The 144179-nt window shown below is 42.1% G+C and overlaps 1 protein-coding gene and 1 pseudogene across 1 annotated transcript; one reads left to right on the forward strand and one right to left on the reverse strand.

Annotated features, from left to right (window-relative positions):
• Window positions 1-7757: 7757 nt before the first annotated feature.
• Window positions 7758-113150, reverse strand: LOC126474572 (sodium channel protein Nach-like). Its single transcript, XM_050102049.1, has 9 exons — window positions 113035-113150; window positions 103077-103340; window positions 97718-97874; window positions 96659-96789; window positions 72691-72799; window positions 72298-72565; window positions 37575-37737; window positions 20394-20509; window positions 7758-8274 (listed from the first exon to the last, which is right to left on the reverse strand). Exons 1-9 carry the CDS (start codon window positions 113148-113150, stop codon window positions 8090-8092), a joined length of 1509 nt encoding a protein of 502 aa, XP_049958006.1. The 3' UTR covers window positions 7758-8089.
• LOC126475937 (5S ribosomal RNA) lies at window positions 100204-100321 on the forward strand (annotated as a pseudogene).
• Window positions 113151-144179: the final 31029 nt, after the last annotated feature.

A 144179-nucleotide genomic window follows, 5' to 3' on the forward strand; every position in this document is an offset into this window, starting at 1 on the left:
GTCATTGGAAGCCGGACTAATTAAAAATAAATTTCTGCTCGTTTAATTTATTGTCAAATGTACGAAAACTGACAGAACTGAGATAACGCTAACATCCAGCGAACATCTCAATCGATAAAATATCGATATCATTAATTCCAATTTAAGGTCTTCAGTTGTTGCCAAAGCTACTATTCAAACATCGCGTTGCAAATTGACTTTCGATTATAGACCATGTTCGTACATTTATTATCGGGCTAAAGTGTGACCATTCATAGTAGTGAACCATATCTAAGAAACTGTGTGTTAATGAAAACTGAGTTAAAGAAAAACTGCAGTGTCCTACGACTGCGAACAGAGTATCACGAGAAGTGAACCGTGTATTGGATTATCTCTGGACAATAATAATAATAATAATAATAATTATTATTATTATTATTATTACTATAATTCACTCCACACTAATATAGTAGGTCTACAACTTTACTTCCGCCGTTTTGCGGTAGACGGCAGTAGCAGCAAGTGGGGTTCGGGTGGTTGGCCATAGGTGTAATACAATAAGCTTAGGCATCTGTAGGCATAATGCCATAAAAATATTTGTCGATTTGTAATTGCATCATAAGGCTGTAGTCGATTAAGTACGTCAACTTACGTACCCATTTCTTGCCATTTGCGGGAAGTTTTAATTTTCTGCTTTAACATGAAGAAATCTGCGGCTGTGGCTCTTAAAATGCTGGGCAAGACCAATGGTGAGGGAACTATTAGTGGAAGAACGTGTAGAGAATGTTTTCAACGCCTTAAGAACAGTGATTTTGATGTCGCAGACGGGAGTGGCGGTGGAAGACAGAATGTTTTCGTAGTTATTGAAACAGACGGAAGACAGTCACATGACATCATTATCGAAAGAAATTGATGCGTTCGAGCCCAGCACTGAAACACAAACGGCCACAATACAGCGATAGACACGTAAAGGTAATTTTGCAGTAAGTCAGTGCTCGACCCCACGTCGCAAAACCCGTCAAAATATACATGGAAACGTTGAAATGAGAAGTCCTGTCCCTCCCGCCGTATTCTCCATACGATGGTCTCTCTGACTACCACCTTTTTCGATCAGTGGCATAGAGGCTGGCTGACCAGTACTTCCGATCATATGGACAAGTACAACATGGAATCGATTCATGGATCCCCACAAAAGACGCCCAGTTCTTCCGCCAGGGGATTTGTATACTATCCGAAAGATGGGAGAATGTAGTGGCCAGCGATGGGCAATCCTATGAATCATAATTTTTTTGTAAGTTTTTCACAATAAAGCCCCGAACTTCGAGAAAAAACGGCGGAAGCAATGTTGTAGACCTAGTAAAAGGGAATAATTTTTAACGGACAACACATCATGCTGTTTTAAATTAACCCTGTGACTTTTGAAGGAATTAATTTGAGGTACATGTGCTACCCAAATCAAAGACATCGATTCATTTTGAAACGCGAATCGGCCGCCTAGTAACTGTTAATGAGCGTCTTTGACGGCAATCACTAAACAACACGGCTAGCCGAGAATAATAATTTGAATCTAAACATATTAAGGTAAGGGTCTGTTTCAAATTAGTGCAAAGAGCGGACGTAATCAGCAAATACTGACTGCAGTAACAGATGGTGTTGTGTCGCCTCGCTTTCACTATCTCGACAAGTTGAAGAATATGTCTGCACATAGAAAAAGGACGTTATACTTTTGGTGATCATGGAAGTGCCAGTAAGTAGCAATAGGAGTCGTCACAGTTGGTACTTCATCTAAGCCTACTGACTTTCTATTTCTTTATAGTTTTCTACAGTTTTACTTATTTCATATTCTGTTGTTTATTGTAACATCATTGCACTTAGTAGATAGGTGTTCGTCGTGTATTCGGAACTTTTGTTTTAGTTTCCGTGCAGAACTTGAAATATGCTCATTCACATAGGTTGCTAGGTAGTGTAGATCATCTATTATTTCATCTCCTCCCTTCCCTTAACAGCATGTTATTATGCCTTTGTTTGCCTCTCTCAGTTGACGTTTTAATGACTTCCCACACTGCTTGACTTCTATTCTCTGCATTCTACAATGTTTTGTCATCAGATAACTTTTTTGAAGCAGTCATAACTTTCCTATAAATATTTTCGTACCTGTTGATCATGGGAACCACCGAAGAAGAAGAGACACATGATGGGAAGCACGTCCAATCCAACATTGAGGCAGTTGGGCATTGATATAATCACGAACGTGTCAAAGAAAGTGTGTTGGATCACCATCCAGCTGCAAAATGAAGTCTCTGCTGTCTTGCTGCAAAAGCGGTATAAGCCTTTTCTGTGGCATGGTCAGGTACACGAAAACAGTCACAGTTTTCTCAACAAACAAAAATGACAATAAAGTTCTGCAAAAACTTGCCACAAAAGACGTTAACTTTAGGCGAATTACAACTGCATACCAGGCTCTAGTGAGCGTGTTTGTGTCCCAGACACGCACGTTATGGAGGTTCACCTTTCCAGAAATATGAAACGTGTCTTCGTCTCTGAAAACCAGTTTCTGTAAGCTTCATCTTAATCGAATAGCCGCTGCAAGTCATTTCAAAAGTTAGGGCGAAGCCAATTGGCTCGAGTAGTAAGTACATCAAAGAACTGCAGTTTGCATAGAACTCATTAGACGGTTGACGTGTCTGCAGTTCTCTATTCGTATCGTCGATTTCTTCGGGTCCCTGACGATTGTTTCCCCTGTGCATTGCATCTTCTCCGCAGACGGTCTTGGCTAAAATGGTTCCTTCGCACCATGTAAGCAGCTAGTCTAACAGAACGTGTTGAACCATACATGAATTGCCTTCTCTGTTGGAGTTTTACCGGATGATTGGTACAAAATAGTCGCTGAACCGCCATAACTGACTCATAGTTAGAGAATTTAGGGACACAAAACACATGCAACGCTCCATTATACACCGTGTTCTAATATTCCTGGACCCGAGTGGTATGCTCTAACAGTAGATCACGGAGAGTAATAGGAATGTAAAGTTGAGAAATGTTCTGCCAGCTGATAATGTCTTTTTTCTGTATATCTTTGTAGTTTTCGAGCAGTCAACTACTGAAATTCGGGTATACTATAAAGAAACTTGTATTATCACGTAACACTTCGTGATAGAAGTATTCACATCATCTAGAAAGAAAAATACATTATGTGTTATCACACCGTCAGGCTAGTGTTAGGCTCTGATGCAGCCGCCAGTGGCATGGTGGCAGTCAACATGTTAATACTGTGGTTCTTGCCATTAATTTTAACATAAGTGATAAACCTGACGACACGAAGGCGTGCATTACGTCTTACCCAAGCGGAAACGAGCTACAGCGTCTGTTTTCTGCGCACTCTAAACAATGTACACTCCAAGACAAAAATAAAAAACGACGCACCACGAAAGGATTACCGGAATGGGATAGAAAACTGTAGACGTGATGTAGACAAACAAATGGTTATAGTTTCACAAAAATGGATGATGCATTCAAGAGAAAGATCTTCAAAAATTGACGAAGTTGGTCCACCTCTGACTCTTACGCAAGCAGTGCGCCTTCAAATCCAGTATCTGATTTTGGAATCTCTGTCGGACCATCATTTAATCTAACTGAAATCTTCCCGTATCACCTGGCCTTTTCCAAGTATATCTCCTGGTCTTGTGGTTCTTGAACAGAGTATTCGCTATTACTAGCTGAAATTTATTACAGAACTCAGTTAGTCATCCTGCTCTCTAATTCCTTGTCCCAAGCCCATATTCTCCTGTAACCTTTTCTTCTACTCCTTACCCTACAACTGCATTCCAGCCCGCCATAACTATTAGATTTTCATCTTCTTTTATATACTGTATTACCTTTTCAATATTCTCATATACTTTCTCTGTCTCTTCATCTGCAGCTTGCGGCGTCGGTATGTATACCTGAACTATCGTTGTTGGTGTTGGTTCACTGACGATTCTGGTGAGAACAACCTTATCACTGAACTGTTCACAGGAACACACTCTCTGCCCTACCTTCCAATTCATATCGAATTCTACTGCCGTTATACCATTTTCTACTGGTGTTGGTGTTACCCTATAACCATCTGTCCAGAAATCCTTGTCTTCTTCCCATTTCACTCCACTGACCCCTACTATATCTAGATCGAGCCTCTGCATTTCCTTTTTCAGATTTTCTAGCTTTCCTATCTTGTTCAAGCTTCTGACATTCCACACCCCGACTCATGGAACGTTGTCCTTTTGTTGGTTATTCAGTCTTTTTCTCATGGTCAGCTCTTCCTTGACAGTTCCCTCGTGGAGGTCCGAATGGGGACTATATCGGAATCTTTTGTCAGTGGGGAGATCATCATGACACTTTTTCAATTACAGGCCACTTGTCCTGTGGTATATGTCATGTCTCTAATGCAATAATTTCCATTGCCTTCTGTATCCTCATGCTATTGATCAAAGCTGGTTTTTCCGGCTGTAGGGGTTTCCTACCCCAAGGACAAGAGAGTGCCCTGAACCTCTGTCCACTCCTCGGCCCTCTTTGACAAGGCCACTTGGAGAAACAGGGTGACTACTTATGCCGAAAGTCTTCGACCGCCAGTGCTGATTATTAATCAAATTTTAAGCGGTTGTGGGTTTCAAACATGGTGCCGAGAAAGCTTTTTGATTACTACTCAAAGACGCTACACCTAGACCACGGGTATCTCTAAAATATAAGCAGAAAATCGTATTCTCTAGTTCACTGAAATTACTTATATATGAAACACATACCCACACGTACACACACACACACACACACACACACACACACACGCACACACACACAAGACAGAATCATGGCTCTCAGGCTCGACACTTACCCCTACGCCTCCTCTCTCCTCCATAGAAACGCCTGAAGATGACGTAACGTAACGTCGAAACTGGTTGCCTAGAAATAAACCTATATGACGGCGATTGGTATTGTTTTTATTGGACATAGCAATTCTGGACAATGAGGATTCATGGTTGTCGTGTAAATAGAGAAATGAGCATAATTTATTTCTAATTTCTTATTTTTATCATTGTTTTACAATAACAGATCAATAAATCCTAACAAAAAACATTGTTTTTTTTCGATTTTACAGTCGTATTTTGATATACCTTTCAATAATACAGAAATCTTTGCTCATAAGGCATTTTTATGTTGTAACTACACATTTTATTTCAGTATAACCAAGCTAAGAATTGGAAAATTCCTTGGTCCAGTGTTGCGACGGGTACAGTGCAGTCTTATCAGATATGTAGTCTTAACAGATATATGAAACAGGCATTTAAGTTCAGGAGATAAATCCAGCAACTGGTCATTACTAAGGTTAATTTATTGCAGAACCATTATCTGTTTTGAGAGATTGTTAGTGCAACATAATCCTATCTTCAAACGACATTTAAGTTTTGAAAATTGTTTACATATAATTAATAGCATGCTTCATTTTAAAAACATATTATCATTTGCAGATTTCAAACTATAAATTTGATAGTGTCATAAAAATCCACGAATGGAAAAGAATCGCATGTTAGGCTCAGTGCATGTTGTTTCCTACACTTTATGTGAATGGCCAAGATGAAAAATGAAGAAAAATAAAAGGCGATTGTGGTTTCGCGTCACGCAAACGACTCAGTCATCGGAGACGTAGCACAGGATCACATTAGAGAACGATAAGAAAAGAAATCGCCCACAATCTGTCAAAGGATCCGCCCTGGCATTTACCTTAAGGGATTTAGGACATCCATCGAAAACCTATATCTGGATGGCAGAACAGGGATATGAAAGTCCATTATTCAAACTATAAGTCTAGTGTCTTCATCACTGCACTATCAAATTCGGTTTTGTAAAACGAGAAATTATAATTCTTAATTACCGCTTTGTTTCGTTCCTACAAAAGATGTTCCATGCGTAAGCTGTGAAAATATTATATCGAGTTAACGAACTATCTTTAGTTCTTTACGTTAGACGCACATGAATACTCCTAACGCCACAGATACTGTTTTTTTCTTTTAGTAGTTCTGAGTCAGGGAATATCTTCCATCCCAAAGTATCGTAGATAGATTTAGAGGCTCATTAGAACAAAAATACACACATTTATAAAAATCATTGCATGTATATACGATTCACATCTCCTTCTAAAGCACTAGCCTGATTTCAACCAAACTTGGTTCATCGCAGTTTGGAAAGAAGCGTTATGGGGGTAAGAGCCACCTACATCCTGCAGGCGTGTGAGTGAACAGGGGGGGGGGGGGGTGACGATTAACCATAATTCAGGAACGTCTGAAACAATTTCGACGAAATTTTATTTGTAAATGTCTCTTTACTTGTATAAAACTACTGGAGTAGTGGGGTAATATACCAAAGCAGCCCTGGCGCTGGAGGCGACAAGCCATGGCATATAAAAAGATTCCATAACAACTGATGTTATTATCGATTTCTTAGTTTTCAGGGATACAAAGCTCATTGATGACAGTCTTGATCAATTTTCACCTATAGGGGTGGGGCTCGGAGTGCAAACACAGCGATATATATTTTAAGCAATTTCTTCAAATCTTGACATATGTATCACTTAGTATCTGGAAGAAATTACTGTGACTGTAAGACAACCCTAGCACCCCTATGGGTGATGATGGGGGTGAAAAGGTGTCACATTAAAGTACAACACAAGAACGCCTGGAGTAATTTCAACTAAATTTGGTATATACAAATATGGCCCATTCTATGTACAAAAGTACTGTGTCAGTAAGACATCCATACTGTCCCTAGGGATGGGGGCGGGTACGAGAATGAGTGACATGCAAAGATGTTGGAAACGAACTGTTGGTGCTTCTTTTCTGTATTTACTAGACTTGGAACACTTTAGAGGGATGAAACGCACTCTGTCTCTTATTTTTGTTGTTCAATGCGTGAAGCAGTTCGTGAGAACGGACACTGCAGCGGTCCAGTAATTTTGGCAGCGCGTTTCAGCGCTGAAGGTAATGTCACACTGCTAAATATAACGTCCTCTATGGTGTTAAACATAGAGGCACTTGTGAAATATGTCTGACATATGCCTAGGCTGCCGAAGTTGCTGTCAGAAAGCTAGAACGTAAATAAATAAAATCACCAATATAATAAACTATTATGATGTGATCGCTTTGAGGAAAAGACATTTTCTTCTCTACTGATATTGCTGTTCAATAAAAATTTGTTGTCACTGTTTTCATTACTAAATAAAATAAGACCAGGAGAACAATAATGGTTAGTTCATAGGTTTTGACGAATTTTCACAAGAACCATAAGCTTTTTTGGGCGAAACGCGTTGAAATAGTAGCTGGATGCCCGATACGTGAGGAAATTCCTCTTAGGAATGCGGGAAATAGTCACTAGCGCATCTTGTGTTGCTGACAACATCATACCAACCTAAGGGGTGCTCAAATGTGTTTGAAATCTTATGGGACTTAACTGCTAAGGTCATCAGTCTCTAAGTTTACACACTACTTAACCTAAATTATCCTAAGGACAAACACACACACCTATGTCCGAGGGAGGACTTGAACCTCCGCCGGGACCAGCCGCACAGTCCATGACTGCAGCGCATAAGATCGCTCGGCTAATCCCGCGCGGCTAAGGACTGTGCAGTGGCGCGTTCCACGCCAAATATGTCGTGTAGATTGTGCTTGTAGCGCTGGTAATGGCCGAGATGTAGAGCAAATATTCCTAGTGATTTGTGTCATTAAAAATTAACAAATTCCAGTTACTGTAAAAAACAGATTTTCGTAAAGCTGGTTTCGGGGTATATTTTTACCCCAGATTCTGCCGAAATGTCAGTGAGGCTACGTATTTGAAGAGTACAAGGTGTAACCAGAGGAATTCATAAATTCATACGCAAAGAACTGTTTCGGTTTCATTGTAATATACTAAATAGAGTTAAATCTACGATTATTTAGATCAGCAGCTGCAATACCACAGCACTTACGATTAGTTGCCTCGAACAACAAAGAGCAAATAAAACACTAGTCTATACATTTAAAATGTTACAAGCTCGGAAAGGTGCATCATTATTCGTCACTGCATGACCAGATTTACTAGGTTCAGCTCACAATATTTCCTTGGTAATGTTTTCGAGCCATTTTAGCCTCCTCTTCTTCCTTTTCCTTTTTTCCGGAGAGACATCAGTCTGAACGCGCAAGAAAATGAGACGAAGAGTCAACAAGTAGACCAGTTCCACGGCGCTAAGTAAACTGCAACCCAGGAACAAGGCTGTTGTACCACCTAAAGACACTGTGGACAAAAGACGAAGTCTCTTAAGTGATTCAGTGATACCGAAAGCAAGTTAAATATGTACAAATGTGTGACATGTTACAAAAACGGATTATGGTCATAATACACTAGCAAATATTAATAAAAAATAAATTGTGTGAAGAACTGATCGCATATAAATCAAGTGATATACACGTGTTACACAGGTTGTACGCTTTAAGAACAGCGGTGATCAGCCCGAAGGTTGATTTGAAAGTGGTATATCTTCGCTATAAGGGTCTCTACAATTTAGTGTCAACTTCGAGCTATCGCGCAATGCGGCATTTTTCAAATTCTCATATCATTGCCAGAGGGGATAAAAGTGATATGTGACAAGAAAAATCCCAGAACCTACAAGGACTTGAACCCCACACCTCTGGATTTGTAGTCCAGATACGATCATGATCTACGATTCTACGACTGTGAACAATTGGACGCTTGGGTAAAAACGTGAGCCTTGTCCACTTTCTGGCTTTCGAATAAAATATACGTATATATTTTCCTTGTTTATTCTAAGTAATCCAAATAGCATACACGAAAGCCTGGTTTTTTACGTTTGTTAGAATATCGTAAATAACCTAAACATCGCGATCAAGCCAAGAGGGTCGGGTAATCCCGGCTGCCGCTGTGTCACCCTCTACGTACCTTATGGCGACATCGGATACAGTATGGAGGGGAGAGGAATGAGTTCAGCACTCCGATCTCGCGGTCGTTGTCGGCTTTCCAGGCCTTGGAATCGGCTCCTTACCATTCAAGTAGCTCCTCAATTGACATCATGAGGCTCAGTACACCTCGTTCCAGTCTTACTGACCAGGAAATATCGCTGGCAGTACCAGAGACTGAACCAAGGTTCTCAGCATTGTAGACAGACCCACTGACCACTCAGCTAAAATGGTTCAAATGGCTCTGAGCACTATGGGACTCAACTGCTGAGGTCATTAGTCCCCTAGAACTTAGAACTAGTTAAACCTAACTAACCTAAGGACATCACAAACATCCATGCCCGAGGCAGGATTCGAACCTGCGACCGTAGCGGTCTTGCGGTTCCAGACTGCAGCGCCTTTAACCGCACGGCCACTTCGGCCGGCCCACTCAGCTACAGAATATCAAAACATTAAAAAATTGCAGTTACTATGAAACATTCAGTGATCGCCATGCAAGAAAAAAATTCAAACTGTTACCGTGGGGCAAATGAATTTTCTGGAAAACTGAACAATGTCCACGTTATTTCCACTCTAAGAACTTTTGAACAGAGTAGGGGAGACTGGGACCCATTTTCGCATATTTCTTTTCGGAATTTTTTAAATCTTTTGGTTAGATTTTTATCGTGATTAAAATTGTTTAGTCTTATAACATGGTTATTAAAGTATAAATTGTTATATATACTTCTGACTGAACATTACATTTAAGAGGGCAAAAGAGATTTATATAGCCTCACGTCGAGAGCGTAAATGTGCCTCTGGTATGGGGCAGTTTACGCACCTATATGGGCACTTTTACGCATATCATAGAGCTCAAAAATGAGTAAACAAAAAACATTATTAAACTTTTCAAAAAATGTTATTATAGTAGTAAACAAAATTACAGATTTCGTTATACCAAGTAACATGCTAAACACAACAATTTCACTGGCAGTAACAAAATTTTGTGGTGAACTTCCACCTGTTAGCATAATACGGCCTGCATAGAAGTTTGAATGTTAATCAAAGGCCTATTCATCACTGTCAGAGTTGCAATTTGTGCACATACAAAACAAGATTTTCCTGTGGTACAAATTTCTTGAGTCCATCTTTGCATCTAAGGGACTGGACCCACTCTTGTTTCTTTCGGTTGGTTAAATCGTCGTTCCACGTAGTAAATCTAACGTGGTTTCCACCCTCTTCATTAGGCTACTACATGGTATAAGAGAAAGGAAGGAGAACTGGGTAGGACATTCGTTGATCGGGACTACTGGCTAACAGACGCTTTAAAACGAATGGTTTGTGAGAGGAGAGTGAGAGGAAAAAGGACATGACAGGAAAGAGGAGATACACGATGACAGACGACATACGGGAAAACGGGAATTACGCGGATCTGAACAGAATGGCAGAAGAAAGAAGAGCATGGAAAGTTACCATGTGGAAACCTGCCTTTGGGCGGAACACTAATTATGACATCACAAGCAGGCCTATCCACATTTTTCCTAGTTCTTGCGTTTAGCAATTTCTTGCCTTTATCAGACCATGATCTCATAGAATTAATTCTTTCCGCTTTTTTTTTTTAGCAATTACTGCTTTTAATTTTCCCGTGTCTTCAGTTTTTTTAGATTGGGTTTCCAACTACTGTTGCCTTATAGTTCCCTTGACTGAGCTATTAGTTAGGATGTGAATGCAGAATATCCCGTAAACGCGCTCTAACAAAAGTACGTAAACTTGCCCCAAGAGAACTGCGTAATCGTGACCCATTGCATTTTTGCGTAAAAACTCAAATATTATGCTCTGTGATCTAAGACGTCCACTCAGTTATAGTGCCTGAAGTTTGTGAGAACTCCCAGTAGACGGCAGTATTAATCTTCCATTATCGGTAGCGCTCTAGCAAGAATGGTTCCCGAGAAAAGTGCTCTGCGAAAACGTGCCCTAGGCGTAAACGTGCCCCGGTTTCCTGTCGAGCACTGCAGTCTGATGTTAGTTCCGCCACAGTTTGCTGACTGTTCTGATGTACCTGTGTGGCCCGCCTACAATGTCCGGCATCTGTCCCAACCCCACAATGTCTGGACAAAGTCACATATTGGTTTCATCACGTGTCGAAGTAACTCAACACAGCACTCTTTGGACAGCCCACAAGTCGTGCAGTTTCCAAAATGCTCATGCTGAGCCTTCAGCCAACACAATGTACCCTTGGTCAAACTCAGATAGCCATGTGCCTTCCCCACTCTACACATGGACAGCATGCCCACTGGCATTACATGCGCCAGGCGTGTGTCTGACTGTCAGTCGTCTCTCGCCAGGTGACGCTGCTAACGCCTGGACAGGTTTATATCGATAGAAGGTCGGTGGTGACAATGTTTTGGCTGATCAATGTAAATATTAAAGTCAACTATGTACATTCCAAACTACTTTCCATGTTGTGGATGATGTGCTGACAGATGTTCTGTTCTCTCCCTTCGCAGTTTCTATGCTGTAGTCTCAATGGGAACGACATTTGCTAGATATGGCACTGCAAAGACTGTTCACATAATTTCATTTAGATATATAGATTGGAATAAATAAACGCTTCACATTTCATGCATAGACAGAGAGGAGGGAAGGAAAGGTGCACAGAGATATGGGATAGGAGGAGAAGTGTGCAATATATGTGTCGAACGTGGGGAAGCCGCAAGGGAAAGGTTATTATCTTATCTATACCACTATATAAAATTAAGATCTTGTTTAACGTTTTTTACAATGATTTCGAAAAGTTGTTGTCCGATTTATTTCATGTTTTTACATAATACTGTTATAAATGTTTGACAATATATGTTAAGTAGCCTATGTCCTTACAAACATTTATAACAATATTATGTAAAAATATTAATGTATATATATATATATATACTGAAAGTCAATTTATATTTATATATATATATATATATATATATATATATATATCACTGATTTATTTTTAATATTTACACTATGCCATAACAAATGTTCGAATGGACCCAAGCTATTTGTTTTTTAAATATAAATGGTATATAAATATATCTGTAATATATCAAGGGGAAATGTTGTTAGCAAGAATCTCGATAATTTCTTGACAAATTTACTCTGATATTTAAACAATGCTCTATTAAACGTTAGGTCAGATACAAGATACATATTTTTAAATACATATGGTATATAAATAATTATATATGATATATCTGGTAAACAGTAACAAAAATCTTGAAAAGCTCTTGACTGATCTGCAGCAAATGTTTACACAGTACTCAAATAAATATTCAGCTGGACCTAGGCTATATATTTCTTTACAACATCAATGTACAGGCTGTCTGTTACAACTAACTGTGAGAAAGATAATGCTGTCCATGCTCTACTGTGCTGTGACAATGTTCATTTTTGTTTCCTTGCTCGCAATCAGTTCGAATTACAATAGCAGGGCATTTAAACCACTAGAAAAATTATTTCTCCCATTTATACTCTTTCCTGTTATACACAACTGTATGTTGTTTTGTTTTCTTCCTCACAGTCAGTTTAAATATAAAGCAGGAAAGTTATATTTATGGTTATTGGCTGATGATTAGAATACTGTTATGGAATCTTATCCATCTGAAACTTTCTAATCTTACCCATCTGCAGCTGAAAACAAATTGAAATACTGTTGCTGAAGTTTCTATCCCAACAGTACCAGAAACACTAGAAGTCTCTCACGCCCCATATACCAATAATCCCAACCGACATACTCTTTGATTTTAAGGGACATAGGTTCTCTATCAAAGTTTCGTTGACAATAACTAGAAACAAGAGTCGAGGGCAGAGAGTTGATGGAGAAGGATGGTAGGAAATTGACATAGAGAGGGGAAAGGAGGAGATAGGAAGAGAGATGGGGGAGGAGGAGGTGGAGAGAGACAGTGGGACAAGGATATGGACAGAGAGAGAGGGGATGATGTGGTTATGTATAGCCAATTGATATGCATTTTAGCAATTGCAAAGCATTGCTGGGTTCTCTAATATGCTATAAAAGCAGATGTATGAGTGTATATGTATATACCATATTTCCTCCTAAGCCCTTGGATAGCATTCAACCAATAACACTAACTGTCTGGAAAGAAGCACTTTGTGGGGGGGGGGGGGGGGTAGAACCATCTACTTTCATTGGGTGAGGGTGGTCCAAAAAGGTTTGGTAATGCCTGACATTTCGGCTGCCCTGTGCCACTTGTGTGTTGCAACTGTAGTGTAGAAACGTGTTACACATGGTTTACATGGAGATGGGTATGTGTGAGTGGAGGGAGAGGGAGGGGAAGATGGATAGTGAGATGGGGAGTAGGAGACAGATTGAGAGATGAGGTAGGATAGTCAAATGGGGAGTTGGAGAAAGATAGATGAGGTAGGAGGTGGACAGCTAGAGATGGGAGATTGTGAGGGACAGACTGAGGGGTTAGGAGGAGACAGACACAGAGAAAGTGGGAGGACGAGATGGATAGATGGACAGGGGAGAAGATGGCCAGACAGATGGAGAAGGAGGAAATGAAATGAGAGAAGGGAGAGGAAGGGGAGGTGCAGAAGGTAGGTGGAAGATGATGATGTTAGTGGGCAAGTGGAAAAGCAAGTTGTTGTGAGGAGGCAGATGGAAGTACTGCTATCAGGGATGCAGATAAGAAGGAGAAGGTGATATGTAAAATACATTTCGGAATCTCATTCCTGTATTTAATTGTACTGGAATACTTTAAAAATATAAAGTATTATTTATTTATTATTTCTGTTCCTCACTGTGTCAACCAGTTCCCGATAATGATCTAATACTTTTATCATTGTGTTTAGGGCCAAATATCATGCCAGATGGCTGAATTATCACACATAAATTTAACATCCTCTCTGAGGTCGCATGGCGTAAAATAACAGAGAATCAGACATGTAAGTGTGAAGTATACGTGACTTATGCATACATGCATGTAGCCTCAAGTGAAAGGTCAGTCCATAATACTGGATCTCCCATGAGAAATTATCAATATTCAGGGATACAATAGAAACGATCATTCGAAGCGAAAAAGCCTAGTAAACAACAGCTTTAACGTGTGTACCTAAAGAGCTTCAGCAAGGTCCGAGCAGGCACACGGAGGGAGGGGTTTGTTAGTGATTTGGAGCTCTAACGTTAGGTGGGTAATGGAGCCCCTTAGGGAAATAGCAGAAAGCTCGGGGAAGAAGGCCAGTGTTCACTCTGTCTGCTTGCCGGGGGGTCTCATCCGAGATGTGGACGAGGCCCTTCGACGGCGATAGAGAGCACTGGGTGCACCCGACTGCAAATTGTTGCTCATGTCGGCACCAGTGACTCCTGCCGTCTGGGTTCAGAGGTCATCCTCAATTCATACAGCCGGTTGGCGGAGTTGGTGAAGGCGGAAAGCCTCGCTCGCGGGGTGGAATCAGAGCTAACTATTTGTAGTATCGTTCCCAGAACCGATCGCGGTCCTCTGGTTTGGATCCGAGTGGAAGGCTTAAACCAGAGGCTCAGACGATTCTGCGGAGATCTGGGGTGCAAATTTCTCGACCTCCGCTCTCGGGTGGAGAAATGTAGGGTTCCCCTGAATAGGTCAGGCGTGCACTACACGCCGGAAGCGGCTACAAGGGTAGCGGAGTACGTGTGGAGTGCAAATGGGGGTTTTTTAGGTTAGAGAATTCCCTCCCTATGCCCGACAAGACGCCTCTTGAGACGCGGCAAGGTAGCAGAAGGTAAAATGCAACAGGGAATAACAATATTAATGTGGTAATAGTAAACTGCAGGAGCGTCTATAGAAAGGTCCCAGAACTGCTCTCATTAATAAACGGTCACAATGCCCACATAGTACTAGGGACAGAAAGTTGGCTAAAACCAGATGTAAACAGTAATGAAATTTTAAACTCAGATTGGAATGTATACCGCAGAGACAGGCTGGACAGTGAAGGGGGAGGCGTGTTTATAGCGGTAAGAAGTGCAATAGTATCGAAGGAAATTGACGGAGATCCGAAATGTGAAATAATTTGGGTGAAGGTCACGGTAAAGCAGGCTGAGACGTGGTAATTGAATGTCTCTATAGGCCCCCTGGCTTAGCAGCTGTTGTGGCTGAGCACCTGAAGGATAATTTGAAAAATATTTCGAGTAGATTTCCCCACCATGTTATAGTTCTGGGTGGAGATTTTAATTTGCCGGATATAGACTGGGAGACTCAAACGTTCATAACGGGTGGCAGGGACAAAGAATCCAGTGAAATTTTTTTAAGTGCTTTATCTGAAAACTACCTTGAGCAGTTAAACAGAGAACCGACTCGAGGCGATAACATATTAGACCTTCTGGTGACAAACAGACCTGAACTATTTGAAACAGTTAACGCAGAACAGGGAATCAGCGATCATAAAGCGGTTACTGCATCGATGAATTCAGCCGTAGAGATATTAAAAAAGCAGATTTCAGAGTACCTGATGGCTCAACACAAAAGTTTTAAGTACAGATAGTGTTGAGGATCAGTAGACAAAGTTCAAAACTGTCGTACAATATGTGTTAGATGAGTAAGTGCCAAGCAAGATCGTAAGAGATGGAAAAGAGCCATCGCGGTACAACAACCGAGTTAGGAAATTGCTGTGGAAACAAAGGGAACTTCACAGCAAACGTAAACATAGCCAAAGCCTTGCAGACAAACAAAAATTACACGAAGCGAAATGTAGTATGAGGAGGGCTATGCGTGAGGCGTTCAGTGAATTCGAAAGTAAAGTTCTATGTACTGACTTGGCAGAAAATCCTAAGAAATTTTGGTCTTATGTCAAAGCGGTAGGTGGATCAAAACAAAATGTCCAGACACTCTGTGACCAAAATGGTACTGAAACAGAGGATGACAGACTAAAGGCCGAAATACTAAATGTCTTTTTCCAAAGCTGTTTCACAGAGGAAGACTGCACTGTAGTTCCTTCTCTAGATTGTCGCACAGATGACAAAATGGTAGATATCGAAATAGACGACAGAGGGATAGAGAAACAATTAAAACCACTCAAAAGAGGAAAGGCCGCTGGACCTGATGGGATACCAGTTCGTTTACACACAGTACGCGAAGGAACTTGCCCCCTTCTTGCAGCGGTGTACCGTAGGTCTCTGAAAGAGCGTAGCATCCCAAAGGATTGGAAAAGAGCACAGGTCATCCCCGTTTTCAAGAAGGGACGTCGAACAGATGTGCAGAACTATAGACCTGTATCTCTAACGTCTACTAGTTGTAGAATTTTGGAACACGTATTATGTTCGAGCATAATGACTTTTCTGGACACTAGAAATCTACTGTATAGGAATCAGCATGGGTTTCGAAAAAGACGATCGTATGAAACCCAGCTCGCGATATTCGTCCACGAGACTCAGAGGGCCATAGACACGGGTTCCCAGGTAGATGCCGTGTTTCTTGACTTCCGCAAGGCGTTCGATACAGTTCCCCACAGTCGTTTAATGAACAAAGTAAGAGCATATGGACTATCAGACCAATTGTGTGATTGGATTGAAGAGTTCCGGGATAACAGAACGCAGCATGTCATTCTCAATGGAGAGAGGTCTTCCGAAGTGAGAGTGATTTCGGGTGTGCCGCAGGGGAGTGTCGTAGGACCGTTGCTATTCACAATATACATAAATGACCTTGTGGATGACATCGGCGGTTCACTGACGCTTTTTGCGAATGATGCTGTGGTATATCGAGAGGTTGTAACAATAGAAAACTGTACTGAAATGCAGGAGGATCTGCAGCGAATTGATGCATGGTGCAGGGAATGGCAATTGAGTCTCAATGTAGACAAGCGTAATGTGCTGCGAATACATAGAAAGAAAGATCCTTTACCATTTAGTTACAATATAGCAGGTCAGGAACTGGAAGCAGTTAATTCCATAAATTATCTGGGAGTACGCATTAGGAGTGATTTAAAATGGGACGATCATATAAAGTTGATCGTCGGTAAAGCAGATGCCAGACTGAGATATATTGGAAGAATCCTAAGGAAATGCAATCCGAAAACAAAGGAAGTAGGTTACAGTACGCTTGTTCGCCCACTGCTTGAATACTGCTAAGCAGTGTGGGATCTGTACCAGATAGGGTTGATAAAAGGGATAGAGAAGATCCAACGGAGAGCAGCGCGCTTCGTTACAGGATCATTTGGTAATCGCGAAAGCGTTATGGAGATGATAGATAAACTCCAGTGGAAGACTCTGCAGGAGAGACGCTCAGTAGCTCGGTACGGGCTTTTGTTGAAGTTTCGAGAACATACCTTCACCGAGGAGTCCAGCAGTTGATTGCTCCCTCCTATGTATATCTTGCGAAGAGACCATGAGGATAAAATCAGAGAGATTAGAACCCACACAGAGGCATACCGACAATTCTTCTTTCCATGAACAATACGAGACTGGAATAGAAGGGAGAACCGATAGAGGTACTCAAGGTACCTTCTGCCACACACCGTCAGGTGGCTTGCGGAGTATGGATGTAGATGTAGATGTAGCTATGTGCACTTCTTTACCTTCAGTGCTGTGAAACAAATCTCTTCTACTGGAAGGTCTTTGCTTCCCATATTTTGAGAGGAGATAGTATGGACCAAAACAAGAAGAAAATTGTCTAGTAAACATGGGCTGCTATCAGCAGTTGCTTAGTAAAAGAGATATGCTTCAACATAGTGAAGATGAACAAGTGCTCATAGCTTTTAAAGTATGCATTTAAAGGCCTTGTTTACTAGAAGTTTTACCTTTGAATGATCATTAACTGCTATATCCCTGAATATTGACCATTTCTCTTGCATCACCCTGTATACAATGTAAAGCAGCACGTACATATGTGTGTATGTACAGGACTTTCTCCTAAATGTATGGATAGACTTCAGCCAAACTTGGCACTCAAACAGCGAACTTCATGAGTATCAGCACCATGGGGTCTATAATATCCTAGTTCCAATAGGAGCAGAGATACTGGCAAAAACGTCTTTTCTCAGCCTATGCCTTATAGGGCGCCTTGCTTGACATTTGTGTTGTGTGGCAATAGTATCAGACTGGCTTATCGATCTGCTTTCCAGGACAGAGACAAGAAATGGTTTCCCAGCCCCAAACGTGTAGGCTGCCCTGTATGACAGGTGCGTTCTGCTGTAGTAGTATTTGGCCTGCTTTATCGATCTGTTTTGCAGGGGTTGCAAGCGCAGATAGGCATGGCTGGGGGAAGGCTGAGACAGTTAGAGGAGGGGCTGCAGAGAGGAGAGGGTGGGAGAAGATGGACAGAGATAGAGGGAATGAGAAGATGTACAGAGAGAGGGATAGGAGGAGATGGCCAGAGAGAGGAGAAGGAGGAGTTCCACAGGCAGAGCGGGGAGGAGGTAAACGCTGGAGACAAGTGGAAGGTGGAAGGTGGAAGGTGTGGTCAGATAGTGAGAAGGTGGAGAAGTAAGATGGGGAGAGAGGAGATGGACAGAGACTGGAGAGGAGGATATGAACAGAGGGAGTGGGGAAGGAAGATATGGTCAGGCAGAAGAGGCAGCACGGGAAGAGAGGAAGGAGGAGGAGATGCAAAAACAGAGAGAATGGGGAGGAGGAGATGAATGTGGGAGGATGAGGTGGACAGAGAGATGGAGCAAGAAGAGGTGGAGACAGAGATGAGGAGAAGAAGAAGTGTGCAATGTATGTGTCGAATGTGTGCACGAGTGAAGGCACAGGAAAAAGGCTATTGCATGTATGAAATAGCATGTATGTACGTGTGTATGTCCAGCATTTCCTCCTGAACCATATGATCTATACGAACTGCGTTTGGAACATAAACTACTTGCTACATGATAATCAGAACTGTGGGGATTAGAACTTCCTTGTGAGTGAAAATTAAGGCAAAGAAAGCTTTTTAAACAGTGACCTGTAGGCTGATTTGCACCACAAGTATGTTGTATTGTCATGTCTTGCAAGGGCTACACATACATGGCTGAGATAGAGAGAGGTGAGAGATATGGGGAGGATGAGATAGACTGAGACAATGGGCAGTAGGAGATGGGCAAATAGAGAGGGAAATAGGCGTGTTGCATGAGTACTATAAGCATGCCTTACAAGGGCCATATGTGTGGATGTGCACAGCTAAGCACAGGATTTTGGGAAGGAGATGGATGGTGAGTGAGGGAGAGGATGAGGTGGACAGAGAAAGGTATAGGAGGAGGCAGAGATATGGGCAGAAGGAAACGGACAGAGACAGCAGGAAGCAGGAGATGGGTAGAGAGGGTGAGGAGAAGGAGGAGATAGAAATAGACAGCGGCATACGAGAAGGACAGAGGGGGGGGGGCAAGGAGGGGACAGACAGAGAGAGTGGAGAGAGGAGATATATGGAGCAGAGAGGGGGCAAGGAGATGGTCAGAGAGGAGCAGGACGAGAAGGATAGAGAAAGGGGGGGGGGAGGAAAGTTGCAGGAGCCAGTTAGAAGGTGTCGAGGAGAAGTGTGCAGGTGGAGAAGGAAGAAGTGGAAGGATGAGATGGACAGAGAAAGGGGGAGAAGGATATGGTCAGAGGAAGGGAGAAGAAGCTATGGTCAGTGAGGAGGGGGATGGGGGAGATGGACACTGAATGGGGAGGAGGAACTAGAGAGACAGAAGAGTGTAGGGAGGAGGAGATGTACAGGTAGAGATGGGAGAATGAGATAGAGAAGTGGACGGAGGAAGGAGTGGACACAGACAGGGGGAGCAGAAGATGTTCAAAATATATATGTCAAACTAGTATGTGAGTGAAGTCGCGCAGAAAAGGCTAGTTTACTAAGGGAAATTCACTGTTCGCAGATTCCTCACATAGCTTTTAACACCCCTCTGGGCCACCTATCTATCCACAGAGCTTTGTAGAACCACAAATCCCTGTGGCCACCCTTCCATGGAAGTAAGAGAGGATGTAAAGGGCGACCACCCACCAGTTTGGGATGGGGAGGGGGAGGGCGGGATATTCTAGAGATTCTTTAAAAAAATTTATTTGCATGTAAGAATAGCATCTTTCAAACACTGTCTCAGTGAGGCCAGTTCTCACAAGGCCAATGCGCTTGGGAATTGCGATATCAGCATCACGCCATCTTTCTATTGTTGTTTGCTGACAACCCAAACCACTGCGTTTAGGCTGTAAGGAACGTGAGAAACGAGTCACAGCATAGACGCTCTCGTGTACGCCACCCTTGAACCAGGGCGGATGGCTTCCGCCATCTGCCTCTGGCCCTTTTCACCAACACAGGTCACCAGCCGCACGAACGGGAACCACTTCCTGTTCGGTTTAGTTTAGTCCAAATCTCCTAGACTGTCAGTGCGAACCTTTTTGTATCTCAAATACCGAAAATATAAACCAATCCTCCCATATTTCACTCTTCCGACGCTCATCCATCCCGCTATCCTGCACAGGAGGTTACTAATATGGTATATTTGTTCTGTTGTGCTTACCCAATAAGTCTTCAAAAGTGTACAATGTTTCTCTTTTGTATCTAGATTTGTTGTACGGCGCTATGCTCCATTTAAAAACGAGTCCGTCCAGACTGAAACCTCCAGCAATGGATTTCCTGCAAAAGACAAAAGTATACGTAAATTCTCTTTACAGTGCGCATAGTTGTTATAAAATCCTATGTAACCTCCAATTGTGAATACTAGAAGTTAACAACTGAAGTTTATATTGTCTACCATTTGGGCATGTAGTCGTAAATCAGTAAAAAAATGCCCAAAGCTTCTAGAAATGTGGGAAATGGTTGAGAAAGGTGGAGTTTTGAAGATACAGTGGCCATTATCTAAGTTTCCCGGTTCAATATGTGGATGTACGGATCCACTTCCTCTGAAGAATAGTTGCTCTTCAGCATTCAATTTTCATAGGACGTAGATGTAAAGGGGGATAGAGCTTATTTATCTGATGGTGGGACGTCAACAACTAAGGCTATGGTCACAGTGGTATCGACATCGGGACATTCCACCAGCTCAAGCTCGAACAAACATAACGTGGATTTTGAGATATCTATTTTGATTCTGATAGTTTCCGTAATCGATCTGTTTTTGGGTTGTGGTAGTTGGGCATTAACTGCCCTATAATTATTATTACTGTTCATGACAGTAGTTTGGTGAGTCTGTGAAATGAGTGGTTTGCAAATGTCGTGTATGAGTTCCCACTTTTCAAGGGTTTAGGTATTCTGAGAATCTTACTCTAAAATTTATGTTTTTCTTTCACATGTACCTGTGAATAACAGTCGTTGAAGATTGGTTGACGTATATCTGTTTTGCCGAATTTATTTGAAGCTGAACGGAGTGTTTGTAATCTTGCTTCTCAATACCACCACGAGTCATCTCGTGTATGCAGTACGGGGGGCGTACAGTGTATAATGTAACACCTTTTTTTTTCTGAAAGCAGATTGGTTTTATTCAGGCGTCCAATACACCAAGTTAATCCCTACTCTTTTTGTGAGAAAATCTTATTTTTCTACATAATATCCGTTCAACGAGACCATCTTACGTCACCTTACTGTGAGGGCCTCATGTCTGCTTGGTACCAGTCTACAGATCGACGTCTTGCTGCATCAACAACTCACCGTCATCCACGTACTGCTTCCTGCGAGCTGTATCCTTCGTAAGGTCAAGCAGATAGGTGGAAAATGACATATCTGGGCTGTAGGGTGCATGAGGGAGAACAGGCCAGTGAAGTTTTGTAAGCTCCTCTCGGATGCGCAGACTTGTGTGCTACCTTTCATTGTCATGGAGAAGGAGAAGTTCAATAGCATTTTTGTGGTGACAGTCGCGCTGAAGTCGTTTCTTCAGTTTCCTGAAGTTGACTGTTGCATCGTGAGGGAGGATATCGAACAAATAACCCCTTCAGAGTACCAGAAGACGGTCGCCATGACATTACTGGCTGAGGGTGCGGCTTTGAAATTTTTTGTCAAAGTACATTTGGTGTGACGTCACTTCGTGGAAAGCCTTTTTGGTTCCGGTTCGAAGTCATTAACCTACGTTTCATCGGCTGTGACGCTGTTCCGAAAAAAATTGGCACGATCATCCTCGTAACGCACAATCAAATCCGCACAGACTGTTCTTTGTTGGTTTTTTTGTGTTAGGCAGCGAGGAACCCAGCGGTTACACACCTTTGAGTACCCCAATTGGTGGACGAGCGTGTCAGCTCTACCAACAGAGACGTCCAGATCCGACGACCACCTCGAATGTGAGTCTCCGCATTTTCCAACATTGCAGGAGGCACAGCTGTGTACGGCCGGTCGGCACACGGGAGATCAGATAGATTGCGCCGACATTGTTGCGATGGTGACAGACGCCTCGCTCAACGACTCAGTGTTTTGTTCATTGTCAGGTCTCTGTAGACATTCTGCAAACGCCTATGCATACCTGCGATGCTCTGGTTTTTCACCAAAATAGCCTCAGCGACAGCTCTCTGCTTGGAACGCACCTCCATTACAGACGCCACTTTGAAGGCTAGATACAGCGCCGCCACCTGTCAGAGCTTCATGAAATTACAGAGGCGTAAGCGGGAATATCCCGCGATTCTATTTCTATCGCTTGAGCCTTGTCCCGCAGTTGCGCAGGGTCAGCTATCGTTAATAGGATTTGGCATGTTAATGTTTAAGGGGTGGCTCGATGCCCTCCCTGCCGCCACCCCGAACCCCCTGGGACGGAAGTAGTGTACCCCAACTGTCTACGTCGAGTTTAATCCATGGAATAGTGCGAAAGTGTTCAGATGTCTGCGAGCCGTGTAACTTAGGCGGAACATGGGGATCAGCCCGGTATTCACCTAGCGGGATGTGGAAAACCGCCTAAAAACTACATCCAGGCTGGCCGGCACATTGGCCCTCGTCGTTAATCCGCTGGGCGGATTCGATCTGGGGCCGGCGCGCCTACCCGAGCCCAGGAAGCAGGCTGCACTGTCGGGTCGGGAATATTCCGCGATATCACACAAAAACCGCATTTTTTCAATCGCAATTGGCCGAGAAAAAAATATGTTGCATTACTTATAGAATGCCCCTCGTAGAACGTTTCTCTCTTCGTCTAATATACAGGGTTATTTTAAATGATGGATCCATTTTCAAAAATTCGTTTGTATTCAAGTACAAATCCAAAACGAACAAGATTTATACCAATGAAAAGGGACGTTTTAAAGTTTTTGGCGGCCGGTGGCGGGCGGACGGTGATGATTTCGGAAGCGGCCCGTAGAGTTCACGTGGCAATTCGGCCGTCATTCCGTTTCACTGTCAGTTGTGAGTGAGGCAGCGACTGTGGAGCACAAGGTTTCTGTGTTTTTGAGTTCGCGGAAAGTGAGTCGCAAATTGCAGTGCAGCGGGCATTTCGTGCCAAATTCGGTATTCAGCCACCAACTCGCAAAAGCATTAGCCGTTGATTCAAGCAATTTAAACAGACTGGGAGTGTGTGCAAAGAAAAAAGCACAGGCCGATTGTATGTTGTCAGAATATGTTGTCAAACGGATTCAAGAAAACTTTATGTGCAGTCCCAGCAAGTCTACCAACAAATCCAGTTGATAACTTGGAATACCCCAACTAACTGTATGGAAAGTTATGAGATGGCGTTTGCTGTACAAGCACTACCGATTACAAATTGTGAAGGCTCTCAACCCCAATGACAAAGAGAAGCGTCTCGCATTTTGTGGTTATTTGCTAGCAAAGATGGAGAATGAAGCATTTTTAGCGATGAAGTGACGTCCCACCTTAATGGAAAAGTCAACAGACGCAATGTTCGCAAATGGGGTTTGGAAAATCCACATTCACCATTGCAACAATAAAGAGACTCACTGAATATTAACGTGTTCTGTGCCGTATCCCGTACAAAGGTTTATAGACCATTTTTCTTTGCGGAAAGAACTGTAACGGGAATCACGTACCTGGACATGTTGGAACAGTGGCTGTTCCCTCAAGCTATGGAGGATACCCAGGACTTCATTTTGCAACAGGATGGAGCTCCGCCCCATTGAATCCGTGATGTACGAGGCTTTTCGAATGACTATCCTCCTCAGCGCTGGATCAGTCACATGGGACTCGAGGCCCTGGCTCTGCACTTCTGGTCACCGAGATCTCCTGATCTCACACCCTGCAACTATTTATTATGGGGTTCTGTGAAGCAAGTTGTTTACGTTCCGCCTCTACCAACCACTCTGAACGATCTGCAGAACCGGATCATTGCTGCCGTGTACCCAGTAACAGCAGCTACGCTTTCGCGGCGCTGATGACCTCGATGTTGAGCGCCCATAAGCCCCAACAACCCCCCCCCCCCCCCCCCAAACACGCTTTCGCGTGTGTGCGACGAGTTGGCTAATGCGTCGATGTTTGTCATGCAGCCAATGGTGGCCACATTGAACATTTATAACATTTATCACATTTCTAATTATTAAATATTTATTAAAAACTAATTAATTACAAATTATTTAATTGATATCGAACATTATGAAAAGAGACTTTGAAATTTCCTTTTTTCATTGGTTTAAAGCTTGTTCATTTTGTATTTTTACTTTAATAAATACGAAGTTTAGAAAATGGGTCCATCATTTAGAATATGACTTGTATGGTTATTACAATTAAATACTTATTAAAAACTTATTAATTATAAATTATTCAATTGATATCGGACATTATGAAAAGAAACTTTGAAATTTCCTTTTTTCATTGGTTTAAAGCTTGTTCATTTTGTATTTTGACTTTATTAAATGCGAAGTTTAGAAAATGGGTCCATCATTTAGAATAACCCTGCATTTATATGACTTGTATGGTTATTCCAATAACTGAGAAAAGGGATTCTAACGTCCTTGACAGAACAGATTCCTATGTACAATGGAATCTCCATGATCCTGCCAACAACTGACGAAGCAAGTAGGACGCACTGTGACCAAGCTGTCGGGCTATGCAACCCAGCAAAGTCTGGCGACCGAGCCTCGTGACACTGTGAATTCAGCCTACGCCGATTCCTTCGGCCTTTTCTAAATTTTGTGACTTTTAATGAGATCAGATATGTGAAAGAACTCAGTTTCGTGTTATCGACGGCCATTCTAAGAATGCAGCTTTCTGAATGGTCGGGAAGGGACACGGTCTCAGTCTTGTAACATATTAAGGGCCCTGCCACCACATGACGCCACAGTACCTCTGCTGGTAGCTCTTCTCGCAGCTCCCTGGTCTGCCAGTGCGCCTGCCAGCAGAGACACCAGAGGAATTTCTTAAGTCTGCATTCAGTTTCGAAGTGGATATGGAATAGCAAGAAGCTCTTGGTGCGACACCGATATAAAAAGAGATTGCAGAAGAAGAAGAGAAATTCTGGTTACATCCCTTCTTTGCTCATTTTATCATAAACGAATTATCACACACTGTACAGTAAATTAAGAAATTACGGTATTAAACGTTTAGTTTCGTGAGAATGTCAGTTAGAGGAGATCTCCTTAAATGACCTTAAGAAGAAAGACAACGTTTTGAGGAAACTCATCTCGCCAGAAGAAATATGTCTAATCAGTGCCTAATTATTTGGTGTTTGCAACGGTATGTATTGTTTTAGTTGTAACTGTTAGGTGATTTTTCAGTTATTTTTTTGAGTAGCATTTCATAATAAACTCAAAATCAGTTCAGAAATATTTTCAGCAAAAAGTAGGAACATTTTCTCATTTGTTTACATATCTTATTTCTTAAAAAAATTCTATTGAGACTGATGTAGCAGACCCGTTAGTATCACTTGCTGCAGCAGGAGATGTAGCTATGCTGTTTCGATCTGGAAGCAGTCACCACCATTATTAGTGTTCTGCCATAGAGCAGGGCTTCACATGTATCCGACAAAGAATTACAATGGCTCAGAGCACAAAAGAAGGTAAACAGGTTAAGCACCAAGTATTTCTCAAGTTGTCTTAGTTACATTTTCGTAAGTTTCGATTTTCCTTTAATTTCTCGCAATCTTTTTATAATTAGGCTTGTTATTTCATTTATTGTTACCACAGACAGACTCAGTCGGCGTAAAATAAGTTATGCACATTTCATTATTTTTTCACACTGCCTATTGTAAAATTAAACAAATGTCAACTCACATGGCACATGGCGGTTCGAGTTCAACCAAGAAACATAAATTGATTGGGCTTCATTTATAAAGAAATATAAATCGCAAAAGAGAAGTACCGAGGGTGCTGTGATTTGAGTTGCAAGGCCAGTATAGAACTGTAGGACAATAGAGTTTATGCTTAGAATTAACTTGAGAAATTGTGAAGGACTGTATAAGCATTACTCTTAGGCATGACTGTAGATTCTTATCTTATTTAATTTTGTTTACTTTATTTTTTAAATTTTTTCCGGATTTTTGTCTATCATTATTAATATTATTATTATTATTATTATTATTGTTACTTTAAACAAAGGTAAATGCTTACCATTTTTATACCTGTAGGCGAATCACAAATTAAATGTCGTCTTTGAGATGTTCCCGTGTAATGTAAACCAGACTTGGGAGTCATTCTGGACTGGGACCTTACTTTTAAGTACATATAGAAAATACAGCAAAAAAGTGAACACTAGGATTGATATTATTATAAAACTAGCTGGGTCAGGATGCAGACCGAATGCAGGTACTCTTCAGACAGCCACGTAGTCAGTATGTTAATCTACGACAGAGTACCGTGCTTCAGCATGAAAACCAATGGGTAGATATGTAAAGTTGATGTTAAACTAAATCAAACAATGGGAAAAATTAGTGCCACTACTGAATCAACACCGCTTGCAGGGATACCTGCACTATATAATATTGTACCATCCTCAACTAGACGAAAAGCAGCAGTGTTCCAAAAGTGTACTACTCATTGGAACTCACTTCTGTGCAACCAGCTACAGAATATACCTGCCATCAGACGTAAATCCAGTAAAGCACCCTGGATTTAGTCTTCCCTGCAAACTATGGAGAGTTCTGAATTGATTCTGTATGGGGCTTGGAACGTGTGACACCTGTTTCTATGAATGTGGGTTCTAGGGTGCCCCGGGGTGTGACTCTGGGGTTGCTGTCCAAACTATGAGTGGACTGATTAAGAGACATACACTGTCCAGTCAGCTTAATGTTACCATCTGTCAGTAGCCTGAAAAACCACCTTTTGCAGCACTGACCACTGCGACACGTGCGGGTAGAGAGTCGATCATGTTCTTGAGGGTACCTACAGGGATGTGGAGCTGTACTGATCCCAGTGCTGTGGCCAGCTGCAATGGACTTCTCAGCTGAGGATTCTTTGCATGAACAGCCCTATCGAGGCGGTCCCACAGATTTTATATTGGGTTTATATCTGGAGAGTCTGGTGGCTAGAGGAGTACTAGAGGAGTACAGTAAACTCATCCAGATCTCTTCAAACAACATGCATACACTGCAAGGTTGTGACATGTTGCATTTCCAGCTAGTAGATACCGCTGTGACGAGGAAAAACAGACTGCATGTAGAGGTGCACATGGCGCCCAAGGACAGATGCATACCTTTTTTGATCTACTGTTCCTTCCAGAATGACGAGATCACCTTAGGAATGCAATTTAAACGTTCCACAGATCAAAATGCTTCCTACTCCAGCCTGGAACGTCCTGACATTGTTTCATGGTGTTTGCTTTTAGTCCAGTGGAGCATAAAAAGTGATCCATCTCAAAAGCCTACCTGTGGCCACACAGTGGACTCCAGTTGCGGTATTGGCGTGCAAATTCAGGGCTTAATCACCATCTAACAGCAGTCAGCATGGGTGCGTGAAACAGATGCCTGCTGCAGAGGCACATACTGCAGCAATATTCACTGAACAGTTGTTGGTAGCCCCTTATTCTACCTGAGTGGTCATCTGCTCAACAGTTGCCTCATCTATTCACCCATACACATCTCTCCAGTCGTCGTTCACCACTGTCATCTATGGCCCATGGTGCATCAGAGCTGCCTCAGAGCCAGTTTTGGATAGTCCCGTTTTGCCATGCATGGTATATTTCAACCCATTAATGCCGAAGACTAAGTTTTTGCTCATGATTATGATGAAGTCAAAGCTGTTCTTTTAAGGGTGGCAGCATGTATCAGTGACTAAAATATTTTTTAAATTTTTACACAGATTTATTTCTCATATGATAAAACATACGCTGGGTATTAACATGTACTAGTTCAATAGCTAACGTAATTTTTCATGTGTCAAGCAACAAATTTTAAATCTTATTTTATTCATAAAAATTGATACATTACTATTTTTCACCATTTATAATTCAATCACTTAGGGTATTGAAAGCAAAAAAAAAACAATCTGGAGGAAACCCAGCACCATATTATATTAGTGATATTTTCTGTAGTTTGCGCAATTTTTAACTGTGATATTCCCAAAAAAAATAATTTTGGTGAAGACCAACATTACACTTTATGTAATGAAATTTTGCGCAGTTTCCACAACTTTTACATCTTCTCTGAGTGAGAAGTTTGTCCACCATATCTCCAACATTATCTCTGAGGATATAATTTTGTACACCTTTCCTGGATTTTGGCTTGGGCTCTTGAGGTTTATCTATTTCCTGCGACCTCAGCAGAGATCGTACAATACTTCATTGGAACTCCAGTGAACCTCTGTTCTTCACCTTTCTATACAGCATTCACACTTTGATTAGGCCCAGGCAGAATTTAACACGAGGGCACTAGCTTTTCTTGAAGTGACCCTGGTTCTATACAGACTTATCAGTTTGTCGAATAGATTTACTCCTCCCATCCTTTTACCGTAGAGAATGGCTGGTTCAAATGGCTCTGAGCACTATGGGACTTAACATCTATGGTCATCAGTCCCCTAGAACTTAGAACTACTTAAACCTAACTAACCTAAGGACAGCACACAACACCCAGCCATCACGAGGCAGAGAAAATCCCTGACCCCGCCGGGAATCAAACCTGGGAACCCGGGCGTGGGAAGCGAGAACGCTACCGCACGACCACGAGATGCGGGCTTACCGTAGAGATGTACTAAGGTTATTGAGCCACAGTAACATGCTTTCATTCTTTCTCCATCTCTTGCAGGTCCCATTGGTGAGGCAAACGTCCATCTGCTGGTTCGTTCCTAATGTCACTTGGCTGTTGCCAAGCCACCTTAGCAGGCTATAGTGCTCATATTGGAAAACATGATAAGAAAAACGAGTTTCCTTTTTCAAGTCTTTGAATGGTGCTTTCTCAACCCTATCTCCTTGAATACTGCCAGTGTAGTGTAATTCATGCTTGGTTAGTGATTCCAAGAGGTGCAGAGAATTGAAATAGCTGTCAACAAAGACAACAGAACGAGTAGGAAGAAAACCTAAACAGAATTTTTCTGTAACAGAAATTCCCAATGTTTTACTTTCTTCTTTATCAGCAGCACCAGTGTATAGACTGAACTTCACAACATAGCCCTTAGATATCATAAGGAGCCATAACTCGTACGCATAACGAACAGTTTTTCCCGTTATGAATTGTTCGATCCTGTTAGGCCTATAGCAGGGCTCCATGGCTTCATGTAAAGGGAAAGAACGTCCTAGTGGCCGAATAAGTTGCAGAAGTATGGTGTTGAGCTTTTTCAACAGAGGATCATAATTAACTACAAACATTATGAGACTGCTTCAATTCAGCCACAAGACTAGGCTCTGATATATTATCTGTGAAATGTACTTGACTGCCAACACTCATAGCATTCAGTTCTTTTGATACCCAATTTCTTGGTATTGTTTTATATTTCTTTGGTAGTTCTTGTGTATTGTTATCTACATTGTTGCTTTCTATCACTGACTGCAAAATTACATCGTTTCTGTTTCTCTCCTGATATGGCTTGTACTTCTAGTGGGGCAAAAGAACTCCTTTACTAATGTCACTAAAACTAATGCGTCTTTCATAATCACTAGAAGCACCATTAAAATCGGAACCATTTCCGTCATATGGTGGCAGAAGGATTAAATCCAGTTCATCTGCTCATTCTATTTCTCTGCAGGTATTATGGTCAGCACTGAGATCCTAAGTATATTTAGAATCTCTGCCGCATCACAGAGATTATCTGGGTACAATAGCTTTTATCTTACCTATCGATGAAGTACACTATATAAGAATTAGCAAAATGACTTCTCCAGTCCATTGCATCCATTATTGTACTCTGAAAGTAGAAAAAGGAATGAAATTCAATTAGGTATAAAAGAAGTGATAGTTTCACATTGTAATCATACAAAGATGTATTATTATTTCACATAAGCACAGATAAGGATTTCACAACCAGAAGCAACCTAGTGTTCAATTGTTATTCTGAGTAACCACTAAAACCATACCTGTTTTACATTATTTTGGCAATTTAGAGGAAAGAGAAAATGGCTTCCTGCACTATAATGGTATTTTTGTATCACTGAAAACAATCGTTGTTATGAAGTAGCGTCCATTGACTGTACACAAAAACAGCTATAAACAATATAAATTGTTCCATCTTGTGGTAATAGTTTAAAATATAAACAAATGAGTCATTTATGATGAAACATACCTTGCACATTAATGAGTTAACCACAGTGGCACCGCAAAGAGTTTACAAACTGCCATTTCGGAAATGCACCCGTCCTTGGCCCGAAAGCCAATAATCATGGCCATTTGGAAGTGAGATAATCGCTTCTTTTCCAGAGTACTACAACGACTGCACTGTCTTCCACGTCCCTCCACTCCTCCCACCTCCCACCCCCTCCTGACCATGCTTTATATACCCTCCATTGCTAGTGCTACCATCTGCTGTCTGCGAGTGGTTATTGCACATTGACGTCAGACATAAACGATGGTGGCCACACTTAGGTGACTGGACTGTTTAGATATATAGTTATGATTTTTTGTGTATTTGTTTGTTTATTTTTTATGGGACATTTAACCATGCGTAATATGAAGCCTTTAAATATGAATGTACACTCCTGGAAATTGAAATAAGAACACCATGAATTCATTGTCCCAGGAAGGGGAAACTTTATTGACACATTCCTGGGGTCAGATACATCACATGATCACACTGACAGAACCACAGGCACATAGACACAGGCAACAGAGCATGCACAATGTCGGCACTAGTACAGTGTATATCCACCTTTCGCAGCAATGCAGGCTGCTATTCTCCCATGGAGACGATCGTAGAGATGCTGGATGTAGTCCTGTGGAACGGCTTGCCATGCCACCTGGGGCCTCAGTTGGACCAGCGTTCGTGCTGGACGTGCAGACCGCGTGAGACGACGCTTCATCCAGTCCCAAACATGCTCAATGGGGGACACATCCGGAGATCTTGCTGGCCAGGGTAGTTGACTTACACCTTCTAGAGCACGTTGGGTGGCACGGGATACATGCGAACGTGCATTGTCCTGTTGGAACAGCAAGTTCCCTTGCCGGTCTAGGAATGGTAGAACGATGGGTTCGATGACGGTTTGGATGTACCGTGCACTATTCAGTGTCCCCTCGACGATCACCAGTGGTGTACGGCCAGTGTAGGAGATCGCTCCCCACACCATGATGCCGGGTGTTGGCCCTGTGTGCCTCGGTCGTATGCAGTCCTGATTGTGGCGCTCACCTGCACGGCGCCAAACACGCATACGACCATCATTGGCACCAAGGCAGAAGCGACTCTCATCGCTGAAGACGACACGTCTCCATTCGTCCCTCCATTCACGCCTGTCGCGACACCACTGGAGGCGGGCTGCACGATGTTGGGGCGTGAGCGGAAGACGGCCTAACGGCGTGCGGGACCGTAGCCCAGCATCATGGAGACGGTTGTGAATGGTCCTCGCCGATACCCCAGGAGCAACAGTGTCCCTAATTTGCTGGGAAGTGGCGGTGCGGTCCCCTACGGCACTGCGTAGGATCCTACGGTCTTGGCGTGCATCCGTGCGTCGCTGCGGTCCGGTCCCAGGTCGACGGGCACGTGCACCTTCCACCGACCACTGGCGACAACATCGATGTACTGTGGAGACCTCACACCCCACGTGTTGAGCAATTCGGCGGTACGTCCACCCGGCCTCCCGCATGGCCACTATACGCCCTCTCTCAAAGTCCGTCAACTGCACATACGGTTCACGTCCACGCTGTCGCGGCATGCTACCAGTGTTAAAGACTGCGATGGAGCTCCGTATGCCACGGAAAACTGGCTGACACTGACGGCGGCGGTGCACAAATGCTGCGCAGCTAGCGCCATTCGACGGCCAACACCGCGGTTCCTGGTGTGTCCGCTGTGCCGTGCGTGTGATCATTGCTTGTACAGCCCTCTCGCAGTGTCCGGAGCAAGTATGGTGGGTCTGACACACCGGTGTCAATGTGTTCTTTTTTCCATTTCCAGGAGTGTAAAATGACCATCCGAGCCATATGAATAATAATGGTTCAAATGGCTCTGAGCACTATGGGACTTAACATCTATGGTCATCAGTCCCCTAGAACTTAGAACTACTTAAACCTAACTAACCTAAGGACAGCACACAACACCCAGTCATCACGAAGCAGAGAAAATCCCTGACCCCACCGGGAATCGAACCCGGGAACCCGGGCGTGGGAAGCGAGAACACTACCGCACGACCACGAGCTGCGGACTATGAATAATAATAATAATAATAATAATAATAATCACACAATGAATGATGAAAAAATGTACTTTCTAACTACTTTGTAATTCTACCTTTCTGTTAAAAACTAAATTACTTTCTTATTTGTTGATATTAGATGGTATTCTGCTTTCTTTAGCTCGTCCATAACACTCTTCATTTTTTTGTTTAGAGTACAAGTTATTTTGTACCTGTTACTCATATAAAGATTTACTTTCACTACCTCATTTTCAGTTACACTTTCACAGTATTTCACTGTACTTTCTCTGAAGGAATTCATTGGTAAATACAGGTGGCTATAATCAATGCCTTCAACTGAAGTGCATATGGAGAGGTTGTCGAAGGAAGAGACAGTAACACACACTAAATCCTAAACCCAAACAACAAAGAAACGCAATTGAAGGAAAATATGTCCTCTGAATACAAAAATAAGGACATGAACCAAAAACAGGATTAGATTTTGGTCACAGCTTGATGCAAACACATTAAGAATTACTAAGGAACAAAAAGTCTAAGTGACTTAAAAGTTCATCGTGAACTTACTAACAAAAGACACAAAAATTAAACAGAAAAACAAACAATTTCAAAAACAGAAAATAGAACAATGAATGCTGACCATTAATGATGATTATTAAACAAGTACACACTTCTCGACTTTCTACAGCGGCAGAAGGCGAATGTCTAATCAAGGCACTTCACTGTTTATAGTTAGTCAAAGGAAAGGGGTACGAAGAATTGTACTGACATGACTGGACTATCCCAACCACATAATGACTTGGATGGCAGTCGTGGGGTCAAACTTCATTGCCAGAGCTCTTCAAAAGACAAATTATCATCCGTCCAGTCCCCAGACACTGAAGGAGAGTCACTCTAGACTCTCGTTCATCAGCCTCGTAATCAGTTCCCTTTGGCAACATTGACAAATCAACAGTTTCGTATGGATAGCAGATACCTCAATGTCACTACCTTATTAACAATTATTATTCGTCAGTTCTCATATGGCGCGAAATTCAGCGCAGTTTACACCTAAGTTCACTACAGCAACAGCCAGACTCCTGTTAATGGAACAGTTCATGTTCATTTGACGCACAATCAGATATGGTGTCTGCGGCATCATCTCTTCCTCCCACAGAACATATTACAGTTCATCAAGAAGTTAACATCACACAATCGACAGCATGTAAATAACGTTCATTGTATACCATTCTGTGATGTGACAGAGTGTGTTTATGGTACACAGTCGACAGAAGGTAGACAATGTTCGTTGTGCATGGATTCATGAAACCATACGTCTTGTTCATAACACACAAATGACAATAGACAAATAATAGTTCTCAGAGCCATTTTTGTACCTATTCATGATACATCATAGTTTCTTGAGGTAAATTATGTCCATGGTGCACCTACAAACGGCATATTTGAGTTTGTTGATGTGTGTCCATCTTGTAGACTGGGCATCAAGTCTTTCTCTTTGTCACTGCCTATCAGGGAGCTCCTCGCTGTTCTCTATTTGTCAACATTCTAATTGCATTTTGGAATGTCTGGTCCCTACAGCTGTGCAGGAGCTGGCATGATACAATCTGCCTTGACAACTGCTCTGGCTTTCACTGTTCTGACTGACATCAGAAGGTGGTTCGGGAGTGAGCCCACATGGACTCCCATTGACTTAGTGACACCATAAGCTTGTCTTGCTGAAGGTGTTAGCCAGTGTGCTGCTGCTTTGGTGTGAAAGGAGATGAGGTGCTATGTGTAGTGTATGGTTCTCCTGTCTACCACCATCTATGTGTTGGTCGTTCACCTGACCATTGGTGGGTCATGGTCTTGTAATCAGTTCCAGGATTTGGGTGTGTTGGCTCAACCACAAGCCATACCTGCATGCCCAAGTACTACCTGTCAGCCCACACTTCCTCAATGCATGCAATACTCAATGGTGTCCACACACAGTCAGTTAAGTAACAGATATTGTTGGCGTGTAGGCCAGCTGACCAATTGGGCTGTGAATGCATACACAGGCAGGCTGGTCCGCCAAGCAGCTCACCCCTGAGCCACTCGCTTGTGTATTCCAGAGAGTAAGCAATGTCTAGTGTGACTTCTTCAGGGTGGGGGCAGCTGATGGCCAATCACCAAGAACTACGGAGTAGTCCCAGGCACTATACCTATACCAGGCGCTATACCTACCAACAAGGTGTAAAAAAGGGTGAGAGGTCATTGCACTAGATCTATCCTATAAAAATTTTAAATATAGAACTTTCCACAGTATTACACACTGTGTTTGATTCAGCCAGTGGCAAAGTATACTTTTTAAAAAGGTAGGAGAAACTAGTCCTTACTGGTGAACTCAGACCTCCAAGTTAGGTTTGAAATAAGCACTACCAACGTAGCCAAGCACTCACACATAGAAAGAAAGAAGGGAAGCAGTTCTGACTTGAAACTACAAAGTCAAATTCCTATCTGATGCAAACAATTAAATCAGGACTGGGTATCAGGAAGGATGAGGATGCTGAAATCAATAAATGAGTGAAAAATAAAAGAAAATTCCCCATATAATTCTCCCTTTAAACGTTGGCATGTGATCTACATATAGTGTAGACAGTTACAGAAGTGAATCAAAAATACAAAACGAGATATCACTAAATTATGAATGTGTAAGAAAAACATGTATAGTTCGACAGTGTTCAGGTGTGATGGCCATGCACTTCCCACACTTATCGCCTGACAGCACCTGGCAGACTTGGCGTGGCCAGCTGCACGCATGAAGAAGTTGCGAGGTGGCTCAGCTTCATCGACAGCAGTGACAACACTGCAGCCTGCATGAACTTAGCGAGCATTCTTAGAATCACTGAACAGAAAATTCAGAGAGAACTAAGCAGTGTTGAACTAACTATTAAAATTTTATTAACTAAGAAAGCACAGGATGATTTAGTTATGATTAATTTCTAATAGAAGTTATTGCTCTTTGATAACAAGACTGAATGTGACCAATTATGCTAACTATTATAACTATTATTCTACATACTCTCTCTGAATGCAGTCGGCGGAAGGTGAATTCCTACCAAGCTGTAACAATAGCTCATAGTACAAATCACTTCTTTAGCTTAGTACATGTTACTCTTGGAATCTCTTTACAAGCTTACAAATGGAAGGAAATCCACACAGTGTGCAAGAGTGGTACTATCAGTGGCTAAAGGAGTTTAGCTGTTGTATTGTATGTTAAAGTTAATGCAAGAATATCCTGAAACAGGGGTAATTCGGAATTGAAGGTTCATCCCACAAGTTCACTTTCCACTGATTCTTTCAATCTACAAACCGCTAACAGCACAACACAGAATCATGAAGTTTGAAGGATAATACATAGAAATTGCCATTTGACATATATGTGTTTTATTCTCATAGTTCAGAAACACTTTTCCTGCTACTGGTTGTAATGTTAATACTAAATCTTGTCCACAATTCGGACAACAGGTTCACAACACCAAATGGCTCTAATGGCGTCTGTTAACAATACAAATCATCTATCTAGCACCTCGCCAAGCAGAATCCCTAAGAAGAATCTTTTCTCTCCTTTAAAAATTCAGGAGTAAAGCCGCATCCCAGTCAATAGAACATCGGTATCTTTGTTTCTTACTGGCAGCAGTCATTAAACACAATCTCTTGTATGCAGCCTGACTACACCAATAAATTACTCAAACTGTACGTGATCTTTGCGAGATATGCTAGACATGGAAGGAATACCCGCATTTTACTTAAATAGAGACACAGTTGCCCCAGCCTATCCTACCATAAGTGTATAAACTTAGGGCAAGTGAGCTCTCACAATTGGCATATAGGGTGGTAGTGGGGGAACTGTTTATTCATGTAAGCTATGTCAGTCAACTGCGACATCAGAGGGGTGGGTTAAATTGTTTCGACGTCATTTTAAACTAGGCTATTTGGTTTTCAACCATTTCAAACTTAACACAAGTGCCATAAATCCACTATGATGCCAGGGAAAACCGAGTGCCCATCATTAATTTTAAACTTAGACTGCAAGAAATCTGGCAACTGTGCAGCAAGTGTTAATATCTCTTGGTCTACCATCTCTGACTTAAATGATGTGGCAACCACGCTCATGACATTGACGTAGGTGGTCTCAAAACTTCACTGATATCTTCAGATTCGCCATCTTGGATCTACATTTTGGGTTGTGGTGCCATAGGGCTGTGCTCATATCTCCAGGTCCGCCATCTTAGATTTTATACTTAGGACAATTGGGCTAGGTCCACAATCTTGGATTTTTTAATTTTCCACCATTTTATACTTAATGCAATTGCTCTACAGTGTCATCGGACTGGGGAGAAAACGCTCTAGCCCAACTGGGCAGTTTTTAATTTCACACCAATTTTTGTATTTCCCTCCAATTTCCGAATACCTTGCGATCTTTTACGTAAGACTGTTAAGCTAGTTCCGCCATCTTTGACTGGTGTACCTATATGATACTTTGCATTGTGCTTGGTGTGGTACAGCTATGTTACTAACATCACATCGAAAATTCGTGTGTGCTGAGGAATCTGAGAACACATTATTACCAGCAGTAACAAAAAGATAGATACCTTAATCTACCTTGAACTGTTCATATACTCATACAGGAATGCACTTAGACATGTGTTTTAGTTTCAAATATTCTCTGTCATTTTGAAATAAAGTTTGCAAGAACTGTAAATTTTACACACTCAAGACAATGACAATCGATTTTAACATTGAAAATTATTCTACCTGGCAATTTTTATGTCACATAATTACTCTTAACTTGAAATTGGATTATTGTTCCAAAACTTGCACAAACGTTCGCAAATATCCTAAATCATTTCCCAGTAGAATCTATTTGAAAGTGTTACTTGCTGAAAGACAAACAAATCTACAAACCTGAATGTATTTTTTCATCATTCCTCAGATATTCTGTGATATTGAAATACAAGTTTATGTCCCACCTGATTCCAATACAAATTGACTGTAAGTTACAAATAATGTTATTAAAATGGTACAACAAAAATAGGAACGAATTCCTAAGAAATTGATTACTTACATTGCTAATTCGCTTATTTTTGACACTGTGTAATGAACTGTCTCACAAGGATTAACACATTTGCAGCTGACTGGTTTACCATTTTTGTGAGTCAGATGTTCCAGGTTCTTAGCATATGGCGCAAGACAAGCAAGACCTCTGACATCACATATCGGTCTAATACCTGCAAGAAAATGAATAAATTGCTGTATTAGAAGCAACTTACAATGTTAATAAAAAGCATAGGAAATAGTTAGCAATAAACTTCTCAGTGATGAAGAGAGGTTAGAAATGGAAGTCATCGAGTCGATAGTGAGAGTTTTAGAGACACACAAGTCATTACATTTGAAAGCACTGGAAATGAGATTGCTGAGGAATATCGAAGCAACCTTCCTAACACTCATTGAGTGTGGTTATGTACAGCATATAAATTTTAACCAGAATACCAACATAGAATTCTGAATCCTGTACTTCCAACACAGAGAGCCCAAGAATTCGAGAAAGATATTTAATTGTTACAAAGAAAAAAGGCCTTAATTTAGTCATATACGTCACAGTTCACAGCTATATTAAGGAAAAAACATTCGTGGGCAACTGAATTAGGGATGGCTCCTATATTTAAAAGAACCAGTGGAAAAGCTGTGTAACATGTCTGAGATAGCTTCATACTCCTCAGGCTGTTGGCATTACCATAATTACCTTGTCTCTCCTCAGCTACTTCTGACTGCCTAGAAGAGATAATGCAATACACATATGACATTTATTACATCAATATTTACTGCCCACTACACCTTTACAAAGTATCGTTATCCGACCTGCTTCATTGTGAAGTATATGTTTGTGAACAGACACAGAAAATAACAATTACTCTGAGCTGATACGGCAAAGTGTATGAACGGATTTTGCAATTTGTGACATTTTGGTACTGCATTATTTAAAAATAAATAGCCTATCACATTATGTTACTTAGTGGGGCTGCACCAGTGTGAGACTAGGCTACACTGTCACCAGATTTCTCTCTTCCCTTCCCCACTTTTCCCTAAGACGTCATGCTACATCGCCAGATTTCCCCATACAGCCACTCTGACACAGGCTTACTGCTTTATGCATTAAATGAAAGGAAATTCAAAATTTGTTAGGAAATTCAAAATAGACATATAAAATGAAAGAGAATCTAAATTTGGAGCTACTTTTGAAAAAGATATATAGCGTTTTCCCCACTCCTCTGATGTCACAGTCAGAATCTAGTGTGGAATGGCGGAAAATTAAAAAAAAAAGAAAGCTGGACAGGAGTCCTATTGGTGGACTTCTGCATAAAAGACCAGTATGGATGGTTGGCAGGTTACCTGTTCTATGTAGGATACAAGATGGCTGAACTGGGAATATAGTGCAAGCCTGCATGTTTAACAGAGTTCACCAGGCCTATGACATCAGAATCCAAGATAGCAATCCATTATGGTAGATATAGAGATATGACATCACAATCCCAATAAGGCAGTCTGATTTCGTGTATTTTAAGTTAAGATCCTACCCAATGTGCCATTATTCATACCGAGATGACAAAAGTCATGGAATAAGTCCTAATATTGTGTCGGACCTCCTTTTGCCTAGTGTAGTGCAGCATTCGTTGTGGCATGTAATCAATAAGTATTTGAAAGCCTTCTGCAGAAATATCGACCATACTGCCTCTATAGCGTCCATAATTGCAAAAGTGGTGCCGGTGCAGGATTTTGTGCACAAAATTACCTCTTGATTATGTCTAATAAATGTTCGATGGAGTTCATGTCAGGAGATCTGGGTGACCAAATAATTCACTCGAAATATCCAGCCACGCAGGGTAGCCACTTGTTCTAGGGCGCCTTGTCATGGTCTGTGCGGCTCCACCCATCGGAGGTTCAAGCCCTCCCTTGGGCATGGGTGTGTGTGTTGTCCATAGTGTAAGTTAGTTTAAGTTAGATTGAGTAGTATGTAGGCTTAGGGACCTCAGCAGTTTTGTCCCATAAGACCTTAACACAAATTTCCAATTTCGAACTGTCCAGAGTGTTTTCAACCTAATCAGGAACAGTTATGGCCTAGTGACATGGTGCATTGCCATCTACAAAAATTCCACCATTGTTCGGGAACGTGAATCCCATGAATGGCTTCAAATGTTTTTCAAGTAGCCAAACGTAATCACTTCCAGTCATCGATCGGTTCAGTTGGACCAGGGGACCCAGTCCATTCCATGTAAACATAGCCCATACCACTCTGGAGTCATCACCAGCTTTCACAGTGGCTCATTCACATTTTCGGTCCATGGCTTCGTTAGGTCTCCACCACACTCTAACACTGCCACGCGCTCTTAGCAACTGAAATCGGGACTCATCAGACCAGGTCACTGTTTTCCAGCCATCTAAGGTCCAACTCATATGTTCACGAGCCCATCAGAGGCGCTGGACGCGATGTCGTGCTTTTAGCAAAAGCACTGATGTCGATCGTCTGTTAACGTAGTCCTTTAACACCAAATTTCGCAGCACTCTCCTAACGGATACATTCGTCGTAAATTTCACATTGATTTCTGCGTGTTTGTACTGACAACTCTACCCAAACCTCACTTCTCTCGGTCACTAAGTGAAGGCCGTTGGCCATTGTGTTGCCCGAGTTGAAATTTGGTATTCTCAGCACGCTCTTGAGACTTTGGAGCTCAGAGTACTGTATTCCCTAACGGCTTCAGAACTGGAATGACCCATGCATCTAGCCCCAACTACTACTCCACGTTCAAAGTCTGTTAATTCCCGTCGTGCGGCCATAACCACATCGGAAACCTTTTCACATGAATCACCTGAGTACAACTGACAGCTCCACCAATGCACTCCCCTTTTAAACACAGTGTACGGGATATTACCGTCATCAATGTATGTGCGTATTGCTATCCCATCCCTCTTGGTTCTTGTACAAATTGCGTATTACCCTTCTTTCTTTATAGCTTACTCCTATTTTTCTCAGAATTTCGGACATATTGCACAATTTTAAATTCTCGAAAGAATTTTTAGATCGAAGAATGCTATGAGCATGTCTTGATTTTCTTCAGTCTTGCTTCCATTATCAAGTGCAACCCGAGAATTGCCTCTCTGCTGCCTTAACTTTCCTAAAGCCATAATGATAGTCATTTAGCGGATCCTCAATTTTCTTTTCCAGTCTCCTGTATGTTATTTTTCCCAGTAGCTCGGATTCATGAACTGTTAAACAGATAATGCTATAGTTTTCGTACTTATGTACCCTCGCTATTTTCGGCATTGTGTGGATGATATTTTGCAAAAGTATGATGGTACAACGCCAGTCTCATAGATTTTACACACCAACTTGAGTCGTCGCTTGGTTGCCACTTCTCCAATGATTTTAGAAATTCCGATAGAATGTTATCTACCCCTTCTGACTTACTGAATCTCAACTCTTCCAGAACTCTTTTAAATTCTGCCTCTAATTTGGACCCCCTATGCCATCCGTATCGACTACAATGTTATCAGACAAGTCCTCCCCCTCACATAAGCCTTCAACACACTCATTACAGCTATCCACTCTCTCTCCTATGCTTACCAGTGGAATTCCGATTGCACTCTTATTATTACTACCCTTGCTTTTAATTTCACTGAAGGCTGTTTTGACTTTTCTACATGCTGAGTCCATCCTCCCGACAATCATTCCATTTTCGATAGGGTCTCGTTTTCCCAGCAGCCATTTCTAATAGATTTATAGTGCTATATTCCAGTATTCCCTGAACATTTTTGTCGATCAGTTGAAGTGTACCATCTGTTACCCTTGGTTTCTTCAGAGTCACCTTCCTTGTGCCTTTTTTTGTCTGTCCAACATCTGTGATTGTCCTTTTTAAAAATGTCCATTCCTCATCAACTGAACTACCTACTCTAGTATTCCTTGTCGCAGTATTCACATCCTCAGAGAACTTCAAATGCATATCATCATTCCTCCCACACTGATTCTTTCAGATGATTCTCTTAAACAAGTTTGTTTGCATGGCCATCATCAGCAGCAATCACATAAATATTCACTTTGTACATAAAAACATTACTTTTTCTTGCTACACTGTATGTCCTTTGTTCCAGACGCGTTTCGCCTTTTACTTTAAGGCATCTTCAGTGGAACCTAGAATGGTATCTTTTTTTATTGATATGCGAAATTTATAGATTTTAAAGCAGTTCATGTCATATTTTTTACATACGTAAGTGATTACTTTCACCTATTTGAGTTTTTAGTTGGTATCTTGGTCACATGATAGAGGTTGTTTACGAAACATAAGCTAATTTTCAAGCTATGAACTTATTTCTTCCCAATTTTCAAGTTCTTTGCGTTAGTTGCTGTGGAGCACTATTATTCTTCTGTCACTAGCTGTAGATATTTCACTGAATTTTTATCTATTCACATAAACAGTAAGGTGTTTCTTATGTATACTTGATCATTCAACAGTTTTCCTTTATGCTTTGGTTTTTTGTATGTGGTAATAGTCTTGCATGGATAGAAAGTGTTCTTTATTGTTTATTCTAATTAGTTTTAAGTCTTCTATTCTCATTACTTTTGTGTCTTATACACTCTAGGCCCACAGAAGAAAGGTTAGTAATCTCAAAAAACTCCAGTTACAACACATTAAACTCAACCAACAAAAACACACAGACAAATTCTAACCAACATTAGTTAACCTTACAGATGCACAAATAAACAGTAATGGAAGACAGCTATTGGGAAAGGGGTTAAAATACAACATAAATTCAGAAACAGATTAGGATTACATAGAATCTAATTATAGAAGCAGAAAGTGTATTGACAAGGGAAAAAAGGAGAGAAAACCCAGTGTCAACATTGGGTTAACTAGAGAACGAGTAAAAAAAGAAACCCATAATACAACAATCAACATGAAAACATTATGAGACAAAAACAACACAACCATAGAATCTGCAACACTCAGAAAACTTAGGAGAAATTTCAAAACGAAAATTTCATGATTTAAAAAATTTATATATGCTCCTGAATAAGCCCTACAATCCAACAGCTGATTTTGGAATCTCTGACCATGATGAAATCTAGATGAAGCCTTCTCATGTCTCTGGGTCTTTTCCAAGTATATCCACCACTCTTGTGGCTCTTGAACAGAGTACTCTCTGTTACATTCTGAAATTTATTGCCGAACTCTATTAGTCTTTCACCTCTCTCATTCCTACTGTCAAGCCCATATTCTCCTGTAATCTTGTTTCTATTCCTTGCACTAAAACTGCATTCCAATCCCCCATGACAATAAAACTTTCATCTCCCTTTATATATTGAATTATGTTCACATTGAATTAAGTTCACAAACCAAAAATGGTGTTACAGTATGGTCACTGAATTTTCCCTTGATGTCACTTGTTAAAAACATTCCCTCACCCCTCTGATGTCACAGTTTATACGTTTTCCTACACCCCACTTACCTACTGTCTAAAACTCAAAGAACTGATTTGCTCTAAGCTTAAGTGTACTAGTGCTATTCTCATATTTCATGCTTAAACTGCTGGGCCATGACAGGAATAATTGCATCTTTATTTAGAGAAAATTGCAGGATGGTCTCTTCAGCAAGCATCGCAATGTTCACCATCAGTAATGTCCCATGCCACACTATGTCACCCAAACTCATCTCATGTAGGTAAGCAATAAGGATTTCAACTATTTTCCAAGCTCATCAAACTACACACTTTCAAGATCATTACCCAAAAACACATGGAGATTATCATAAATACGAAACTTTTAATATTTGAGCCATTACCACTGTGTAGGTTTTATTTGTTCTAAAAAATAATGCCTCACCCTATACCTGTCCACTGGCCAAGTGCTGACAGATGTCTACACATGTGCTGTCCTGCACTGGATGGCAAGTTCAGTGGCCTGTTTCAGGAGACATCAGCAGTGGTAATACACACAAACATAAACATTTTGTGTGTGCTGCACCAAACGGGAGTATAATGTATTTGGGGTTTCTAGATCACTACTCTGGTAATCGACAAAAGACAGCAAACTAACAGTTAGATTTTATAAGCAAATAAACTAAAAAAAATGCACATGAATAAAATCGACGTTTTTCATCATATTTTTCGAAAGTGTTCTCTGCACTTTCGACTATTTTTATCATTTTTTAATCATTATTTTAATTTTTCCACCTTTTCTATAATTTTGAAATTTATAATATTTTTAAGTGGTGACAAAAGTGTCAAAATATGCACATAATAATTCCAGGAAAAATCGTAAAATTTCAGGCAAAAATTTAGATTTAAATTGTTTTTAATTGTATGGATAAATTTATAATATAAAAGAGATACCAAGATATACAGGAAAAATCGTAAAATTTCAAGCATACAATCTAGATTTAAAACATTTGTAATTATACAGGAAAATTTATAATATAGAATCAGTGAGAATAAAATGTTAACCAATATAAAAACATAAAAGAATTAAGAAATAAAAGAAATATTTACTTATGTTTACCAAAAAATTAGTTAAGTATCTGTACAAAATTAGCTATATTAGAATATTACAATGCAGATATGTGGTCATTTATGTTTAATTCTGTTAAAACTAGTGTCAGACAAATAAGTTTAATAATATTTCGAATCTAATAAATGAGCATGTTTGGAAATAAAATAAATGGACAAAGCACTGCAAAAACATCAAGGGAATTAATAGCAATAAGGCTGACTTTGCTTATCAATGATCTTCTATTATTAGAACCAAAAACTAAGGAAGAGTTGCCCTTGGTACTGGAAACAATTTACCAACAACAAAATCATTATTGACAAGTATTAAAGCAAATTGTAATTAATTGGAAGAAATAAGGCAAAGCCCTAAGACTGTATACCGTTCTTAAAGATAAAAATCGAGGTGTTTCGATCAAAAACTGAAGATCTGCAGTCCTTACTAGGTCCAAAAATAGAAGGGATGATCAAACAATTTAATACAGCTACAAAGTCTTTCGGGATGTATTTCTTGAATAAAAATCTCTTGGTGTACATGCCGCGTCAATTCAGGATAAAACTCCAAGCTTTCGACCACTACCTCCATGGTCGTCGTCAGGAGGTAGTGGTCAAAAGCTTGGAGTTTTATCCTGAATTGATGCGGCATGTACACCAAGAGATTTTTATGCAATTTAATACAGGATTGGTTAAGGAATTGTGTAAGCTTTTTAGAGTTGGTAGGAGTTATGTTGGTTTTCATAGCTTGGCTGATATAAGAGACTCTATTAGTGTTTATGATGCTGTCACAAAAATATCTAGAAAAAGAATTAGAAACTCTTACCACAAAGAATGAATATGCAAGCATTCAAACACAATTCAGTAATTCTGCTACCAAAAAAGAATCACACAAAAAAAGGAAACAGAGATAGTTTCTCAGACTATCACAGAAAGGCAGATTTAGCTCAACTTCAAACACTCACATCAGATGGAAAGGTTTAGAATAAACAAGTGATTGAATTTATATTCACAACAGGAAATGAACAAAAACTACATAATTCTGAGTATACTTTTATTCTTAAAAATCTCGTTGTTACTAGCTAAAATGTGAATAAAGACCAATCATTCAATGGTTTTGCTATCTCAATAAGTGTCTTTGATAATCTTTATGAAATTGCCATCCTATCAATAAAAATAGTGCAGAAATTAATTTTCTATTAGATTAAAAGGTTCAATAGAAACCGTTACTTTAGATATAAAATAATTTGACTTCGTGAAATTTAATGTCTATAAATGGAGAAACATATGTGGTGGTGGATATGTAAAAAATTCACTGAAACAGTTCAAATGTAAAGAATTTACTGAAACCCACATTCCTCATGGGGTAATAAAGAAAAACAGAAGAAAGAGGATAATATACTTTGCACAATTTTTACGAGTAAATTTGTTACAAAATATTTGTTGATCAGGGCGATAATCTGATAACTATGAACATTCATGAAGAAGTTTCATAATGAATTTCAGAAAACAATGCAAAACAGAGAAACATTATTTTTTATGTAGATAATTTATGGCAGGAGATTAGCAGCCACGTTTTTGGAAAAACAGAGTAACTGCAAAAAATTATGAAGGTTATAAATATTTACTAACTGTAATTGGTGTTTTTTCAAGTTTGCCTGGGGTATTCCACTTAGAGCTAAAACAGGCAAAAAAGTTACAGAAACACTTCAAAAAAGTTTAGTTGTAAGAGATATGAGAAAACTCCAAACAGAAAATTAAAGGAATTTTACATCAAATATTTTCAAGAAGTTATGAAAAAATATAATAATGTCACATAGAACAAAGTATAATTAGATAAATGACGAGCACTAACTTCAGTTGACGAAGGTTTGTTCAGCACTTGCACATACAAGAGCGCAGAGAGAAATGCCTCCAGCCAGAACACATACGCTATATATACATTTACAGAATAGTCCAGTACAATGATTCTTGACATTTGTGGATACTTCTAGAATGTGCTCGAACCGAATACAGAAATTAAAATTTTACAGTTCAAGTGAATTTTGAACTCACGACCCTCAGTGCAAGAGTCTAGTATCATAACCACCACACCTGCGCTACTCAGCTTATTTTACGATATCGCTCCTTCCTTAAGAGAACAGAGTCTCAGTGATGCGCCCTCCTAGTCCGGGAACGAGAATTCGGTCCTGCATACTCCGACTCTCGATCACTGGTTCTCGCCCTGGCGGTGATATTCTTAGAACTTCCTTGCCGCTACACTCTTCGTCATCTTTCCGCTTGTTGCCTGTCGCTGGAGCTTCGAATTTACCCTGGGTTGCAGGATCCTTAGAGGGCTCCATTCGAAGGACGTGGACTGTATCTCCGATCTTTCAACGTCCTGTGTTGGGGTCGAAACCTTCAACTTCATAAGTAACATCAGACAACTGTTTTACAACCTTATAAGGTCCAAAGTAGTGATCGAGGAGTTTCTCAGAGAGACCAACCTTCTGAACAGCACCAGGCTGGTAGACAACAGGGCGGTGGCTCGCGTCATACCTTCGGCGATCGTTTTCTTGAGCCTGCAGCGTGCGGAGTCGAGCAAACTGCCGAGCTTCCTCAGCTCTGGTTAGCACCTGGCCGATGTAGTCGTCGTCCACGTCATCAGGATGTAACGAAAACACAGTGTCCATCGTCGTAGTCGCATCACGCCCATGCACCAGGAAAAATGGTGTATATCCTGTGGTGACGTGTTTGGTGGTGTCGTAGGCAACTGTCACGAAAGGTTGCACCTCATCTCAGTTGCTCTGCTCAACATTGACGAACATTGATAGTATGTCGGCCAAGCTCTTATTAAGGCGTCCAGTAAGCCCGTTAGTTTGCGGATGATAGGCGGTCGTCATTTTATGAGTAATATTGCACCGACGGTTTGTCTCTGTCAAAAGATTAGATTGAAAAACTTTCTCTCGATCCGTAAGTAACGACTTTGGAGCACCGTGTTTTAATACAATGATTTCCACGATTAATTTGGCTACCTTGGATGCTTTGGCTGTTTTCACGGCTTTTGTAATGGCACAGCGTGTCAGATAATAAGTGCGAACAATAATCCATCTATTGTCACTAGCAGACGTTGGAAATCGTTCGAGGAGGTCAATCCCAACACGCTGGAAAGGCGTTTCGGTTTGTGGAATTGGTACGAGGCGGCCAGGTGGTTTCTGAGGAACTGATTTTCTCCTCTGGCACTCTCGACAGCACAGCACATAGTGACGGACACTCCTAAAAAAACTTGGCCAGAAAAATCTCTTGTGGATTCTATCGTATATCTTAATAAATGCTAAATGTCTGGCCTCATGTGTCTCATGGAATTTCTATAGAACTTCTAGGCGCATGTGTTTAGGAATCACTGGTAGCCACCTCTTCCCAAACGGATCAAAGTTTTTGTTGCAAAGTAATCCATTAACTACCTTAAACTGTCCTTTCACATCCTCTGACCGATTTAAGGCAAGCATAATTTGAGATATCTTGGCGTCCTTCTCCTGGTCAGCAGAGAGATCCTGGAGTGGAGCGAGACAGTCACTATCTTCATCATTGTCTTGATGGTCTTGCACAGTGTTTCTTGAGAGATAGTCGGCATCTTGGTGTTTTCTTCCACTTTTGTACACTATGGTAATGTCATACTCTTGAAGACATAGTGACCACCTGGCGAGTCGTCCTGTTGGATCCTATAAGACCTGTCAACTAACAAAGTGCTCATCATACAGACTAAGTACAGGGTCAGTCATGGTCGTCAGAGCTTTTCACAGCACATCGAAAGAATCTTGTTGAGCAACACCCCAGATAAATTTAGCATAGGCTTTTAACAGCCCTTGGAATGGCCTGGCTTTGATACAGAAGTCTTTGATAAAACGACGGTAAGAAGATCATAGTCTGAGGAAGCTTCTCACATCTCTAATACTTTTAGGAATAGGAAATTCCGTTGCAGATCTAACCTTTTCTGGCTCTGGCCGCACACCTTCGTTTGACACAAGGTGTCCAAGTATTCTTGCTTCCAAGTATTATTGCTTCAAAGAGACATTTTCTTGGATTAAGTTTCAGTCCACCTTGCTGGAGACACTTAAAAACGCCACAGACTCGGCATGAGAGGTTTTTATGACACTCAGCTGTTCTTCAATTAATGGCTCAGCGTTTGCTACACACAGGTGTCTTGGAAGGATATGCGGCTCTTGGCGACAGTTAACTATCCACAATTCACCGAAACCGTTCTTAAACGAAACGACTGAGTCTGGGATGACCAAGCTATTTTTCAGTATAATGCTTCTCTTAAATTCCACTACAAGGTCCACGGGTTGATGCATGGCATGACACGTGACAGTTACCTTTCCAGCGCTGACTGCAGGAATGATCACTTCATCCAGCACACATAGTCTCCACATACATTGATGCGCATCTTCCTGTCCGCATTATCTCATCTTGTCTAGCATAATCTTCGAGCGATAACAATCTATAATTGCCTGAAAAGCTTTCATAAAGTCCCATCCGAGAATGACATCATGACTAAACTCTTGTAAGATAATGAATTCTAAGGGCTGTCTATGGGTGTATGGCCCCTTATACCCACACGAATGACACATCTTCCTGTAGGTTTTACATATTTCCCATTAGCCACCTTCAGCAGAGATGTTTTGCTGTCGACGAAAAGGGTTTTCTGCAACTGTCGACGGTACTTCTCTGAAATGACTGAATATGATGTTCCAGAGTCCACAAGACCTTGGCTGGTCGGCCATCCATGAGGATATCGACGTAGTTTCCTGACATTTTTGTAGTGATCGACGGCGGAGGACTTTTTTCGGCGGCCTCACCTCCAAGGAAGGTCGCACCCTTTAGTTTTCCAGGTTGTGGTGGCTATGTGATCGGCTGGAGCTTCTAAACGGCGATGGAGACCTTGATCGGCGTGTGGGAGAGTGTCCTCTCCAACGGCTAGTTTGCGGCGATGATGACCTATGTCGTCGTGCACACACATCTTCTCGTTCATCTTCGTCGTTCTGGAGTTGGCGTCGGCTAAGACCAGTCTGCTGTCTTCCGGCACGGGCGGTATCAAATATCCCCCACCTTTCTCGTCAATAGCGCACCACATGTCCTCGTCATCCACAGTGGAAACATAATGGATGCTTATCCTGGGTCCTCCAGACATCAGTCTTCCTTGGTGCCCAAACAGGTTCCTCGTGTGGTATTTTAGGAACGTAACTCTGCCTGGGTCTCGACTTTTTCGCCGATTCAAATGTAAATGAAGGACGAGAGATTGGGTTCAATGTCTGTTCCACTTCCTCCCTTATGACCTCTTGAAGTTCTCGGTTTTTTGCTCGCCATGGAATCCAAATGCCTTCTTAACTTCCTCTCTTACTATCTGACAAAGAACACTCGTGAAATCAGTTTCTTCCCCCATCACAGACATCGATACAACGTTTAGAAGCCGTTCAAACTTCTTGCGTGTAATTTTTTTTTATGCATTGTCTCGATATACTGGCACCATTTTATGAAGTCGTCCGCTGTCGAAACCTCCTTCAGGAGTAGGGCTTGATACAAGTCCTCAGCAACACACTTCATGACATGTGCAACCTTATCTTCCTCCTTGATTCTAGGGTCCACTGTTTTACACATCTCGAAGATGTCTTGAATGTAGAATGCTGAAGCTTCTTCTGAAGCTGTCCCCCGCACTTTAATTTGCCTTCAGCCTTGCACTTCTGTTGTGTGTCACCGAAATATTTGCGCAGTTCCACCAATAATACTTCCCAGCTTGTGAACTTCTCCTCGTTGTTCTCATACCATTGCTTGGCAGTGCCCTCCAAGTAAAAAATACGTTAGCTAAATACATGGTGTCACCCCATTTGTTAAATTTGGCAATATGCTCATATACCTTCAGCCAGTTGTTTGGATCATTGCCATCGTCACCAGAGAACCAGGAAGGATGTCTCATGTGGTGGCACACAGTTGCTGTCATCGTAATGTCCTCTTCTTATTCTTATTCTGTCTCCGATAGATGGCAATATTTTGTATATGGCTCAGACTCGGGTTTCTCACCACGTAAAGGGCGGCTTAGTCGTGGCTGGATAGGAGTCACTGTGTCGTCGATAATGTGCGCTATCATAAGTCCCAACACCTGGCGCCTCCACCAGAATAATGTCACGTAGAAGAAGGTGTAATTACATGAATGACGAACACTACCTTCACTTAACGATGGTTTATTCAGCATTTACACGTACAAGAGCACGGAGCAACCTGCCTCTGGCTAGAACACATATGCTATATATACAATTACAGAACATTCCAGTACAAAGATTCTTTACATTTGTGGATATTTGTAGAATGTACTCGAACTGAATATAGAAATTAAAATTGTACAGTCCAGGTGAGTTTTGAACTCATGACCCTCCATGCAACAGTTTAGTATCATAACCACTACACCATGGTGCTGCTCAGCTTCTTCTGCAACAATATTCATCATTCCCCCAACTAATACACAACAGAAGGCATCTGATGTAGAAAGATTTAACAGAAAATTAAAGAAATGTAAGTGGAAACAATTTACTCTTCAAAGTAAATATAAGTGGGTTGATTCAGTTAAAAAACTGGTTGCAGAATATACTAATACAAAAAATTCAACAATACAAATGAAACCAAAAGACATAGATAAATTTAATTTAAATCTAGCTAAAATTGTATCTAATGATTATAAACCAAATTACACCACGAACCTACTACGGTGTCGTAGCAGGCGGAGAGGTGATACTCCGACGTGGCGCGTCCCAGGTGGCGGATAGGGGGGTCCTCACCGGTTTACCGGCGGACTTGAGCGAAATAAAATAGCTCTCGCGGACCAAACACTAAACAACCTCTACGGCTAACAAACGTAGTTGTAACTCGGAGCTTGCTCCATACAAGGTTGACTACCTTTGAAAGTCAAACATGGAAGGAAATCTTTCAAGGAATAATCCACCGCTTGGCAATAACCAAGGAAGACTGCACTCGGATACGGTGAGCAGTCACCTGAAAGATAACTTGGATGAGTCGGAGCATCTGAAAATACCCAAAACGGACAGACGACCAAAACTCAAGACAGGACAAATAAACTACATTGCGACACACAATATAAATTCCCTCATACAACCAGGCAAACTCAAAATTCTGACGGATGAAATGGATCGCAAGGGGATTCTCATAACCGGACTTCAAGAAATGAGAAATACTGATCAGGAGCCGATAGAGTCACAAGGATATAGGATTTATAAGGGAATACCAGGGAAAAGAGTCATGAAACAGTGTCCACAATTTGGAACAGGATTCGTGGTGAGTCTGAAAATAATAGAGTCCATAATAGAATTTAAAGCACAATCTCCCAGGCTCTCAACATTAACTCTAAAAGCTGCAAATAAAATGTACACAATAATAAATGCCCATGCCCCGACAAATGATAAAAATAATAAAAAAGAACACAGAGAAGAGGTAGAAAAATTTTGGGAGCTCTTAGATCAAACGACGAATAACATTAATAAAAATCACATCAAAATTTTAATTGGAGACTTCAATGCCCAGCTAGGAAGGGAAAAGAGATATAGAGACATAATAGGGAAATGGACAGCACAAAGAAGAACAAACAAAAATGGGATAAGACAAGTGGAATTTTGCAGAAACCATGACATGATCTCAAAGTCGACATATTTTAAGAGAAGACCAAGTAAACTAAAAACTTGGAAACATCCAGACTGGAAAAAAGGAGAATGGCAACTGGACCATGTCTGCATGGATAAGAATTACCACAAGGAAATTTACAATGTGAAAGTACTGAGAGGGACAGATACCGGATCAGATCATTACATGATAAAAATTAAAATTAAATTAACCCCATTAGCAAAGAAAAAATCCCACCAAAAGAAGAAGAGAACCTATGACCCTCATAAACTGATACAAAATGAGGATTATGAAGCACAAACCAGGGATATAAAAATAACAGATGATCTGGAAGAAATAATTCCCAAATTGAAACAAATAGCTGAACAAGTTGCCCCTATAAATCCAAGGAAAAAACACCAGTGGTGGAACGATGAATGTGATGAAGCAGTGTTGGGTCGACACCAAGCCTGGTTAAGGCATCAAAATGAAAAAACAGAAAAATCATATTTGGAACTCACAAAACAAAGGAAGACAACACAAAAAATAATAAGGAGAGTTAAACGTCAGTACCAAAAAGATATACTTCTAATGATAGAAACAAATAGTGAAAAAACAAACTCAAGAGATTATTACAAAATATTTGGCAGACAATTACAAAGATATGATCCTCCAACATTAATGTTAAAAGATAAAGATAATAACCTAGCCCATAGCAATAGTAAAAATACAGAAATTCTAGCAGAAACATTTAACAAGTTACTAAATTGTGAAGATCCCCCAGAACTTCTTCAGATAAACACAGAAACCCCAATTAAAACACCAGCAGAAAATATAAATCCACCTACAATTAATGAGGTCTACAGAGCTTTGAAAGAACTCAAAAACTACAAAGCAAGTGGAGAAGATCAAACGTTTGCTGAACTTTGGAAGTATGCAGCAGAACCAGTAAAGATAGCATTACACCAATGCATAGTAAAAATCTGGAATGAAGAGAAATTACCAGAAAATTGGACTACTGCTATAATACATCCATTACATAAGAAAGGAGAAAAATCAAATCCAGACAACTATAGAGGAATTTCCCTTTTGGACTGCACGTATAAGATCATGTCAAGAATACTATACAACCGCTGTAAAGATCAACTAGAACTGGAACTGGGAGAATATCAAGGAGGATTTAGATCCTGGAGAAGCTGCCCAGAACAGATAATCACCTTGAAGTTAGTTATGGATGTCTACAAAAGAAGGCAAAAACAACTAGTCATAACCTTTGTAGATTTCAAAAAGGCGTATGATTGCATCCATAGATCTTCAATGATGAAAATATTAAGGAATTTTGGACTTCATCCTAAATTAATAAAAATGATACAGTTAACCTTAACAAACACCAAATCCAAAGTAAAATTTAGAGGAGAAATATCTGAACCATTTACGATTAAAACAGGGTTGAGACAGGGAGATTGTTTATCACCATTGCTATTCAATTGTGCTCTTGAATATGTAATGAGAGAATGGTACAAGGAAAATCCTATGAATATTAAAATTGGAACTAAGAAAGATAAAATAAACCTGAATTGCTTGGGATTTGCTGATGACCTAGCATTACTAGCTAATAATATTCAGGAAGCCACGAAACAAATAACAAGCTTACAAAATATAGCACAAAAATTAGGACTCGAGATATCATTTGAAAAGACTGAAATAATGGTAACGGATCCACTTGTAATAGATCACATCACAGTGAACAATAGGGAAATTAAAATAGTGAAACAATTTAAATACCTGGGTGAAATTATAACACATAAATTGGACGAGAAACCTGCATGGCGAGCAAGAACTAATAAAATGATAAAAGCTCAAAAACTAACATGGTCTACGTACAATAAAAAATGTCTATCAATTAAAACAAAATTAAAACATTACAAGACGGTGGTTCAACCAGAGGTTACATACGGAAGTGAAACTCTTTTTAAAGTCACCCAGAAAAACAGAATTGACAAAATTTTAAAAGTAGAGAGAAGAATTGTTAGAACATGCATAAATAAGAAATATCAAAAAGCTGGGCAATGGCGGATAGTTCCAAATGAAGTGGTATACAGAGAACTGGAGCCCATCACCGATACTATACGAAAGAAAAGGATCTCTTTTTGTGGTCACATTCTGAGGACACCAGAAACCAGATTATCAAGGAAAATTATTGAGAAACTCTGGAATTTGAAACAACAAGGAGGATGGCTTAAGGAAATAAGAGAGGATATGGAAGAACTGGAAATAACTCTGGATGATTTGCAGAACAAAACGCCAAATTTAAAGAAGTTGAGGGACACAGAAATAAGATTTAAACCAAAAATTGACAAACGACATACAATGAAAAGGGTATTTACAGATGAGGAACGACGAAAAGCATCGGAACGAATGAAGAGATACTGGGCCACTCGGAAGGGGAAAATACCAAAGAAGAGGACCAGAAATGATTGACTGAAGTGGTCCAATGAGGCCGTAAAAGCAGAAGAAGAAGAAGAAACCAAATTACAAATGGCTGACAAAGATAAAAATCAGCAAAGTGGAATGAATTTTCGAAAAATGTTGTACTGCTAATTGGTCAACAGAAATTTTAGAAGCTGAATTCAAATGCAGTTTCGATTAAAAGATGTAAAAATAAATTTTTAAGATCAGGAAATACAAAAAACAGAATTACTGGAGATTTACCTAGTTGAGAAACTTTCGAGGAAAAAATGTTTGTAAGATTTATGTTAAACAGTCAGGTTTTGATAATTCAAACAATAGTAGGGTAAATAAAGAAAATAAACTCTACAAAAAACAGTCGCAAAGGTTGTGATTTATTCTACCTTCAACAAACTGTTCTGGTGTATAACCTTATACTATATTAATTTATTTGCAATGGTATACAGTTCTCGAATTTTCTTTAATATTTTGAACAAAATGTTGCAGCCATGTTTAAAATCTTGAAATTTATTGAATTGTGATATTGAAAATCTCTGAACATTTCTTCACAGCTGTGGTCCATATTTCTAATCCCTTTCAACAGTTTTGGAATCTTGATTCTTGGTGCTCTAATTACATAATAAATATGTCTAATATTATCACCAAGTTATCTTAAAATAATAAATGTTGGTGTCATATCTTCATTAGTTCTTCAAGGGATTACGTGTTGCAGTACTGCATTTTTTATTTGTTCATTTTTTCATATGCTTTCTCTAAAGCAATATTTATTGTTTCTCTCAAATTTTCTATGCCTTTCCTCCTCCAATTTGATGGTTTTTATTTTTTGTTGATGTTTTTTGTAGTTGTTCTATACGATTCTTGTTGTGATCTACTTATTTTGTAATCTAATTTTGTGCATATTCACGAACTGATGGTAAAACTGCTTCATCTACCCATTCTTGATCCTTTTCAGCTAGTTTCAGTTTTTATTTCAAAATTAGTGCATAATGGTGCATTTGTAAAATTTGTGTGGGGATGTAAGGGTAATGCATCGCTAATCTTGAATTCTTTAATATTAACAAGTTTGCTTCTTTTATGAGATATAAAAATGATCCGATTTATTAAAAAAGTTTTTATTAGTATTTTTAACATTTTCATTAATATTGTTAGTTGTTAATTTTATCTAATATTTCAACAACACGTTATAATTATTTTAAAAACACATTAAAAACTAGATAATTTAATTATTATATAATTTTTACTTAATTAATATGTTTCTAAATAAATGGAGATGACCAGAACAGAAAGATATGAAATGTTTGAAATTGATAAATCAGTTGATATTTAAATACACAGAAGTAAGCAAAAGATGATTATAGGCAACATGCAGGCAGTATGTCATTAAGTATCATACAAAATTTATTGATAGTAAAAGGCTTGCTTGGGTATGTGGAAAAAACATTTCTGCATACTATTAGAAATATCGTTTAAAAATAATTCCAAGTTAAGAACTTGCTAATACATTGTTGTCAAAGGAAAATCATTAAAAATAAACTGAGGAAGAAAAACCATGAAAATGTTTTGTCTAGAAATTAAGGATTTAGATTGTTTTATAAAAATCCATCTTGTAATAACAAACCTACAAATTTACGAAAAAGGTAGTCTAGAAAATATAAAAAAAAATCTTATGTTGACCCCAATTACTTTCATGATTTCTTTCATTAAATTTTATTTATGTATTCCGTTATAATACAACTCCTAAGCTTCTTATATTTCTTGATTTCATTTTTTTTCTGTCTTTTATTGATTCTTAACCAGTTTTTCTTATTTTTCCTTGTTGATGAGATAGTTTGTATTGGAAATCTTTAGTTAATTCCTGTACTGGTTTTTGTCTCATTCTACAGTTTTCTTTTGGTGTATACATTATGAAATCAAAAATAATTTCTTTGATAATAAGACAATAATTTCTGATTTCTTCACTAACCTTTGTCCTTTGAGACGTTTAATTCTTTTTAAAATTTCTAACTGATACCAGAATAAGTTTTTATTTAAAATACTTGTTGTCACATTCTTTGTTTTATTCTGTGTATATTCATATTCTAAAACAAAGGATTACTATATCTTACTTCTCTACAATGAAAATTGTAATTTTTAAAGGATTCCATCAAATTCGTTTTGGTAATATAAATAATCTCTGAGTATATGTTCAGATCCTCTGAAATATTGTAATGAATTGAAGATAAAATATCATTAGTAATCAAAACATTTTTCTCTTCAATTAAATGAAACCAGTCCATAGAAATAAGATCCAGACTTTAAATAATAAATAAAATATTTTTTACCATCCTGAAAAGTGATATTACTAAAGGTCCTAAAATTCTGTGCCCTGTAGTATCATCCTAAATCTACACAGTCATTCTCCAAATTAAAGATAACAAGAACAAGATTAATTTTATAGTTCTCCCTGATAAACTCAGCTACACTTATTATCTTGGTTGCAGATTACTTGACTTGTGCCATAGGGTGGTGGGGTTTCGTGTTCTGCTGAATAGGTCAGGAGTTCACTACAGACAGCTGGCAGCTACATGGCTAGCGGAGGCTGTGTGGCGTGGACTGGGCGGTTTTTTAGGTTAGAAGGCCTCGGGTAAGTACAGGGTGGGCTGCAATCTCAAAGGGTGCATGGCAAATACAGGACGTGCTTGGATCAAGGAACAGTCGGAATTGTAGTTGCAAATTGTTGTAGTTGTGCTGGGAAAGTCCCTGAGCTTCAAGCACTAATAGAAAGCACAGAAGCTGAAATCGTTATAGGTACTGAAAGCTGGCTAAAGCCTGAAATAAGTTCTGCAGAAATTTTTACGAAGTCTCAGACAGTGTTCAGGAAAGATAGATTAGGCAGAATTGGTGGTGGAGTGTTTGTGTCTGTCAGTTGTGGTTTATCTTGTAGTGAAGTTGGAGTAGATACTCCGTGCGAATTGGTATGGGTGAAGGTTATACTTAACAGCCGAACTAAGTTAATAATTGGCTCCTTCTACTGACCCCCAGAGTCCGATGACTCCGATGATATAGTTGCTGAAGAGTTCAGAGAAAATTTGAGTCTCATAACAAATAAATACCCCACTCATACAGTTATAGTTGGCGGGGACTTCAACCTTCCCTCGATGTGTTGGCAAAAATACTTGTTCAAAACCGGTGGTAGGCAGAAAACATCTTCCGAGATTATCCCAAATGCTTTCTCCGAAAATTATTTCGAGCAGTTAGTCCATGAACTCACACAAATTGTAAATGGTTGCGAAAACACACTTGACCTCTTAGCCACAAACAATCCAGAGCTAATAGAGAGCATCATGACTGATACAGGGATTAATGATCACAAGGTCGTTGTAGCTAGGCTCAATACCGTTTCTTCCAAATCTACCAGAAACAAACGCAAAATAATTTTATTTAAAAAAGTGAATAAAGTGTCACTAGAAGCCTTCCTAAGAGACAATCTCCATTCCTCCCGAACTGACTATGCAAATATAGACGAGATGTGGCTCAAATTCAAAGATATAGTAGCAACAGCAATGGACAGATTCATACCTCATAAATTGGTAAGAGATGGAATTGGTCCCCCATGGTACACAAAAGAGGTCCGAACGCTGTTGCAGAGGCAACGGAAAAAGCATGCGAAGTTCAGAAGAACGCGAAATCCCGAAGATTGGCTAAAATTTACAGACGCGCGAAATTTGGCACGGACTTCAATGCGAGATGCCTTTAATAGGTTCCACAACGAAACATTGTCTCGAAATTTGGTAGGAAATCCGAAGAAATTCTGTTCGTATGTAAAGTACACAAGCGGCAAGACGCAGTCAATACCCTCGCTGTGCAGGAGCGATGACCATCGTAGTCTGGTCCCTTGAATCCCCAAACCAACCAAGCAACCCTCGCTGTGCAGTGCCGATGATACTGTTACCGACGACTGTGCCGCTAAAGCGGAGGTATTGAACGCAGTTTTCCGAAATTCCTTCACCAGGGAAGACGAATGGAATATTCCAGAATTTGAAACACGAACAGCTGCTAGCATGAGTTTCTTAGAAGTAGATACCTTAGGGGTTGCAAAGCAACTCAAATCACTTGATACGGGCAAGTCTTCAGGTCCAGATTGTATACCGATTACGTTCCTTTCAGATTACGCTGATACAATAGCTCCCTGCTTAGCAATCATATACAACCACTCGCTCACCGATAGATATGTACCTACAATGGAAAATTGCGCAGGTCGCACCAGCGTTTAAGAAGGGTAGTAGGAGTAATCCATCGAACTACAGACCTATATCATTGACGTCGGTTTGCAGTAGGGTTTTGGAGCATATACTGTATTCAAACATTATGAATCACCTGGAAGTGAACGATCTAGTGATATGTAATCAGCATGGTTTAAGAAAACATTATTCTTGTGCAACGCACGAAGTAATGGCCGCTATCGATAGGGGATTACAGCTGGAAGGATTCCGGCTTCTTACATGTATGGAATGTGACGATATTAACACCCCAGCTGTGAGTGCACCAATACGGTAATTTGTGAGAGGTGGAGGGGTCAAATGCTATTTTTATTGACAAAGATCGAATGTTATTGTCAAACTATTGAGTGTATTTTTGTGATTCTATGATCTGTGTGTGTGTGTGTGTGTGTGTGTGTGTGTGTGAGTGTGTGTGTGTGTGTGTGTGTGTGTGTGTGTGTGTGTGGTTGGTTGGCACTTTTTGGCTTTGAGATTTGAATAAAATGACTGAATTTGTGAAAATCAAATTACCAAATGAGTGTTGTTACTTTCTCATTGAGCAATGGCCCAACAGTCATTGTTGATGCTGGTGGGGATTCTTCCAATTGCATCTGATATGCATCTATAAAGAATGCACTGATTTCAAAATAAAATTGTCTCCCAAAGTTTTTACCATTTATGTCCCATAGTAATTTAACACCAACATCATTTCTGTAAGGCCTGTATCTGACCGAAGCGAGAGCTGAACTGAGTGTAACCTACATACACGTCATCCCAAAATGCAAACTATATAGCCGTGAGGAGTGGCCGTGAGGTTTGAGGCACCATTTCACGGATTGCGCGGCCCCTCCCGCCAGGAGTTCGAGTCCTCCCTCGGGCATGGGCGTGTGTTGTCCTTAGCATAAGTTAGTTTAAATAATGTGTAAGTGTAGGGACCGATGACCTCAGCAGTTTGGCCCCCTGGAACTCACACACATTTGAACATTTAAACTAAATATCATAAACAAAAACATGTACATATTCCAGGCCACTGGAGATTTCTTGCAAAGAGAAAAGGCGAAATGCATATGCACGAAAACAGTGTTTCATTTCAGTTGTAATTAGACAATCCAAAACTAAAAATTATCAACATACTATATAATATTCTAGGGACCTGAAGACGACAGGACTAAATAAGTTGAAGATCAGTTATTATTTATTTAAATAGCTGTAGGAAATGATAGTAGACCGCAACATCCGTTGATATGCAGAACCATGGCCACTGCGATCATTGGCCCAATGCCTCCGACAGTCATAGTGCTGACTGTGGCGCAACCCATCTTGGAATGACTGTCACCTCAGATTGTTAGCTTACAGAGATGCCATTTCCAGTAGCATACCACACTGGCATATGTCATACAGTGCATCACTTACTTCTGCGCTACCTAGCAAACGAAACACACACCATTTTCACATTCCAGTGCCCTCACTGTCATATATCAGGTCTGTGGCGCTAACATATCGCTCGTAAAGAAACTGGGCTATTAATAGCCTCCAGGAACAGCAGAAGAAACAAAGAAGTCAGGCAACATCTGTGCTAGGAATTGTTAGCCTATGGATAGGAAGGTCAATGTTTTCTGACCCACAAAAGTCATTGTAGGATTTTAATCTGTTGCTTATTACATCTTCAGTTTTGCTGATGTATGCCTGCACAGAGACAAACACTGTAATTAGGAAATATATAGTGTTGGAGTTTCCACACAGTTTACAAGAAAATATTAAAAATATGAATGGACAGAAAACCCATTTTCTCGCACGTATGTTCCCAACTCTTACAACATATTGTTGCATGTACAACTAAAGTTCCTACCACTTTCCAAAGGATGAACGCTGTTCTATACTGAGCACACAATGTAGGCTATCACGGCCGGTATTGTCTTCACTTCAAACTTCTGAGCTGATGGGCTGTGGTCGATGTATAAAAACTCTCCCCTGAAGTTTCGTCTCCGACTGCGGGAGACATCCTCCGAGGTAGAGCGGCGAACCGCAAAGGGAACTCGAGGAAGCGCTCATTACATAAGCAGTGTAGAAGGCTCCACTGTGCATCACGTGGCGTCGGCTATGACACTATCTCTGTTTCGCTCGGCCCAGGTTCATCGTATTTACAACCGTATTGAATCTGCAGTGTTACGGGAGAGGATTCATCAGACGCGGTGATCACTGGCGGAAACCCGCAGTAAGCTTTTTCATCTCCACTTGGTTATTAGTAACGTTATGCAGTGTGGTGATTGGAATAAGATTGACGGTCTAACATTCAAAACTATGGAAGATAGTGCAGAAATATCGGTAAAAAGACGAAGAAGAAGAAGTGGAAGTTAGTGCAGAAATATCAGTAAAAAGACAGAAGAAGAAGTTCGGTAACTTACAAAAGAACATTTCGGAAGGTACAGTTGAGGACAGTCGCCAAAGGAGACAATTTTACTGTGACGCCCCCAAACCTACCCACGGAGGATATTGTGGCAAATATTGAGGCAGGTATCGGTCAGCTACCACAGCAGCCCGCTGACATAATTAGCATGGAAACAGCTAGGATTCTATGTACTTGTAAGCCATCTAACAGAAATTTGTCACAGGCACAAATGAAAGCGCTGAGAGATATAAACGCAGATAAAAACATTATTGTTCTTACTGCAGATAAGGGTAATGCCACCGTCATATTGAAGAGTGAGGACTATCATGGAAAGATCAATGATATTTTTGTTCCCTCCAAATACAATAAACATCAGAAGGATCCGACTATGAAGATTTTAAAAATGACCAGTCGACTGGTGAAAGCGTCTTCACTCTCCTCCGACGATAAGAAGCTGCATTGTAAAACAGAAGTGTAGCCACCTAGACTTTATGGATTACCCAAAGTGCATATACCTGAGGTTATGGAGACGTTTGAACAATGGGCATTGCAGACTGCCAGTAAGAGACCAGCCAGATGGTATCTCTATGTCGATGACATTTTCGTAGTATGGACACACGGAGCAGCGGAGTTGAATGCCTTCCTGATACATGTAAACAGCATTAATCCGAAAATCCAATTTACTATGGAGGCGGAGAGTAATGGGCAATTGAATTTTCTGGATGTGTCTTGTCATTAAACGACGGGACGCAACGTTGGACCATAAGGTGTATAGACAAACCACACATACTGATCGTTATTTGCATAAAAATTCAAACCACCATCCTAGACAAAAAAGAGGTGTAATAAAAACCTTGGTAGACAAGGCGTACAAAATTGTGAACCTGAACATCTACGGTCGACTTTCGAGAAGAATGGCTATTCTAGTAAGAAAATACATCGAGTTATTAGCTCTAGGCAGAGGATCAGGAGCAACGACGACCAACAGCCGCCCAACGGCAAGGTTTATCTTCCGTTCATTAGCAAGATCACAGATCGCATTGGGTAAGCATTAAGCAAGTATAGGGTGGAAACTATTTTTAGACCCACCAGGGGAAAAAAAGAATATTTACGATCGACAAAAGATGCACGACATCCTTTGTCTACACCAGGGGTATATAAAATTCCTTGTAGTTGCGGGTAGCTTTATATCGGTACCACAAAGAGAAGTGTGAACACCCGTCTAGTTGAACATAACAGTAATTACCGCCTGGGTCACGCGGATAAATCGGCTGTAGCGGAACATGTTTACCAGGAAAGTAATCATGAAGTAAAATTCAGCGAGACGAGCGTCATATCTAAAACCTCGCATTATTATACGCGCATGTATAGAGAGGCTATCGAGATTGATAAACACCGTAATAATTTCTACAGGAAAGAGGAAGGTGTTAAACTGGATAAAATTTCGATGTCAGCATTGCTCCGCAAATGAGGCGATCGATTTCTTTCGATCGACAATGTTGGCATTACCAGAGACAGTCTCATAGCCGACGCCACGTGACGGACAGTGCCGCCCTCTAAACTGCCTATATAATGGGCACTGCCTCGACTTCTCTTTGCAGGGCGCCTTCGTGCGCTTTACCCACTGCTCAGCCCTTCATCGACTCTTCCTCCACGCCATGGCCTCACCATGTATCTGTCCCTTGTCCGGCCGGTACTGGAATACGCGACTGTGGTGTGGGGTAACGCCGCAGCGACGCACATTGCGACGCTCCAACGCGTGCAAAATAGGGCGCTGCGACTTGCGCTCTACAAGCCACCTCGCTATCCGACGAGGCTGCTCCATGAAGAAGCTGGGATCCCCTTCCTGCGGGATCGCTTCCGGCAAATCGCCAGACTGTTCTACAGCAATGCAGAACGGTCTGGCAGCCGCCTGATTCGTGGTCTGGGCCGCCAAGTCCACCACAGGCCAACGACTCGTTGGCCAGACCTACTGCGAGAGTGATCATCTCTTGCCGCCCGATGTCGAAACAAAGGGCGTCACAATGAACGACGCCCAGTGAGGACAGCTCAACCCGTTAGGTCCCACTGCACCCCAAAGAGGTCACCGCAGGAACAGCAGCTCCGCTGCTTAAACTACCTTTACACCTGGTATATGTAGCCAGAGTTTTAAAGCGAGCGAGTTCTCTTTGCAGTTCGCCGCTTTATCTCGGAGGATGTCTCCCGTAGTCGGAGACGAAACGTCAGGGGAGACTTTTATACATCGATCTCAGCCTATCAGTCCGGAAGTTTTAAGTGAAGACTGTTTCATACTTACCACACACACACACACACACACACACACACACACACACACACACACACAAGCAGAAGCATCTGGCATGGAATGCATTCAAAAATACTGTTTGTTAGTGTCAAAAATGCGTAGCAGTACTGTGGAATTAAAAATCATAGCCTTCAGTTTGACAACACTATGTTCATTAATCAGGGCACTTTATACAGTTATAAGATGTCTTTTGAATCGTAAATAGTGTTGGAAGGTGAGGTGTACAAGGGAAATTAACTTGGAGCAAATATTACAGACACAGAAGAGGAAGTAGATGCATTAAGAGATACGAAAATGATAGAGAAGAATTTGACAAAGCAGCGAAAGACCTAAGTCGAGACAAGGATCCTAAAGTAGATGACATTCTATCACAATTACAGATGTCTTTGGAGAGCCAGCCACAACAAAACTTTTCTGTACGTTATCCACGACTTAGGAGACAGACTACGTACCCTCAGACTACCAGAAGAATGTAACAATTCCAGTTCCAATCAAAACGGGTATTGACAGGTGTGAATATTACAAAACTATCAGTTTAGTAAGTCACAGTTGCAAAGTACTAACACGAATTATTTGCAAAAGAACGGAAAAATTGGCAGATGCCGAACTAGGGGAAGATCAGTTTGTATTCCAGAGAAATATAGGAACATCTAACGCAATACCAACCCTACGACATTTCTTAGAAGATAGGTTGAGGAAAAGTAAACATATGTTTATAGTTATCGTAGATTTGAAGAAGTTCTGAATGCAGATTCGGTACAGGACGCCGACTTGTGCGTTAAGTGGAAGCAGAAGCGACGTCAAGAGACCGAAAAACGTTCCGAATCGTCACTGGCGTCATGACACGGTGGCTCAGCGGTAAGTACGGTCGCTTAACCAACCCCACAAGGTGATGGGCGCTGCTTATCATATATATCTAACATTACCACCTGCCAATTTCGGAATGTACGTCCCTTCCTGCCACCGTAATTTCATGATTCAGCAGTTGGTTGGTTGGTTGTTTCGCGGAAGGAGACCAGACAGCGAGGTCATCGGTCTCATCGGATTAGGGAAGGACGGGGAAGGAAGTCGGCCGTGCCCTTTGAAAGGAACCATCCCGGCATTTGCCTGGAGCGATTTAGGGAAATCACGGAAAACCTAAATCAGGATGGCCGGACGCGGGATTGAACCGTCGTCCTCCCGAATGCGAGTCCAGTGTCTAACCACTGCGCCACCTCGCTCGGTGATTCAGCAGTCTCGACAGCGTTGGCTAAGGGCAGGTCGGATAAGACCAATGCACTAGGGCAGTCAGATGCAAACAGAACCATCACATCCCTAATTAGAGAGTTCACATATGAGGTAGCATACTGGGGTCACTCACAAGGGGAGGCCACGACGTTTGGAACGCGGATTTACTGTAATCTTCGTACACTCGTAGTACTCCATGAGGAGAACAAAATGTGTAAGCAGTAATAAAAGTTCATCCGATTACACGTATATTCCCCATTATATCCATTGTAATATAAATAGTAAAGAAAATGACTGTGTTGAAAAAAAAAAAAACAGACGAACGGGACTCGATCCAGTGATTACGGGGCTTGAACGCTAACCACTCGGCTGCCGCCGCTTCGTGGTAAAAATGGTCACGCACAGGAATATATTTGACGACCGAAATTATCTTGCGATTTTCTCAATAACGATTGAGAAGTACGCGCTATTGCTTACACATTTTGTTGTCCTCATGGAGTACTACGAGTGTACGAAGTTTGCAGTAAATCCGCGTTCCAAACGTCGTGGCCTCCCCCTTGTCAGACCGTAGCATAACAGACGTTGTTGCAGGTTTGCAGGGGAAAAGGTTTCAAGCCACATACAATTGTAATAGGTGCTTGTTGCGCTGCTTAAACCGTAACCATACCGCCAACATATGAGTTTGATGTCCAAAATACTGTATCAGTAATAGACAGAGTTCCTCAAAGATAAGTTTCTCTGGCTCAATGGAGCGCTTCAAATTTTGTTCAGTTTCGTATGACCCTGCACTGCTGGACAATAGTAATGTGGGATTGTCAGCTGGATCTACGATATGCCTTATCCGGAAGTGCAGCAAGAATTCGCGCACGTAATTTCCCACCTTCCGGAACACTCGTCAAAACCGGCGGATGGCGTCGGGGGCGACAGGGGAAAAAGATTTCTCTACAGGCGCCTAGCCCGCCACCAGCATCGCGTGTTAGCAGAGAAATTCCACATTCAGATTAAGCAGCTCCTTCGCCTTCTCTTGTTGCAACTTTTGTTGTTGGTCCTGAGGCCACAACTGCTGCTGCCAGCATTGCAAAAATGCTGGGTCCGTGTTGGCCAAAAGTTAACACAACGAAGAAACAAGTAAAAGCATCAAGAGGATAAGAACGCCCTGCATCGCCATTTTTGTATCTGTACAAGTGTGACAGCGCCAAAAAATCGTCACTGTGCGCACAAATGCAGCTACACTAGCTGAAGGCAGCTCCACTGAAGCTAGGGAGCTGAGCCCTGGAAAAAGGGCACGGAGGCCGAACAACACGTAAAGACGAGCACATAGAGAAACACAGATGTGACCAGTGCGAGCGACTGAACAACCTAGCACGTAGAAACAGCACGGCGTGAGCCAGGTGAAGAACATCTGGACCCGGCCTATCTGCATCAACAGGTAAACACCTCAGTTAGTGGTTCCGTCCATACTTCAATGCTCTGCATGCACCAGCCGTGCCACTTGCTGCACTACTCCATCGTAAGACCACCGCCAGCTTATCTGCGTCCGTGTTTGTGTCTGCTCGCAGGGATATGTAAGTTTCAGAGCTGTGACGTCATAGGTGTGGGAGAAACCCTACTTTTTTAAACTCCCGACAATTTTTTAATTTCGCGCCATTTTATAATAAGGCAATTGCCTGTTTTGAATTTACTACCAGATTTTGAATTTCCCGCCATTTTATACATAGAGCAAGGGGTCTACGTCAGATGGATGGGAGAATGGGAAACATGTAAACGCTGCATAACGTCATAAGGGGGAGGGAAAGGGGAACAATGCAGCTTGGCCTCCTATCAGTACAGTCCTCTACTTATGTAATACAATATGAAGAATACTAAATGAGACAAATATAATGACAAATGAAATTACTAGTTAGACAAAACTAAAATACAGTGACTACAAAGAAAGACCGCAAAGTCATGTGGGAAATGACACGAGGCTGGTAGTTGATGCGGTTTTCAGTTTGAAGTCTGCACAACTACAGCAAACTACGTCCACTTGAATACCCCAAGTAAGCTCCTCTACAATTTTTACTTCGCACTTCCCTCCATTATGAAACTGTATATTCCTTGAAGTTCACAATGTGCCCTATCAACTTCTTTTGGTCGAGTAATGACATAAATTCCTTTTTCTATAATTCGATTCAGTACCTCTTCATTGCTGACAAAAATAATATACAGAGGAGTGGAAAGGAAAACTGAGGATCTGTTAGATAACAATCAGTTTTACTTTAGGAAAGATAAAGGCACCAGAGAGGTGGATGCAGATGAGCTGGCATGGGTCTTGTGTCAGAGTAGCGTAGCAAGCTGTCACTGGCTGGGGGTGTAAAGCATTGTATGGACAGAACCATGACCCAGGTCAAAGTGCTGGTATGTGAATGTCGAGCTCACCCACCAATCCACCTCCTGAAGATAAGGAACACTATATTTTTGCTTTTCGGGACTGCTTCAAAGGTCCAGACAGAACGGAAGTACTCAGCTAGCGTGGGAGTATTGTTTGTGTTCAACTCCCAAAAATTTTGTTTGTTTCAGTGAGATTGTGTTGCCCAACCTATCGCATGGTCCATCTAAACCAAACTCCGTCCGAACAGGCCTTGGAAGGCCCAACGGTACCGACCGGCCGCCGTGTCATCCTCTCAGGCCAGGAGCATCACTGGATGCACATACAAAGAGGCATGTGGTTAGCACACCACTCTGCCGGCCATTGTCAGTTTTCGTAAACCGGAGCCGCTACTTCTCAGTCAAGTAGCTTCTCAGTTTGCCTCACAAGGGCTGAGTGCACTCCACTTACCAACAGAGCTCTGCAGACAGGATGGTCACCCATCCAAGTGCTAGCCGAGCCCAACAGTGCTTAACTTCAGTGATCTGATGGGAACCGGTGTTACTACTGCAGCAAGGCCGTTGGTCATAGTCGATATGGCCCAACCAATGAAAGTAATACTGTTTCAGCTCAGTGCAAACCTCGTGATGGTAAAATGTGGGTGCGGAGTTCAGTTAGCAGCACACAGATTGGTGCCAGCTGTGTTTACACAGTAGCAGCAGAGCGGACCACGGCATGGCTCCCAACACCCCAGAGAGGCGTCCTTGACTTAAAGAGATATACAGGCTGCCTCCTCCCGAAAAAAGGAGGCCAGGAACCTTCCAGGGCCCACCTGCACTGCTAGGAGGGTGCGAACCTTCCCCACCTAACGCACCTTCCCAGCGCTGACAAATGTGACTGCAAAATATCGGGCAAAAAATGAACAGATATCAGATACCAATATGTAACAGTAATGTTATACAATTACAGAGAATATGTAGAAACAAATAGCAAAAAAAATACTGGCTCTATTGAAAAAGTTATGATGTAGTCACATATGTGACACTATACCATTTACTGGTAACATTTTCCGAAAAATAGCAAACATAATTAGATCACATAAAGTGAAAGCAGCTTTCACCACAAAATACATCAGAAATTATTTCATACTTTTAACGACAAAAAATTCAAATTCCGGATTCAAGAATTTACAGTATCAATCTACTACATAGGACAGACTGGCTGGAAATTTCCTACCAAACAGACTAAATACATCAAGTGTTACACTCATAACCAAATAACAAAATTAACATTAGCGACACACCTAAAAGCACTGGACGTCCAATCGCAAACATAGGAGAGCTTAAGATACTCCATCACTTTCAGACATCACATACAATAATTAATTTGAGGAGATGTAAATATTTGTACTACATAAAAATCCAGGTGAAAAACGTAACAGTTTATTGGAAGGGCATCCACAGCCAAACTTTTGCTGCAGCGGTTTTTATTCAACATGCCAGGTGCAAAAATTCTCATTCGCAATCTAGACAGTTGACTGATTAATTTGTTCAAATGTTTCTCCCGTACATAATAACTATCGTAAATGCATAAATATGTTCGTTCCTTCTTACATCTGCAACTAAATACAGTTGTATAAAATAGAATATAGACATACTTGATAATTTAAGTTGTCAATGTATCAGCGACATTATTTACGAGAGGGAATTAGATGTGAATAATGTAACCTACGAAGACTTCATCGTATGTTAGATGATGAACAGTCTGGCTTTGTAAAAGGTTAGTGCATCACACAGGCAGTTCTGGTACTGCGATTGATAAGGAGAGCGGGCATAAGAAAAATGAAGACACGCTCATGGAAATGGAATTGGAAAGAGGAGGATTTGAATTTAACATCCCGTCGATAATCAAGCCGTTAGAGAAAGATGGTGAAGGAAATCGGTAATTCTCTTTCAAAGGAAGCAACCCGGAATCTGCCTTGAGCGATTTAGGGAAATCATGGAAATCCTAAATCGGGATGGCTGGATGGGAATCTGAACGCCCTTCGTCCCGTGTGAGTGTCCAGTGTGCATCCACTGTGACACCTTGCTCGGTCCGTAAAAAGCATTAGACAATGTAAAATAGTGCAACATGTTCGAAATTCTGAGAAAAATAGGAGTAAGCGATACGGAAAGATGGATAATATACTATCTGTACAACCATCAAGAGACAGCAATGAAGAGAGAAAACCAAGAACGGAGTGCTCTCATTTTAAAAAAAGTGTGAGACAGCGATGTTGTATTTCCCTCTGGTATTCAATCGGTATGCATGGAAGAAGAAATGATGGAAATAAAAGAAAGTTTCAGGAGTGGTACTGAAAATCAGGGTGGGAAGATATCAATGATAAGATTCACTGATGACATTTCTGTCGTCGTAGAAAGTGAAAAAGAATTATAGGACGTATTGAGTTGACTGAGAATCAACATCAAAGTTGGGGACATGAAATAGACGAAGTTAAGGAATTCTGCTATCTTGGAAGCAAAATAACATTTGAGGCACGAAGCTGGGAGGATATATAAAGCGGTTTAGTACAGACAAAGAGGGGATTCCTGGACGAGGGAAGTCTATTAGTATTTGTCTGAATGTACATTTGGAGCGCAGTACGGTAGCGTTTCATGGACTGTGCATAAACCGTACAGGAAGAGGATCGAAGCGTTTGAGACGAAGTGCTATAGAATGATGTTGAGAATTAGGTGGACTGATAAGGAATGAGGATATTCTTCACAGAATCAGCGAAGAAAGGAACATATGGAAAGAACTGACAAGAAGAAGAGACTGGATGATAGAAATGTTTTAAGGTATCATGGAATAAATTCCATGGAACTAGAGGAGACCAGAGAATAACTTCCATGATACTAGAGGTAGTTGCAGAGTATACAACTCATGAGAGAAATTGTAAATAAATACTTCATTAAGATGGATGGATCAGATGGCTCTGAGCACTATGGGACTCAACTGCTGAGGTCATTAGTCCCCTAGAACTTAGAACTAGTTAAACCTAACTAACCTAAGGACATCACAAACATCCATGCCCGAGGCAGGATTCGAACCTGCGACCGTAGCGGTCTTGCGGTTCCAGACTGCAGCGCCTTTAACCGCACGGCACTTCATTAAGAAATTCAATGTGCCGTATTAGGAAACTGACTGGTTTTAAGTGTCAGTAAGAAAGTTTTTACAAGCTGATTCTTGAAAAGAACAAAACCGCAATCAGCCCCTAGTAATAAAGCTATTTATTTACGCAAATAGCGCTGTCATCGGTTTCAGTCCGATAGGGTCTTCATACGGCTGTTCACGTTTATATTACATTTGTCATTATTTACATTAGTTGTCGGTTGTTTTCTCTCCAACGACTAATGTAAACAACAACAGATATAATATAAACGTGAACAGCCATCTGATGATGAACCTGTCGCCATGAAACAGGTAGCGGCGCTATTTTTGTAAATAAATACCATTAATAATAGCATTTCTTCTTCTTTGCAAGACTCCGCCTGTATTTTGTCAACAGCAATTGTTTCTAAAAATTAGTTATCGACAAAAGAGTTAGAGAAACATTTTTGTTCCCAATGCCATTAATACTGAGGCACTACACTGATAAGCCAGAATGTTATGACCACTGCGCACCGTGATGGTGAATGCCACTGGTGGTGCTACGGGCACGTGACGCGGTAACAATAGTATGAAAGCGGAGCAGACACAGACGGGGGATCACCGCAGCGAAGATGTGGGCTGCAAATGGGGAAATCCATAGAGATAAGCGACTTTGACAAAGAGCAGATTATTATTACGCTGAGCCTGTGAACGAGTATCTCGAAAACGGCGAAGCTGGTCGAATAATCACGTGCTACAGTCGTGAGCATCAAGGGAGAGATGTAGAAGGGCGGTGAAACTACCACTAGACCCCAAATAGTTGGACGTCCACGACTCTTCACAGAACATGGGGCTCGGAGGCTTGTTTGCTCTGTAAAGTAGGATAGAAGGTGTTCTGTGGCATCTCTGCCTAAAGAGCACAATGCTGGTGCACGCACAAGTGTTTCGGAGTACATCGTTCACCGTACATTGCTGAACATGGAGCTTCGCAGCAGACCATCCCTACGTGTTCACATGTTGGCCCAACGACATCGTCAATTACGACTGCAGTGGGCACGAGACTATAGGGACTCGACCGTCGATCAATGAAAACGTGTCGCCTCATCGGGTGAATCACATTTTTGCTACACTAATTTGATGGTCGTCACCACAAACGCCATCATCGAAGTGAACGGGGGCACGGAACGTGCAGCGCGGCTCCGACGCATGTTGGTGGCAGCAGTATTATGTTATGGGGGACATTCTCCTGCGTTTCCGTCGGGCTTCCGGTAGTAATCCAAAACATTCTGACACGTGCGAACCACCTGCATCCCTTCATGCAAGATGTCTTCCCCGACGGCGATGTTGTCTTTCAGCAGTGTAGTTGTCTGCGTCCCCGATCCAGAACCGTGTTACAGTGGTGTGAGGAGCATTACACTAAACTCACGTAGATGTCTCGGTGGCCAAATTCGCCTGATGTCAATCCTATCGAACCCATCTGGGTCGATATCGGGAGACATCGTACGGAAATCAGCGACTCGTTATTTATGCGAAGTACATGACCTGTACGTAAATTTCTAATGCCACATACCTCCACAAACCTACCAACAAACTTTCGGATCCCTGATACGCGCGCCGGCCGCGGTGGCCGTGCGGTTCTGGCGCTGCAGTTCGGAACCGCGGGACTGCTACGGTCGCAGGTTCGAATCCTGCCTCGGGCATGGGTGTGTGTGATGTCCTTAGGTTAGTTAGGTTTAAGTAGTTCTAAGTTCTAGGGGACTTATGACCTAAGATGTTGAGTCCCATAGTGCTCAGAGCCATTTGAACCATTGGAGCCCTGATACGCGGAAACAGTGACGTATTTCGTTCCAACGACAAGCTATTAAGCAGATGGTCATAACGTTTTTGCTCATCTGTGTACATTTTGTTTGTAATAATATCAGTTCAAAAATGCATCACTAGGTTTTTAAGAAGTGGAAATGCAGTCAACAAAAAACCATTGTCTTATCTTTTAAATCGTGATACACCAGGAGGAAACGCAGGTTGGTAGAAACAGTACGCGCTATCTACTAATGCATGTTTGAAAGACATTCTCCACGGACTGCCACTTCGATCAAGTCCAGGGACATGCAACAGGATGTCGATAACAAGTTTTGCGAAAAAAAAACAGCACCATTTCTACATACAATCTTTACTTCCTCTAGAAACTCCTGCATCGTAAAATGTTTCAAAATACTGCAGATAGCAAAATTCTGAGGGGCGGGCAATTTTATAGCAGCCTTTCAAGTGCACGACTTGCATTTAGCACCTGCAGCAGCCGGCGTATCGACTGTATCGACGTGTTCAACAACAGACAAGATTTTGGCTTGTAATGACTGTACTTGTAGTCTCGCCACAAGAAATACGAGTGTTCAGTCAGAATTTTTGTCTGAAATAAATGTGACTGTATTATAGTATTTCAAGAAAGATGCAAACAGGCAACATCCAGACTTTGCTATAACTTTAACTCAGAAAAAAAGGATTTATACTCACCAAGTGTAGAGTAGAAGTAAGGCACACATCGACATAAGCGCATTGCGAAATTCGCTCTACAGGTCATTTTGCAAAGATTGACGCTGTACGGCAAATTTCGCTTTTGATCATACAAGTAACAGCCCCTCTGTCGAACAGATAATGCCAGGACTTCAGGTGTCGATACCAGCTGGAAGTTTTTGAACGCGGCGCTCACGACTCTTTTTCCTTCCAGATAGTGGAACCACGTTCCTGTAGCTGCTATCTCATACGGAGAGTGAACAAATATCTGAAAGTTTTCAAATAATTAAAACCAGACGGAGATAGAAACAGATTATTAATACACAACGAGAAAAATATGTCATGTATATCACACAGTTGTTCTGTTTCGTTGTCGTTCACATTCAGACGCACCTGCACCCGTGTCTTCAACTTGTCATACTGCAAATGGCCGTAGCATACTTGATCAGTAACCGAGTTACATTTCCATGGCTCCGAAAATTTCTTTGGCTTTGTCGAATTTCTGGAAAACGGCACGTACATGTATTCATTACTGAGAATGTTTTTCAGCATGGATACAAGTTTCATAGTATTAAATTTCGATCATCATAAATGTATGTGAGCGCAAAAAAATATATAATATTGTAATGTAAAAAACTATTTTTGCTTCGCTTCAGTGAAGTTTAGGCATACCGATACGAATTCAGATGCCATGTGGCAAGAGTTGTTGCTAGGCAAGTACTAATACACGCATAACTATCTGAACAACCTTAATTATGGACGATAAGATTGTTTTGCATACCATTTATCGTAACGCTCTGTCGGGCCCTGTGACAATTGGACAGCACAGTCGCGTGAATGCGTATAACTGGTACCAGCAGACACCGTTAGGGAACACTGACAGATATGTCAATCGTTCGAGGTGAACATTAATAACACAGTGCTTCAAAACTAGGAAACGAATTATAAGAGATGAGACAGAATTTATAGCTTGTAAACTTAAGAGGAGCATTCAAATTAAAACCCATTCTCACTACGACGGGACCTTAGAAGTAGAGGGGCGAAAAGAGTATAAGCACACATTGAGGGCTGCCTACTTCACGAGCACACTTTTCGTTCTCTTTCGATTGACAGGTCCTTTACCTGTTGTTCTGCTGCGAGGATTATGACCTCCTGGGGATAATCCATCATTTTGTTGACAGGTCCTTACCCCATTGTTTGGTTAACTTGTTTTCCAAGAAACACCCACCCCTCTGACTCCCTCTCCTCCTCCCCCATCCTCTCCTCCTCCCACCTCACCCCTCAGGGAACACAACTTGCCAACACAAGCACACTTTTGATATCAGTTTCATTGACTAATTATTGAAATCGATCAAATAATTAACTGATCCCCCTCTGGGAAACCCACAGCCTTGCCCCTTCCCTCCCCCACATGCAAAATGGCGGCAAAAAGACTTCGTTGATCGGCCATTTGGTCGAAAATCGTTTGCAGTGTTGTAAATCAATTTAGATAATGCGTGGAATATTGTTTACTTAAACAATTTATAGCATACAAGACAGTGTATGAAACACAGTTTATTTATTTTTTTACGAAATTTGCTGCGAAATCGATTGCAGTGTATGGAATATTATTTAAACAATATAGACAATGTGTAGAATGATGTTTATTTAAACAATTTATGCAACACAAGGCGGTTTATGGAATATAGATTTATTTAAAGAATATGTGTGGATATCGATTGCAGTATGGAATATTTAAACAAATGCAGCACTCTTCCGTTCTGATTGTGCATGGAAATGCTGAACAGGCTTACTTTATATTTGCTGCTGGAGTCAGGGATGTTAGACTCTTATCTTTTATTTCCCTCATTTCTCGAAGCACACTGGTGTCTAAGCACAGACAGGAAAATCTGAAAAATTATATATCTAAAAGTTCATGACATATATAGAATCCCATCGCCACTTTCTGCAGATGGACAAATTACTAGAACCTCAGCAGCAAACTATTTTGTACAGATCGACAAAAATACAGTAGTCATATTGCACTGACAGTTACACGCTGCGAAATTGGTCACATATCATGAATAGAAAGAAATGCAGTGTAGTAACCACCGTTTGGGGCCTCCCATGCATGTGTCTATCGTCAGGGCAACACCGCGAAAGTCAAAACCTCCCAATGTCCAAATTACAGCTCACATTACTAAATACCACTGACCACAGACAGCATATCGACCTCCTTTGATCTCGCAGCCCCCAAACAAAGAATCAAGTTGTGGCATTCTGTTGGTCAGGGAATTCCAGTCTCGCTTCCTGTCTCCGCCTTTCTCAAGAGCCCATTCCATGCTTGTGTGTGTGAACCAAAATCCCGAAACAAGCAGACAGAGGTTATCATCTTTCCTCATAACACAGTGTTCCTATTTGCTAATGCTGGAGGCAAAGTGAGAGCTGATGCTGTTTCGTATCAAAAAATAGAGTGAAATAAGCCATTTGTACTAGCCTCTAATATTAATTGTTTAAGAATTTATAGGACTCAAATAGATCAATTAAATCACTCACTTCCGCCTTGCAATGATTCCTCTTCGTAGTAAAACTTATTTTCAATGTTTGAGTATCACACACAAATATTATGCAAATCAAGTAATGAAATTTCCACCACTAATAGATCGTTGCACTAAATATATCTGAGGCTTTATAAGCACCAACGTCTCAGAGCACAAATACCCTCCTCCACCAAAACTTTCCACTAAACATACCAGGTGAAAAGAAATCCTACAGATCACTCAAGCCGGCCAAAGTGGCCGTGCGGTTAAAGGCGCTGCAGTCTGGAACCGCAAGAGCGCTACGGTCGCAGGTTCGAATCCTGCCTCGGGCATGGATGTTTGTGATGTCCTTAGGTTAGTTAGGTGTAACTAGTTCTAAGTTCTAGGGGACTAATGACCTCAGCAGTTGAGTCCCATAGTGCTCAGAGCCATTTTTTAGATCACTCAAACTACCGATCGCGAGGCGGGTGCCATTCGCCGTCTACAGGGCAGCATCCATCTGCACCGGTCGGGGAGAGAGAAACACCCACATAGGCCATTCCTGCCCATACCAAATGCATGTGTACACGCAATACAACTATCGGGAACAATAAATTGATAAGTCGGGAATTTGTGGTCACGATTGGGTTCTTAAAAGTATTATAAGATTCCTAAATTGGTTCCCTCTGCTACATTCGGTAGGAGGAGGGGGAAGGTTAGAGTAGTGGTTCTCAAAATGTGCGCCAGGGCGCACTGGTGCGCCGTAGAACATTTACGGGGGCGCCCTATAATATTTTAGGAAAACATATGACCAAATATAAAAGAACTTATACTGTAACTACTCAATTTTATCCATTTCACGACAGTCCTTAAGTTTTGTCGAATATTTCAGTTCGGTTAAGGAATTAAAGTAGCTTACTCCTTGTAGAGTCGACGGTATTCGAACGTTTCATGCCGACTGTCCTCTCTCTTCCACTCCTGCTAATATTAGCTATCTAACAGTAGCGGCTGTATGGGATCTGGGCAAAGATATTTCAAAATTATGAGTGATGATAAAGCCATAGCTGGCCCATCGAGGTCATCCCTTACACTGTTGAGAAGTGTAAGGAATTGTAGGGAAAGTATAATTTGCAGTGGGGCGAGAAAAAAAATTATTCGGGTGGCAGAATTCTGCGGTCCGCAGAAACAGAATGTTCACATAATTGTCCTATTGCTACAAAACAAAATAATACGCAGTGGTGGGAGTGATTAATTCATTTAATAATGAATGTAACTGTTTTTATAAACCTAACACTTTATCCATCGTAAAGTTTAGTATGGCAAACAGGGTAACTTATTTCATATGTTGTAATGAACTTCTACATCTACATCCACATTTACGCTCCGCAAGCCACCCAACGGTGTGTGGCGGAGGGCACTTTACGTGCCACTGTCATTACCTCCCTATCCAGTTCCAGTCGCGTATGGTTCGCGGGAAGAACGACTGCCGGAAATCCTCCGTGCGCGCAGACCAAGACTCCAAACATGGACCGCAAGTTTCTTACAACATAATGCTTCATGGTTATTCATAATTAACAAATGCCTAAAATGTCATTTTCTTCAAACCCCTGCACTAGAACTGAATTACAACACCCTTACTTTAATTCACAATTTTGATAGAAATAATGCGTTTTTAGCGAACAATTTTTACTTCTGTGTGTAAAATATAACTATCTTAGTCGCTGGTCGGTACAAGGCGCACAGGCATCCGTGGATGACCAGCCCCAGTCGTGAAATTTTCCTAACGATCCCCCCTCTCACCACCCTTCGCCCAGTAGGCGCCGTGCAAGTTATTTTAGCGCACCTCGTTCGGAGCCTTCTTTCCGTAACCATACGGTGCGACACTTGTGTCGCTCTTAAAGTTTGTAAGTAAACATTGAGCTAATCCACAGTGTTTTCAAGCTTTAATGGGTATCTGGTCAGATCCAAACGTTCAGAATCAAGAGAAAACGGTGAAAAAATATATGACGACTGACGGATTTTTCCGACGGGAGCTCTTACGGATATTATCTGATCGCGTCGTGCTTTTGTTTCGCATTTTATTTACCTGTAGACGTTTTTCTTTTATGATGGTAGCCTTGCTGAAATTCAGCCTTGTGCGCTATGCATGTGATCAAAACTTGTCCATAGAATTCGGAAGATTTCGAATCGTTCCCAATGATTGCGAATCTATTCCATCTGACTCAAAGTGACGCTGCGACAGCGCATAGGAAGTGAATTGCATATTATTATTGTTGGCCATTACGACCTACTTAGGTATCGCGACAGTGTATCAAAAAATTATAAATACATGTGCAACCAGTCACTTTTCAATATTACACAGATCAGGAAAGTTTTGCATCACCTCTGTTGAGTTCCGGAACTTGTACAGGAAATTGGAATAGAGTTCAACATAAACATCATTTCCGCCCTTTTCATTGCTCATGAAAAACACATATTGAATGTTGAACCACCATACAGAGAGACCTTCAGAGGTGGTGGTGCAGATTGCTGTAACCACCGGTACCTCTAATAATCAGTAGCATGTCCTCTTGCATTGCTGCATGCCTGTATTTGTCGTGGCATACTATCCACAAGTTCATCAAGGCACTGTTGGTCCAGATTGTCCCACTCCTCAACGGCGCTTCGGCGTGGATCCCTCAGAGTTGTTGGTGGGTCACGTCGTCCATAAACAGCCCTTTTCAATCTATCCCAGGCATGTTCGATAGGGTTCATGTCTGGCCACTCTAGTCGAGCGATGTCGTTATCCTGAAGGAAGTCACTCTCAAGATGTGCACGATGGAGGTGCGAATTTTCGTCCATGAAGACGACTGCCTCGACAATATTCTGCCGATGTGGTTGCAGTATCGGTCGGAGAATGACATTCACGTATGGTACCAGCCGTTACGACGCCTTCCATGACCACCGGCGGCGTAGTTCGGTCCCACATAATGCCACCCCAAGTAGAGCAGCGAACCTTCACCTTCCTGCACTCGCTGGACAGTGTGTCTAAGGCGTTCAGCCTGACCGGATTGCCCCCAAACACGTCTCTGACGATTGTCTGGCTGAAGGCATACGCGACACTCATCGGTGAAGAGAACGTGATGCAAATCCTGAGCGGACCATTCGACATTTTGCTGGGCCCATCTGTATCGCGCTGCTTGGTGTCGTGGTTGCAAAGATGGCCCTTGCCACAGACGTCGGGAGTGAAGTTGCTCATCATGCAGCCTACTGAGCACAGTTTGAGTCGTAACATGACGTCCTGTGGCTACACGAAAAGCATTATTCAGCGTTGCTGTGGCGGTCATCCACTGCAGTAGTAGCCCTTGAGCGGCCTGAGCGAGGCAAGTCATCTACATTTCCTGTCTCTCTGTATCTCCTCCCTGTACGAAAACCATCGCTTTCGTTCATTTCGAGACGCCTGGACACTTTCCTTGTTGAGAGGCCTTCCTGGCACAAAGTAAGACTGCGTACGCGATGGAACCGCGGTATTGACCGTCTAGGCATGGTTGAAATGCAGACAACACGAGCCGTGTAGCTCCTCCCTAGTGGAATGACTGGAACTGATCGGCTGTCGGAGCCCCTCCATCTTATGGGCGCTATGTTTACATCTTTAGGCAGGTTTTGTGATATATCTGAACAGTCAAATGGACTGTGTCTGTGATACAATATCCATAGTCAACGTCTATCTCCAGGAGTTCTGGCAACCGGGGTGATGTAAAACTTTTTTTGATGTTTGGATTTTATTGAAAATGCATAACTTTCTGTTGTCAACAAAATATTATTGTAAAGAGAGTACAGGAATGTATCTATGAGAGCTGCTTATTGTTTGACCTCATGAGAGCTGCTTATTGTTTGACCTCGAGTTGTCCGTGACTAAAAGAATTTCGTTTCATGTTCTTTGCTACAGAGGAGTAGCGCATGTGAACATGATCGTTATTGTTTATGAAGCCTTGGTTTCACTTTGACTGGGAGTGAAGATTATCCTTTCCCAGTGTGCTTAGTATTTGTGTATAAAATGGCAACTGAATCTCTGATTCCTAGTAAACTGAGCAATCATTTTAAAACAACCCATTCACATATGAAAGATAAAACTGTAAGCTATTTCAAGAAATTATCTGGACAGAAAACAAGGGCAGCAAATTCTTTTAAAAGTGTAACGTCTGTTTCTGATAAGTCTGTGATCGCTTCCTACCAAGTCTCTGAACTAATGGCAAAGGCTCTACTATACATCAGTCACGTATTTTGCCTGCTTGCAAAAAAAGAAAAAAAAAGTTGTCATGACGATGCTAGGAAAAAAAGCAACTATGAAAATAATCAAGATTCCTTTGTCGAGTGATACAGTTCACAAGCGTATTACAAAAAAAACAAAAAACTACTGATATTGAGAAAAACGTTTGCAGTAATAAACTCAAGCATTCAAACTTTGTTTTCCAAGTTGATGAATCAACAGACATAACCAACCAATCGCAACTTTAAGCCTTTGTCCATTTCATTAATTAAGATCAAATAGTAAATAAGTTTCTTTTTTGCAAAGAATTAAATGTGTCTACTAAATGTGAGGACGTTTTCATATTTTAAATGATTATCTTAATATGTGGCAGTTAACATGGGTTGTTTGTAGGCATTTGTATAGATGGCGCCCCTTCAATGGTAGGCTGTGTTAAGAACCTTATTTCTTTTGTAAAAAAAAATTATGATATTGTCGTAACTCACTGCTTTACTCATAGAGAGGCTCAGTAGCGAAAACATTGGGGAAATAATTGAGAGAAATCTTAGAGCATGTTGTTCAGATGGTAAATTGTATTAAAACAACACCTATCGATTTCGTTTATTCGATATGGAGTCAGAACTCAGAGGGTTGCTTTTATATACAGTAGTCAGATGGTTGTCGAGAGGGGAAGTACTTACCCGTGAGCTCGAGCTATGACAAGAACTTCGTGTGTTTTTCGAAGAAACGAAACATTTACATTTTGCAACCTCCTTCGGAGTACATTTTGGATTGCCAGATTGTAGTATTTGGTCGATATACTTCTGCAGTTCAATATTTTGCAATCTAGCATGCAAGAGCAAGAAGAAAATATCATCACATACACCGACAAAATTAAAGCGTTTCACAGAAAACTACAAATACGGAGAAGAAAAGCTGTTCAAGGTAACTTGGAAATGTTCCCATCGGTAAGGAGCACATGTATAAATGAAATACTTCGAATAATACTAGATCATTTAATAAGTTTAGAAGAGGAACTGAGTTCATATTTCCATCACTCAACACTGAACACTACGATTCGATTCGAAATCCATTCATGAAAACTTCAGGTGATTTTGGCTTACATTAACAGAAGGTGAAGAACTAGTTGTGGACTGATGATTAAGCATAAGGAATTACCTCTTGAAGCCCTTTTGATTTCTTTAAAAGAAATGAACCATGGACCTTGCCGTTGGTGGGGAGGGTTGCATGCCTCAGCGATACAGGTAGCCGTACTGTAGGCACAACCGCAACGGAGGGGCATCTGTTGAGAGGCCAGAACAGTAGCTGCAGGGGCAACAGTCTGAATGATTGACTGGTCTGGAATTGTAACACTAAGCAAAACAGTCTTGCTGTACTGGTACTGCGAACGGCTGAAAGCCAGGGGAAACTACAACCATAATTTTTCCCGAGGCCATGCAGCTTTACTGTATGGTTAAATGATGATGGCGTCCTCTTGGGGAAAGTATTCCGGAGGTCAAATAGTCCCCCATTCGGATCTCCGGGCGGGGACTACTCCGTAGGACGTTGTTATCAGAAGAAAGAAAACTGGCGTTCTACGGATCGGAGCGTGGAATGTCAGATCCCTTAGCCGGCAGGTAGGTTAGAAAATTTAAAAAGGTAAATGGATAGGTTAAAGTTAGATATAGCAGAAATTAGTAAGGTTCGGTGTCAGGAGGAATAATTATTCTGGTCAGGCAAATACCGAGTTATAAATACAAAATCAAATAGAGGTAACGCAGGAATAGGTTTAATAATCAATAAAAAAAATGAAATGCGGGTAAGCTACTACAACCATCATAGTAAACCCATTATTGAGGCCAAGATAGATACGAAGCCCACGCCTACCACAGTAGTACAAGTTTATACGGCATCTAGCTCTGTAGATGACGAAGAGATTGATGAAATGTATCGTTCTGAATCTTCTTAGTGTGTTCATCTCTTGGTTTACCTCTACGATTTTTGCCCTCCACGTTGCCCTCCAGTACTAAATTGGTGATCCCTTGATGCCTTAGAACATGTCCTAACAAACTATCCTTTCTTCTAATCAAGTTGTACCTCAAATCCCTCTTCTCCTCAATTATGTTCAGTACCTCCTCATTAGTTACGTGATCTATCCATCTAATTTTCAGCATTCTTCTGTAACACCAAATTTCGAAAGCTTCTATTCTCTTCTTGCCAAAATATTTATCGTCCACGTTTCACTTTCATACATGGCTACACTCCATATAAATACTTTCAGAAACGACTCCTGACACTTAAATCTATACTCAATGTTAACAAATTTCTCTTCTTCACAAACGTTTTCCCTGTCATTGCCAGTCTACATTTTATATCCTCTCTACTTCGACCATCATCAGTTATTTTGCTCCCCAAATAGCAAAACTCCTTTACTATTTTAAGTGTCTCATTTTCTAATCCAATTCACTCAGCATCAACCGATTTAATTCGACTACATTCCATTATCCTCGTTTTGCTTTTGTTGATGTTCATCTTATATCCTCCTTTCAAGCCACTGTCCATTCCGTTCAGCTGCTCTTCCAGGTCATTTGCTGTATCCGACAGAATGACAATGTCATCGGCATTTGTAGACTTAGAGAACGCTTTTGACAATGTTGACTGGAATACTGTCTTTCAAATTCTGAATGTGGCAGGGGTAATATACAGGGAGGCAAGGCTATTTACAGTTTGTACAGATACCAGTTGGCAGTTTTTATTTCTTCTCCATGGATTTTAATTCCTACTCCGACTTTTTCTTTTGTTTCCTTCACTGCTTGCTCAAAATACAGATTGAATAACATCGAGGATAGGCTACAACCCTGTCTCACTCCCTTCCCAACCACTGCTTCCCTTTCATGTCCCTCGACTCTTACAACTGCCATCTGGTTTCTGTACAACCTGTAAATAGCCTTTCGCTCCCTGTATATTACCCCTTCCACCTTCAGAATTTGAAAGAGAGTATTCCAGTCAACATTTTCAAAAGCTTTCTCTAAGTCTACAAATGCTAGAAACGTAGGTTTGCCTTTCCTTAATCTATTTTCTAAGATAAGTCGTAGGGCCAGTATTGCCTCACGTGCTCCAACATTTCTGCGAAATCCAAACTGATCTTCCCCGAAGTCGGCTTCTACCAGTTTTCCCATTTGTATGTAAAGAATTCGTGTTAGTATTTTACAACCATGACTTATTAAGCTGACAGTTCGGTAATTTTCACATCTGTCAACATCTGCTTTCTTTGGGATTGGAATTATTATATTCTTCTTGAAGTCTGAGGGTATTTCGCCGGTCTCATACATCTTGCTCACCAGATGGTAGACTTTTGTCAGGGCTGGCTCTCCCAAGGCTATCAGTAGTTTTAATGGAATGTTGTCTACTCCTGGGGCCTTGTTTCGACTCAGGTCTTCCAGTGCTCTGTCAAAGTCTTCACGCAGTATCATATCTCCAATTTCATCTTCATCTACATCCTCTTCCAGTTCCATAATATTGTCCTCAAGAACATCACCCTTGAGTAGACTCTCTATGTACTTCTTCCAACCTTCTGCTTTCCCTTCTTTGCTCAGAACAGCTTTTCCATCTGAGCTCTTGATAGTCATGCAAGTGATTCTATTTTCTCCAAAGGTATCTTTAATTTTCCTGTAGGCAGTATCTATCTCACACCTAGTAATATATGCCTCTACATCCTTACATTTGTCCTCTAGCCATCCCTGCTTAGCCATTTTGCACTTCATGTCAGCCTCATTTTTGAGACGTTTGTATTCCTTTTTGCCTGCTTCATTTACCGCATTTTTGTATTTTCTCCTTTCATCAATTAAATTCAATATATCTTCTGTTACCCAAGGATTTCTACTACCCCTTGTCTTTTTACCTACTTGATCCTCTGCTGCCTTCACTATTTCATCTCTCAAAGCTACTCATTCTTCTTCTGTATTTCTTTCACCCACTCTTGTCAATCGTTCCCTAATGCTCTCCCTGAAACTCTCTACAACCTCTAGTTCTGTCAGTTTATTCAGGTCCCATCTCCTTAAATTCCAACCTTTTTTGCAGTTTCTTCAGTTTTAATCTACAGGTCATAACCAATACATTGTAGACAGAGTCCACATCTGCCCCTGGAAATGTCTTACAATTTAAGACCTGCTTCCTAAATCTCTGTCTTACCATTATATAATCTATTTGAAACCTTCCAGTATCTCTGGACTTCTTCCATGTATACAACCTTCTTTCATGATTCTTGAACTAAGTGTTAGCTATGATTAAGTTATGCTCTGTGTAAAATTCTACCAGGCAGCTTCCTCTTTCATTCCTTACCCCCATTCAATATTCACCTACTATGTTTCCTTCTCTTTCTTTCCCTACTATCGAATTCCAGTCACCCATGACTATTAGATTTTCGACTCCCTTCACTATCTGAATAATTCCTTTTATCTCATCATACCTTTCATCAATCTCTTCGTCATCTGCAGAGCTAGTTGGCATATAAACTTGTACTACTGTGGAAGGCGTGGGCTTGGTATCTATCGTGGCCACAATAATGCGTTCACTATGCTGTTTGTAGTAGCTTACCCGCATTCCTATTTTTTTAATTCGTTATTAAACCTACTCCAGCATTACCCCTATTTGATTTTGTATTTATAGCCCCGTATTCACCTGACCAGAAGTCTTGTTCCTCCTACCACCAAACCTCACTAATTCCCACTATATCTAACTTGAATCTATCCATTTACCATTTCAAATTTTCTAACCTACCTGCCGGCTAAGGGATCTGACATTCCACGCTCCAATCCGTAAAACGCCAGTTTTCTTTCTCCTGATAACGACGTCCTCCTCAGTAGTCCCCGCCCGGAGATCCGAATGGGGGATTATTTTACCTCTGGAATATTTTCCCCAAGAGGACGCCATTATTATTTAACCATACAGTAAAGCTGCATGAACTCGTGAAAAATTACGGCTGTAGTTTCCCCTTGCTTTAAGCTGTTCGCAGTACCAGCACAGCAAGGATGCTTTGGTTAGTGTTACAAGACCACATCAGTCAATCATCCAGGCTGTTGCCCCTGCAACTACTGACAAGACTGCTGCCCCTCTTCAGGAACCACACGTTTGTGTCGCCTCTCAACAGATACCCCTTCGTTGCGGTTGCACCTACAGTATGGCTATCTGTATCGCTGAGGCATGCAACCATCCCCACCAACGGCAAGGTCCATGGTTCATTTCTTTTAAAGAAATCAAAAAGGCTTCAAGGGACAATTCCTTATGCTTAATCATCAGTCCACAATCAGTTCTTCACCTTCTGTTAATGTTAAGCCTAAATCACCTGAAGTTTCCATGAATGGGTTTCGAATCGAATCATACTGTTCAGTGTTGAGTGATGGAAATATGAACTCAGTTCCTCTTCTAAACTTATTAAATGATCTAGTACTATTCGAAGTATTTCATTTATACATGTGCTCCTTACCGACGGGAACATTTCCAAATTACCTTGAACAGCTTTTCTTCTCCGTATTTGTAGTTTTCTGTGAAACGCTTTAATGTGAGGATATTTTCTTCTTGCTCTTGCATGCTAGATTGCAAGACATTGAACTGCAGAAGTATATCGACCAAATACTACAATCTGGCAATCCAAAATGTACTCCGAAGGAGGTTGCAAAATGTAAATGTTTCGTTTCTTCGAAAAACACACGAAGTTCTTGTCACAGCTCGAGCTCACGGGTAAGTACTTCCCCTCTCGACAACCACCTGACTACCGTGTGTAAAAGCAACCCTCTGTGTTCTGACTCCATATCGAATAAACGAAATTGACAGGTGTTGTTTTAATACAATTTACCATCTGAACAACATGCTCTAAGATTTCTCTCAATGGTTTTCCCAATGTTTTTGCTACTGAGGCCTCTCTATGAGTAAAGCAGTGAGTTACGACAATATCATAATTTTTTTTTTACAAAAGAAATAAGGCTCTTAACACAGCCTACAAGTGAAGGGGCGCCATCTATACAAATGCCTACACACAACCCATGTTAACTGCCACTTATTAAGATAATCATTTAAAATGTGCAAAACGTCCTCACATTTAGTAGACAAATTTAATTCTTTGCAAAAAAGAAACTCATTTACTATTTGATCTTAATTAATGAAATGGACAAAGGCTTAAAGCTGCGATTGGTTGGTTATGTCTGTTGATTCATCAACTTGGAAAACAAAGTTTGAATGCTTGAGTTTATTACTGCAAACGTTTTTCTCAATACCAGTAGTTTTTTTTTTTTTTTTTTTTTTTTTTTTGTAATACGCTTGTGAACTGTATCACTCGACAAAGGAATCTTGATTATTTTCATAGTTGCTTTTTTTCCTAGCAACGTCATGACAACTTTTTTTTTTCTTTTTTTGCAAGCAGGCAAAATACGTGACTGATCTATAGCATAGCCTTTACCATTAGTTCAGAGACTTGGTAGGAAGCGATCACAGACTTATCAGAAACAGACGTTACACTTTTAAAAGAATTTGCTGCCCTTGTTTGCTGTCCAGATAATTTCTTGAAATAGCTTACAGTTTTATCTTTCATATGTGAATGGGTTGTTTTAAAATGATTGCTCAGTTTACTAGGAATCAGAGATTCAGTTGCCATTTTATACACAAATACTAAGCACATTGGGAAAGGATAATCTTCACTCCCAGTCAAAGTGAAACCATAACTTAAGTAGCTTTCATTGTATTTACGAGTAGGCCGCTGCTTGCTTTTATACTTGCACTTAGCGTTTGTTCACTTCCAGAATCGGATTCTTCAACGGGACGCTCGTATTTCAGATATCTGTCTATTTTATTGGATTTTATTTTGCATATAAGATTCACTTCCAGCGCTTTCAAAATAATCACTACCCTGTACACAAAACACAAGCCCCACGACCGCTAAAAACACCTCACTGACATATCACTTGAAAGCTCAAGTGCACAACAATGGAAACGCGTTTTCCTTCCGGGCCTGGATTCTTGTTTCCTCCATGGGTTAATAGTGCTGCGAACGATAATTTTCAAGTTCCGTTAACCTTGCTGGAAGCTTCTGTCATTAATCCGCTAGATCACTCAACAGCAGTGGAAATGACGCTCAGCACTAGCAAGGCTTCATAAACAATAACGATCACGTTCACATGCGCTACTCCTCTGTAGCAAAGAACATGAAACGAAATTCTTTTAGTCACAGACAACTCGAGGTCAAACAATAAGCAGCTCTCATAGATACATTCCTGTACTCTCTTTACAATAATATTTTGTTGACAACAGAAAGTTATGCATTTTCAATAAAATCCAAACATCAAAAAAAGTTTTACATCACCCCGGTTGCCAGAACTCCTGGAGATAGACGTTGACTATGGATATTGTATCACAGACACAGTCCATTTGACTGTTCAGATATATCACAAAACCTGCCTAAAGATGTAAACATAGCGCCCATAAGATGGAGGGGCTCCGACAGCCGATCAGTTCCAGTCATTCCACTAGGGAGGAGCTACACGGCTCGTGTTGTCTGCATTTCAACCATGCCTAGACGGTCAATACCGCGGTTCCATCGCGTACGCAGTCTTACTTTGTGCCAGGAAGGCCTCTCAACAAGGAAAGTGTCCAGGCGTCTCGAAATGAACGAAAGCGATGGTTTTCGTACAGGGAGGAGATACAGAGAGACAGGAAATGTAGATGACTTGCCTCGCTCAGGCCGCTCAAGGGCTACTACTGCAGTGGATGACCGCCACAGCAACGCTGAATAATGCTTTTCGTGTAGCCACAGGACGTCATGTTACGACTCAAACTGTGCTCAGTAGGCTGCATGATGAGCAACTTCACTCCCGACGTCCATGGCAAGGGCCATCTTTGCAACCACGACACCAAGCAGCGCGATACAGATGGGCCCAGCAAAATGTCGAATGGTCCGCTCAGGATTTGCATCACGTTCTCTTCACCGATGAGTGTCGCGTATGCCTTCAGCCAGACAATCGTCAGAGACGTGTTTGGGGGCAATCCGGTCAGGCTGAACGCCTTAGACACACTGTCCAGCGAGTGCAGGAAGGTGAAAGTTCGCTGCTCTACTTGGGGTGGCATTATGTGGGACCGAACTACGCCGCCAGTGGTCATGGAAGGCGTCGTAACGGCTGTACCATACGTGAATGTCATTCTCCGACCGATAATGCAACCACATCGGCAGAATATTGTCGAGGCAGTCGTCTTTATGGACGAAAATTCGCACCTCCATCGTGCACATCTTGAGAGTGACTTCCTTCAGGATAACGACATCGCTCGACTAGAGTGGCCAGACATGAACCCTATCGAACATGCCTGGGATAGATTGAAAAGGGCTGTTTATGGACGACGTGACCCACCAACAACTCTGAGGGATCCACGCCGAAGCGCCGTTGAGGAGTGGGACAATCTGGACCAACAGTGCCTTGATGAACTTGTGGATAGTATGCCACGACAAATACAGGCATGCAGCAATGCAAGAGGACATGCTACTGATTATTAGAGGTACCGGTGGTTACAGCAATCTGCACCACCACCTCTGAAGGTCTCTCTGTATGGTGGTTCAACATTCAATATGTGTTTTTCATGAGCAATGAAAAGGGCGGAAATGATGTTTATGTTGAACTCTATTCCAATTTCCTGTACAAGTTCCGGAACTCAACAGAGGTGATGCAAAACTTTCCTGATCTGTGTAATATTGAAAAGTGACTGGTTGCACATGTATTTATAATTTTTTGATACACTTTTGCGATACCTAAGTAGGTCGTAATGGCTAACAATAATAATATGCAATTCACTTCCTATGCGCTGTCGCAGCGTCACTTTGAGTCAGATGGAATAGATTCGCAATCATTGGGAACGATTCGAAATCTTCCGAATTCTATGGACAAGTTTTGATCACATGCATAGCGCACAAGGCTGAATTTCAGCAAGGCTACCATCATAAAAGAAAAACGTCTACAGGTAAATAAAATGCGAAACAAAAGCACGACGCGATCAGATAATATCCGTAAGAGCTCCCGTCGGAAAAATCCGTCAGTCGTCATATATTTTTTCGCCGTTTTCTCCTGATTCTGAACGTTTGGATCTGACCAGAAATCCATCAAAGCTTGAAAACCCTGTGGATTAACTCAATGTTTACTTACAAACTTTAAGGGCGACACAAGTGTCGCACCGTATGGTTAAAGAAAGAAGGCTCCGAACGAGGTGCGCTAAAATAACTTGCACAGCGCCTACTGGGCGAAGGGTGGTGAGAGGGGGGATGGTTAGGAAAATTTCACGACCGGGGCTGGTCATCCACTGATGCCTGTGCGCCTTGTACCGACCAGCGACTAAGATAGTTATATTTTAAACACAGAAGTAAAAATGGTTCTCTAAAAACGCATTATTTCTATCAGTAATTGTGGAATTAAAGTAAGGGTGTTGCAATGCAGTTCTAGTGCAGGGAGTTGAAGAAAATGACATTTTAGGCATTTTTTAATTATGAATGACCACGAAGCATTATGTTGTAAGAAACTTACAGACTATGTTTGGAGTCTTGGACTGCAAGTTCTTTACAACATATCAAATAAGTTTCTGTGTTTGCCATACGAAACTTTACCATGGATAAAGCGTTACATTTATAACTAGAAATACATACATTATTAAACAAATTAAGCAATCCCACTACTGCATATGTTTTGATCGTAGCAATGGGACAATTATGTGACCATTCTGTTTCTCTGGACCGCAGCATTCTGCTACTCGAATAATTATTTATCTTATCCCACTGCGAATTACAAGTTTATTAGAATTCCTTACACTTCTCGGTTGTATAAGGAATAACCTCGATGGGTTAGCAATGGCTTTATCATCGCTCATTATTTTGAAATAACTTTGCCCAGATCCCATACAGCCGCCGCTGATAGATAGCTAAGATTAGCAGCAATGGAAGAGAGAAGACAGTCGCCATGAAACGTTCCGAATACTGTTGACTCTACAAGGAGAGTAAGCCACCTTATTTCCTTTACCAAACTGAAATATTCGACAAATTTTAAGGAATCGCTCTGTATTATACTTGTCGTGAAATGGATAAAATTGAGTAGTTACAGTATAAGTTCCTTTATATTTGGCCATATGTTTTCCTAAAATATTATAGGGCGCCCCCGTAAATGTTCTACGGCGCACCAGTGCGCCCTGGCGCACATTTTGAGAACCACTACTCTAACCTACCTCCTCCTCCTCCTTCCGAATGTAGCAGAGGGAACCAATTTAGGAATCTTATAATACTTTTAAGAACCCAATCGTGACCACAAATTCCCGACTTATCAATTTATTGTTCCCGATAGTTGTATTGCGTGTACACATGCATTTGGTATGGGCAGGAATGGCCTATGTGGGTGTTTCTCTCTCCCCGACCGGTGCAGATGGATGCTGCCCTGTAGACGGCGAATGGCACCCCCCCTCGCGACCGGTAGTTTGAGTGATCTGTAGGATTTCTTTTCACCTGGTATGTTTAGTGGAAAGTTTTGGTGGAGGAGGGTATTTGTGCTCTGAGACGTTGGTGCTTATAAAGCCTCAGATATATTTAGTGCAACGATCTATTAGTGGTGGAAATTTCATTACTTGATTTGCATAATATTTGTGTGTGATACTCAAACATTGAAAATAAGTTTTACTACGAAGAGGAATCATTGCAAGGCGGAAGTGAGTGATTTAATTGATCTATTTGAGTCCCATAAATTCCTAAACAATTAATCTTAGAGGCTAGTACAAAGGGCTTATTTCACTCTATTTTTTGATACGAAACAGCATCAGCTCTCACTTTGCCTCCAGCATTAGCAAATAGGAACACTGTGTTATGAGGAAAGATGAAAAGCTCTGTCTGCTTGTTTCGGGATTTTGGTTCACACACACAAGCATGGAATGGCCTCTTAAGAAAGGCGGAGACAGGAAGCGAGACTGGAATTCCCTGACCAACAGAATGCCACAACTTGATTCTTTGTTTGGGGACTGCGAGATCAAAGGAGGTCGATATGCTGTCTGTGGTCAGTGGTATTTAGTAATGTGAGCTGTAATTTGGACATTGGGAGGTTTTGACTTTCGCGGTGTTGCCCTGACGATGGACACATGCATGGGATGCCCCAAACGGTGGTTACTACACTGCATTTCTTTCTATTCATGATATGTGACCAATTTCGCAGCGTGTAACTGTCAGTGCAATATGACTACTGTATTTTTGTCGATCTGTACAAAATAGTTTGCTGCTGAGGTTCTAGTAATTTGTCCATCTGCAGAAAGTGGCGATGGGATTCTATATATGTCATGAACTTTTAGATATGTAATTTTTCAGATTTTCCTGTCTGTGCTTAGACACCAGTGTGCTTCGAGAAATGAGGGAAATAAAAGATAAGAGTCTAACATCCCTGACTCCAGCAGCAAATATAAAGTAAGCCTGTTCAGCATTTCCATGCACAATCAGAACGGAAGAGTGCTGCATTTGTTTAAATGTTCCATACTGCAATCGATATCCACACATATTCTTTAAATAAATCTATATTCCATAAACCGCCTTGTGTTGCATAAATTGTTTAAATAAACATCATTCTACACATTGTCTATATTGTTTAAATAATATTCCATACACTGCAATCGATTTCGCAGCAAATTTCGTAAAAAAATAAATAAACTGTATTCCATACACTGTCTTGTATCCTATAAATTGTTTTAAGTAAACAATATTCCACGCATTATCTAAATTGATTTACAACACTGCAAACGATTTTCGACCAAATGACCGATCAACGAAGTCTTTTTGCCGCCATTTTGCATGTGGGGGAGGGAAGGGGCAAGGCTGTAGGTTTCCCAGAGGGGGATCAGTTAATTATTTGATCGATTTCAATAATTAGTCAATGAAACTAATATCAAAAGTGTGCTTGTGTTGGCGAGTTGTGTTCCCTGAGGGGTGAGGTGGGAGGAGGAGAGGATGGGGGAGGAGGAGAGGGAGTCAGAGGGGTGGGTGTTTCTTGGAAAACAACCAAATAATAGGTTAAGGACCTGTCGACCCAAATGATGGATTATCCCCAGGAGGTCATAATGTTTGCAGCAGAACAATAGGTTGAGGACCTGTCAATCGAAAGAGAAAGGAATGTGTGTCCCTGAAGTAGCCAACCCTCAATGTGTGCTTATACTCTTTTCGCCCCTCTACTTCTAAGGTCCCGTCGTAGTGGGAATGGGTTTTAATTTGAATGCTCCTCATAAGTTTACAAGCTGTAACTTCTGTCTCATCTCTTATAGCGCGCTTTTTCTACAATACCACAAAACTGTTCCAGTTTACATATGTTTTGACTGTATTTTATTTCAGTCATTCTGTATGTGTGTTGCAGGAACAGTAGAAACATTAGCCAATGGACTGAAACGTGTTAATGTCGGTTTAGAACCTGATACAGACACCAGAGTGGTTGTGGAAAAAGCAAAATATATGGAGGTGTATGAAGCTGTGGTAATACACTGCTTGGATGTGTTCCAGCAACAGAAAAAACAATGTGTGAAACAACAAAACAGGGATCCTCTCTTGCGACTAATAGTCTGTGGGATATTGTCCTCCTACAGTACAGGTGATGAACCTTTACTCTGATCTGTGGAAGAGACTTCGATCTCAAGCCACCTGCTTCAGTGAACCAGTATTTGTATATTTAATAGGATCGCCACATATGCTCAGTGACACCACACAGACAGTATTTGTTTTTGACATATATATCAGAAGAGAGGGCTGTGGTAATATCTTATCGATTTCGCTAATGGGTGATGTTAGGAGAGTTTCATAGTTCGTAGTCTTTTTTTGTTGGATTGTACAAAATAACGATAACAGTGAGAATGTTTGGTTGTCAAATGTGAATGCACCCTGAGGGACGCAGATGTCCCTATGGCTGCAGTACCTGTATGTAGCTTGGATACACACCATAATGCACTAGCAAAATCCTCATCCTTCTTCCAGTTCACATAACTGCTTGTACTGTCTTTTTCTACTACTACCTCGTGTTGCAAGAGAAAGACAGGTCTGAAAGATCAGATACCATCTTCATATGGTCAAGTCTAACCAGCCATTGACCTCCTTCTTCTGTGTGGATGCGCACGTATTGCCTGAACTCTTACGGGACACGGTAAGATTGTCTGCCGCAAGTAATGAGTGTAATGGGCAGGGGCACTATGAATGTAGTGTGTGGACATTAAGTTGGGAATGTGGGTCTCACGGGGAGCGTGCAAGGGATAAGTCCCTGCAGTCGCACTATCCTCTGTATCCTTGGTGGCTCATATGCATAGAGCATCGGCTATGTAAGCAGGAGATCCCGAGTTCGAATCTCGGTCGGGGAACACATTTTCAACTGTCCTCATTGATGTATATCAACGACTGTCGGCAGTGTAGCGTCTTGATTTAATTATCATTTCAAAGGTTCGTTTGGTCCTGCTCTTACACATCGAACACAGTTGGTAGAACTATGACACCACGTTCCCATTTCCACCAAGCAGTTAAAAAAGACGGTCCTGTCGCACTAACACGGTTCACCCAGTTTATCCACAGGATACAGAAGGTGGTAGATATAGCTCTCTCTGACTTCTGCTCAGTCCTGACTTAAACTGGGTCTATAACATGGACAAAGCTGCAGAGATGGCTGGGCAGAGACTGAGGAACAGTTAGAAGATACAAAGGGACTGTCTAAAAAAACCACATTGGAGTTTTACTGTAGCAGATAGGTTCATAAAAAGATGACTCGTTTTGAGATTTGAGCGTGGCACGAATATGACTCACCAGTGGCTGTGATCATTAAAGACATCTCCATAGGATCCAATGCATGTATGTGGTTGAATGTAAAACTTGATTCCAAATCGCAGTCAGCATTTCTACCAGAAAGCGTAACACTATTAGTGACTGTTATGTGTGCCAGTAGAATCAAGACCGCTTTTTATGCAGGGTGATGGTAACATAGTCGCTGTGAACATGTTTTTAATAGCGTGGCCTTATGCGAAATGTATGTTGCCGGTGGTAGAATCCTTCTGGGGTCAGCTTCAAATGTTGGTTCTCAATAGCATCCCTCGAGAAGAACATCATCTTCTTTTGAGGGATTCCCATGTGAACTACCTGGTGAGTGTAATCTGACTACTGAGAAAGAAAGATTACTCGCCTTGCAAAGAGACTCTCATGATCAATTTCATTTATTAGCCTGTCAATTTGATATCAGTAACATGCCGCCTGGTGAGTAGAAGCGGTGTCTAGGGTACCACGGAAATAATTCTTGACAGGCGTTTTTTTATGCTGTGGTGATACCTTTTAAGGGTATTTCAATCTTCCGCCTACACAGGAAGAGTTAACGATCGTAATAAAATCTGATGCATTAACGAATTTATAATGTGATATGTAGTAAAAACCTGATATTTACAACTTCTGTGTACACATCTCCAATGTGGAGAGGCAATTGGTTGCCTGTCACAGGACGCCTCCTACTTTCGAATTCTCTCTTAAGGGGAGTAGGACGTCAAACGGGCCGACTTGGAGCAGGAGAGGCACCACAGGACATTTTAATTTCCACTGTCTATACTTTTACAAATAAATTCATAAAACTTTGTCAGCATGACCAGGAGGGATTCAGGAATCACACTCATAGCAGTGGAAGTTCAAAAACATAACAAAATAATTTTTTTTACATGTGAAATTTCATCATTTTTTCCGCTTACTATTGGCTGCATTTGTTGCTATTGGTACACTTTTCTTCATAAGTAAGAGAGACTGTTCGATGAATTTTGCACAGCATACAAAGCATACTTACAGGTGTATGAAACTCTAGAATCTATTTAATTTATGAAAAAATGAATGAGCTGTTACGTTTTAAACTTTATGTTTAGAAAAAATCAAACTTTGTAGTTAATTATCTCAATTTTTACCACAGTTTTTAATAGACTTGGGTAATTCTAGAGTTTCATACACCTGTAAGTATGATTTGTATGCTGTGCAAAATTCATCAAAGAATCTCTTTTACGTGTGAAGAAAAATGTACCTATAGCAACAAATGCAGCCAATAGTAAGCGGAAAAATGATGAAATTTCACATGTAAAAAAAATTATTTTGTTATGTTTTTGAACTTCCACTGCTATGAGCGTGAATCCCGAATCCTTCCTGGTCATGCTGACAAAGTTTTATCAATTTCTTTGTAAAAGTATAGACAGTGGAAATTAAAATGTCCTGTGGTGCCTCTCCTGCTCCAAGTCGGCCCGTTTGACGTCCTACTCCCCTTAAGAGAGAATTCGAAAGTAGGAGGCGTCCTGTGACAGTGTTAGATCTTAGCAATTACCTGATTAGAAAATATTTAGAGAAAATGTGGCCTATTGCATACTGTCACATAATTTTCACAAGTAACGATACTTCAGCAATGTGAAAAGCGTGTATGCCTCGATTTCCTCTGTATTAGAAAATGATTTGTATAAAAGGGGGATATCTACATCTCATGTGAGAAATTCGAGGTGTGTGGTCTACAACAACGCTGCCTCAGGTTGGGTAAAGTGGATTTTTAAACTGGGGGTTCTATGTCGGAGTGGAATTAGTTAGAACTTATGTACACATACAAGCTGCAACTGCTTGTTTCGCAGTGCACTGCTGCTGGCTGCAGCACTGGTCACGAGGAGTTGGGAACCAGAAGCAGTGGATTATCTCAACCTGTGATGGGTACAAAGAACGTGCCAACTTGTCTGATCTTGCACATGGCAGCGAGGGCTGGCGATGTGACCAGTCCGCTGGGTGGAGCAACAGAAGCAGATGTGTATGTGGTGCGTAAGAGAAGATTGAAAATAATAGGTGTTTGCAGTGGCCGTATTGATAACGTCCGAAGTCCTACCAATCCAATCATCCCTGGATGCCCTCAATGGCCGAGGGGGGCGCACTCTGGCATACGCGTGCGTCTATGACTGCGGCTGCGATTGCAGCAGTAGTTTTCACTGACCTGTGAGCATTGGCACTGGCAGCACACCGCGTGTGGAACTCAGGAGGTGAGTGCGCGGGATGTGAGAGTGTTTCAGCAATCTCAGGCATCTAGCCTTGACATCTACTGTTAGTGACTGGATCGTGGTTTAAGTGTGTCGTGTCTAGCGCTTCTCGATACATTGCAGTGAACACTGTCTTGCAGAGGTATTTGTTTATGTTGTTACTATTTCATCACATGGTAGACCTTTCCTCCTACTTCCTAATGTAGCAGAAAGGATCAACTTAGGATTCTATAGTGCTTTAAAACCCCGTCATGATGTCAGATTCCTGGTTGCTCAATCTATTGTTTCCAAGACTTGTATTGCAAACAAGCATCTCTCCAACTTCCCCCGCAAATTGTTTAAGGACATAGCATGCAACTGAACTGAAATTTGAACATGTTGGACTTCCTACCAAATGACCCCATCGTGGCGCCCAAGCGAACACCTCTTGGACACCGGCATGTGTCACGGCCGCTGACGGACGCATCGCTTTGTGGACACCTGAGCAGCCTGCATGAGCGGTGGTGCGAGCCTGTGCTCTGTGCGGGCCAGTGAATGGCTGACGGTGGACAGTCTGTGCTTCACGACTGAAAGATTTTTAACAGTGTAATTACATGTGATGACTGTTTCATGATGGTATTCTTTGTTCGATTAGAATAAAAAAAAGCGATCGATTTAATTATTTCTTTTCGATGCATTTTACAAGACCTGCATCTTCCCAAACAGTAAAGAATGATGAACAAGAAAGATCTAGCTCCCACAAAATGCTATGAGTTTGAATTCTCTATCATGAGATCCTCCCTCTCCGGCACAGAGCCACTAAATTCTGGGTGGGGTGGGAGGGCTGAGGAGAGGGAAGTGGAGGGATGAGGATTTGCCAAAGGGGGAGGGGTGAATTAATTTATCAATTTAATTAATTAGTCAATCAAACTGATAGAGCGGGAGGGGGCTATTCAAATAACTCAGACCTGAAAGTGTACCTGTATCGGCGTGGGGGAGGGGTGAGGATCAGAGGTTTCCTGTGGGTTGGGCGGAGGAGAGGGAGGAGTGGTGGGGAGATTTCTCAGAAGAAGAGATTATCCTAAGGGGTCATAATCGTCTTAGGAGAACAATAGGTTAAGGACCTGTCAATCAAAAGAGAAAAATAGATTTACTCCTGAATGTATACTTGCCCTTGATGTAGCCAACGCAAACTAACAAACGCCCCTTGTGCTGTCTGTCACCCTACTCACAGCGATCAACGCTATTGTTCAAGTATTCGGAGTTATTACACGCACTTAATTCGCTACATTGCTAGACAATGATTATCTTACAGATGAAATAATGTAACTCTTAGAATAAGTACTAGTAAAACTAGCTTATAGTAGTAATATGCAAACTGCAGTTGCGCTGACTAAGACACAGACATAACACCACGATTAGAAACTGTTTGTGCCTATATTCTTTTCTTTACTGGATACTTAGAATATAAACAGGCTTAGCAAAACGTCATTTGAAGCGTTGTTTTGTGTGAGTAGATACCATAAATACGTCGTTGGGATCAATTACTAACATGTGAGAAGCTTACTTTTTAAATGTCGAATAATGGACTAATTAATTGGTTACTTACATTGGTTCCAAAGCCACAGCAATTGAAGATGCTAGCGAGAAACATAAGCCAAATTCTGTGAAAACACTTTCAAATTCCTTATCCGTGAGGAGGGAGCGGAACTGTTTGGAAGGTTTGTAGCGTATGTGTGTCTGTTAACAAACAAAATCTATTTTATACACTAATAATTTGCTAACGATAATATTATGATGATGGACACAAGCCATATATAACGGACAGTCAAATGACATGAGACAAATGAAAAAAGGTAAGTAAACTGCTCATTATTTCAAAAGAAATCGCCATAACTGTCAATACATTCATCCCATTGTGAAACACGATGGTCAGTACCTTAATGGAAAAAGTTTGCGATTGCCTGAGGCAACGTGATTGCAACCTATGGGTGCAACTCTTAGTCTGAAGCAAATCGATGACAACGAATGTCTTTTCTCTGGCTCCAGAAATATGAAAATAGCGTGCGGATTAATGGCCACTGTATGGAAGACGTGTAAGAGCATCCCAGCGGAACTTCTGCACCGTAGGCGAAATAATCGTGGGAAAGGTGGAGGGGCACTATCATGCAAGAGAATGATAACGTCTGTCAACATTCCGGGGCGTTCCAACTTAATGTTGCGCTTCAGTTTTGCAAAGCTTACACGTACCGCTGAGCGTTAAGTGAAGCGCACCATTAAGTTCAAACGCCCTTTTCTGTTGCAGGACGATGGCTGCCCTCGCGTTTCTAAGTTTGTTTTGACTACGGTGCGCAGATTTCACCGGGACGCCCTTACACTTTCTCCATACAATCCCAATCTCTCCCTACCCAATTTCCACATTTTTGGAGCCCTGAAAGGAGACATTCGTAGCCGTCGATTTGCTTCAGACTAAGAGTTGCACCCACAGGTTGCAATCATGTTTCCGCAGGCAATCGCAAACATTTTTCCATTAAGGCGTTGCCCATCGAGTCTCACAGTGAGCTAAATTTATTAACAGTTGTGACGATGACTTTTGAAATAATAAACTGTTTATTTACTTTTTTTCCATTTGCCTTTTCATTTGACTGCCGCTTGTAAGTCAACTCACTTCTGCGGCGATACTCTTCATTTCGTCGGCAATGCCATAGAGCGTGCGGTCTTCCTGGTACTTCGTAAATGCTGCGAGATTTAACAGCGAAATATTCACTACGTCTGCGAGGAAGTTCATATAATAATTCTGCTTATCAGTCGCATAGGCCCACTTCCTGTCAAATGAACAGATACAGTTATTAGGGGGGAAATTGTTAAGCATCGAAGTTAAATATAACAAGATCTATAACACAGAATTTCACTATTTGTGAATAAAGAAACAATAACATACTGGGAACACTGGAACAGCCCATCAAACACTACCGTCATTTTGAATCTAAACCAACACATACAAAATTACATCGCTTCGGGTTTATTCTCAATGCTGTAGGTATAAGGGGCGACCAAAAAGTTTCCGTTCGAAGGCCACACTAATCCCCTCGCCTAAATGTCGGTGCTTACGCACCGGCATCGGGGTCGTGCTGGGTTGAATATGGGTAAATATAAAATGAGAATCGATAAATAAACAGATAGCCACCGGAATACCAAAACGCAAAACAAAAACCTAAGAACTTACAGACCAACATAATACATAGCTAATGAAGCTCATATGATTAAAAAAGATGAAACGGCTCTGGAATACATAGCAAACGTGCCCGAATATTGCATATAAGATCGCCCAAATGAAAAGGAGGTCCTCGCTGTGGTGACGTTATAGATGGTTCAAATGGTTCTGAGCACTATGGGACTTAACATCTGTGGTCATTAGTCCCCTAGAACTTAGAACTACTTAAACCTAACTAACCTAAGGACATCACACACATCCATGCCGGAGGCAGGATTCGAACCTGCGACCGTAGCAGTCGCGCGGTTCCGGACTGAGCGCCTAGAACCGCTAGACCACCGCGGCCGGCGGTGACGTTGTACATACTCCCAATGGGTGCATGGGGTTTGTCGAGAGATGACGTGGTGGCTATTCCCAGCAAGTGGAGTTAACGGCTTTGCAGCAATTTCCTCACTTCTGGTTAGATGTTTCAGCATCTTGTTGCATAGCAGATTTCTCTCGATCTGTAGAAAGAGCAGATATCCAATTTCTTCGCACAAAAGGGGAGGATGGTTCACAAATTTATCGCAGAATGGAAGAGACGTACAGAGAGCAGTGCCTCACACGGTGCACAATATTCTGGTGTTGTAGCATTACGAAGCGGGATGCGTGAACATCAAGGACATGCCACGCACTGAGCAAGCGCACGTTGTTGCCACGAGTGCCATGATTTCGGCTGGAAGGAGCTCATACGAACGAATCATCGTGTCACTACATGTGATACTGCTGTTAAACTGTCGATAAGCAAAGGATAAGCTTTGTCATGGCAAAGTTTTCTGTACAGCGAGTCTCCAGGCACTTTTCAGGGAGTCAGAAAGTGGCGAGAGTGGGTGTTTGCTTGACCCATCCGTTGAGATACGCGAAACAAGGAACAGATTACATCGCTCAGATCATGGCACGTAATAAAACGCGGTATCACTACTCCCCATTGCCTCCAGTCAGATGAACATGGAGTGGCAGCATCCCATCTCACCTCGTCGAAAAAAAGCCCACTCTACACCGAAGGCTGGAAAAGTGATGCTCAGTTTCTTTTTCGATGAAGAAGGATCTCTACTCATCGACTGGCTACCACAGAGAGCAACAGTTAACGCTGAACAGTATCGCAACACGTAGTTAGGCACAGAGGCCATCAAGGACAAGCACAGGGGCAAGTTCACGAATTGGATAGCGCTTCTCCAGAACTTTCTAGGTAACATGTAGCCAAAAACTCCCTCGTGTTCCTTCAAAAATTTCTATGGGAGGTCCTGGAACATACTTCTTACAGCTTCAGTGTCTTTCCACGTGACTTACATATCTTCGTCCCATTAAAACGATACCTGAAAGGTCAGAGGTTCACATGTGAGAAGGAAGTGCAGGCCACTGTGCAAAACTAGACCTATCAAGGATACAAGAGTTTCTACACTGAAGCTATCCATTCCCTTCCTAGGCACAGGGATCGGTGTATAAAATCAATGCCAGTTATGTATAGTTCTACTGTTCCACTAGATCTGTAATTATAGTATTCTTATTAAAATTTCTTTACATAAGCTGCAGTCTGCTTTTCGTTTGGGCACACCTTATAGTTATTGGACCAGGACACAATACCCAGTCAATCCAGAAAAATCAGAGGATGTCTATCAAACGAAGATATAAAATATGTAATTGATGGCGGGCAAGAGAGATACTATCTAGTCATGGCACATGGCAGTAGAACGTGGCAGATTACCTAGGCGGCGTCACGGAGGCGTAAGTGCTCCAGATATCATCGTAGTTACGGGTTGGCATGGTAATTCCAGATCATCTGATTGTTGCAACTACTGAGCAACAAAGGTGACGAACGGTTTCTCCGACTAATCAGTAATCTTTTATCGACCTCCTGGTTGCTGTAGAACTCGTTTAAACTGTCGCAGCATGCCACAAAAGCCAACGGCCTTGCCACAGTGGAAACACCGGTTCCCGTCAGATCACCGATGTTAAGCGCTGTCGGGCTGAACTAGCACCTGGATGGGTGACCATCCGGTCTGCCGAGTGCTGTTGGCAAGCGGGGCGCACTCAGCCCTTGTGAGACAAACTGAAGAGCTACTTTATTGAGAAGTAGCTGCTCCGGTCTCGGAAACTGACGTATAGCCGGGTGAGCGGTGTGCTGACTACATGCCCCTCCATATCCGCATCCAGTGACGCCTATGGGCTGAGGATGACACGGCGGCCGGTCAGTACTTTTGGGTCTTCATGGCCTGTTCGGGAGGAGTTTTACTTTTTTAGCATGCCATATAAATGGTAAGATCCTGTGAATAGATGGTCATTGGGATTTCTAGCGGAAATATTGATGACTTCAGCTTTTCCAGGAATTGATGACATTCGCATCAGCTTTTCCCAGAATCCTTGACGCCAGGATCCGGCGCTCAGCCAATGACAACACTCCCACAATTTCTTCTGCCTAGCTCTTATACACTGTGGACATTGGCGTTACGTAAGAGTGTCGATGTCATCGTGCTGTTTGCCAGTTACGTGCCAATGGGGTGCAATCTTGGCCCCCACCCTTCGGGCAATTGTAATTTTTATAGTTGATCGTGTGTGAACTGTCATTTACAATCTGTACGTCCACCAAATATGAAGCGCCTCCAGCCACAGGAAAGAAGAAGGCTATCACTAAGCACTGTCAGTTCTTTTTTTTTAACAATATGGTTATTATTAGCAAAAACACAGATTTGTGTGCATGCGTCAGACACTCCAACACAACTTGTGAAGGCAGCAGCTAATGTTATACTGCTACCACACATGTGTCTTTCCAGATATGCTGACCTGTTATGATAAATTAATAACGTTTAAATTTCGATTTTTGTTGTTATTGTTACAGACGAGGACACACAGGTGTTCCGTGATATACTAGTGCCTCAGGTTGTCTGCCTGATCTGTCATGCCTGTTGCTGTTTGACTATGTCGCAGCACAGCCATAGCAGCAACCAATCACAACCCAAAGCCCGTCATCCAATGCTCACGGAACTGCTGGGCCGCGATATAGAGGTGTTTCAAGACCCACTATTGTATGAGCTATAGCAGAAGCCTTCTACATGGAGTTTATTTGGACTGCCAAGCAATCAGGAAGAATATAGTTGGACAACGAATGGCTATTACTGCAATTGCCGGTTGTAAATTGATGACTTATATACATATACAAATAAAATATGCCCTATAATGGTTTTATTCGTCAACGCTTTCAACACACACACCACACACACACTTGGTGTGTTGTAACTGCAGCATATACACAGGCATAACACAAGCATAACATAATACATGTTGGAGTAACATCTTACAGTGGTATACACCACAGTTATGCCTTGCATATACTGCGCATATGTCTTACATACACTGCCATAATAATATTTATAACTCTACTGACTAGCCAGTCAGTACTGTAGGAGTCAAGATACTTTACTGCATTAAGGGAGATAAGATGTGGCAGACCAGATGTTGTTGTACACCCATAGGCACCCATTCAAATGAATGGCTGCCTATCAGTTTATGCATCCTGTGTTTATCCCTAACTTTAAGATCTACGCTATAGAACGTTGGAAGCGGGCATACTCCACTGCAACTTGTTGTATTCCAATGGGACAGTGGGATGTTCTCTGCATATAATAAAATGCCAATCTGTGTGTGGTGTTTAACAATGTTAACGTGTCACACAGCTCGCATTCTATGTGCATGGTTTGAAGAGCACCAGGATCACTTCACCGTATCCTTTGACCATCAAACACCCCAGACTTAAAATCAATCGAGAATTTGTGGGACCACCACAACCGGACTCTTGGCTCCATGTATCCTGAACCGAGAACCCTAACGCAGCTCGCCATGGCACTGGTGTCAGCATGGCTCAACATCCCTGTCGGTACCTTCAGAACCTTATTGACTCTCTTCCTGCGTGTCTCGCGGCGGCCCGCGCTGCTAAAGATCGTTATTGAGGCTATTGACAGGTGGTCACATTAACGTGACTGGACAGTGCAATCATTCAAAAAATTCAAATATTAATACGTATTTTAACATATCACAATAGACTATTTTATGGCCTGTCGGCTTTCATGCTGACATTTTTGGGATGTGCCGGCCGGTGTGGCCGTGCGGTTCTAGGCGCTTCAGTCTGGAACTGCGTGACCGCTACGATAGCAGGTTCGAATCCTGCCTCGGGCATGGATGTGTGTGATGTCCTTAGGTTAGTTAGGTTCAAGTAGTTCTAAATTCTAGGGGACTGATGACCACAGATGTTAAGTCCCATAGTGCTCAGAGCCATTTAAACCATTTTTTTTTTTGGGGGGGGGGGGGGATGTACGTACTGATGCCTCAGTAAGAAAAAAGTGCTAGCAAAGTGTGATTTTTCATTTCTGTTGCCGCTTGCTGCTACATATATCACTTTCCATTAGTATCAACATATACGTTTTACAGCGACTACTATTTCTAACAATATAAACCTCGCCATCAGGAAATTATAACGGTAAAAAATATAGTAAATATGCATTACTTTTTTCGTTTTATTAGTGTTTACAAAATGAATTTAAAAAAGTGCTTTTTTTAAAGCAGAGATATCCTATATTATTCTAATGTAAAATTGAGAATTTCTTTTCAAGGCTAGTACACGAAGGGTAAGAGCGGGTATATAAATGAAATTACGGGAATGTTCAATGGAAGTATGTCAGGTGAATGAACAAGCCAAGAGGCAATGCCGTTTGTTCTACTGTTTGGCGAGCACTGATGCTCTACCAAATAGACTACAGTAATGCGAAATCAGCTAGCTTACCGTGAGATATATTCCGCTGCTGCTTTCTCGTCGAGCCTGTCTCTGTAGCAGACAGTGACTGCGGGAAACAAATTTTGCCAGTTCTGGTAGTCTTTCTCCAGCGACACAACAGTCGGCTGCTCCTGGAACCGTCTGTAGCTGCTCATTGTGAGCAGTACGCTGACTGCAATCGCTACCACTATGTTGAAGCCCCACAGCGCACTAACAACAGAAAACAGCGGACAGTTAAGGTTGATATCAGTTCCACGTGATAGTGAGTATATGCTGTGAAAAAATTTAATCAACTGTTATCCCAGCAACACTTTTTAGAGAAGTATGAAATTTTCATTAAACTGCGATATCACATGAGTTAGTCGTTGTTGTTATTGTGGTCTTCAGTCCTGAGACTGGTTTGATGCAGCTCTCCATGCTACTCATACAGTAAAGCTGCACGCCCTCGGGAAAAATTACAGCTGTAGTTTCCCCTTGCTTTCAGACGTTTGCAGTACCAGCCCAGCACAGCAAGGCCGTTTTGGTTAGTGTTACAAGGCCTGATCAGTCAATCATCCAGACTGTTGCCCCTGCAACTACTGAAAAGGCTGCTGCCCCTATTCAGAAACCACACGTTTGTCTGGCCTCTCAACAGATACCCCTCCGTTGTGGTTGCAACTACGGTACTGCTATCCGTATCGCTGAGGCACGCAAGCCTCCCCACTAACGGCAAGGTCTATGATCACGGGGCGGTGGGGGGGGGGGGGAGGGGGGGGAGGGGGCCAGTTAGTTATAAAGTTATAATTATCGCTTTGAAATTATAACGTTACTTAATTAGAGTTTAAGATAAAACACCGATGCACATCGAAGAAACTGTTCAAACATGACGGAAATCTGTAGGTGTGATGTAGATGTACAGCAAAACAAATTATTACAATTTCAAAAAAGTTGGATGATTTATTCAAGAGAGAGTGCTTCACAATCTGAACAAGTCAGTAATGTCTTGGTCCACTTCTGGTCCTTATGCAAGCAGTTATTTGTCTTGGCATTGATTGACAGAGTTGTTGCATGGCCTCCTCAGGGATATTGTGCCAGATTCTGTTCAACTGGCCCGTTACATCGTCAAAATCCCGAGCTGGTTGGTGGACCCAGCTCTAAACGTTCTCAATTATGGAGAGATATGGCGACTTGCTAGCCAAGATAGGGCTTGCAGACCATCACTTCCAGTTGTCGGGCTATGTGGCAGGCGACTATCAAGTTGGTATCCCATCCAGAGCCTCTCCAAACACGTCTTTGCTGGTCATCAGGGCTCATTTAGAAGCGGGGTTCATCACTGGAGGCAATTCTACTCCAGTCAATGAGATTCCAGGTCGAAGACGTGTCTGGAGACGCCCCGGATAACAGTGGGATACTAACCTGACTGTCGCCAGCCATACAGCCCGACAACCAGGAGTGATGACTAGGGATACCATTCACTTTCATAGCAGGACCCGTTTGGTTGTCATCCGCGGCACCCTTACAGCACAGCCGTACGTCGACCATATTGTATGCCCCGTTTCATTGCCCTTCATGGCGAGCCATCCTCAGCACACATTTTAACGAGATAATACCCTCCGTACATGGCAAGAGTTTCTACTGCTTGCCTGCGTGCTTGCCAAACCCTACCTTGGCGAGCAAGGTCGCCGAGTCCCTCCCCATTGAGGACATTTGGAGTATTGTGGGCAATGTCCTCCAAACATCTCGGGACTTTGACGATATAACTCGCCATTTGGACAGAATTTAGCACGATAAGTGCTTGCATAAGGGCCAGAGGTGGACAACGCGCTATTGACTCGCTCAATTTGTGAAGCTCTTTCTCTTGAATAAAACATACCAATTTTTCTGAAACGGTAACTATTAATTTGCCTGTACACGTAGATCAGATTTACAGATTACTGTCTCATTCGGATAATTCCTTAGTGGTGCGTCGTCTTTTTTTTCACAGAGTTTTTAAAAAAGGGGGGGGGGGCGAAGAGCGTCATAATTGCCCATGCTGAAGCGTACAGCAGCAATGCACCATAATATGATCCACAAGTCAGGGGGCATAGACGCTTCCATCTTGGTCAAACATGTCTGAATTACGAAGAACGAAGTGTCAGGCCGTCTTTCAGTGAGGAATAGAGAATCGCAAGAACAACTGAGGTACTGTATTGTATTGTATGTTAACCGGGGACCTATTTTTTAACGACGGAGAGGCTCCTTCCCTGCCGCAGCCGCAGTGATCCACAAATCCACAACGACTACCGCAGTCCACTTCACCCCTCCGCCGCCCCACACCGAACCCAGGGTTAAGCCGTCGGCACACGGATCGTGCATCCGAACGTTGAGCGTTGAGCGTGCCGAGATTCTGACGTCATAGCGTGGAATACCACGTTCGGGGGCCTTTCCGAACGTGCAGAGCAATATCTAGCATGTCAGATATTCTGAGCGTGCGTCTGAGCGTTGACTAATGCGATGGCACAACGCACATACGTCACATGCACGCCATCTCCCTTCAGCACAAAGTTGTGAGGCGACATATTGGCATTCATTTCAAGCTTACACATATATATATGCCGTTTCTGAGCACCAGCAAATTGAGAATCACTGGAAAATCCGTTGTTAACTGTGTGATCCGTTGTAATAAAATAATGAGAAACATCATATTCGTGGTAAAAGAATTATTGCAACATGCGTATTATGAGAGTATGCTATTTGAAGGCAGCAATGCACTGAAGATGCACCCAAAACGCATTGTTCTTGGTACAATTTGTTATAATTAAATTTCAGTTAGTAACATAGCTACGATTAAAGCTTTCAACAAGTACTAAGATTCGTAAGATCCTATGAATAGCAATTAACTACCAAATGTTGGTTTAGCATGGTGAATAGCGTTACTGATAAGTGGAATTTTTATGTTTGGGCGGTGGTTCGCGACTCGTCAGTACGTAAATTTTTTTCCTAACATTTGCGTTTTTATTAGGTTCTGTTACTTTATTATTAGTTTAATATAAGTATACACTATAATTTTTGATGTTGTGTAAATATAAGTTCACCTTTCTTTGGTTGTACGATTGGCTTGATCTACAGCACACGCTGCGCTACTTGTGTAAAGCTATTTTGCTCCTTTTTCTTTTACGCTTCGTAATTCACGTGTTGCAAAGATTCTGCTACTGGGTAGGAACAGTGATCAAGTAAGACTAACCTTCGAGTTTTACTAAAATGTGGGAATGATGAAATAATGTTTATCTTACGTGAAGAAGTATTGCAAATTTGTATCGCACTGTTTGTAATGCAACTTTTATAAGCCTGTGTCCTTATTGATTGGACGTGGTACTTTCCTTTTCATGGACAATGGAGGAAATTTGCGTTTTAATAGAGCTAAAGTGGGAATTTTACGCGCGCCCGTTTAGTAAACAGTGTGATTTACGAACTAGAAACTTCCCGCAACTGCCGCCAGAGTGCGTTGCGATCGCGTGTACCACGTTGGGGCCCACGCACCGTATGCACAAGTCGCATCGTTTCTGAGCGTTCAGCAGCACGTTGAACTAAGCACGCTCAACGTTGACGTTCGACAGCACGGTCCGTGTGCCGGCGGCTTTACTGTGCGGTTCGGCCCCCGGTCGACCCCCCCCCCCCTTCCCCCATGGGACGTCTCACAACAGACGAGTGTAACCCCTATGTTTGTGTGGTAGAGTAATGGTGGTGTACGCGTACGTGAAGAACTTGTTTGCGCAGCAATCGCCGACATAGTGTAGCTGAGGGGGAATACGAGGAACCAGCCCACATTCGCTGAGGCAGATGGAAAACCGTCTAAAAACCATCCTCAAACTGGCCGGCTCACCGGACCTCGACACAAGTCCGCCAGGTGGATTCGTGCTGGGGACGAGGCGCTCCTTCCCACTCCGGAAAGTCGTGCGTTAGACCGCTGGGCTAACCGGGCAGGCACAATTGAGGTAGTTGCACTCAAAGACCTACGTATCACATGGAAATAGTAGAAAAAATTAAAATTTTATTTATTTATTTACACGTCAGGCTCCGTAGGACCAAATTGAGGAGCAAACTTCCAAGGTCATGGAACATGTCAGTACATGAAATTACAACATAAAAGAACAGATAAAAATAAAATGTTTACGAATCCGAAAAAAATCAATCCATACGTTTAAGTAAACACAATCAACAATACAACAAGAATCAGCTTAATTTTTCAAGTAACTCCTCGACAAAATAGAAGGAGTGACCCATGAGGAGAGTCTTCAGTTCGATTTGAAAGCGCGTTGATTACTCCTAAGATTTTTGAATTCGAGTCGTAGCTGATTGAAAATGGATGCAGCACTATACTGCACACCTTTCTGCACAAGAGTTAAGAAAGTCCAATCCAGATGCAGGTTTGATATCTGCCGGGTATTAATTGAGTGAAAGCTGCTTATCCTTGGGAATAAGCTAATATTGTTAACTAGAAATGACAGTAAGGAATGCACATATTGAGAGGCCAATGTCAGTGACAGGTTACGTGACCGAGTTGCCTTGGCGGCCTCCTTCTTGGAAGCATCCGTCTGTAACGGTGCCGATTTCTTGCGTCCTCCATCAGCAGATAGGACGCTGTTCCTTCTCCGCCCTGTAATGGCTTCATACTCCCATTTCCCTCTTTCGACAGGAAGAGTTGACGCATCTGCAGTGGCTTCAGTTCAGGATGTGACCTCGTTGAGGATGGTTAGGTTTGATTATTGCAGAATTACTATAATTGCTGGCGATGGGTTGATCCCTTCCGTTGCAGCTACTCGATCTCGTAATGTTGCGTTCGGAACCGTAGTCCCGTCGCGAAAAGTTCACCAGCGCCTGTACTCCTCTCGTGACACGCTTCTTGCATTGCCGAATGGGGCTAGGAAACTCTGGAAAGCCAGAGGGCATGTCAGAGGTGCTGCCGTCACCGCACGTGCGTGCGTTGTCACAGCCTCATCCACTACGCGCGCGCGTACTAAGTGTGTGTCCGATATACGTATGCTCGCCTCGGGACACTCACTCCTAATACACCAAGCTGCGGCGCATTATTTATAGGCAGTACGTATTGCGATTACAGAACCATCTGTTATTTCGAAACTCCTTTATAAACTTCTTACTGCTTTCACAATAAACATGCCATTTGTTGCATTCGTCTATCGATCTTAGTTTTCGATATTTTTAATCTTGAAATCAGGAATTCCTTCGCTGGACACCATCTATAAATCAGTGTGCAGTATACACTGCCGTTTAATGTATATACTAACGGAAAACGAACAACGAAACAAGGCTTAGTAAGGCTGATGGCCGCCCATTGTGGCCGTGCGGTTCTAGGAGCTTCAGTCCGGAACCGCACTGCTGCTACGGTTGCAAAAAAATGGCTCTGAGCACTATGCGACTTAACTTCTGAGGTCATCAGTCGCCTAGAACTTAGAACTAATTAAACCTAAGGACATCACACACATCCATGCCCGAGGCAGGATTCGAACCTGCGACCGTTGCGGTCACGCGGTTCCAGACTGAAGCGCCTTTAACCGCACGGCCACACCGGCCGGCGCCACGGTTGCAGGTTCAAACCTTGCCTCGGGTGTGGATGTGTGTGATGTCCTTAGGTTAGTTAGGTTTAAGTAGTTCTAAGTCGAGGACTGATGACCTCAGGTGTTAAGTCCCATAGTGCTCAGAGCCATTTGAACCATTTTTTTTTTTTTTAAGGCTGATGGGAGGGAAATATTTTTCGGGCAGCCAGTACCACAGGCCATAAGTAGTCGCGGGGTGGAGGGAAGCGATGGGAATGGCTGTTACCCACACGTCTCTCCCACTCGCAGGCATTCTTTCGAACTACCTTCAGTAAGAAGTTCTCCGAAAAAGTTCAACGGTGCCAAAACGTTGGAAAGGCAATCACTGAATATGATGTAGCATGAACACCAAAAAAGTATTAACAATATAGGTATTAACCAAGATCTAAATGACAAAGTGACTAACGACAATTTGTTTACAGAGCAGCTACCATAGAAACAATCCTTCTGAGAAAGCTTTTGGTCAGGCCTCCTGTTCTGTTCACGGCTATCACAGACCTGCATCCATAGCCGATGTCGTTAACACACGCCTGCGCGGTGGCATTCGATTCGGAGGTAAGCCGATTCGAACCGTGGTGGTGGATGAATCTTAAAACTGCCAGTAGTTGGCCGCTAAGGGGAGCAGAGGTATTGTCGTGATGTTCCTGATCGCCACACATTGCTCCAGTGCCCTGGATTAAGTTGCAAATCTCACAACAGTGTCTCATGGAGTGAGACACTGTTGATAGTGACCCATCCATCGGATGTGGACGTTGACCTTGGCGACCTTCTTGGTGCTGTTCGAGAGGAGTAGGCTCTGTGGTAGGACTGGGATTCTCTGGTCACCATACAACACGGACATGGCACTACACTATACATGCATCTGTTAAACTCACCTACACTCTTCAAGTACATATAAGACTCAGGTTTCACATATCATCAACGAAAGAGGCCAATGTGCATCGAGGAAGAACGCACTTTCCACCACGCGGCTGGAGCATTTTCGTGGAATTTCCCGGCCAACAATGCCATACGACATTTACACATTTTTACCTTTATCATGGCACTCCTCTACATCAGGTGCCATTTGCCAGCAGGTCCGTACCGAGAGAGTGGTGAGAAGCCCCCCTCCCCCCGTCAATGGCGTAGACAGAGGGAGCGCAAAAAGCAAAAAGTGGCCAGTTAAGAAAAAAAAAAGCGAGAAATCCGATTTAAGAATTAACCGGGAGGGGGCACGTGTGTTCTCCAGCCCCACGTGTTCCTACTTTCCTACAAATGGCTGCTACCGAACACGCATTTTAACCGTCAACAGTGCGCTTGGTGCCTAACAGCTAGCTGATCTTCAACTATGGAGTTTTAGTTGCTACTTCACTACAGTATTGTAGGATCTTAACGACTGGCGTGAAACTGTTTAAGCTAGGCTGCTTGAAAATATTCGGTAGAGTAATAAGTGAAATGGGAAACAGATCTTTCATATAACATACCATTTCATCTCACTTTAATTTCCCGTTAGGAAAGCGTTACATGAGAGCTCTGTATCTTATTCTGAAAAACATGCAGCAAATTTTTGTACCAAATAAAACAGAAATTTCGATACAACAGAGCTAGTTAACGAAACAGCTGCTTTCACATTCCAGCAGAAAGAGCTGATGAAGAGCACTGACGCAGATTCCCATTCGGTTACCTAGAATTTTTTTTTTTTTAATGTGCTTTCCAGACATCGAAATAGCTATGAAGATAGAAATAGCTACGAAGATATTTATGACAGTTTCAATTCACTTTCAGCAAGTTAAAGATGGTAACAAACGATTTACTGTCGAGTATAGCTGAAGCAGATTGTCAAATTCAGCTAGCTTGTCGATGGAATACGACAAATCTGCAAGTCTGCTAAATTTGATTCCAGTGGCATTATTAATGAGTTTGCTGCGATCAAATCAAGGAAATAGAAAATAAAATATCATTATAATAAGAACACAATTCTTGGGGAGGAATGTGCTCTTGACAATTATAGCCCTTTTTCTTTTATTTTCTATTAATTCATTCATTGTTAATAATTTAGTGGGGCAAAGAAAATCTGTTCTTCATTATACAGCATGATAAAATCAATGTACAGAAACTACAACAAACAATAAGCTGTAGATTTTGTTTCATTTTCAATTCTTTTAAAAAGTTTGTACAATTCGTAATTTATTTACTACAATAATACATTAAATTAGTTGTGTGCAGTATCTTTCGTCGATACAGGGTGGTTATAAACAGTCTGAAAAGCTTTTAAGGGTATTTCAGGGTAACTTGTGGTGAGAAATAATTGTTAAGAGAAGAATTCGATAAGTTGCACCGTTTCCGAGTTAATTAGTATTGGCGTTAGGCGATCAGGACGTTGCGCGCGCAAATTCAAGTGGCCCGCCCAAGACGGTGCCGCCAAATTTGTTCTTCGTTTGGTTTCCTAAAACCAAACGAGAGCGATAAGAAAACTGGACATTGAATCATAGTAAGGATCGAATCCGAGCCAAAGGCTGAGCAGTCTAGTGCGCTGTCGCCTACGCTATGAGGACAACTGGCACTAATTGTATATGGCAGGCAGCTTGATTATGCGCGCGCGGAGGCCTGACTGGCTAACTTCAATGCTTATTAACTCGGAAACGGCGCAACCTATCGAATTCTTTTCTTAACAATTATTTCTCAGCACAGCGTACCCTGCAACACCCTTACAAGCTTTTGAGAGCGTTTCTGACAACTCCGTATAGATCATTGAAGTAATAACTTTTCAATAAAACTTCATTTGTATTAAATCTACCCTATAGGAAATTTGCTATAGGGTATGCTTGTAGAAAAAGCTGCAAAAAGTTAAATCTTTTGGGGAGATGATTTTTGCAGGAGGGGGGGGGGGCGCACGACCACCTCGGAGCGTAACAACTGCAATTAGGTTTCATTGTTTATTTGCGTTCTCTCTGTGCAGCGCGTTTATTTTATGCGTCAGAAAGTCCTGTAGTTGTCAAAGTGCGCAGGAAAGTACACTACTGGCCATTAAAATTGCTACACCAAGAAGAGATGCAGATGATAAACGGATATTCATTGGACAAATATACTATACTAGAACTGACATCTGATTACATTTTCACGCAATTTGGGTGCATAGATCCTGAGAAAACAGTACCCAGAACAACCACCTCTGGCCGTAATAACGCCCTTGATAAGGCTGGGTATTGAGTCAAACAGAGCTTGGATGGCGTGTACAGGTACAGCTGACCATGCAGCTTCAACACGATACCACAGTTCATCAGAGTAGTGACTGGCGTATTGTGACGAGCCAGTTGCTCGGCCACCATTGACCAGACGTTTTCAACTGATGAGAGATCTGGAGAATGTGCTGGCCAGGGCAGCAGTCGAATGGCACCCCATACCATCGCGCCGGGTGATACGCCAGTATGGCGATGACGAATACACGCTTCCAATGTGCGTTCACCGCGATGTCGCCAAACACGGATGCGACCATCATGACGCTGTAAACAGAACCTGGATTCATCCGAAAAAATGACGTTTTGCCATCCGTGCACCCAGGTTCATCGTTGAGTACACCATCGCAGGCGCTCCTGTCTGTGATGCAGCGTCAAGGGTAACCGCAGCCATGGTCTCCGAGCTGGTAGTCCGTGCTGCTGAAAACGTCGTCGAACTGTTCGTGCAGATGGTTGTTGTCATGCAAACGTCCCCATCTGTTGACTCAGGGATCGAGACGTGGCTGCACGATCCGTTACAGCCATGCGGATAAGATGCCTGTCATCTCGACTGCTAGTGATACTAGGTCGTTGGGATCCAGCACGGCGTTCCGTATTACCCTCCTGAACCCACCGATTCCATATTCTGCTAACAGTCATTGGATCTCGACCAACGCAATCGCGATAGGCTACAATCCGACCTTTATCAAAGTCGGAAACGTGATGGTAGGCATTTCTCCTCCTTACACGAGGCATCACAACAACGTTTCACCAGGCAACGCCGGTCAACTGCTGTTTGTGTATGAGAAATCGGTAGGAAACTTTCGTCATGTCAGCACGTTGTAGGTGTCGGCACCGGCGCCAACCTTGTGTGAATACTCTGAAATGCTAATCATTTGCATATCACAGCATCTTGTTCCTGTCGGTTAAATTTCGCGTCTGTAGCACGTCATCTTAGTGGCGTAGCAATTTAAATGACCAGTAGTGTAGTAGTCGAAGTGCGCAGGAAAGTGATAAACCTATCGACACCCTTCAAAGCAAACGCAATATTTCATATTAACAGGCAGTGTGTAAAACTATCCAGCCATTCATTGTGCGCATGCAAAGGTAAAGCGGAGAACATCGCCCCCTTCCGTACTCGACTGTCAATTACGTAGTTACTTTCGTCAAGGCAATAAGGACTTTGAGAGGGTGACTCACACTTCCAGTGGGTGCCTGTCGGGGGCGACCAGGTGGCTGACGCCGTGCACGCTCGTCTCGCGGCCCAGGTGCAACACGTACGTCTTCGCGGCGGCGGCCGCGCGCTGCAGACGCATTGCTGCTGCCACTAGCCCGCTGGCGACTGAAGCCCGCGCAAGCAGAAGGCTCCGTGCCTTAACGCATGCGCACCACTGCACTCGCGCGCCCCACAGCCCGGAGGCTACGCGAGTCAACCGTCATCTATATCTCAACCAGAGCAAAAAGTAATTGACAATCGATCATTGAAGGGGAGGCGGGTACATCTACATCTACATTTATACTCCGCAAGCCACCCAACGGTGTGTGGCGGAGGGCACTTTACGTGCCACTGTCATTACCTCCCTTTCCTGTTCCAGTCGCGTATGGTTCGCGGGAAGAACGACTGCCGGAAAGCCTCCGTGCGCGCTCGAATCTCTCTAATTTTACATTCGTGATCTCCTCGCGAGGTATAAGTGGGGGGAAGCAATATATTCAATACCCCCATCCAGAAACGCAACCTCTCGAAACCTGGACATAAAGCTACACCGCGATGCAGAGCGCCTCTCTTGCAGAGTCTGCCACTTGAGTTTGCTAAACATCTCCGTAACGCTACCACGCTTACCAAATAACCCTGTGACGAAACGGACCGCTCTTCTTTGGATCTTCTCTATCTCCTCTGTCAACCCGACCTGGTACGGAACCACACTGATGAGTAATACTCAAGTATAGGTCGAGCGAGTGTTTTGTAAGCCACCTCCTTTGTTGATGGACTACATTTTCTAAGGACTCTCCCAATGAATCTCAACCTGGCACCCGCCTTACCAACAATTAATTTTATATGATCATTCCACTTCAAATAGTTCCGTACGCATACTCCCAGATATTTTACAGAAGTAACTGCTACCAGTGTTTGTTCCGCTGTCATATAATCATGCAATAAAGGATCCTTATTTCTATGTTTATAATCATGATTCCCTGTTCTGCGCTTACAGAGTCGAAAAGTTCGGGTCTGTTTGTTATCAGTAGGTCCAAGATGTTATCTCCACGAGTTGGTTCTCTGTTTAATTGCACGAGGTAATTTTCGGATAGTGCGCTCAGTATAATGTCACTCGATGCTCTGTCCCTACCACCCGTCCTAAACATCTGAGTGTCCCAGTCTATATCTGGCAATTTGAAATCTCCACCTAAGACTATAACATGCTGAGGAAATTTATGTGAAATGTATTCCAGATTTTCTCTCAGTTGTTCTGCCAGTAATGCTGCTGAGTCGGGAGGTCCGTAAAAGAAGCCAATTATTAACCTAGCTTGGTTGTTGAGTATATCCTCCATCCATAATAATTCACAAGAACTATCCACTTCTATTTCACTACACGATAAACTAATACTAACAGCGGCAAACACGCCACCACCGGTTGCATGCAATCTATCCTTTCTAAACACCGTCTGTGCCTTTGTAAAAATGTCGGCAGAGTTTATCTCTGGCTTCAGCCAGCTTTCCGTATCTATAACGATTTCAGCTTCGGTGCTTTCTATCAGCGCTTGAAGTTCCGGTACTTTACCAACGCAGCTTCGACAGTTTACAATTACAATACCGATTGCTGCTTGGTACCCGCATGTCCTGACTTTGCCCCGGACCCTTTGAGGCGTTGCCCTTTCTGTACTTTCCCAAGGCCATCTAACCTAACAAACCTCTCAGTCCACGCCACACAACCCCTGCTACCCGTGTAGCCGCCTGCTGTGTGTAGTGGAGTCCTGACCTATCCAGCGGAACCCGAAACCCCACCACCCAATGGCGCAAGTCGAGGAATCTGCAGCCCGCACGGTCGCAGAACCGTCTCAGCCTCTGATTCGGATCCTCCACTCGACTCTGTACCAAAGGTCCGCAGTCAGTCCTGTCGACGATGCTGCAGATGGTGAGCTCTGCTTTCATCCCGCTAGCGACACTGGCAGCCTTCACCAAATCAGATAGCCGCCGGAAGCCAGAGAGGATTTCCTCCGATCCATAGCGACACACATCATTGGCGCCGACATGAGCGACCACATGCAGATGGGTGCACCCTGTACCCTTCATGGCATCCGGAAGGACCCTTTCCACATCTGGAATGACTCCCCCCGAGATGCACACGGAGTGCACATTGGTAGGTGCGGGGAAGAATGTTGTCGCTTCGCCGTTACAGGCAAGCGCAGCATTTAGCTCCGGTAGCGCAGTTCCATACCGAGTACATGTTCCCCGTTAACGTGCAGTACTGAGTTCGCTTTACAGAATGATAACGTCATATCAGTTTTCTACGCGATTTTACAGTTTGCTTCACACCTTCCGTAAAGAAACATACCGCACTGAGAAGCAAGCATGTTGTTGTTGTGGCCTTCAGTCCAAAGAGTGGTTTCATGCAGCACTCCATACTGCCCTATCCTGAGCAAACCTCTTCATCTCCAAATAACTGCTGCAACCTACATTCTTCTGAATCTGCTTACTGTATCCTTCTCTTGGTCTCCCACTACGATTTTTACACCCCACTCTTCCCTGCGGCACTAAATTGTTGATCACTTGATATTTCAGAGCCGCGCGGGATTAGCCGAGCGGGGCCGGCACAGTAACTCAGCGTGTTCGGTTATAGGGTTGGCTTGCCCTCTGTAATAAAAAAACTGAGTTAATGAATCAACGACGAACTGAAATGGGTGTCTTGCGACGTCCGCACCGAGCAGATGAAACGAACGAAAACGAGATTAAAAAAAAAAAGAAAAGCTGTGTAAGGCGCTGCAGTCATGGACTGTGCGGCTGGTCTCGGCGGAGATTCGAGTCCTCCCTCGGGCATGGATGTGTGTGTGTGTTTGTCCTTAGGATAATTTAGGTTAAATAGTGTGTAAGCTTAGGAACTGATGACCTTAGCAGTTCAGTCCCATAAGATTTCGCACACATTTCAACTTTTATATATATATATATATATATATATATATATATATATATATATATAGATATTTCAGAACGTGCCCCATCAACCGCTCCCTTCTTTCAGTCAAGTTGTGCCACAAATTATTTGTCTCCCTAGTTCTATTCAGTACCTCCTCATTAGTTACATGAGCTACCAATCTAATCTTCATCATTCTTCTGCAGCATCACATTCCAAAAGCTCCTATTCTCTTTTTGTATAAACTGCTTATCGTCCATTTCATTTCATACATGGCTACAATCCAGACAAATACCTTCAGAAAAGGCTTCCTAACTCATAAGTCGATATTAGATGTTGACAGATTTCTCTTCTTCAGAAACAATTTTCTTGCCGTTGCCAGCCTAAATTTTATACCGTCTCTACTTCGGACATCGTCAATTATTTTGCTGCCCAAGTAGCGGAGGACAAGCTTACCAGTGTCCAAATAGCAAAACTCCTTTACTACTTTAAGCGTCTCGTTTCCTAATCTAATTCTCTCAGCATCATCTGATTCAATTCCACTACATTCCATTATCCTTGTCTCGCTTTTGTTGAAGTTCATCTTACGAGGTGCATTCGAGTTCTAAGGCCTCCGATTCTTTTTCTCCGGACTGGAAAGAGATAGAAACATGCGCATTGTTTTAAAATGAGGCCGCATTCATTGTCAATACGTCCCAGAGATGCTAGCACCGTACGGCAGATGGAATTTTACGGCCAGCGGCGAGAATGAGAACTGCTTTAAATACTTAAAATGGCGACATTTTCCTTACATGAACAGCATGCAATCATTCGTTTTCTGAATTTGCGTGGTGTGAAACCAATTGAAATTCATCGACAGTTGAAGGAGACATGTGGTGATGGAGTTATGGATGTGTCGAAAGTGCGTTCGTGGGTGCGACAGTTTAATGAAGGCAGAACATCGTGTGACAACAAACCGAAACAACCTCGGGCTCTCACAAGCCGGTCTGACGACATGATCGAGAAAGTGGAGAGAATTGTTTTGGGGGATCGCCGAATGACTGTTGAAAAGATCGCCTCCAGAGTCGGCATTTCTGTGGGTTCTGTGCACACAATCCTGCATGACGACCTGAAAATGCGAAAAGTGTCATCCAGGTGGGTGCCACGAATGCTGACGGACGACCACATGGCTGCCCGTGTGGCATGTTGCCAAGCAATGTTGACGCGCAACGACAGCATGAATGGGACTTTCTTTTCGTCGGTTGTGACAATGGATTAGACGTGGATGCCATTTTTCAATCCAGAATCAAAGCGCCAGTCAGCTCAATGGAAGCACACAGACTCACCGCCACCAAAAAAATTTCCGGTAACCGCCAGTGCTGAAAAAATGATGGTGTCCATGTTCTGGGACAGCGAGGGCGTAATCCTTACCCATTGCGTTCCAAAGGGCACTGCGGTAACAGGTGCATCCTACGAAAATGTTTTGAAGAACAAATTCCTTCCTGTACTGCAACAAAAACGTCCGGAAGGGCTGCGCGTGTGCTGTTTCACCAAGACAACGCACCCGCACATCGAGCTAACGTTACGCAACAGTTTCTTCGTGATAACAACTTTGAAGTGATTCCTCATGCTCCCTACTCACCTGACCTGGCTCCTAGTGACTTTTGGCTTTTTCCAACAATGAAAGACACTCTCCGTGGCCGCACATTCACCAGCTGTGCTGCTATTGCCTCAGCGATTTTCCAGTGGTCAAAACAGACTCCTAAAGAAGCCTTCGCCGCTGCCATGGAATCATGGCGGCAGCGTTGTGAAAAATGTGTACGTTTGCAGGGCGATTAAGTCGAGAAGTAACGCCAGTTTAATCGATTTCGGGTGAGTAGTTAATTAGAAAAAAAATTGGATGCCTTAGAACTTGAATGCACCTCGTAGATTGAATAACATGAGAGATAGGCTACAACCCTGTCTCACTCCATTCTTCCTAATTGCTTCCCTTTCATGCCCCCCGACTCATAACTGCCGTCTGGTTTTTGTACAACTCATAAATTAGCCTTCTGCTCCCTGTGTTTACCCCTGCTACCTTCACAAATTCAAAGAGAGTATTGCAGTCAACATTGTCGAAAGCTTTCTCTAAGTCTACAAATGTTATAAACGCAGGTTTGCCTTTCCTTAACATATCTTCCAAGATAAGTCGTAGGGTCAGTGTACAATAACCAATAACAACAGTTATGTTACAGACCTTGACTGCCGTCTGCGTCTGACTATGAACCACCTAGTGAGGTAGCAGAGCCACAACACAAAACGTACAGTCACGACACTCCTGCTCATTTATCTTATGCATTGCAACAGCAGCGCTCCAAGCGGTCAGATAGCTAACACTTTTGAATAAGATGAGTGCGAACAGCATTGTTTATACCTATTTGTAACATGGTTTTTACTTTAGGGAGCGTATGTAATGCCATGAAAATCAGCACTAACTAAGAAATCACACCACACTGGTCTTTCTTTAGTTTCCTAATGGCACCGGGGGTATGAAACAGTACATTACAGGACAGTTTATTTACAATTCTCCTATAACCTACAGGTATTTACTGAGGAATGTTGTTTTCTTTTAAGAACATAAAAATTGGTAGTAAACTGCAGAAGACCTAATATTTTGCAGAATAAAACGTCGTACATCTCAACAGCGATAAGTTTTCTCCTCCGCACTTCCAGTCAAATTACTGAATGTGGAAGGTAAAATACTTGTATGGAATGCAAATACTTAAGATTATTAAACGTCTCAAATAAGCCACCACAACTACGACTGAAGGGAAAACCACGCAAACGTGATAATGAAACGTCAAAAGCAATAATACTGTTTCACGATACACAGGAAATTAATTTTCGCACTGTCGCCACATTTGAGCTACAAAAGGCAAGAATCATCAGCACATTTCTTTTGAGGCAAAAGTGACGTGCATTAGAAAGTCGAGTTATGCGTAAGAACATACGGATCATTCGATTCCAAGTATGGTGTAGAATGATTCGATCGTTCTTACACTTCAACGTAACAGTAACGACTTTTACAGCTACGAGTGTCGCGACTGCGCGTATTAGACTGTGACAGAGTGCAGGATGGGAGGTGTGGCCAGAAAGTGTACCATACTGTTATAGCAGGAAAAACGCCTATCATAATAGGAACGGTTAACAACAGAAATATTTGCTTCTCATGCATGAATATGTGTTGTATTCTGTTGCTTCCGGCGGAGAAAGCTGCAATTACACACGTATTCGAAAGTATTTCTTCATAAATAGGTTGTTGCTTACCTCAGGAAATCAGTGACATTCGGCTGTTTTTCCGTTTATTTCACGACCATTCAGTCTCTTGATAATTTACTAATCCTTGTAACACATAAATATAATAACTATTTCGTTAAGCAAGTAGAAAAATAATTAAAAACAAACATTTATCGTACCATTAGCTTTCTCAGCGCTAGGGGCGCTGGTGTCGGCGCAACTGTCAGTCGCTAATAATTTTTATAGCAATGGGTATCCCGAGCGTGCACGTTAGACTGCGACTGAGCGCAGGATGGGTGGTGTGGCTAGACTCATGGTCTTATAGTTGTCCCGTAAACAGCTGTCTGTCAGTCCCTTTGTTTTTCTGCGATAGGAGTGGCGTTTCTTAATCTTTTTGGTAAGTGAAACTCTTTTTAATGTTCACTTTTATCGTGGAACCCTAGTTCATTTCTGTAGTACGTTTTTAATGTCTCGTTATTAGCCACAAAAGATAATTACTTTAAATAATGTTTATTTGCTCCAAAAAGTGATTTCAAAATTAGTCCATACTTTCTTGAAGGGACTTAAAATAACATAAATCACACTATTAAATTTAAATTTTAATGAACTGTATGGTACAGGTTCTTATTTTCACATATATACTTAATATCAGGCTTCACGAATGAAATTTGGTGCCGGCCGGAGTGACCGTGCGGTTCTAGGCGTTACAATCTGGAGCTGAGCGACCGCTACGGTCGCAGATTCGAATCCTGCCTCGGGCATGGATGTGTGTGATGTCCTTAGGTTAGTTAGGTTTAATTAGTTCTAAGTTCTAGGCGACTGATGACCTCAGAAGTTAAGTCGCATAGTGCTCAGAGCCATTTGAACCATCTGGAATTTGGTTTCTCATACCAGGTTCGGCACTAAGTCCGTTGCAGTATTTATTTTTTGTTATAACATAAATTCAGTCACTTCAAAAAGTTTCTAGACTGTATTAAAACCATTAGTTTTTATAGTTTTAATAGTTCAGGTGTTCTACAGTTTACCCCCACCTCAGCACAACGCGTAGAACCTTCATACAACTACGTGAAACTGTCAGAAAAGTCCCTCTTTCGGAAGTTGTTCAACTCACGCGTCACAATGGCTTTAATGTGGGTTATGTAGTCAAAACGTTAACCCTTAATGTGAATTTATGCTCTTTGTCATTTTATGTTAGGTTCATATTGACAACACCAAGTCTTGTCACCCGTTATGGTTTTTTTTTTTTTTTTTTTTTTTTTTTCAGAGAAGAATTGCCCGCGTGTTCAAATGGCTCTGAGCACTATGGGACTTAATATCTAAGATCATCAGTCCCCTAGAACTTAGAATTACTTGAACCTAACTAACCTAAGGATATCACACACATCCATGCCCGAGGCAGGATTCGAACCTGCGACCGTAGCGGTCGCGCGGTCCCAAACTGTAGTGCCTAGAACCGCTCGGTCAGCCCGGCCGGCTCCCGCGTTTTGTATCTCAATCAAGTCGCGAGAGGCCTACGCGTTCACGTGGCGTTGTTATTCTTCGGGAAGCAAGGTGTGCAGGACGAACTTCGCAAATACATTTCTCTTCTTCAAAACATTCTGGAAGACGTTCTTAATACTTCATATAAAGAAGTAGTAGCTCCATTGTGACCTGTGACATAATCAGATTGACACACTACGGCAAGACATCCAATACCTAAAACTACCTGTTCTCAACTGACTGACTGAATGCAAACCTGGTGTTTATGTTAATTTTGTTAGTCCAAGCTGCCACTGTAGTTTATACGCCAGGAATAAAACCAATCTAGGAATTTCTGGACGGAGGGTGTGTATGTACGGGGAATAGGTAAAATAATGTGAACAGTGGTAGTAATGGAATGGCTGTGTTTGACGGTCAACAACGCAGGTAAGGCACGTGTCACGCTGGATTGTGCGTGTTCAGTACGGACTAGGCATCAGTGCAGGTTGTTTACGAGTAGTGCAAACCGTATTTACATTAAGAGGCTGAGGTCGACGTGCAATGAAATACTTAACAGAGTTTCAAAGAGGGCATATTGCGGGGCCCCGATTAGCTGGAGCAGCAGTAACCAATACAGCCAACTTATTGAATCTTTCAAGAGCAACTGTTTCAACAATCATGACAGCATACACAAAACATGGAAAGACATCATCGTGTAAACGTAATAGTGGACGCAAATCAAAACTAAATGACGCTAACACGAATTGTGTCAAAACAACACAAAATTATGGCGGCTAAAGTGACTGCAGAGCTCAAGAGCCATGTTCGAGACCACGCTTCTATCGACGCTATCCGCCGAGAACTCCATAAAGCGAATATTCATGGACGAGCTACTATACCGAAACCGGTAGTGACGACAATCAATGCAAGGAAGCGTAAAACATGGTGTCAGGAGCATAAATCCTGGACGGCTGATCAGGGGAAACACGTCATATGGTCCGACCAGTCAACGTTTTCGTTATTTCCAACATCGGGCCGGGTTTACCTCTGGAGAAGGCCAAAAGAAGCCTACAGTCCTCATTGCTTGATTCCAACGGTTAAGCATGGAGATGGAAGTGTGATAGCGTGGGCAACCATACCATGGTATTCTGCTGGTCCCATTATTACTCTCAAAGGCCAGGGGTTACAGCCAACGATTATGTGAACATTTTAGGTGATCAGATGCACCCCATGATTCAAACGTTGTTCCCCAACAATGCTGGTCCCATTATTACTTTCAAAGGCCAGGGGTTACAGCCAACCATTATGTGAACATTTTAGATGATCAGATGCACCCCATGATTTAAATGTTGTTCCCAACAATGATACCAGGACGATAATGCACCCATTCACACAGCCAGGACAGTACAATCGGGGTATGAGGAGCATGAAACTGATTTGCAGCGTCTTCCCTGGCCAGCACAGTCCCCGGAATTGAACGTTGTCGAACCCTTGTGGGCGGTACTGGAGCGCAGACTCCGGAGCAAATTTCCGCCTCCCTCGTCACTAACGAGTTAGAAGAGATTCTGATCGAAAAGTGGCATAACGTTCCATTGGAGACCATAAAATCATTATAAGCCAGTATTCCAAGAAGAATCGCAGCTGTATTACGGGCAAACGGGATTTCAACCCCTTATTAGTAAACCATTCCCAAGTAAGTGCACGTGTTCACATTATTTTGCCTATCCCCTGTAGTTGCAAAAGGTTAAAGTACCAAACCAGCCTTCTGGAACAATTGAAGTTATTCATCTTTAAAACTGCATAACAATTCCAATAGCAGCATTAATTTAACTTTTTCTTCAAGCGATAAATCAGGTGTTAGTTCAATAAAACTTTCATATTGTTCTGTTGAATCGATCGAAGGTCGCGTGCATTGGCATATTATCAACCGCCTCTCTACTAACAAGCTTTTTATTGTTGGGTAGGAACCAGACTCATGTCAGGTTGCCGTCTGGTCTCTAATAAATACAGCAAAGGTTCACTGTAGAAGTCGCATCCTTCCCGACTATCCAAATGAGTTGGAGGAAGCGAGATTTAGTTGTGCTTCTTTTCTCCAATTTTGTGAAGTTTTAAATTATCATTCTTGTTAGGTACTTTCTTAAATGTTATGAAAAAGACGCGTAACGTTAGCGGAATCATACAGGGACCCACATTCAACCTCTGGGTTCCGCATAACTCAGTTCAAGGAACATTGATCTAGAGCACAGGTTCCCACGCCTTCCTCGTACATCAACCCGCTGTATCGAATGAAAAAAAAAAGTTACTCCCACAGCTTTTAAGAAAAAAACACGCTGATGCCCGTTCCTTAAATCAATAAGATAACTCCCAGCTTCCCAGCTTTTTAGGGTCATTGCACAGCTTTTCTTACAGTGATTCGATGGTGTTCCTCTTGGGTGACGAGTGCTACGCACGCTATCTGACAAGAAAAGTGAAGCACGCAGAAGGGGAGCAGAACACTAAATGAATCTTCACAGGTTGAGAGCGCATATGATGTTGTTTCACTCATTACAAAATCGTGTCAGAGATATAAAGAACATAGTAGTATGAACCTATTTATCAGTATGATGTACCCCCTATGGTTGTGGTTCCCAACCTTTCTTAGACCATTACCCCTGATTAGCTAGTACCCCCGCTCTTCCCCCTGCCGCCTGTTGCCCTCCCCCCACCCTCCCCCACAATATCACCAACTTTAGCACCTAACTTATTGTCGAATGAAAGACTTTTCTTGGAACACCTTTATTTTTAAAATTATCAAAGATGAATGAGACTTTGTGTGTGTGTGTGTGTGTGTGTGTGTGTGTGTGTGTGTGTGTGTGTCTTAGAATGAATGACGAAGGAATAGTGCTACCCACAACTGCTCAGATAAGAAAGGTAACTATCGACAATAAGGGTAGACACTTGTTACAAAACATACTTCTCTGCATTACTCCTCTCCATTGCGGCACTTGTTTGACCTCCACATTGCAACATCATTTCACATCAACTAAGTTAAAGTGTGTGCACTATAGTTACTACTCGTAAATCATTACTTTTGCTGCATTCCTTATTTCTGAACTGGCAGAAATTGGAAGACATCAGGCTGTTAATGCTTTTTGTCTGACCACAGCCACTAATAGTCATAACAATAATAATACTGTGTAGAGCACTATAGTAGCCATTGTGTCGTGTTGTCAATTAATTCATTTATCTGTTTCGAAGCAAATAATGAAGCAATTTCTGGATTACAGCAGGTACTATCTACAGTTTGGAGAACACATTTTCTTGAGATAGCATTTGTTACATATATTTCTCACTAATGTTATCAGCAGTGCATGGGATAAAGCACAATATATGTGCGTAGTGGGTGGACCATGTGAGGAACTTGTAACTTCCACCGCATTAATGCTTCTAATTGAGAAAAAGTAATTATTGATAACTTATGTAATAAATAATAGTCTTACAAAATTGTAATAATAGCAATGATATTTTGAAAATAATTTACTTTAGTCATTAAAACAGAATCGAATCGTATGGTTTTTACCCCTCAGAAATTTTCATTTTACCCCTCAGGGGGTAATTAGCCCCTGGTTGTGAACCACTGCTCTGTGGCCTGGATGCGAGCACTGATTCAGTTCGGAATGGTATCATAAAGCAGTCTTATCCTATCCTGCGGCAAGCTGGTCCACAACTTTTGTAACTAGTCCTTCATATCCTAGATAACGGCACTGGGACAGAACTGACGTCCGAGCTCGTCCCTCATATTTCTTATTGGGGACAAATCTGGGGATCTAACTGACCACAGAAGTGCCTCAGCATCATGCAGGTCATAGAGATGTGTGCCATGTTTGAACGAGCATTGTCCTGTTGAAAAGTTGCTCCGCGATAGAGTACCATGACAGGTCACACGCGGGGACGCAGGATGTCCTTGTCATACCGTTGTGCTGTCACAGTTCCCTCAATCACTACCAGCCGTAAACTGAAATCATACCCGATGGTTCCCCATACCATGATGCCAAGACTACCTACAGCCGTCAAGAATGGAACCTCTACCTAGGTCGCCGCCATACGAGCAGTATCCGAGATGGTCATCCGGAGTAGTGCTGAACCGTAATTAATCGCTGAACGCAATGCGATGACATTCATCAACTGTCAATGATTCCTGGTCATGGCATCACTCCAAACACTGCCATTTGACGTGCGGTGTTAACGGTAGCCTACACATGGAACGGTAATTTCCTATTACAGCCGTTGCTGGTCTCCGACCAGTGGTGTGGGATGGCACAGTGTATTTCCGGGAACCCATTACTTGTTCTCGGACGGCAAGCGCAGATATGAATGGGTTACGATGTACTTGGTGCACAATATGGTGATCCTCCATTGCAGTGGTCAGACGTGGATGCCTGGGACCTTGACGGCGACTACGCCTGCCTTCACGTTTTCATGCAGTCCAGCATTGAGTCACTGTCACTTTCGAACGCCTCACAATTCTAGATACTACACGATTCGACCAACTGGCCGAATGAGGCTCCTTTCAAATTCTGTCAGGTGTTGATCACACTGTCTCACACGATTATGTGGCATCTCCTCGTCCTTCACAGTGGTTGTTCGACATATGACGCCGTTCACGACCCTTATTTACCGTCCCAGGCCTGGTAACAAAACTAAATACGAACAACACCAGTGCACGCCGGTGGTCATTCTACCTGTCACAGAGGTTTGCAACCCTACTCATTTACCCACCTCTGACGACGTGCGCGTGTACGACGTTACATTGACACACGACGATGCTTCCTGAATGCTTCACATCTTTGGTTGGGGACCAACTTTTTGAAATAACTGTATTAAAATATCTTAAGGAAATTGGTGTATTACTCAAAATGATTAAGTAACACATTTTATTAAAAAATAAGTACTATTAGGGAGAGGCCTGACCTTGATGCAGTGGTGACTATTTTTTTCGATATTTTGTGTCATATATATTATCCCCAATCTTAAATCGGCCAGTTTCGCTACTGAAAATCTATTTTCTGATTACACAAAATCCCCTTTCTCCTTTGCTATAACCCATAAAGCTGGATATAATACTGAAATTTACCTTTGAATCCAAAATTCTTTTCGTCCATTTTTTAATGTCAGTTTTAATTCTTGATTTGTTGACAGTACCTATCAGTTCCTTCTATAACGATAATTTTAGTATTTGTAGGATTGGTAAAGGTTCTAGTACATATCATGGATAATCATTTTAAGGATATCCTGAAATCTATTTCTAAAGCCTGCCTAAAGTACTTACGAATACTGGTAGTATGCTAGAATGTCATCATCATCATTTATTTCCAAAAAAGAAATATTCCGAAAGTGATAGGAATGCCTCCGACCTAAGTTTTGTTTGTACAAGGCAACGCAGAAACAGTTGGATTTACATTGACCAAATTCAAATGATCGTGTTGCAGTTGTAGATTCACTTTTAATTCGCTTTAATCTACTATATAAATCAGTGAAATAAGGTATATCATTCTGAATTTTCAATAAATTCATTCTCAAGGAATCATTTTTGTTTCAAAGAAAGGTCGTACACAGGTAACCTTTGGCGGTAAACGAACTCCTGAGCGCAATAATAAACGATTGTAATCTCTGTCACTTAAGCACTTACATTTTTATTGATGACAATACGCATTTTATGTCGGGAAACTCAATGTGTCATTTATGTTTTGAAGATCATGTCACTGAGATGTTGGCTATTTAGGTTTATGCATGATTCCAACTGTTCAGAGCAGCATCTATTGACATCTAGCGTGGAATACGAACCACTTCCTCCTCGACTGTCATGTTCAGATCTTCAAGATATTGTGCTAGTTAACATATACTGGGGACGTGAAATGTGCTCACAAAGAGAAATAAGATAAGCTTAGACTAGGAAAGCCAGGAAGCCACGGAAGATGGTCATACCTGGAGATAATGTGGTCTGAAAACTGATTCTGTGAGAAAGCCATTGAATTACGAACTACGTACGCAGCTGCGCCATCTCGTTGAAAGCTTTCTCTCCTCATTGTCCAACTGCATTCTCGGAGTTCTGGGAAGAACGAGGTTAGGAGCATCGCAATGTAGCGCACCAACTGTTCAGGGCTCTGTATCGCAGACACCCGTTAACTCGCTTGACGTATTCGGGCGTATGGCCTGTGTTGACAGCACCAGGTGGCTTCTTCTTCTTCCTTACGGAGCCACTTGTGTTGATGTTTTCAGCCCAACTAAAAATGGTGCAGCGGTCTGGAATAGTTTGGCGAACGGGAATATTAAAACTGGTACAAAATTACGTTGTTCCTGCCTCACAGAGTGAACTTACGATGCTTCATGTTCAACGACATCGCGACAGCTAAATTTCCATATCTGATGGACACCGCGAGGCCCCCCTCCACTTTCTGAGGCCAATCGCTCGGCCGAACTACCCAACATAAAAACGTTCGATTTCCGTGACGCACCCGAATAATAGGGCTCTAGCCTATTTCAGTCACATTGTTGGAGAAGTTCAGATCTTTGATAGTATATCGCTAGATGGGGGAGGACAAATTCCATGGTCTGCATCTCACCACAACCTCAATCCTTCGTTCATGAAAGTGAGGGTGTTTGAAAGTAAGCCACCACAAGTCTAGTTTGTGCGTTGTGGACGGAAAAATGTTATACTGCTGTGTTGATTACGTAACCAAATGGCGGGACAAGGGACTGGGGAGGGGTGGTGCCTCTGGCGACAGTTGTCGGCCATGTATCCCACAGTCTTGTTCATTTAGCGCTGGTGAAGGACGACACGAATGACCTTCTAACAGGCTCCCCCTACCAGGTGTTGAAACGGTGCTTTGCTTTCCTGTAGTATCATAAGGGTGTGTGCGATGAAACGGCAGAGAAGAGTTTAGGAACTATTTCAGACTGTTTCGCAATGTTTCGTATCCGTCTTCATTGGTGAACGACACCGAAACCAACGCCGAGCCAAAGGAAACGGCATCGTTTGCTGTGAACAGCAACATATATCACGTGCCGATTGCGAAGAGCACAGTATTTCCGATCACTCTCGGTAACTTGATGCGATAGAATAGACTTACCCTACAACTTACGAGAGCCACTGTAATGCACCTTCCATGAGAGGAACATACTATAGTTACGGCACGCTTCCGTGCTGTGAAGACTTTTCTCCTGAAAGATGAGTTGTCCCAGAATACAATTCCGTATAACATTACTGAATTAAAATAAGCAATGTTTGTTAACTTCTGGTTTGTGCAAAAATGACTGAACTGAGTTTTTCGTTTTTCGTTTTTCTTTCAGTTCAAAATGTTCATCAATACATAAGCCAAAAATTTCGAAGACTGCACCTGGCTTACAAACTCCTGTTCAAGCTTTTATTACTGGTCTTTGTGCCATTTGATGTGGAGAATCGAATGCGCAGCGTTTTCTTAAAATGATTGGAGAGACTATTTGCAGAATACCTGCCAATAATCCTTTTGAACATTATTAACAGATTCCTCCGTTACTGTATATCTACTGCGATTAACCATAACACCTGTGTCATGCGCAGCAAGACTTATTCTCCTTGATGTGTATTCATTCGTAAATCATTGACATTCATGAGAGAAAGCAGAGCACCCTTGCGGATCTCCCTTACTGACTGCCCCATCATCAGAGAGATATCCCCTAGCTACAGCTGATGAATTGTAAAAAATCAACTATCTACATTCTTCTTCTTAAGTACCACGTGACCCGTCTGTTAGCTATAACATTAATTCCATAAAACCTCAGTTTATGTAGCACAGTGTCGTCTTTACACAGACAAATGCATTGGTCGTATTACAAAAAATGCTCTCTCTCTCTCTCTCTCTCTCTCTCTCTCTCTCTCTCTCTCTCACTCACTCACTCACTCACTCTCTCCCTCTCCCTCTCCCTCTCTCACTCACTCACTCCTTTTCTATGCCAACCTCTTCATCTCAGAGTAGCATTTACAACCTACATCCTCAATTATTTGCTGGATATATTCCAATCTCTGTCTTCCTTCACAGTTTTTGCCCTCTACAACTCCCTCTAGAATTATGGATGTCTTAATAGATGTTCTATCATCCTGTCCCTTCTCCTTGTCAGTGTTTTCATCATATTCTTTTCCTCTCCGATTATGTGCAGAACCTCCTCAACCATTACCTTATCAGTCCACATAATTTTCAACATTCGTTTGCAGCACATCTCAAATGCTTCGATTTTCTTCTGTTCCGATTTTCCCGCAGTCCATGCTTCACTAACTTACAATGGTGTGCTCCAAATAAACATTCTCAGAAATTTCTTCCTCAAATTAAGGCCTATGTTTGATACTAATAGACTTTTGTTGGCCAGGAATGGCCTTTTTTCCAGTTCTAGTCTGCATTTGATGTCCTCCTTGTACGTAAGAGAATTTCTTAACTTAATCTACTTCGTGACCATCAATCCTGATGTTAAGTTTCTTGCTGTTTTCATTTCTGCTACTACTCATTACTTTCGTCTTTCTTCGATTTACTCTCAGTCCATATTCTATACTCATTAGATTGTTCATTCCATTTAGCAGATCATGTAATTCTTCTTCACTTTCACTCAGGATAGCAATGTCATCAGTGAATCGTATCAATGATATCCTTTCACCTCGAATTATAATTCCACTTCTGAACCTTTCTTTTATTTCCACCAATACTTCTTCGATGTATAGATTGAACAGTAAGGGCGAAAGACTACACCCCTGTCTTACACCTTTTTAATCCAACCACTTCGTTCTTGGTCTTACACTCTAATTATTTCCTCTTGGCTCTTGTACATTTTGCATATTACCTGTCCCTTCTTATAGCTTACCCTTATTTTTCTCAGAATTTCGAACATCTTGAAACATTTTACACTGTCGAACGCTTTATCCAGGTCGACAAATCCTATAAACGTGTGTTGATTTTTCTTCAGACTTGCTTCCATCATCATCTCCAACGTCAGAACTGCCTCTCTAGTGCTTTTACCTTTCCCAAAGCCAAACTGATCACCATCTAACACATCCTCAATTTTCTTTCCGATTCTTTTGTACATTATTCTTGTCAGCACCTTGGATTCATACAAGCTACACAGCAACGTGAATAGTTATTTTGCTGTCACATCTCCCCCTCCCCCCCCCCCCCTTGACCCTTCTCCTTGTCAGTGTTTTCATCATATTCTTTTCCTCTCCGATTATGTGCAGAACCTCCTCCCCCCCCCCCCCCCCATGATTATAGAAATTCTGATGGGATGCCATCTATCCCTTCTGCCTTATTTGATCTCAAGTCCTCCAAGGTTCTCTTAAATTCTGATTCTCATACTGGATCCCCTGTCTATTCTAAATAGATTCCTGTTTCTTCTTCTATTACATCACACTTATCTTCCCCCCTCTATTGTACTCTTTCAACCTATCCGCTCTTTCCTCTGCATTTAACAGTGAAATTTCAGTTGCGCTCTTAATGTTACCACCCTTGCTTTTAATTTCATCGAAGGTTGTTTAGACTTTCCTATATGCTCGGCCAGTCCCTCGATTTCTTCACATTTTTCATGCAGCCATTTCATCTTAGCTTCCGCGCACTTCCTATTCATTTCATTCTAGAACGACTTGTGTTTCTGTATTCCTAAATTTCCCTGAGCATTTTTGTACTTCCTTCTTCCATCGACCAGTTGAAGTATTTCTTTTGTTACCCATTGTTTTTTTTTTTTTGCAGTTACCTTCTTTGTACCTATGTTTTCTTTCCAACTTCTGTGATTGCCCTTTTTATAGATGTCCATTCCTCTTCAACTGTACTGCCTACTGCGCTATTCCTTATTGCTGTATCTATAGCGTTAGAGAACTTCAAACGTATCTCGTCATTCCTTAGTACTTCCGTATCCCACTTCTTTGCATATTAATTTTTCCTGGCAAATCTCTTGAACTTCAGCCTCCTCTTCGTCACTACTACATTGCGATCAGAGTCTATATCTACTCCTGGGTACGCCTTAAAATCCAGTATCTGATTTCGGAAACTTCTCGTATCACTCGGCCTTTTCCAAGTATACCTCCTCCTCTTGTGATTTTTGAACAGAGTATTGGCTATTACTGGATGAAATTTATTATAGAATTCAATTAGTCTTTCTCCTTTTTCATTCCTTGTCCCAAGCCCATATTCTCCTGTAGCCTTTTCCACTACTCTTTTCCCTACAACTGCATTCCAGTCCCCCATGACTGTTAGATTTTGATCCCCTTTCAATATCCTCATATACTTTCTCTATTTCTTCGTCTTCAGCTTGTGACGTCAGCATGTATACCTGAACTATCGTTGTCAGTGTTGGCTTGCTGTTGACTCTGATAAGAACAAGCCTATCACAGGACTGTTCACAGCAACACACTCTCTCCTCTACCTTCCTATTCATAACGAACCCTACTACCATTATACCAGTTTCTGCTGCTGTTGATATTACCCTATACTCATCTGACCAGAAATCCTTGTCCTCTTCCCATTTAACTTTCATGAGCCTACTATATCTAGACGGAGTCTTTGCATTTCCCTTTTCAGATTATATAACTTCCCTACCACGTTCAAGCTTCTTACATTCCACGCCCCGACTCGTGGAACATTATCCTTTCGTTGGTTGTTCAATCTTTTTCTCATAGTCACCTCCCATTTCTCAGTCCTCGCCCAGAGATCTGAATAGGGGGCTACTCTAGAATATTTTGCCAATGGAGAGATCATCATGACACTTCTTCAAATACAGGCCACATGTCCTGTGGATACACGTTACATGTCTTTAATGCAGTGGTTTCCATTGCCTTCTGCATCCTCATGTCGTTGATCATTGCTGATTCTTCCGCCTTTAGAGGCAGTTTCCCACCGCAAGGACAAGAGTGTGCCCTGAACCTCTGTCCGCTCCTCCGTCCTCTTTGATAAGGTCGTTGGTGGCATGAGGATGACTTCTTACGCCGGAAGTCTTCGGCCGCCAGTGCTGATAATTAATCAAAATTTACGTAGTGGCGGGTTTCGAACCCGGGTCCAACGGCGTTTTGATTACTAACCAAAGCGAGTGCATGTGTAGACAGCATTATCAGAAAAATAATGCTCTACAGATTGAATTCCACAACTTTTGATACGTACTCTAACACTTAATCAACTGAACCAACAAGTTGCGTGGTTTAAAAGCTGCTCTATAGAAGAAATGTGATAGGGACAAAGTGTTTGGACGACAGTGCCTAAATTCTTAAATTTATTTCACTTAATGGTGCAGTTATTTATACGAGGGGCGTTCAATAAGTAATGCAAAACTTTTTTTCTTATTCCGTACTCTTTTGGAGACAAAAACCTGTCTTTAAACATAATCTCCGTTCAATTCGATGGCCTTACGCGACCTCACTGGAAAGGCCTGTACGCACGCATGATACTTCACACCTGGCTGACGTCGGAGCCAACATCATGCTGCATCAATAACCCCCATCATCCATCTACTGCTTCCCGTGGAGTGCATCCTTCACTGGGTCAAACAGATGAACGGAGGAAGATGCGAGGTCCAGGCTGTAAGGTATATGAGGAAGATCAGTTCAGTGAAGAGTCCCAGACGACTGTCGCAAAAATTTACTGGCTGAGAGTGCGGATTTGAACTTTTTCTTCAGAGGAGAGGTCGTGGGGCCACTCAATGGACTGCTGTTTTGTTTCCAGGTTGGTAAGATGAACTCGTTTTTCATCGCCTGTGACGATATTCGTCAAAAAATTGTCACAATCAGCCTTGTAACGAGCAAGCAACTCCGCACTGGTGATCCTTTGTTGCTCTTTATGATCTTCAGACCTGGATTCTAGGGAGGGGGGGGGGGGGCAAACCGAGGTATGTGAAAAAAAAATAGTTGTTGCATCCAGCGCGCATTGTTCTATCGATTATTCATGTGATTTTGAAACCCATCCCAGTTGGTTCATTAATATTTTTGAACACATTCTAAATTGATTTCTGAACTAATCGTAAGTTGATTTTTGAATGCGTGCATAGTGTACGTGATGTCTCTGCCAGGGAAATCGCCGTCACATCTAGGAATAAAAACTTTCCCTTAGAGAACGGGACGGGGCTATACGTGCTGGGTCGAATGAACCCCCGAGGACGACGGTTCAATCCCGCGTCCGGCCATCCTGATTTAGGTTTTCAGTGATTTCCCTATATCACTTCAGGCAAATGCCGGAATGGTTCCTTTGAAAGGGCACGGCCGATTTCCTTCCCCATCCTTCCCTAACCCGAGCTTGTGCTCCGTCTCTAATGACCTCGTTGTCGATGGGACGTTAAACACTAATCTCCTCCTCCTCCTCCTCCTCTTCCTCCTCCTCGAATGAACCCGAACGGGCGAATGCCAATCGCTATTTGTTTATGTCGTTGATTGGGTATGAAAATGATCAGTGTTTTTACAATTATTAACGAAATCGATGATTCTGCCTATCAGAGTGGAAATAAACGACTAACAGGAACAACAGGTATGAAAGATTACATATTATCTTCTCGATGTATCCAAGAAAATGACATTTTGACAGAAAATTTTTGCCACATTGCTACACTACCAGTTGTAGTCACCAGTTAGCAGTCGCTTTAAGTTCTATTCTCGGGATAGCGCGGAAAACGTCGTGTTGTACGAACACGCAATAACTCCTAACCGGAAATCAACGCGGGATAACTGAACCTGTGATTCTGGCAGCGTTAGCGAAGTTAACTGGAGAAAAAGTTTTCACAGTGGCAGGAATAGTTACAGAACTAGTAATTGTTTGTATAGAGCGAGAAAGGAGAAGAAATGGGGACATCACACAAATTATATGGAAGAATATGACGATTCCGTATTTATATAAAAATTTCATACCACGACTTTTTGATCCGAAACTGAAGCGTATGAATGAAATGTGAAACTATTTCCCAACATAAAACTTTTTGCTTGTAGCAGGCTCAATAAGTATTTGATATTGGAACTTCGTGAATTATGCTCTGTCGTGCTATTTATGGAAATGAGGTACATAAAAATGACCATTTGTGCCAAAACAGTCTCTCTTATTTGGCGTGGGCTACAATTGCTGCAATATTAGAAAGGCCTATTTCGTTTTATTTAGCAAACAGTGACAAAGTAATCGGTATCAAACGAGAAACCTCTTCATTATTGGGTACTATTCGTATTAACAGCTTTTGCAGTATTATACAACGACATTTTGATTTTTCAAGTAGTAAAAGGTTTGACGAACTTGGATGATGTAATAGATTGTTTCGCAGAAAGGAAAGCACGCCATGTAAAGCTGTAGCAAGATGAGAGAGAGAAAAAAATGCTGGAACCTAAGGATTGCAGAGATGTGTACAGCCTTGCTTGTCTCTTGTCTTTACTGGTTTTCTGTTTTCCATATTTAATTTTATCTCACACGCAAGAGAAAGTTATTAGCTAATAGGCAATGAAGAGTGCAGATTTTCTGCAGAGTTCTTATTCTCCCAGCCACAAATAATCCCACCCAGTATCAGTTGTGAGCTTTTTCTAAAGGGGGATACTATATCAAACCGTTTGAATTCCACAGAGCGAAATACTGTGACGTGCAGTAGAAGAATGCTGTGTGAAGAGACGTGACACTGCACTTTGGCACACTTAAGATTGAATAACATTCTTACAGCTCCTCAAACATACATGTTTTATAAATCAAACTCTTCCGAAAGATGTGCACTACAAAATAAACATGTTTGAAAAATCTTTTTTTTAATTTTTTAAGTCCTATCTCAAACGCTCGAGGGGGGGAGGGGGGGCACTATCAAGTTTTTGCCCCAGTTCGGAAATATCGTAGATCCGGGGCTGATGATGTTCTGCTAGGCGGCGAGGAACCGGCAGACACACTCTTTTGTGGACGAGTGCGTCAGCACTACCAACAGGGTAGTGCTGTGGAGCGAGGTGTTTGACTGTGATTCGTTTACCACCTCGAATGAGAGTGTCGGCACGTTCCAACATCGCAGGAGTCACAGCTGTGTGCGGCCAGCCAGCAAGCGGGAAATCTGACGGGTTGGGCGCGACCTTGTTGCGATGTTGACAGACGCCTCGCTCACAGACTCACCGTGCTCTTGTTCACTGTCAGGTTTCCGTAGACATTCTTCAAGCGCCTACGAACATCTGCGATGCTCTGGTTTTCCGCCAAAAGAAACTCAGTGATGCTCTTTGCTTGGTACAGGCCTCCGTTACAGACACCATTTTGAAGGCTACAGTTGGCACCGCCACCTATCGGAACTTCATGGAACTATAGGGGCTGCAGCGGAAATACACTCCTGGAAATGGAAAAAAGAACACATTGACACCGGTGTGTCAGACCCACCATACTTGCTCCGGACACTGCGAGAGGGCTGTACAAGCAATGATCACACGCACGGCACGCACACACCAGGAACCGCGGTGTTGGCCGTCGAATGGCGCTAGCTGCGCAGCATTTGTGCACCGCCGCCGTCAGTGTCAGCCAGTTTGCCGTGGCATACGGAGCTCCATCGCAGTCTTTAACACTGGTAGCATGCCGCGACAGCGTGGACGTGAACCGTATGTGCAGTTGACGGACTTTGAGCGAGGGCGTATAGTGGGCATGCGGGAGGCCGGGTGGACGTACCGCCGAATTGCTCAACACGTGGGGCGTGAGGTCTCCACAGTACATCGATGTTGTCGCCAGTGGTCGGCGGAAGGTGCACGTGCCCGTCGACCTGGGACCGGACCGCAGCGACGCACGGATGCACGCCAAGACCGTAGGATCCTACGCAGTGCCGTAGGGGACCGCACCGCCACTTCCCAGCAAATTAGGGACACTGTTGCTCCTGGGGTATCGGCGAGGACCATTCGCAACCGTCTCCATGAAGCTGGGCTACGGTCCCGCACACCGTTAGGCCGTCTTCCGCTCACGCCCCAACATCGTGCAGCCCGCCTCCAGTAGTGTCGCGACAGGCGTGAATGGAGGGACGAATGGAGACGTGTCGTCTTCAGCGATGAGAGTCGCTTCTGCCTTGGTGCCAATGATGGTCGTATGCGTGTTTGGCGCCGTGCAGGTGAGCGCCACAGTCAGGACTGCATACGACCGAGGCACACAGGGCCAACACCCGGCATCATGGTGTGGGGAGCGATCTCCTACACTGGCCGTACACCACTGGTGATCGTCGAGGGGACACTGAATAGTGCACGGTACATCCAAACCGTCATCGAACCCATCGTTCTACCATTCCTAGACCGGCAAGGGAACTTGCTGTTCCAACAGGACAATGCACGTCCGCATGTATCCCGTGCCACCCAACGTGCTCTAGAAGGTGTAAGTCAACTACCCTGGCCAGCAAGATCTCCGGATCTGTCCCCCATTGAGCATGTTTGGGACTGGATGGAGCGTCGTCTCACGCGGTCTGCACGTCCAGCACGAACGCTGGTCCAACTGAGGCGCCAGGTGGAAATGGCATGGCAAGCCGTTCCACAGGACTACATCCAGCATCTCTACGATCGTCTCCATGGGAGAATAGCAGCCTGCATTGCTGCGAAAGGTGGATATACACTGTACTAGTGCCGACATTGTGCATGCTCTGTTGCCTGTGTCTATGTGCCTGTGGTTCTGTCAGTGTGATCATGTGATGTATCTGACCCCAGGAATGTGTCAATAAAGTTTCCCCTTCCTGGGACAATGAATTCACGGTGTTCTTATTTCAATTTCCAGGAGTGTATTTCACGATGTCCCTCAACCAACTCTGCATTTTTTAAACTGTAACTGGTCGAGGAAAAATGTTTTAAATTACTCACTGAACGCCCCTCGTACATTTTACTTACATTTGTGAAGAGTGGCCTTCAAGGCATCATCCAGATTGTACATTTCGTGAGCTTACCAACAGACTCCAATTATATATCTACAAAATAATATTCTCGAACTTAACCATTTCAGTAGCTTTCACCAGCAAAGCGAAGACGGTTTTCCTTAATGTTATTTCTTACCGAGCAAGGAAATATAGTGGCTCTGCTAAATCATACCAGGCAAATTCCGAGACGGGTCTGTTCTTCAAGCGAACGAATGACGCGCTCATCCCAGGCCCCCCTCCGTTTTGAAAAATTCTCTCTTTCAAATGATCAATTCGATGAAATTTTAAGCTCGAATACTCTTTCGCTTCTGATATTGTTCGTTATATGTTGATACAAACTTTTGGAAGCTGTAATAGGTCGTTATCGTCATTCGCACATCGAAATGAATTCGGCGCTCAGGATACAAAATAATAGTTGTCAGGTACTGGCTCAGTCACTGAGACAAGCGACGTTGACTGCGCCGAGCCAGCCCTCCGCTACCGCGTCGAATACCATCCCTGGAGTTATTATGTCAGGAAGGTTCAGCATTAGCGTTGGTTACAGCAAACTACTATGGTTTTGCAGACCTTACGGAAAAATCACAACAACAGAAATAACTCAGAAATACAAACGTAAGTGATGCTGAAGTTTTTACCACAGTAATGCTGTACAAAATTACTATCAGTATTCGAAAAACAGAGGTATTGCAATCGGCCTGTCATTTGGGCAGAACAAATAACATCACGTTTAAAAGAAAGACTGCAGTTCGAACCCAACCCTCGGATGACGAGCATGGTCGAAGCACTTCGAAACATCATTTACTGGACGAACTGCGGTGACGTACGTTTAGCATTATACCTGTAGGAAATCAGTTCAATGGTAAATGTAAATTGATCTACCGCGTATAAATATCCTCACTGTAGCGCTTCGGGGATGGTGCCCTCATAAGATGAAATGACATCCCTGTTTCAACGGCGTCGTTTACATCTCTTTTTATGAAAACGGAGCTCCTATGGACCCCTCTCCGGCGTCACCCGTTCTTAGTTTTTTAAACACATCTGCCGGCCGCGGTGGTCTTGCGGTTATAGGCGCTGCAGTCCGGAACCACGGGACTGCTACGGTCGCAGGTTCGAATCCTGCCTCGGGCATGGATGTGTGTGATGTCCTTAGGTTAGTTAGGTTTAAGTAGTTCTAAATTCTAGGGGACTGATGACCTAAGATGTTAAGCCCCATAGTGCTCAGAGCCATTTGAACCATTTTAAACACATCTAGAAAAGTCTCAAGATGTTCCACGGCCAATAGTATCACGCATCTCTCGTGTTTGCTGCATCCATTGAAAAAATTATCTGCTATACAAGTCCTGAGCGTATACGCTCTCAGATTACCTCTTAACCATACAGATCTCACTGTCATAGTGAATAGCATTTACAGAAGGTACTATGAGAGTCATAACTATAATTAACACACACTTCGCTTCTGTCTTCAGTTACAGATTAGTGTTTTCTTTTTCATTTCGATTTTTTAAAAATTCTTTATTCATAACAATGTTCATCATACAAGAAAGCCCACCATCTAACTAATTACTGGATCCTACAATTTACTACAATGTCACATGCAGCTTAATATACAGTAGCGTTTCTTAATTCTAATTGATAAGTTGACTACTACCGGGAACTACAAGTTATTGCTACTGTTCTGCTGTACTACACTACTGCAGCATTACAGATGTGTCAGCACAAGTATAAACCTACTTTTGTGGCCGTGTCCACCGAGCTAACCCCAGTGGGCGTGCCCCTAGGAACTGTACTATCGCTGCAGGGTCCTGAAATGGTAGTTTCAAAAAATCTATTTCTACTAAACTACATCTGTGACTATCTTAATAACCTAGTGTAATATCTTTTGGTGTGAGACTATGGCAAGAAAGGGCGAATGAATTGATTGTTGGTGTTAATATCGATCATCTTCCTTTACCTCCTCTGCATTACTGCAGGTAACGTGTCACTGAGCACATTTGTTCTGTGCATGCAGTACATGTGAGGCGCCTAGTTGTTTCCACTGCACTGTGTGGAATACAAAGGTTCTGTTATAGTTCACTAACCTGCTGTCTTCAAGCTGATATCCCCAGCGCAGGAAACAGCACGCAGGTCGTAGGTTCTTTACTTGAGGCTGAAACTAACTTTTAGCGAGGTTCTGTTGTGAAATAATGTATCACTTCTTTGGGATGCCACTCGCGTATTTTAATATAGCCACACGAGAAGACTACATGATCTTAATACAACACCTCCTGATACAGCAAAGTACACGATCAAACACAATATTTACGAAAATGTATCTTTACACTATTTGTGGCACGTGTCTGTGCCTCATGACTACCGGAGTGAATCTTTTAATACTGAATAGTGGCAAACACACCCTGCCACACACAACATGACTGTACATCTCGACTGCCTAATCCAGAGTGACGAACAGCCCGAAACGCTTCGCGCGCCATACCAGAAAAGGCGTGACCCGAACGCTTCCGAAGTGCTTCGTCTGCAATTTCGTCAGTCTTTTGTTTTTGATTTAAATTGTTTTTAATAATTCTAAAATGACTGACTGATAGTCAGCTGTCGAGAGATATTTATATTAAAAAGTGAAGTCATTCCAATGAGTAGTTTAACTAATAATAATAACTATACTTTAACATTTTGGCGCCACCCTTGCTCCGAACACAGCAGCCAATCACAGAGCAGTAGTATTATGCAAGCGGTCACGGGAATGGTACCGAATCTAACATCTGTCACAGGTACCTCACACCACATTTCGTCATCTATATACTTCTTGTATCTCCACTGCTCTAGGGACAGCTACTTGGAGCCTAATATGATGGCTGACTATGCCAGAAATATTACAAGACGCACCTCCCTCCTAGTCCGCAACGTGGCGGATTCTGCCCGTAACGGCGGTCGGCCAGCCCACGCCGTGGAGGTGTGGGGCGGGTGCGGCGTTACGTAGTTGGGTAATCTTATACTTTCATGGATTGTCCCTCAGGTATTCCCTTAATATCTCGGTGGAAACCTCGTTCGCCAAGCTGTTAAGGATCTCAGAGGTATTTTGCTGTCTCAATAGTTAATAAGTGTCTTTATACGGTAATTGTCGCCGCAAGCCGACTGCCACGTCATCATATGGGGGAGGGGGGAAGGGCGGCACTCAAAGACCACGTGCTCTGGTGTGGCCTCCAAGGCTTAACAGTTGCAACAAGACACCACCCCCTTCCCAAACCGGCATAGGTACGCCGAATAGGGCTCATGTTCTGTGAGGAAGTGTAACAGATCTCTGCTTGGTTAAAAATACGTGAGTTTCAGTCGTTCAGAGGTACTTGATAAAATTGAAATATCCTTCGTCCCGTCCCGTCAGTCTCCTAGGTCTCTTGCCATAATTCCCTCCCTCGTCGTCTAATCCGAATTTTATCCCCTACCTGAACCCCCATGATTTCTGCCGTCTTTTCAATTTTCCCCCCTCTTTACCCAGGACTAGGCCCCCTGCTCCCGTATTTTAATGTCAAGTGGGCAGAGCCCCTTTATCGCTAGCAGAGCCCCACGGACTTGTTCTATATGCCCTAGTTGACCTAATCGGCACATTCCGCTGTACTCTCCGCGCAGACATGGCCGACAAGACCCTCGTGAGCCCGTGCGGCCAGGCTCCGGAGCCGCAACCCACGATCGAGGCGAGGATACTGTTTGTGATACAGTTGAATCAGATTGGCCAGAAGGTGAATTCTTTTCTGCCCAATTCCAATAAGATTGTTCAGTACATCCATCGATCTCTTGAGTCAGGGTCTCAATATGTGTGGCAAAGTTCCCGTATGGGTCATCTTAATTCAATTTGTTTAATTTAGTTATTTGCACGTCTAGCGGATATCATTTGCGTCAACACGTTTTGGTGAACAGTGTTTCAATAGTTGTACGAACATTACACGTATTTTACTGAATATAGAACTGCATATTGAGAATTTGCGAACTGTCTTTCTACATTAATCTTAACTAGCTTTGTACCTGGTGTTACCCAGGTACGCATTTATTCCAATTCTATTAGTACGTCACCTTCTTCTCCATCTCACCTCTCTCTCAGACCACCTCCTCCACCCCCTCTCTGTCCATCTCCACCCTATCCCTCTCTTTCTGTCTGCTGTTCACCCCTCTCTCTGCCCATCTACTATTGCCCCACTATTTCTTCCTCAACCTCTCTATCTCCTCCTTAACCACTCTGTATCCTCCTATTCCCCCTCTCTGTCTGTATACCTCCTCTTACCTTTCTCTTTCCACTTCCTCCTCCACCTCCTCCCTCTCTATTTATCTCTTCCCTTCCTCTCTTCATCTTCCCCAACCCCTCTGTCCATTTCCTCCTTGCCATTCTGTCTATCCACCTTTTCCTCTCCCCAGTCTCTACCCATGTCATCATCCCCCTTCCCCAATAGGAGGTTGCTCGTTCTTAACTCCAAAGTATTTCTTTCCACATAGTAAATATATAACGAGTTTAGCTTAAATCGATCTGAAGGTTTAGGAGTAGTTTTCTATCCACAGCTTTGTCCACATACGCATATGTCACATATATTTCAAACACATTTTATTTCAAGCAGATACCATTTTGAAATAAAAATAAACGCTTAGATTTTTCTTAGGAATTTTATTTTTACGTGAAAGCCTGTACCTTAAACAACTTTTCTCCATAATTTCCGCCATTATTCGGCGTGTTTACGTTTGTTTGTGAGTATTTGAAATACCTTCTCCAATTGAGAATCCTGCCGACTCTGAAATAAACGCAGCGAATCTTCTTTTTTAAGTGCTAAAGGCGTGAAAGTGGCTGAAATTCATCGTCGGATCAATGAAGCATATGGGGAAAACATTATGAGCTGCGGGATGGTACGGAAATGGGTGAGTTTTCTAAAAATGGCCGTCCGAATGAGAATTATGATGAACGAAGTAGGCGGCCTTCGATCATTACTAACGATTTGGTGCACAAAGTCGATGGAAAAGTGAGAGACAACTCACGCCTTACGATTCCGCCGTGTGACGAGTTTCCTCAAGTGTCAAGGAGTGTACTGCGTGCAGTTGCTGCCTAACCAGGTGGCAGATTTCTACAAAGGTGGTATTCAAACGCAGGTTGTACGGTACGATAAGCGCCTTATACATTGTAGAAAAGTAGATTAAACTACAAACTTTTGCGTAAAAATAAAATTGCTATGAAAAGTCTACTTTTCTTAATTTCAAAACGGTACTCAAGAAAAAACCGTCTCGTATTTGCAACATATTTGTACATTTCACCTGTAACTCTAGAAAATTCCGCCCTGCAGTTTCGTTTTCAGGCGGCGCAATTTTACGACCTCATATCTCCTGGACGGTGAGATTTACAAGGATATAATCTGCACTTAAATTCACTAGTACATCTGTGAATACTGTCTGCAAAGTGTGTCGACATCCACTTAATAGTAAAGAAGTAATAATTTAAAACTCATGCCTGATGCGGGCGGTTTATTACATGAAAAGCGAAAATAAACTTTTTTTCCTTTCGTCATTTTGTGGGAGATGACAGCGAGAAAAAGTTTCATAAAAGATTGAATTTACGTGTGAAATTTGTTACAAGTCACTGAGTGCTTCCATTCTCGAGAACTGCATGAATAAAGTCTGGATATTCAGGCCTCGTGTGCTACACTTCTTTCTTCACTCTCACCCCCTCATTTTGATAGGTAGGTGGTTCTTACCTCCTCGGAGATTCTTCTCAGGCAGAGTAATTGTATGTGTACCAAATTTGGTTGAATTCGGTCCATTGGTTTAGGAGGAGATGACGAACGTACATATATACTTGTTTGTGATATCTATAGATTGAAAATATTGCATAGAAAGGCCTGTTCTAATATAGAGTCGTGGATAGTGGAGGTCATTTTTTTTTTATCTTTGTGCTATATTTATCATTGCTATTAATATCTTCCAATTGCGTCTGATTCTTCGCAACAAACTGCACAAAACAATAAACACATTGTGACAATAATCTTGTGGCTAATTCCTTAAACAGATGTCTGCGAGAATTTTGAGGATGAAATCCAGATAATATGCTTACAGCACGTTCCTGTGTTGTGAACACACTGTGTCAAGTATATATAGCTCAGTAAATTCCTGCTGTACCGTGGAAAGTTCTAATTTTATTTATACAACTCTCAGACACTATGAGGAACTATGAGAAACCACATACATGCCAGTATAGTTTGTCTCTTTCCTCGTTCCGTTCTATATTTTAAGATGTTCGCGTAGAAAGATGTCAAACAATTATAAGAAATTAAAGGTCCAAAGACTTTCAATAATGAAGTTCAGCTCTCATTAATATTATTTATAAACGATCCGTTTTGAAAGCTAGTGATTGTTTGCTTCTCCTTGCTGATCGCTATTACTGTTTGCTCGATACTTCAGAACAATCTTGGATTTTGCCCATCTTCATTTCCTACATCGGAATCATCAACATGCTGTTCTAACGCCTACATACAATGTTTCTAGGTATGTATCACACTCCTAAAAAGTTTTTTTCCCTTTTATTAATAATACTTTCATATCGAGAAGCATGAACTTAGCAGTTGTTGGATGAAACCGTTTCTGAAATTCCAAAACACTCTTTTTTATGACAGGATGGGGCGCTCGAAATCTGACATCTCTCATTATGTTCACCTGTCTCTATCTTATCGTTTATACCATCATTTGGAGTCCACTGTTTACACGATCTGACAAATTTACTTTATTTTTAACTTCGTACCAGAATGCTTTCCCTGTTGTCACAGCTCGGTCAGGGAAGGAATCGTGCGCGCCATCTGTTTGCGAACTGAGTAAATTTTGTTCCGAGTGTTACTGTATTTTAACAATTTGTACGTCATACGTTCTGAGGCAGTGGCTGGCGAATTATCTGGAGTTTGCCTAAACGAGCTGAAAAATCACCTAAACACCATGGCCTGTAACTAGAAATAGATCAACGGTTGTCAATCCGCCGCGTTGATACGATCCGCGTCTGGGTCACCTCCCGGTCTCGCAAACTGGCGCACCAATTATTTTCATTTATTTTTACTTATTATTCCAACAATAGTTTACAATCCTAATTAAAGTCGTACGTCTTTTGTCACCTATAGTATATAACGACATAATACGCAACCAGCTGCTTTCGTTATATACGACTACCGTTGCTGAAGATGGATAAACTACTACGTTTAGTACCTGTAAAGTATCTAAACGTTATTTGAGCAACTGGAAATATGTTTGTGAGGAGTCTTAATGTTCTCGAAACGCGCCTGCTGTACGTAATTTTTTTTCATCACAAGACAACCGATATCTTAAAGTAAGAAAGAATTATCCGAGCTGTCACTTCCTCTGGTTTAGGACTAGTGTGGAGCACCTAATTCAGGGTACAGTGGTCAACACAATTCTCTGAAGAGACGAGTTTCGTGTACGAACTAGCACTATGACAGCTCGTATCGTTCAGTTATATAATAGAAACTATCAACACACATTTCAAGAGGATCCGGAGGTACGGGCCAGTAGACACGGTTTCCCTAAGCGATCCTTTCCATGTGCATCATTGATTCCCATTTCACACTCTGCAATTCTAGCGAGATGCTGCGTGACGATAAGTAATATTTGTGAGGCTCGCATGCCCCG

This window comes from Schistocerca serialis, chromosome 4 (genome assembly GCF_023864345.2).
Source record: "Schistocerca serialis cubense isolate TAMUIC-IGC-003099 chromosome 4, iqSchSeri2.2, whole genome shotgun sequence".
NCBI lineage: Eukaryota > Metazoa > Arthropoda > Insecta > Orthoptera > Acrididae > Schistocerca > Schistocerca serialis.

Bases quoted from the DNA above. Each gene is read 5' to 3' on its own strand.
- LOC126474572 (XM_050102049.1), bottom strand. From the start codon at position 113,150: ATGCGTCTGCAGCGCGCGGCCGCCGCCGCGAAGACGTACGTGTTGCAC. The intron at 103,341-113,034 runs GTGAGTCACCCT...ATTTTTTCACAG, and splicing joins GACAGGCACCCACTGGAAGT to CATATACTCACTATCACGTG. The intron at 72,800-96,658 runs GTAAGTAACCAA...GCCGTTTTCCAG, and splicing joins GCTGTGGCTTTGGAACCAAT to AAATTCGACAAAGCCAAAGA.